The sequence below is a fragment of the Budorcas taxicolor genome, chromosome 15 (genome assembly GCF_023091745.1).
Source record: "Budorcas taxicolor isolate Tak-1 chromosome 15, Takin1.1, whole genome shotgun sequence".
NCBI classification, from domain to species: domain Eukaryota; kingdom Metazoa; phylum Chordata; class Mammalia; order Artiodactyla; family Bovidae; genus Budorcas; species Budorcas taxicolor.
The window spans coordinates 34,779,821-34,906,818 of record NC_068924.1 but is presented as its reverse complement, the minus strand read 5'-3'; the positions used below and the strand labels follow the sequence as shown (position 1 = coordinate 34,906,818).

Sequence of the window (126,998 nt, the reverse complement as noted above, 5' to 3'; positions counted from 1 at the left end):
ACAATATCAAATGCTGGTGAGTGTGCAGAGAAACTGTCTCTCTCACAAATTGCTAGTGGGAATGTGAAATGGTATAGCCATCCTGGAAGACAGTTTGGCAGTTTCTCAAAAAACTTTACATTCACTTACCGTATGTTCCAGCATTCTCACTCCTGAATATCCCAGAAAAAATGAAACATGTCCACATGAAAACTTGTATGTGATTGTTCATAGCAACTTTTGGAAATAGCCCCAAACTGGAGAGTCCCTTGGACTGCAAAGATATCAAACCAGTCAATCCTAAAGGAAATCAATCCTGAATATTCATTGGAAGGACTGATGCTGAAGCTGAAGCTCCAATACTTTGGCCACCTGATGCGAAGAGCTAACTCATTGGAAAAGACCCTGATGCTGGGAAAGATTCAAGGCAGGAGAAAGGGACGACAGAGGACAAGATGATTCGATAGCATCACTGACTCAATGGACATGAGTTTGAACAAGCCCTGGAAGAGGGTGAAGGACAGGGAAGCCTGGCATGTGGCAGTCCAGGTAGTCGCAAAGAGTTGGACACCACTGGGTGACTGAACAACAAACCAAACTGGAAACAGACAAATTGTCCTGTAGTAGTTGCATTGTTTAAAAGCTGTGGTACATCTGTACCATGGAATACACTTAGTAAAAAGCAGGAACAAACTATTGATACATGACGATCTGAATAGATCTCAGGGCATTATTGTGAGTGGAAAAAAAAAGCCAATCTGAAAGGATCACATTGTCTGATCCCATAACGTTCTCAAATTTTTAAACTTACAGAGATGGAGAACTGATCAGTGGTTGCCAGAGGTGAAGGATGGTGACGGGAAGGGGACAGATGTGGATAAAGGAGTGGCATGAAGGAGATCTTTGTAGTGACGAAATGGTTTGTATCTTGATTGCAATGGTGGTTACACAAATCAATAAAATGACAAGAGCAAATTCCCACTGGCTATGTATTTTGGGGCTCTGTGACAATCTAGAAGGGTGGGAAGTGGAGAGAGAAGGAAGGGAGGTTCGGGAGGGAGAGGATATGGGTGTAACTATGGCTGATTCTTGATGTATGACAGAAAACCACAAAATTCTATAAAGCAAATATCCTTCAATTTAAAAAGTAAAGTGGCAATAAAGTAAAATGACAACAGAATGGAATCGTCTGTATTCTATAGACTATAGAATAATGCACACATTATTGTCCAATGTGCCAACGTGGATTTTCTAATTTTGATATTGTCCCACAGTTACGTAAGATGTAAACATTGGTAAACTTGGATGGAGGGTAAATACAGACTTCTTTACTGTCTTTGCAAACTTCTGTTTGCAATCTATAATTATCTCAAAATAAAAAATTTAAGAAATGTGTTAGAAAATTACAAATAACCAAATGTTTCTTTTGAGAGTATTTCTCTCAAACTCACACTTTTTTTTTTTTTTCTTTTTGGCCACACTTAGTTCCCCACCCACCAGTGGAAGTATAGAGTCCTAAGCACGGACCACCAGGGACCACCGTGTATGTATGAGTCCTGGCATACACATTCTTTAACAATGGAACATTTAAAGATATTCTCATTAAAATAAACATTTTTTTAAAAAGAACAAGCATTCCTATAGTGATGCTATTATTAATGTTGTTTTAGAAGTTCTTGCCAGTATAGTCAGACCTGAAACAGAAATAAAAGATTTAAGTATTGGGAAGGAAATAAAATTATCTTCATTTGCAGGCAATAGGGCATAATGTCTTAAAACATGGAGAACCTCAAACACTTAAAATTAATAAGGAACTCAAGTCCAAGCTAATATCACAAAATTAATAGTTTAATAAGCAGTTGAACTCTTTCCCCCATTATAATAGTAGCAAAAATATGAACAATTTAGAAATGAAAGAAAATATATATGCAAAAGAAAAAATATATGCAAAACATATCTGTAAAGATATGTAAATACAAAACCTATATTTACCTATCCATAAAACCTATATGATGAAAACCACAAAGCTTTACTGATAGTGTTATAACAACTTTGTTTTAGATTTAAACTTGTAAGTGTAAAAACAACAATAAAAGCAATACATGTATTCTAATTGTTTTTATAAGATTTAGAAATTCTAGCAATTACTAGTAACATAATCCAATAAATTATTAGGAAAAATGATTGTATATTCTAGCTCCATACTACCTCAAACAATAGCCATTGGCCACTTGAATTGTAGCTAGCCTGCACTGTCTCAATTGATATGTGCTCTGAAGAATAAAATAGGGACTTCCCTGGTAGTCCAGTGGCTAATAAGACTCCATGCTGCCAATGCAGGGCCCTGGGTTTGATCCCTGGTCAGGGAACAAGATCCCACATGCTGCAATTAAGACTCGGTTCAGCCAAATAAATAAATATTTTTAAAAGAATAAAATACACAGCAGATTTTGAAGACTTAGTATAAAAAATGTAAAATACCTCATTCTTCAGTCAGTTCAGTTCAGTTCAGCCACTCAGTTGTGTCCAACTCTCTGCAACCCCATGAACCGCAGCATACCAGGCCTCCCTGTCCATCACCAACTTCTGGAGTTCACCCAAACTCATGTCCATTGAGTCAGTGATGCCATCCAACCATTTCATCCTCTGTTGTCCCCTTTTCCTGCCTTCCATCTTTCAGTATTGGGGTCTTTTCCAATGAGTCAGCTCTTCACATCAGGTGGCCAAAGTATTGGAGTTTCAGCTTCAACATCAGTCCTTCCAATGAACACCCAGGACTGATCTCCTTTAGGATGGACTAGTTGGATCTCCTTGCAATCCAAGAGATTCTCAAGAGTCTTCTCCAACACCACAGTTCAAAAGCATCAATTCTTTGGCGCTCAGCTTTCTTTATAATCCAACTCTCACATCCATACACAACCACTGGAAAAACCATAGCTTTGACTAGACAGACCTTTGTTGACAAAGTAATGTCTCTACTTTTCAATATGCTGTCTAGATTGGTCATAACTTTCCTTCCAAGGAGTAAGCATCTTTTAATTTCATGGCTACAATCACCATCTGCAGTGATTTGGGAGCCCCAAAAAATAAAGTCAGCCACTGTTTCCACTGTTTCCCCATCTATTTGCCATGAAGTGATGGGACCGGATGCCATGATCTTAGTTTTCTGAATGTTGAGCTTTAAGCCAACTTTTTCACTCGCCTCTTTCACTTTCATCAAGAGGCTCTTTAGTTCTTAGTTATTTATAATAACTTAGTTATTAGTTATAACTATAGTTATTACTTAGTTCTTAGTTATTTATAACCTCATTCTTATTTATAATGTTACATGTTGAAGTAATAATATTTTGGATATGTTGGTTATATAAAATATATTATTAAAATAGTGGTTATTACAAAAGTTCAAGTTAACATTTTGTGGCCCACATTATATTTCAGTTAGACAGTGTCTTCCTAGCTGTCTTGTTTTTTCCAGTTTTATTGAGATAATTATATCTCAATTATGACATATATCACTGTATAAGTTTAAGGTATACAGCATAATGATTTGACTTAGACATATCATGAGGTGATTACAATACATTTAATAAGCATTCATCTCATACATGAAATTTTAGAAATACAAAAAAGTATTTTTCCTTGTGATGAGAACTTTTAGATTTTACTCTCTTAAGTTTCATATAACAGTATTATATGTATTTATTATGTTGTATATTATATCCCCTTATTTATCTTATAAATGGAAGTTTGTATCTTCTGAGGGCCTTCATGGAATTCCCCTTCCTCCTACCGCCCGCCTCTGGTAAACACAAATCTAATCTCTTTTCTATGAGTCGTTTGTTTGTTTTTGAAGTATAATTGACCAAAAACACTATGTGAGTTCCTGTTATAGAATATGGTGATTCAATATTTCTATACGTTTCGAAATGATCACCATAGTAAGTCTAGTTACCGTCTGTCACCATACAAAAGTATTACATTATTATTGACTATTTTCCCCACGCTGCACATTTCAGGACGGGCTCAGTTATTTTGCAACTGCTGATTTTTGCCTCCTAATCTCCCTTACTTCTCTCTCCTCTACCGGGGTCCCCTTCCCTCTGGCAACCACTGTTTTGTCTTCTATAGCTGTTTCTGTTTTGTTGTCTTTGTTCATTTGCTTTTTAGATTCAACATGTAAGTGCAATCATACAGGATTTGTCTTTCCCTGTCTGACATACTTCATTTAACAAAATACCCTCTAGATCCATCCATATCATCAGTAAAGGCAAGATTTCATTCCTCTTTGTGGCTGAGTAATATTCCATTGTATTTATATACACCACATCTCCATCCATTCATCTAGTGGTGAGCACTCAGGCTGCTTCCATATCTTGACTAGTGTAAATAACGCCACAGTGAACACAAGGGTCAACGTATCTTTTCCATTTCGTGCGTTCATTTCCTTTGGATAAATACCCAGGAGTGGTATGTACTTATTGCCATTTTGTTCATTTGAGGGTTGTTTTTGTAGTTCTTCTGTTCCTTTCTTCTTCTTTTGCTCTCTTCCCCTCTGACTTGAAGATTATCTTTAGTGTTATGTTTGGATTCCTTTCTTTCCTGTGTGTATCTGTTGTAGATTTTGGGTTTGTGGTTAACATGAGGTTTATATATAGCAATCTTTATATGTATGTTACTATTTTAAATTGCTGATCTCAAATTTCAATGTGTTTTAACAACCCACATTTTTACTCTTCCACACAGTCCCCACATTTACTGTTTTTGACATCACTTTTTACATCTTTTTGTTTTGTTTATCCCTTAACTACTTATTGCAGACATAAGTGATTTTATTGCTTTTGTCTTTCAACCTTCCTCTAGCTTTATTCTGATTTATCTTCACTGTACCAAAAAAAAAAAAATTATAATAATGAAAAGAAAAAATCTCATTGGTAAAGGCAGTTGTACAGTGAAGATAATGGACTATATGGACCTTTGACTATATGGACCTCTGTCGGCGTAGTCAAAGCATCTTCACTGTACATTTGCCTTTACTAATGAGATTTTTTTCCTTTTCATATATGTAGTAGTGACCTTTTCTGCTTAGAGAAGTCCTTTTTAACATTTCTTATAGAGCTAGTTTCATGGTTCTAAACTGTTAGCTGTTGCTCGTCTGTTAGACTTAGTGTGATTTTGTACACCCTTTGAGAGTGGAGTGTCTTTCCCACAGCTCTCTGGCTCTCCTGAAAGCAAGCCCTGCTGGCCTTCAGAGCCAAATGTTCCAGTGTCTTGTCTTCCCGGTGCACGACTCCCAGGTCGAGGAGCCCGATGTGGGGCTCAGGCCGCTCACTCCTTGAGGAAACCTCTGCAATTGTAGCTATCCTCCTGTTTGAGGGTCGCCCACCTGGGGGTCTTGACTTTCCTGTGACTCCACCCCTCCTAGCTATCTTGTTGTGGTTCCTTCTTCACATCTTGAGTTGTAGAAGACCATTTCTGCTAGATCTCAGGTCTTTCTCATCAACAATGCCCTGCAAATAGTTGTAATTTTGCTGTGCCCAAGAGAAGAGGTGAGCTCAGGGTCTTCAAACTCTATACCTTAGCCACTCTCCCATTTTAGCTTTCTCGTATCATGCTTTCATGTACCTATGGACCTTACTGCCTGTTAGAATTACTTGGGAACTTCAACAAAAATCCCTGTGCCCTGCCGCAAGCAATGTAATTGGTATTGGACTTCCCTGGTGGTCCAGTGACTAATTGTCCCTGTCAATGCAGGCACATGGGTTTGACCCCTGGTCTGGGAAGATTCCACATGCCATAGGGCAACTAAGTCCATATGCCTCAACTACTGAGCCCACATGCCCTAGAGCCTGTGCTCTTCAGCAAGAAAAGGCATCACAACAAGAAATCCACGTAGCATAACTAGAGTAGCCCCTGCACGCCACAACCAGAAAAAGCTGCAATAAAGACCCAGTGCAGCCAAAAATAAATAAATAAGTCATTAAATATATATATATAAATAATTGGTTTTGGTGCATTGGTATGGCCCTAAAACTCCCCAGGTGATTCTAATGTACACCCAAGATTAATAAGCACCACTACTGACTATCAAGCACCACTACCAAGCTGCTGCTGCTGCTGCTGCTAAGTCGCTTCAGTCGTGTCCGACTCTGTGCGACCCTATAGACGGCAGTCCACCAGCCTCCCCCGTCCCTGGGATTCTCCAGGCAAGAACACTAGAGTGGGTTGCCATTTCCTTCTCCAATGCATGAAAGTGAAAAGTGAAAGTGAAGTCGCTCAGTGGTGTCCGACACTTCTCCACCCCATGGACTGCAGCCTACCAGGCTCCTCCATCCATGGGATTTTCCAGGCAAGAGTACTGGAGTGGGGTGCCATTGCCTTCTCTGCACTACCAAGCCATCAGGCCCTAAAGAATTCTTTTCCAAATTTTTCATTTTATATAATTAAGAAAAGACTTTCTATAAGCTAAGAAGTAACATTTGAATTCAGTGTAAATACATGGTGCCAGTTCCATTCTGGATCAATACCTCCTGTAATTGATCAAAACAAGATGTGAACTTTTCCCAGCCTATCTCCTTAGTCATGGCAAATTTCTAAGTTTATAAAAACAAAGTAATTTTTTTTTTAAGTTACATGCTCTTTGGCTGAGTACAATTACAAATATTTGAACTGGATGGAATTTAAAACACAGCAGTCTTGTGTGCTTTCTCGCCTTTTCTGATCATAGCATCTCTAGGAAGTAGGCAGGGCAACAGTTTTTAATCCTCATTTTGAGAGGAGGATACAGAGGCCCACAGAGAGCAACTGGGTCTCCTAAGACCGTGTGGCTAGTAACATGGCCTGGCCTAGACTCCACCAGCACACCTCTCTACATCTGTCCAAGGGCCTTTACAACCTAATTATCAGGACAAATCACCACCACCCATGATAAGAGCTTTTGTCCAGAGGCTTCCCTGGTGGTTCAGACAGTAAAGAATCTGCCTTCTATGCAGGAGACCCACGTTTGATCCCTGGGTCTGGAAGATCCCCTGGAGAAGTAAATGGCAACCCACTCCAGTATTCTTGCCTTGAGAATTCCATGGACAGAGGAGCCTTCTGGGCTACCTACAATCTGTAGGACTGCAAAGAGTCAGACAAGACTGAGCAACTAACACTTTCACAGTTTCTTTCTCTTGACTGGTCCTAGGGAAGGATTATATATAAGACAGTTCTGCTGAAATAACATATCACTAAGCCATAAGCTTTTTAAAAAAAATATTTTATTTATTTGGCTGCACCGGGTTTTAGTTGCGGCATGTGAAATCTTTTAGTTGCAGCATTTGGAATCTAGTTCCCTAACCAATGATCAAACCTGGACCCCCTGTATTGGGAGCATGGAGTCTTAGCCACTGGACCACTAGGGAAGTCCCTAAAGAGCTTATTATTAGTATATGGCCCAACAAATAGAAGGTGCTCAATAAGTAAAAATTCCTTTCTGTCTTCAACTCAAACATTTACTACCATTTCCCTTTCTTCTCTTGTCCTACCCAACAGTATCTTCATCTGTGCATTTGATCAATACATATTATATTATATGCCAGGCACAGGTCTAAGGGTACTTACTACTGTAGGTGATTGCATAAAACAAACACCATCCCTCCTTGCCTGCATGGAGCGTCTAGTCCCCATCTTCACATCTGGCAATTCTGACCTGTTAATTCCTGCCTCCCTAGCTCTATACAGGCCATCCCTCCACTCAAGCCTAAAGCAGGTTTCCCACTCTATTCCTTCAGAATCTGACCTAAATTCTTCTCCATGGAGCCTCTGAACCCTCAGGGACATTCTCAGCGGAGGGACTCACTAGAGCCTCAGCCAGCTCCCTGCTGCCCTCTGGTGGGACTCCCTGGGACTCATGGTCCTACGAAATCTCTGGGAACTGGGGCTCACTTGGGCAGGCAGGTCCAAGAGATCTGTGTACTCACAACATACTGGCTTTCCCTGGACCCTGTGGCTCAAGGCTGGGATCTGTGTGGGCAGTGATACTCTGTGTGTGTGTGTGTGTGTGTGTGTGTGTGTGTGTGTGTGTGTGTGTGAGTGTGTGTGTGTGCATGCATGCGTGCGTGCGTGTGTGCATGCGTGTGTGTGTGTTCTTTTACTTTGTTATTGTTGTTTTTTAATCGTGCGTTGTGTTGTTGTACTGTTCAGTAGCTTAGTTGTGTCTGACTCTTTGCAAGCCCGTGGACTGCAGCATGCCAGGCTTCCCTGTCCTTCACTATCTCCCAGCGTTTGTTCAAACTCATGTCCATTGAGTCAGTGATGCCATCCAACCATCTCATCTTCTGTCACCCCTTTCTCCTCCTGCCTTCAATCTTTCAGCATCAGGGGCTTTTCCAGTGAGTCGGCTCTTCACATCAGGTGGCCACATCAGGAGCTTCAGCTTCAGTTCTTATAATGAATATTCAGGGATGATTTATTTTAAGATTGACTGGTTTGATGTCCTTGATGTCCAAGGGACTCTCAAGAGTCTTCTCCAACACTATAGTTCAAAAGCATCAATTATTCAGTGCTCAGCCTTCTTTATGACCCAACTCTCACATCCAGTCATGACTATTGCAAAAACCATAGCTTTGACTATACAGATCTTTGTCAGCAAAGGGATATATCTGCTTTTTAATATGCTGTCTAGGTTGTCTTTTAATTTCATGGCTACAGTCACCATCTGCAGTGATTTTTGAGCCCAAAACATTAAAGTCTATTACTGTTTCCATTTTTTCCCCATCTATTTGCCATGAAGAGATGGGCTTGGATGCCATGATCTTAGTTTTTTGAATGTTGAGCTTTAAGCCAGCTTTTTCACTCTCCTCTTTCACCTTCATCAAGAGGCTCTTTAGTTCCTTTTCACTTTCTTCCATTCAGTTCAGTTCAGTTCAGTCGCTCAGTCGTGTCCGACTCTTTGTGACCCCATGAATTGCAGCACGCCAGGCCTCCCTGTCCATCGCCAACTCCCGGAGTTCACTCAGACTCAAGTCCATTGAGTCAGTGATGCCATCCAGCCAGTGTAATCTGGATATCTTAGGTTATTGATATTTCTCTCAGTAATTGTGATTCCAGCTTGAGCTTCATCCATCCTGGCATTTCACATGATGTACTCTTCATGTAAGTTAAATAAGCAGGGTGACAATATACAGTCTGACGTTACTCCCTTCCCAATTTGGAACCAGTCCATTGTTCCATGTCTGGTTCTAACTGTTGCTTCTTGACCAACATACAGGTTTCTCAGGAGACAGGTAAGGTGGTTTGGTATTGCCATCTCTTTAAGAATTTTCCACAGTTTATTGTGTTACACACTATCAAAGGCTTTACTTAGTCAATGAAGCAGATGTTTTTCTGGAATTTCCTTGGTTCTTCTATGATCCAACAGATGTTGGCAACTTGATCTCTGGTTCTGCCTTTTCTAAATCCAGCTTGTACATTTGGACGTTCTCGGTTCACATACTGTTGAAGCCTAGCTTAAAGGATTTTGAGCATTACCTTGCTAGCATGTAAAATGAGCGCAAATTTGGAAAACTCAGTACTGGCCACAGGACTGGAAAAGATCAGTTTTCATTCCAATCCCAATGAAAGGCAATGCCAAAGAATGTTCAAACTACTGTACAATTGCACTCATTTCATTTTTATCTTGCACCCAAAGCAATTCATGCTCTTATATAAACATCAGAAAATTTAAAACATGCAAAAGAAAGATTTAAACAACTCACATAATCCCACCTAGAGACCATTTCTGCTCACACATGGAATAGGAACACAGGGGAAAGGGGCACTAGGCCAGCAGCTGTGTGACCCTGAACAACCCCTTTCTCAGAGCTTCATCCATACACAAAGCAGTGACTCAGACAGTAAAGAATCCACAAACCAAGCACCCCAGTAAAGGGCCTCCTCTGGCTTTCTTCCTCTGTGATTCTGAGTCCATAGGCCCAAGCAGTCCCCTCATCAGTGATACCTTTAGACAGTTACAACTTCCAACTATTTTAAATATTGAAAAGCAGTAAGGTAGGCTAAAGCAAATTACAATTAGGTTAAAAAAAATCCTGAAAAAGTTCTGAAAATGGACAAAAATGCTTAAAAATTATCACACAGTTGAAAATTGCCTTAGGAAGCAAAAAAATCACCAACACTATAGGAAAAGAAAAAAAAAACAGCAACTGTGGAATACTCATTTTTGATCAGGTCATTGTTTCAAACAAAATGTTGTGTCCACAAAAATGCTTTTAGAAAAACTGCCTTCAGCACAATGCCACGTCTCTGTGTGAGGTGGCCAGGAAGAGCTTCCATCTAGCATCCCATGTCCTTGGAAGAATTTTGAGATCCCTGCTCCTGGTGAACAAGGACAAAGTTCGAGATCCCCGCTCCTGGTGAAATAAACGTCAGACCAACTGTGGGCTGCAGGTACCAGGCAAGCACTTACTGATTCCCTCATGTCAGGTTCTGTGCTGGACACTGAAAACTCAAGGCAACTGGAAGGTCCTGCCGTCTTCCCTGGGCAGGGCCACAGCCAGTCATATAAGACAGACAGACAGACCCATCCGCACGTGACTCCAGTTCAGGGTGAGATGGAGTACTGGGAGTCGTGGTAAGTGTAGAATGGCTGGGAACCTGCTGTCCTGTCCCTCTACCAGCCAGGAAGCTATAGAAACTTGGCCTCCCCATTCTCAGTAAAATGTTCCCACCTGTTATTTTTGCCGCGAAACACATTATCCCAATACTTAGTACCTTAAAACAATCACTGAATTATTCTAAGGATTCTGCAGCCAAGAATTCAGATAGGGGACTCCCCTGGTGGTCCAGTGGTTAAGAATCTGCCTTCCAATGCAGGGAACACGGGTTCTATCCCTGGTCAGGGATCTAAGATCCCACCTGCCAAGAGGCAACTAAAACTGAGCATCACAACTACTGAGCCTGGGCGCCTTGACAGAGAATCCTGCGCCACAGTGAAGATCCTGCCTGCCGCAACTAAGACCCAGTGCAGCCAACCAGTTCAGCTCAGTCGCTGAGTCGTGTCCAACTCTTTGCGACCCCAGGGACTGCAGCACACCAGGCCTCCCTGTCCATCACCAACTCCTGTAGTTTACTCAAACTCATGTCCATTGAGTTGGAGATGCCATCCTATCATCTCATCCTCTGTCGTCCCCTTCTCCTCCCACCCTCAATCTTTCCCAGCATCAGGATCTTTTCAAATGAGTCAGCTCTTTGCATCAGGTGGCCAAAGTATTGGAGTTTCAGCTTCAACATCAGTCCTTCCAATGAATATTCAGGACTGATTATCTTTAGGATGGACTGGTTGGATCTCCTTGCAGTCCAAGGGATTCTCAAGAGTCTTCTCCAACACCATAGTTCAAAAGCATCAATTCTTCGGCGCTCAGCTTTCGTCACAGTCCAACTCTCACATCCATACATGACTACTGGAAAAACCATAGCTTTGACTAGATGGACCTTTGTTGGCAAAGTAATGTCTCTGCTTTTTAACATGCTGTCTAGGTTGGTCATAGCTTTTCTTCCAAGGAGCAAGTGTCTTTTAATTTCATGGCTGCAGTCACCATCTGCAGTGATTTTGGAACCCAAGAAAATAATTGTTTCTCTCACTGTTTCCATTGTTTCTCCATCTATTTGCCATGAAGTGATAGGACCGGATGCCATGATCTTAGTATTTTGAATGTTGAGCTTTAAGCCAACTTTTTCACTGTCCTCTTTTCACTTTCACCAAGAGGTTCTTTAGTTCTTCGCTTTCTGCCATAAGGGTGGTGTCATCTGCATATCTGAGGTTATTGATATTTCTCCCAGCAATCTTGATTACAGTTTGTTCTTCATCCAACCCAGCATTTTTCATGATGTACTCTGCATATAAGTTAAATAAACAGAGTGACAAATACAGCCCTGATGTACTCCTTTCCCTATGTGGAACCAGTCTGTTGTTCCATGTCCAGTTCTAACTGTTGCTTCCTGACCTGCATACAGATTTCTCAAGAGGCAAGTCAGGGGTCTGGTATTCCCGTCTCTTTAAGAATTTTCAGTTTGTTGTGATCCACACAGTCAAAGGCTTCGGCATAGTCAATAAAGCAGAAATAGATGTTTTTCTGGAACTCTCTTGCTTTTTCTATGATCCAACGGATGTTGGCAATTTGATCTCTGGTTTCTCTGCCTTTTCTAAATCCAGCTTGAACATATGGAAATTCACAGTTCATGTACTGTTGAAATGCAGCCAATAATAAATATTTAAAAAGGCCTTCAGATAGGCTATGGCAGGACTGGCTCAGGCTGAGAAGGCTGGGTGGCTACAGGAGACTTCAGGGCTGGGCCAGGAGTCACGTGGAGACACCCTCACCCAGGTGCCCAGGTAGTGCTGGCTGGTGTCCAGGCCTTCAGTGTGGCTGGATTCCAGGGCACCTGCATGTGGCCTCGTCTCTCTCCGCTTGGAGGTCTCAGGGTCAACCATCTTACCCCGAACCTGAGTGTCCCAGGTAACAAGACCTTTTCTGCCCTAGCTTCAGAAGTTCTGAACTGTCGCTCCTTTTGGATTCTATTATTTAGAAGCAAATCACAGTCCTGGCAGATTGATGGGAGGACGACTAGACCCCAGCTCTGGAGCGGAGAATGAAGAGTGTGGGTCTCCCCTACCCAGCACGGTGCCGTGGACCTGAGCAGAGAGCAGCTAGACGTGGCTGGAGGTAAGATGAGAGAGAAGCTGAACTTGTCATTCCTTGGGCAGTTTCACTTGACTGTGGCTTCAGTTTCCCTGAAGACTACGTCTCTAGTCCAGAGCTTTCTTCTGAGCTTCAGACCTGTATGTCCAACTGCCTGCCTGCTTTCTCTTTCTGTGCCCTGGTGTCCTTTGGAAAATTGAGATGCTGATACTCTCTGTTAATAGAGTGACCGCCAGAATTAAATGAGACAGGACTTCTCTGGTGGTCCAGTGGATAAGAATCAGCCTTCCAATGTGGGGGACACAGGTTCCACCCCTGGTCCAGGAAGATCCCACATGCTGCAGGGCAACTAAGTCCATGCACCACAAGTACTGAGCCTGCGCTCCGCAACGAGAGAGGCCGCCGTAGTGAGCAGCCTGTGCATGGCAACTAGAGAGAGCCCATGCAGTTAAGAAGAGCTAGCACAGCCAAGAAATACATTACATATTTTTAAAAAAAAGAATTAAATGAGATAATGTCTTTCATGAAATGCCTCACACATGTAAGTGCTCAGTGTTACTATTATTTGACCTAGTTGGAGATCTTATAGACAGTTCAAACTCAGCCTCTCCAAAACTGAACTCATAGTGTGCTGTTCACACCTGTGCCCACCCAGAGTTCCCTGTCTTCTTGAATAGACCTCCACCGCTCCTCCTGCCCATGCCAGAGACGGGCAGTCATCTTTCACACCTCTGTCTCTTTCACTCCCAACATCCAACCCAACCCCAAGTCTTGACAGGTTTGCTGTCTAGATATTTCTGCAACTTCTCTACTCTTCTCCCTCTTTACACTGACACCTGAGTCCAAGCCACAGTCATCTCTGCTTCAGACTCTGGCCTCCTCTCTGGTCTCTCAAATTCACTAGGTCCACTTCCCCTTCCATTCCCCTTCATCCATTCTTTACCCAGTGGGCAGCCAGAATACCTTAAAAATGTAAAGTTGATGACAGTACTTACCCTGATTAAAACCCTTTATCCTTGCTGCTCTAAAGAAAAGGTGTGCGTGACTCTTTGCGGCCCCATGGACTGTAGCCACCCTCCCCCTCGCCCCCGCCACCTCCCAGCTCCTCTGTCCATGGAAATTTCCAGGCAAGAATTCTGGAGCAAGTTGCTGTTTCCTACTGCAGGGGATCTTCCTAATCCAGGGGTTGAAGCCACATCTCTGGCGTCTCCTGCGTTGGCAGGCAGATTCTTTACCACTGCACCACCTGGAGGCCTATCTGTCTATTCATCACGTGTTTACTTCCGTGTCTATGCTGCATTTTACAGTCTTGCATATGAGCATGATGCTACTTTTCTGGTCAGATAAGCGGCATGTGTTTGTGCTAAGACATGTTTGACTTTTTGTGACCCATGGACAGTAGCCTGCCAGGCTCCTCTGTCCTTGGGACTCTCCAGGCGAGAATACTGGAGTGGGTTGCATGCCCTCCTCCAGGGGATCGTCTCAACCCAGGGATCCAACCCATGTCTCCTGTGTCTTCTGCATTTACCACTGAGTCACCTGGGAAGCCCAGACAATTCTTTTCAAAGGCCTATGAAGTCCTGTGAATATGGCCCCTGCCTCCGTCCTTCCCTCCCCGACTCACTTGGGCTCTCTCTGCCAAAAGGCCTTTATAAAGGCTATTTCCTGTGCCTAGAATGCCCACTACAATCCCCCCTCTTCAGTCCCCCTTACGTCAAATAACGGCTCAAGAGCCACTTCCTCAGGGAAACCTTCTCTGCCCTCTTCGGTGAAATTCCCCCATCCCACCACCATCCTCGGGCTTCCCTTGTGGCTTCACTGGTAAAGAATCCACTTGAAATGGGGGAGATCTGGGTTTGACCCCTGGGTTGGGAAGATCCCCTGGAGAAGGGAAAGACTATGCAGTCCCATATTCTGGCCTGGAGAATTCCATGGACTGTACAGTCCATGGGGTTGCAAAGAGTCGGACACGACTGAGCGACTTTCACTTTCACCACCACCCTCAGTTCTTACAGCACCGGGCCCAGCTCCTCTGTAGCGCTTGTTACCTCCTCTAGCGCTTGTTACCATTGGCACCTGCACTTGTATGGTGATTCTTTAATCTCTCTCCCCTCCAAAACCCTGTAGGCTCCATGAGAGCAGGAACCATATTGGTTATGCTCACTGTTACATCTCAAAGCTTAACATAGCAGTTGACACACGGTTCAGTAAATATTTGTTGACTGGAATGATGGACGGATGGATGAGAGAGGAGACATGCCAGGGCCATTGTTAGCATCTCGAAGATGCTGCTGAATGAAGAAATAAAAGGGCATGTTGGGCAGAGCCCAGGAGATGACTCACAGATACAGCTGATTTTCCAACCTTCAGGCAGGTGCAGGACCAGAAAGGAATCTGTTATGATGTAAGAAAAAGCAATTCAGTCAGGACTGGAAACACAACCTCCCTGCCCCAGGGCCTCTCTTCGAAGGTGCTGGAGACTTGAAGAGTTTCCCCTGCTTTAGTTTCAACTCTTCCTGCTTGAAGAGTTTCACCTGCGTTAGCATGGCACTGCCAGGGACAGGGCTTGGAACCCAGCTGGTCCAACCTCCTTCTTTTCTCTAAGGATCAGCCAGGCAGTGAGACTTGCCAGAGTTCACACAGCAGTGTGGGGGACAGTGCAGAGATGGAGAAGGCCGGGCTCAGGCACCAGCAGCCTGGGTTCCGTCCCGGCTCTGCTGTGTGAAGACTCCCCGTCCCTCGCTCATCCCCCTGCAGTGCAGGGGACCCGAGTCTCATCACCTAAAGGGCTAACTGACCAGAGCCCCAGGTCCCGGTGCCGCTTCCTCAGGGACGCTCCTGCCATACACATTAGGTGACCCCGACTTCCGTTCCCAGTCCCAACCACTCCTTATCTTGTTTTCAAAGGTCAGAGACCTGTCCTGCTCAGACAGTAATCCTTCTGCAATGCTGAGTGTGTCACGCCTCAAGCTGCTTAGAAAAAACAGGAAGAAATGAGACTTTCTTTCTAAAATCTAGTGTCCAGTCTGGGTGGGTGGCCTCATGTTGGCCATGTGACCTTGAGCATGGGACTGTGCCTCCATTTTACAGGAAGAAACCGAGGCAAAGAGAAGTTTAATAATTTGTGAGGTACAGGGTTCCTGTAAGGATCCAGTGAGACTATGGAGGCAAAAGTGTGATCAAAAGGCTCAATCCTAAGTTAAGAGGTGGTTAGCACTTGGGGTAATTTGCATAAATAATAGCACTTTAGTTTGTTTTCTTTGTTTTAGTGTAGGGCTTTACAGTTACGGAAGCAGTTGGGCTCTTTGACTCTTTGTGAATTTGCTAATAAATAACTATTCGTGTTGACTCTCAAATAACGCATTAGACCCTCTAGGAGATGTGTGTGCCTGCGTGCTCAGTCATGTCAGGCTCTTTGTCCCCACAGACTGTAGTCCACCAGGCTCTTCTGTCGATGGAATCTTCCAGGCAAGATTACTGGAGTGGGTTGCCATTTCCTTCTCTAGGGGATCTTTCTGACCCAGGGATCGAACCCATGTCTCTGGCATCTCCTATGTTGGCAGGGGGATTCATTAGAGACACCTGGAGATGCATATGCTACTCCAGTTATGGGATTTCAGAGACTGCAACAGGTGAGCTAGAGAGATTTGGGGCAATTGGGAACACGCAGGAGTGGGGGATGGGGTGGGTTTCTATCTGAGAGAGCGTAGGGTACTCAATCAGTCTTCCATGAGGACCACTCTCGTCCCAGTCTTTGAGCCAAAAGCCGTGCTGGCAGGGTGTGAGGGCCGGCGCTGATGGCCCCGGCTGAAAGGATCCCAATCCGTCCAAAGTGCCTTCCCTGGACTGGAAGAGTGGAGGCTGGCTGTCACCCCAGGTGACACAGGAGCACCCCACACATCCAGCACTAGAGGGTCTCTCTGTCCTCCCTGAATTCCAGGCCCAACATCGTGGCATCCCACTGGGACACCACAAAGGCAACCCAGAGGTGCCAACCTCCAGCCCGCTGGCCAGGCCTGAGTGAGAAGAGCAGAGCCCCGAGGCAGCCTCTCCCTGCTCAGCCCCCCCAGCCCAGCACCCACCTCAGGCATGCTGACTGCCAGCAGCAGCAGGACAGTCACCTTGGAGTGCCAGCATGCTTTGTGCTTTCCAGCTTCTCTCCTTCCCCTGCACCATGGCCTGTGAAGTGGAGCTCCCTGTGAGGCCCAGTAGACCCGTGGGGAACTGCTACCCAGCGGTAACATCTGAACTTCTTTTGAGTGGTGAGCTTCCCGTCCTTGGAAGAGTTCAAGCAGAAACTGAAGGAGATCCCAGCCCAAATGAAACAGGAGGTCGTGTGGACCCCAGTCCTCTGATCTCCCACCTGCTGCTGTTTCTCCAAGTCCTGCTTGCACCCACCCAGGCTGTATGAGCATCCCACCACTCCCCTGCCTTCCTGGCCTCACCAACAGCAAATACCTCCATGTCTCCCACAGAATAGTCCAGCAGCATGGCCAGCTCTTTTCCCAGCCTTTTTTCTCCCTACCACTGAGTTCATCAGCCAAACCAGAATACTCACTGGACCCTCACAGTGCACACATTCCCACCTCCATGCTTTGCGCAGCTGTTCCCTCTGCTGAGGAGGCTCTTTGCCTCAAGGGCACTCCTCTCCACTTTCTCAGCGGCTCCTTCGAGATCCAGTTCACTTGCCGTCTTCGCTGGGGAGCCCTCCCAAATTCTCTGATTTTTCTTTACCACTGCACCTCTGTTCTGAAACTAACTTCAACCTTGCGAGGTTTGCTCGCATAGTAACTAATGTGCCCTACCTCACGCTAGTCTAAAAGTCTTTGAAGGTGCAGGATCAGGTGTGAATCCTCTTACTAATATTTGGCATAGCACATGTGTGTTGAATGAATTAGTGAATTGAGACCCTAAATTGCTGTTCACCACTACCTAGGAGAAGGCTTGTCACAAAAATGCTCAATAAATATTTGTGGAGTGAATGAACTGTGTTTGTTACTTTAGACCTCATAAACTTTTAAAATGAATTATGTTGGACATACGAAACATAGACTATAACAAAACCCTTTGTACCTATCACCCAGTTTATGAAATAAATATGACAGACACAGTTGAAACACTGTGCAGCCCTGCCCAATCTTGTCCACCTCCTTCCCCCTGGAGGAATCACTATCTTGATTTGGGGTTTATCATTCTGAATCTTGTTACACACGTCACGGCAACAGGTAGTAGTGCACGAAGGAGTGTGAGTGCAGGTGAGGCTGGGAACTGGGACCAGCACCAGTTTAGAGCTGAAAGGCCACGCTTATCCTTAGTTTAAGAGAACACTAATTTTTACTCACAGGTGAGAAAATGAGAGGGAGGGAATTCCCTGTGGTCCAGTGGGGTTAGGAATCTGTACTTTCACTGCTGAGGGCACAGATTCAATCCCTGGTTGGGAAACAAGATCCTGCAAACCACACAGTGTGGCAAAAATAATAATAATAAAGACGGAAACAATATTAAAAAGTACTTAAATTCACAGACTTATAGAGATTTAAAATTTTGATTTCTCTAATGGATATATTGTCATATATTAGGAATTAGCAAAAATGTTACTGTTAAAAATTTTCAAATATAGAACACAGGCCTTTATTATTTGCACTTCTCTTTTTTAAAAAAATGAGAAAATGGATAAGAGGCATGGAGGTGTAGTGATAAGGACCAAACATCCAAAGGGCCTTAGCTTGAGTTACCTTTTTTGAGCCCCAACTTCCTCATCTTTAAAATGGGGATAATTTTCTTAACTAAATGAATTTATGCCAAACATTCTTCCAAAGAAGTCTAGAATAAACTTTTTGGGAAGTTGTGAAAATCAAACAACAAATGTGAGAATGCTTTTAAATTATGAGTAGCTGCAGGTATAGGTAGGTAGTTTCGCCAGCACACACGCCCCTTGTGGTCAAAAGAGTAACTGCATTTGGATACAACTCATTGGGAAAGACCCTGATGCTGGGGCAGACTGAGGGCAGAAGGAGGTGACAGAGGATGGGATGGTTGGATAGCCTGACCGACTCAATGCACGGGTGTCTGAGCAAACTCCAGGAGATAGTGAAGGACAGGGAAGCCTGGCATGCTGCAGTCCATGGGGTCGCAAGAGAGTCAGACACAGCTTAGTGACTGAAGAACAGTATACGGTACTGCATAGTGGGCATCAACAATTCAGATCCTTACAAGGGTTACTAAACATTTGAATAAAACTTCTAATATAAAAGATAAGCAAACAAAAAATGAGCTCAGAGAAAGCAGACAATATAGAGGGACAAAAGGTTAAGATTATCGTTAGTGTATTCAGAGATAAGAAGATGTATCTCTGAAACTTCTATAAAAAGAAAGTTCAGGGAACAAAGATGAGCTCTGAGCAGTGGTGAGCTGGATCTGGCTCAAAAGAGCTCTCAAAAACCAACTGTTACTTTTTGAGAAATTTTGCAAAACAGGCGCAGGGCATTATCAAAAATTAAATTATATAAACTGAAAGATAAATTATATTCAAACAAACGTAAGAAATACTCAGAGCTCATCACTTCCCAGTTAGTTTACATCAATTAGTTTATATTGTTTTATTATCATCTACGGCAAAGTCATTTATGTTTATTGTTTTTATATAGGCAAAATATATATAGTTGGTATACTACTAAGCAACGTTTCCCAGCTCCACACTGACATCCCACTGGTAGCCTGGAGTCAGCCATAGTGGGAGATTCTACATCCCAGAGTTGGTTAACGCTATAGATCAGGTTTTCCCCTCCACATCACCCTGAGAGTTAAACATTTACCAACATACATAAATGTAATATTTTATATATATATATATACACACACACACAGCCCAACATACATGTAACAGTATTTACCAATGTACCACTGGCTCTGGGAAATTAAAAGTATAAAGGTAGAAAAGGAAAAACTTAGTAAGATTGAAAGATAAAGCTGAAACCTCTCAGAAAAGTAGGAAAAGCAATGGACAACAGTTAGTAAGAGATAAAAAATTTAGAGGACCAGTCCAGAAATCTAATGTGCAAATAATGAGTTCTAGAAACAGAACATAGAAAACAGTGTGGAAGAAATATTAAAGGAATTCAAGAATATTTCCCAGAACTGCAAGAAAATTTTGAAACAAATAGCTCACTGAGTACTGTGCAGAACAAGTAAAAAAAGATTAAACCAAGGCATTATTGCAAATCTCAGAACACTAAGCAATAAAGAGATGATCCTAAAAAAAAATCAGGTCAAGAAAAGAAAGTGGTGTTGGCTACTTTCCTTCTGTCCTCCCATACCCCCTCCACTCTGCTCTGCTGCCTAGGAAGCTGTTTCTGGCCTCTATCAACAAGGGTTATAACAAAAGCATGGGGAAAATAATGACATCTGACTTAAAAACAGTTTTTGTTTTTAGCTAAAAACAATAAGCCGTGCTAAAGCTTATTTCCAGTTAAGAGTCTATTCCCAAATACCATCATTCAACAATGAGAGTTGAAAAACTTTTTCGAAGATCTCAAAAGTTTTTTTCATCCCTTGCATACACTCATTTAACCAATGTTTGAGAACCTACTATGTGCCAGACATTATTCTCAATTCTAGGGATACAGCAGTGAACAAACAAGGTCCTTGCTCTATTGGGGCTTTCTCATAATCTGAAAATATCACACAGCACGTCAGGTAGTAATCAGTACTCTGGGGAACAGGGACTCGGGGGTGCACTGCTGGGGTGGCAGGGAGCTCTGTTAGACAGGGCCTCTGGCTGAGGTTACAATTAAACAGAGACCTCAACAAAGAAGCAAGCCATGCTGATGTCTGGGGGAAGAGCCTTCCAGGCAGATGAACAAGGGCAACGGCCTGGGCAAGTGTGGAAGGAGGCCTGTGTGACTGGGAGGAGTGGCAGGAGACGAGTAGAGGCCAGATCACAGCGCCCCTTGCGTTGGCTGCTTTCCTTTTGTCCCCCCCTACCCACTCTCCACTCTTCTCTGCTCCCTGGGAAGCTGTTTATGGCCCAATCAACAAGCTCCCTTGACCTCTGGCTTCCTGTGAGATTTGGCCAATGGGAGGCACCTGCAAGAACTCAGAGGGCGGCCGTCTTTTACTGAGAATCCCACTTCTGTCAGATGACCTTCAGCAGCTTGGAGTTGCCCTGTGCACTTCAGGCTGGAAGTGGGGGGTGGCGGGGGCGACTGCCCAATAGCTCTCCAGGGCTGCCAGCTCCAAGGAATGGCATGCAGTGAGCCTGGTGGCTTCCCTAAACCCCTCACACCTCTGGGAAGAGTTCCTTTAATACACACTCTCCAAATCCCGCAATTTGAGTGTGATATCCACCTGTTTTCCTGCCAGGATCCTAACACTCCCTTGTAGAGCAAGATAAGTGAAAGTGAAGTTGCTCAGTCGTGTCCAACTCTTTGCGGCCCTGTGGACTGTAGCCCACCACGATCCTCCGTCCATGGGATTCTCAAGGCAAGAATACTGGAGTGGGTTGCCATTTCCTTCTCCAGGGGATCTTCCCAACCCAGGGATCAAACCCAGGTCTCCCGCATTGCAGGCAGATGCTTTAACCTTTGAGCCACCAGGGAAGCCTTGTAGAGCAAGATAAGGAAACTTTAAATTTTATTCTGAAGATGGGAAACCAGTGGAGACTTTTGAGTATGTGGGACAAAGACCACTCTACATGCTGGGTGTATCAATGGTAAAGACTTTGGTGGGGGTCACAAGTGGTAAAGAGAACAGTTAGGAAAGGGCTTTCACAATAGTAAGGGTTAGAGAAGGTAACTCGGATTGTGGTGTTTGTAGTAGAGGTTATAAGTGATCAAACTGGGGGATATATTATTAAGATCAAGCCAAGAGGATCTGGTGACCAAGTGGGTATGTGGTATAAGAGAAAAAAAGGCAAGGATGATTTAGGATTTGGGTCTGAGGATGAATCAAGCTGCTATTTGTAAAGACAGATATGTCTTGGAAGAGAGCAGGTTTGAGCTGCAAAAATCGAGTTCAGTTTGGGATAAAGGCCAGTGTGTATTAGAGATCTGACGAGGTATGCTGAATTGGTGGTTGTATATCTAAGACTGGCTTTCAGAGAAGGTCTGTGCTGGAAGTAGGAATTTTAGTGTAGGAACAGCAAAGATGGGCTCCCTTCGTGGCTTACCCACCTGCAACGGGCTGCTGTCCACGTGGTCACTAAGCATCGAACACAATTGGGCACGGCTCGGCACTGCAATGCAGAAGACACAGGTTTGATCCCTGGGTCAGGAAGATCTCCTGGAGAAAAAACTGACAACCCACTCCAGTATTCTTGCCTGGGAAATCCCATGGATTCCCATGGCAGGCTACAGTCCATGGGGGTCACAAGAGCTGGACAAAACTCAGTGGCTAAACATCAATGAAAGCTTTTAAAGCCACAGACTAGATGGAATTTCCTTGGAGCTGGCATAAACAAAGAAATGAGGTCCAAGGATTGAGGCTTCTTCAAGAGCTACCAGACGATGTTTCACCAAAAAGGAATAAACCGAGAAAAGAGGAAGATACCTGATACGAAACTGGGGACCCTTGACACGGGAGGCAGAAACAATCTCCTACTGACAGCAAAGGAGACTCCAGAACTACAGGTCTCAAGAGTAATCTAGCTGGAGCTAGAGGATGAGTGTCCTGGAAAGGATATCATCAAAACACAAAAACAAATCTGATTGAACATACTGAAATTTAAACTATGGTTCAACATCTGGGGATGAATTAAGAGACAGGAGCACAGAATGCTAAGCAGATGGAAGAACAAGGTAATTACTAACATTTTAAGTATAAATTATACATATTATATAAAACATTATCTAATTATGAGAATTCCAGATGAAAAGGTATAAACTAAAAATCAAGAAATCATAATGGAGTTCCCTGGTGGCCTAGTGATAAGGATTCTGGGCTTTTGCTATTGAGGTCTAGGTTCAGTCCTTTGTCAGGGAACTGAGATCCTACAAGCAATGTGGCATGGCCAAGAAAAAAGAAAAAGAAAGGAAAAGAAATAGTGTAAGAATGTGACTGGGACTTCCCTAGTGGTCCACTGGCTAAGCCTCTGCACTTCCAGTGCGGCAAGGGAGGGTCAACCCCTCGCCAGGAACTAGATCCCACATGCCGCAACACCAAAAAAAAAGAAAAATGTTACAGCAATTCCATGTATATCCAAAAGAATTGAAAACAAGTACATGTACATGAATGTTCATAACAGCTCTACTTGAAATAGCCAAAAGGTGGAAGCAATCCAAATATCCATCATCTGATGAACACATAAACAAATTATGGTATATACATACCTTATTATTCAGTGGGATATTATTCAGCCATAAAATTAACAACCTAGATAACATGCTGCAATGTGAATGAGCTCCAAAAATACCATACTAAGTGAAAATTAGACATTACAGGTCATACATTGTATGATTCCATTTATAGGAAATATCCAGAATCGGTAAACCCTTATGAACAGAGAGCAGACTGGTGGTTGCCAGGAGCTGCAGGGAGAGAATAAAGAGTGCTTTTGGAGTATAGTGATTTTGGGATGATGAAAATGTTTCGGAACTAGGTAAGGGTGATGGTTGCAGAATGTACTAGGTGCCGCAGAATGTACTAGGTGCCACACAACTGTTCACTTTTAAATGATGTATTTTATGATGTCAATTTCATCTCAATTTTTAAAAACAATGTTTAGAAATCAGACAGCACATTACATGTCAGGAAAACTGAAAGGGGTTGTCCTAGGCATTATACTGCAAAGTGGAAGGGGCTGTTTATAGTGAAGTCCAATAAAATGGTATATGACTTTTAAAACCAGATATATGGATAACTTCAGCTAAAAAATAAGATCAACATCTATCACTTGAAAAAAGATGATTTTTAAATGAAGAGAACAGTTGTTGAAGGAAACCTTAAAATCCTAGGAGCTCATGTATGGGTAGATCTGGAGTTATATCCATATGCTGATTCCAACTCTGTCAAAATAGATACTACAAAGGAAAAGCATATGGGAACCTTTGAAAAGAAAGAACAAATGTCTAAGTCAGGAAGACAGATGAAGACAGACAATACTGTATTTAACAGAAGGGTGAAACAGAAAAAAAAACATATTTAAACAGACTAGTCCACTTAAAAAACAAAACAATCATTAGGGGGAAACGTCAGAGACAGTCTATCTTCAAGCTTCTATAGCAAAAATACCATAAACACAAATCAAAAGGTAGAGAATAAGTTGGGGGAAATATTTGTAACAGAGAAGAGTAACATCTGGGAGTATCTCAAGGTAACTACAAGGCAAGTTAGAGTACATAACATCTTCTATGGAATAAGAACCCACAACCAGGACCTAACAAGTAAAAAGATTATGGGATGATATTTGCAGCATGATGCGATGTCCATGTGCAGAGTGTCTCAATAACACGCAGTGATTTGGAGAGACAGGGTTTTCTCTGCATGACTTAACTGCTTAGTTGCTCAGCTGTGTCTGACTCTGCGACCCCATGGACTGTAGACCTCTAGGCTCCTGTGTCCATGGAGATTCTCTAGGCAAGAATACTGGAGTGGGTTGCCATACCCTTCTCCAGGGGATCTTCACGACCTAGGGATGGAAACCAGGTGGATTCTTTACCATCTGAGCCATCAAGAGAAGCCCTGCATGACTGCCACTTATTAAAAACTCATGTGATCCTCACAGTAACTTTTCCTAAGATTCATGAAATTGGACCTCCCAAACCACATGGCCACAAGTAGCAGGACTGTTTCTGAAAGCCAAATTTGAACTTTCTGCTCAGTCGAAAAGACTGCAGGTGGTTTTTTACATTATTTTGAAGGAATTAAAATACCTCCCAACACATTCAGTTCAGTTCAGTCACTCAGTTGTGTCTCTTTGCAACCCCATGAATTGCAGCATGCCAGGCCTCCCTGTCCATCACCAACTCCCGGAGTTCACCCAAACCCATGTCCATCGAGTCGGTGATGCTATCCAGCCATCTCATCCTCTGTCGTCCCCTTCTCCTCCTGCCCCCAATCCTTCCCAGCAGCAGTGTTTTCCACTGAGTCAATTCTTCGCATGAGGTGGCCAAAGTACTGGAGTTTCAGCTTTACCATCAGTCCTTCCAATGAACACCCAGGACTGATCTCCTTGCAGTCCAAGGGACTCTCAAGAGTCTTCTCCAACATCACAGTTCAAAAGCATCAATTCTTCGGCGGTCAGCTTTCTTCACAGTCCAACTCTCACATCCATACATGACTACTGGAAAAACCATAGCCTTGACTAGACGGACCTTTGTTGGCAAAGTAATGTCTCTGCTTTTGAATATGCTATCTAGGTTGGTCATAACTCTCCTTCCAAGGAGTCAGCGTCTTGTAATTTCATGGCTGCAGTCACCATCTGCGATTTTGGAGTCCCCCAAAATGAAGTCTGACAGTTCCCACTCTTTCCCCATCTATTTCCTATGAACAGTCCTGTTTAATATTTGCAGTAAACTGCTGGCTTGATGGCAAAATCATAAATATGTAAATACTTCATGTAATTAAAAGAAAACCTAGAGATGCTTTGATACATCAGATGCTCCACATACCACCAACTAGTTTTTAGTCCAGAGCCATCAACACCCAACTTTGCCTACCTTACCTAGAGTTCGCAAAGATCTTGCTGCTAACCTTGCTTAGTTGTTACTCCTGAAAAGCTTGCCTTACGTTGTTTATTTCTTGGTTTATGACAGTTAGCCACTTTTAAGACATAAACACAGCAGCACAGGGATTAGAAAATTACATCTAACAGTAGGGCTTGAATTGGGTTTGGCAGAAACCAACACGATACTGTAAAGCATTTATCCTTCAATTAAAAATAAATTTAAAAAGAATTGAGTAGAATTTCCACGTTTCCCCCATTTGTGATTCCTCTATTCTCCCCACTAGGATGTGGGGCTGAGTCAGTTTGCACCCAACAGAGCTGGTAGGCAAGTACGTGCAGTGTTCTGAAGAATAAGGTGAAGTGGGTCTCTACTCCCAGAGCCCAGCATCCCACAAGACATCAATGCTACTTATGATACTAGTCTCTTAAAAACAAAGGGCTCTGCGTGACCATGTGATTTTGAACACAACTTTGATTACTGCTTTGGTTAAAGCTTAAGGGATTAAACATTTATTCAAGTGATAAACACCCCAAAAATGGTACATACATATGGCTTGAATTTTCGGACTCTAAGGGCTTCCCTTGTGGTTCAGCTGGTAAAGAATCTGCCTGCAATGTGGAAGACCTGGATTTGATCGCCAGGTTGTGAAGATCCCTTGGAGAAGGGAAAGGCTACCCACTCCAGTATTCTGGCCTGGAGAATTCCATGGACTATGGTCCATGGTGTTGCAGAGAGACAGACATGACTGAGCGACTCTCACTATGTTTTAAGAATTAAATATTCTGATAACACCCAACTAAGTAATTTTTATCATAACCCATCCAAAAGTTGCCAGCTTCATGCAGCTGAGCTCATCTCATGGTTCTTCCTGTTCCCTGAAGCCCTTATGTTTGAGCATCACCCATAAGACTGGGATCAAATATTACTACTTCCAAGGTCCCTCCATACTAGAGATGCCCTCCCCTCCAGAGACACTTTCATGTCTATTTTTGATACTACACTGTAGATAACATGAGAGATCTACATCAAATGTATCCAAATTACTTAGAGACGTTTGTCAAAATAATGTTACCACTTCCTAGTTTCTTCCAGTACCCACCAATCACAGTGAAGTTACAAGCTGCTCAACTAGTGGAGCAGTGAAGGGATGCGATGGATAGATGCTATCTTATTGCTCCCTGTGGAATCACACAATTCTAATGCTGGAACGTATGTCCACATTAAAGAGATAAATACACAAACAGAAATTTTTGGACCAAAAAAAAGTTACAAAACATGGTTCTGTTAAACAATGATTTTATTGCTTTAGTACAATACACACATTTATGCAACCAGGGCAGAGGCTGTGGATGACTCGCTGAAAGAAAAAAAAAGGTGGGGGGGGAGAGCTGGGTTAGTAAAAAGTCCTCTATATTTATACATAATCTGTTTAAAAAAAAAAAAGTCCTCCATATTCACACAATCTCTGAAAACAGCTATTTCCTAACAGTTAAAATAAATCTCCAATATATAAAATGCACCAAACAGATCAGTTCCTGAAATCAGTTCACTGTGATCAACCATAATATGAAGATGGTCACTTAGGCCTCCAAGAACTGGCCAGCATAAGGAAAAACTTTTCTGGTGGAAACTGTGAATGCTAGGATATTAATCATAGTGAGCTGTCTATTCAAAAATTAAAACAATATAAGCACCTGGGAGCAGAAGAACTTAAATTTTACCCACAATCTGAAAGTGATTTAAAGAGCATGTTTGTGCTCTATACGAGTCTACAGAAGTACCACCCTTTGTATCAACAAAACACAACCGCTCTACCTGTCTATGACTATTTTCTTGCTATAATTAAGAACTGAAAGACCATATAGGCTCAATCTAAAACATTTATGACCAGTCCTTTTACTATAATTACTACTCTATTTAATACTTGGCCAACTCCTATTTTTGTCAACTAAAAGGGTTGATAACTTACTATTTCCAATTGGGGGGTAGGACTCGTTTGGTCTTGTAGTATCGAGCCAACCGGTGAATACGGCTCTCAATCAGAATCAGACGGAATTTAGCATCTTTATCCTAAAAATAAAATTGACAGAATTCAGGAAAACCACTTAAAACTAAACATCATTTTAACAGAAGAATGTATAGACACCATGCACTTTAATGAAAAATTGCTTAGTGTTGTTAACAGAACCAGAGCCTAGGGTTTATGTGGCTAGCTTAGGTCCTTAAGGGAATTTAGGGAATTAACCCCCACCCCTGAAATCTCTTCTGGTGAAACTTTTATTTCAAACACTGTGATTTGTTTGTACCCCTTGGATAATTCAAATCATAGGCACTATATTTTACTGATATGAATTTAGTACAAATTCATCCTCTTACCTTTCTGTTCCTCTCAAGATGCTTTCGAACAGCAACAGCTTTCTTAATTAAATGATAGAGATCCTCAGGGAGATCAGGAGCAAGTCCTTTGGACTTAAGAATTCTCAAGATTTTGTTGCCTGTCACAAAACGTACTTGTGCAACACCGTGAGAGTCTCTCAGGATCACACCTGGAAAGGGAGTAATATAAATTCCCACACCATACATACAAACTGGAGCATGTGATGTCAAGACTGAGATCAAGTCACTTTCCAAGTTTCCCACCTGTAAAACACAGCTTACTTTTTATACATCAGACACCAACGACAGAATGCACAAGCGAAGCTCACTCAGACATCCAAGGAAGGTTTACCCAACACTAAGGAAACCCTTTCTGGTGGAAACTGCGAATGTTGGAAGACCATCATCATAGTGAGCTTGCTAGATCACAGGCCACCAAAAATCAAGGAGTCGTCAAAACAGCACCATCTGACTACCCGACAGTCTCTTCCTCTATATATATATACACACACCTCTGATTATGTATAACATCTACACTAGACCATACACTCAACAGAAGGCTATGGTGCTTTTTTACAATGACTGTATTCTCAGGATCCGGGATCACACAGCTGGCAAACATTTGCAGAATGCAGCCATTTGCACAAAATCACACACAGCTGAGGTTCAACCCACACCTGTGAGAAAGCAATGAGCACTCAGAGCAGCCAGTCCCAGCTTCTCCACTAACAGCTGTGTTCTGAGGCTTGTTTATATAGCTGCAACGTGCCTCAGTTCCCCCAACTTCAGGAAAACGTCTACTGTTTATTTGAAACTATGGCTGTCAGAATTAACTCATGTCATAAAATGGAAAGCGCTTATAACCACGCACCTAAGAGAGTGCCCAGCCCAAAGAAAATACTCATTAAACTTTGGAGCGCATTTTAATTATTTCACCGTCTTCCAAATAAGAGCTTGAGAGTTTAGCAAAGGAGGGCTAGGCCTCAGTCAACGGTAAAGTCAGGAAAACGAGCAAAAAATTTTCAAACCACATGTAAGACATTTAGCCCCACTGTTTTCAGCACGTTACACGAGGTCAGGATGAAGGGGCTACATTAAACAGACTCACTCACCGATCTGTGAGGGAGTCAGGCCCTTCTTGGCCAGTTTGTAGATCTGCTCCTTCACGTCGTCAGAAGTGAGCTTCAGCCACTGTTCGCGGGAGAGAAAGCGGCCTTAAGACGAGAAATCCGGGATGGAACCGAAGCGCAGCGGCACTCTCCACCCTCAAAACTGCGCTCATGCACACGTGGTCCCCGTCCTCCGAGGAACTGATGGCAACCCCCCCAACCCCCCCGCCTCCCGGCCTCTCCTCGGTATCCGCACGGTACTTACGGTGGGGACGCTGCGGCGGTAGGGCAGAGCCGACTGGGACAGGCCCTTCCTGGAGAGAAAAGCAGTACCGGGGTGAGGAAGGGAGCCCCGCCACAGCAACCCCAAACCTTATCCCCTCGACCCGCTGCCTACGCTCCTTCCTTTCCCTCCACCTCTAGACTCAGCCTTGCAACCCGCTCATAAACCCTAGCTCACCCGGGAGCGTGCATGCGACCCATGATGGCGGCGGTGTGGTAGCAAAAGGAGAGAGAGGGTGTGAAAGCCGCAGGAAGCCACCCTCCACGCAGGAAGTGACCTCACACGTCCTGGCTTCTGCTCCTGCAGGAGGCGGAGCTTCGCTGCGCGGTTCCCGGCGTCTGCGTGACTATATGTCCCAGAATGCACTTCGACGTGGACTACACTTCCCGGCAGGCATCGGTGTTTGAGAAGGCACTAGGCCGGAGCGGAGAAAAGGATCCGCCTCCGGTTTGGGCAGTTGAATCCAGATGAGTCTCTGGAGACACTGCTTACCCAGGATACTGTGGAGTTTGCTGCTGGACTGGGAGTGCGCTTGGAGCACATAGAGCTGCAGGGGTTCCCCGGCCTTGGGCAAAGTGGTTATCTGCGTCCCGTGACCCAGCGAGTTTGGGCGGCAGAGTTCATCCATACACTATTGCTCATCCAGTCAGCTGCGCCCAGGCTTGTCTTGACTCTAGTTACCTCAAGTCTGTCCCTCCCCTTAAAATACTCACAAGGGGAATTCCCTGGCCGGCTAGTGGTTATGATACTTGCCCTCACTACCTAAGGCCTCAGTTGGATACCTGGTCAGGGAACCAAGATCCACCAAGCCTGCAGAGCATGGCCAAAATTTAAAAAAAAAAAAAGCTTACAATAGCATGATGATAAGGGCTGCCTGTAGCCAACTGGTAACATTTCTTATCTCTAGTTGTAATCTTTCAGGGGAGAGGTGCATGACTACAAGCTGTCTGGTCCTGACCCCTGTCATTTCACAGTCATTTTACATTTTTAAAAAAACTCGTACATAATCCGTTCTCTGCTTTCCGTGTTGGTAACCAAAGTTTGTTTTATATATGTTAGTCAGTTTTGTCAGTAAGTTCCTTTGTACTATTTTTTAGATTCCATATATAAATCAATTCAGTCGCTCAGTCGTGTCAGAATCTTTGCGACCCCAAGGACTGGAGCACACCAGGCTTCCCTGTCCATCACCATCTCTGGGAATTTATTCGAACTCACGTCCATTGAGTTGGTGATGCCGTCCAACTATCTCAACCTCTGTCAGCCCTTTCTCCTGCCTTCAATCTTTCCCAGCATCAGGGTCTTTTCAAATGAGTCTGTTCTTCACATCAGGTGGCTAAATTATTGACGCTTCAGCCTCAGCATCAGTCCACCCAATGAATGTTCAGGACTGATCCAAGGGACTCTCAAGAGTCTTCTCCAACACCACAGTTCTTTGGTGCAACTCTCACATCCATACATGACTACTGGAAAAATCATAGCTTTGACTAGACGGACCTTTGTTGGCAAAGTAATGTAGTATTTATCTGTCTATAATCTTTAGGTCCATTCGTGTTGCTGAAATGTTATTATTTCATCCTTTTAATGGCTGAGTAATACACACTGGGGCTTCCCTGGTGGCTCAAGCGGTAAAAAGATTCAGCCTGCAATGTGGGAGACATGAGTTCGATCCCGGGGTTAGGAAGACCCCTTGGAGAAGAGAATGACTACCCACTCCAGTATTCTTGCCTGGAGACTTCCATGTACAGAGGAATCTGGCAGGCTATAGTCCACTGGATTGCAAGGTGGAACACAACTGAGCTAGGATGTACACAGCATCTTCTTTATCCATTCATCTGTTGATGGACACTTAGGTTGTGTCCATGTCTTGACTACTGTAAATAGTACCACTCTGGAAAAGGTCAGTTTTCATTCCAATCCCAAAGAAAGGCAATGCCAAAGAATGTTCAAACTACCATACAATTGTGCTCATTTCATGTGCTAGCAAGGTAATGCTCAAAATATTTCAAGCTAGGCATTAGCAGTACAGGAACTGAGATCTTTCAGATGTACAAGCTGGATTTAGAAAAGGCAGAGGAGCCAGAGATCAAATTGCCAACATCCCAACTTCCGTTGGATCATAGAAAAAGCAAAGGAATTCCAGAAAAACATTTGCTTCTGCTTCATTGACTATGCTAAAGTTTTTGACTGTGTGGATCACAACAGGAAAATTCTTAGAGAGATGGGAATACCAGACCACCTTACCTGTCTCTTGAGAAACCTGAATGCAGGTCAAGAAGCAACAGTTAGAACTGGACGTTAACAATGGACTGGTTCAAAATTGGGAAAGGAATACATCAAGGGTGTATATTGTCACTGTTTATTTAACTTATATGCAGAGTTTATCATGTGAAATGCAGGGCTGAATGAATGATTGCCTGGAGATATATCAATAACCTCAGATATGCAGATAATACCACTCTAGTGCAGAAAGCTAGGAGGAACTAGAGTGAAAAAGGAGAGTGAAAAAGCTGGCTTAAAACTCAACATTAAAAAACTAAGATCATGGCATCCAGTTCCATCACTTCATGGCAAATAGATGGGGAAACAGTGGAAACAGTGACAGATTTTATTTTCTTGGGCTCCAAAATCACTGCAAACAGTGGCTGCAGCCAGGAAATTTAAAAGACACTTGCTCCTTGGAAGAAAAGCTCTGACAAACCTAGACAGTGTATTGAAAAGTAAAGACATCACTTTGCTGACAAAGATTCATATAGTCAAAGCTATAGTTTTTCCAGTAGTCCTGGACAGATACAAGAGTGGGACCATTAAGAAGGCTGAGCTTCTTTAATTGTGGTGAAGAACTGATGCTTTTTGATTGTGGTGCTGCAGAAGAATCTTGAGAGTCCCTTGGACTGCAAGGAGGTCAAACCGGTCCATCCAAAAGGAAATCAATGATGAATATTCATAGAAAGCACTGATGCTGAAGCTGAAGCTCTGGGACTTAGGTCACCTGATGAGAAGAATGAACTCATTGGAAAAGACCTTGATACTGGGAAAGATTGAGGGCAGGAGGAGAAGCTGGTGACAGAGAACAAGATGATTGGATAGCATCACCAATTCAATGAACATGAGTTTGAGCGAACTCCGTGAGATAGTGAAGGGCAGGGAAACCTGGCATGCTGCAGTCCATGGGGTCTCAAAGAGTTGGACGTGACTTAGAGACTGAACAACAACAGTGAACGTTAGGGTTCATGTACTTTTCAAATTAAAACCTTTGTCTTCTCTGGATATATGCCCGGGGGTGGGGCTGCTGGATCATATGGTGATTTTTTTTTTAGTTTAAGGAAACTCCATACTGTTTTTTGTAATGGCTGCAAAAATTTATATTCCCATTAACAGTGTAGGAAGGACCCCTTTTCTCCATATCCTCTCCAGCATTTATTTGTAGGCTTTTCATGATGGCTGTATTAAAAAGCAGAGACATTACTTTGCCAACAAAGGTCCATCTAGTCAAGGATATGGTTTTTCCAGTGGTCATGTATGGATGTGAGAGTTGGACTGTGAAGAAAGCTGAGCGCCGAAGAATTGATGCTTTTGAACTGTGGTGTTGGAGAAGACTCTTGAGAATCCTTTGGACTGCAAGGAGATCCAACCAGTCCATCCCAAAGGAGATCAGTGCTGGGTGTTCATTGGAAGGACTGATGCTAAAGCTGAAACTCCAATACTTTGGCCACCTGATGTGAAGAGTTGACTCACTGGAAAAGACTCTGATGCTGGGAGGAATTTGGGGCAGGAGGAGAAGGTAATGACAGAGGATGAGATGGCTGGATGGCATCGCCGACTTGATGGACATGAGTTTGGGTAAACTCCGGGAGTTGGTGATGGACAGGGAGGCCTGGCGAGCTACGATTCATGGGGTCACAAAGAGTCGGACCCAACTGAGCGACTGAACTGAACTGATTCTGACCAGTGTGAGGTGATAACCTCAATGTAGTTTTGATTTTCATTTCTCTAATTATTAGTCAGTTTTCATTCCAATCCCAAAGAAAGGCAATGCCAAAGAATGCTCAAACTACCACACAATTGCACTCATCTCACACGCTATTAAAGTAATGCTCAAAATTCTCCAAGCCAGGCTTCAGCAATGTGTGAACCGTGAACTTCCAGACGTTCAAGCTGGTTTTAGGAAAGGCAGCAGAACCAGAGATCAAATTGCCAACATCCGCTGGATCATGGAAAAAGCAAGAGAGTTCCAGAAAAACATCTATTTCTGCTTTATTGACTATGCCAAAGCCTTTGACTGTGTGGATCACAATAAACTGTGGAAAATTCTGAGAGATGGGAATACCAGACCACCTGACCTGCCTCTTGAGAAACCTGTATGCAGGTCAGGAAGCAACAGTTAGAACTAGACATGGAAAAGACTGGTTCCAAATAGGAAAAGGATTACATCAAAGCTGTATATTGTCACCCTGCTTATTTAACTTCTATGCAGAGTACATCATGAGAAATGCTGGGCTGGAAGAAGCACAAGCTGGAATCAAGACTGCCAGGAGAAACATCAATAACCGGCAGAAAGTGAAGAACTAAAAAGCCTCTTGATGAAAGGAAAAGAGGAGTGAAAAAGTTGGTTTAAAGCTCAACATTCAGAAAAATAAAATCATGGCATCTGGTCCCATCACTTCATGGCAAATAGATGGGGAAACAGTGGAAACAGTGGCTGACTTTATTTGGGTGGGCTCCAAAATCACTGCAGATGGTGATTGCAGCCATAAATTAAAAGACACTTGCTCCTTGGAAGGAAAGTTGTGACCAGCCTAGACAGCATATTAAAAAGCAGACATTACTTTGTCAACAAATGTCCATCTAGCCAAGGCTATAGTTTCTCCAGTAGTCATGTATGGATGTGAGAGTTGGACTGTGAAGAAAGCTGAGAGCCGAAGAATTGGTGCTTTTGAACTGTGGTGTTGGAGCAGACTCTTGAGAGTCCCTTGGACTGCGAGGAGATCCAACCAGTCCATCCTAAAGGAGATCAGTCCTGGGTGTTCATTGGAAGGACTCATGTTGAAGCTGAAACTCCAATACTTAGGCCACCTCATGTAGAGCTGACTCATTTGAAAAGACCCTGGTGCTGGAAAAGATTGAGGGTGAGAATAGGGGACAACAGAGGATGAGACAGTTGGATGGCATCACCGAATCAATGGACATGAGTTTGGGTGGACTCCGGGAGTTAGTGATGGACAGGGAGGCCTGGTGTGCTGCGATTCGTGGGGTTGCAATGAGTCAGACTCAACTGAACTGAACTATTAGTGATGTTGAACATTTTTTCACATGCCTGTTTTGTATTTCCCTAGAGACTGAGATGAAGTGAAAGTCAGTTACTCAGTCATGTCTGACTCTTTGCAACCCCATGGACTATAGCCCGCCAGGCTCCTCTGTTCATGGAATTTCCCAGACAAGAATACTGGAGTGGGTTCCCATTCCCTTCTCCAGGGGATCTTCCCAACCCAGGGATTGAACCCGGGCCTCCTACATTGCAGGTGGATTCTTTACCATCTGAGCCACCAGGGAAGCCCAACTGACTGGAGCATCTCTTTCTGTGATATTTGGCCAAAGAAATGTCTATTCAAAAATTCTTTGCTTTCTCTTGAATTTTAAGAGTGCTTTATGTATTCAAGATGCCAGGTCCTTGTCAGATACATGATCTGTGAATATTCTCTCCCATTCTGTGAGCTGTCCTTTTACTTTATTATGCATATATGTATTTAATTTTGATGATTGTTGCCTGTCCTTTTTTGTGACATACTTTAAGAAAACCTGTCTAATTCTAGGCTACAAAGATGTACACCCGTGTTTTCTTCTAGGATTTTTAACTTCAGATATGTTTAAGTTTCTGATCCACTCTGAATTAAATTTTATGTTCCAAGAGTCCTACTTTATTTTTTTGCACATGGTTATCTAGTTGTTCACACCGTTTGTTGAAAAAAAAAAAAAATACTACTCTTTCCTCATTGATCCTGGAAGTCCTTTGTCTTTTGGTTTGTGATTAAAACAAAAAGAAACCCAAACAGATGTGAAAAATATAATAACCAAAATTAAAATCTCAATGGATGAGGGTTAAACAGTTGAAGAGAGAAGTAGTGAATTGGAAAAGAATTCAAAATAAATTATTCAGAACTGAAGAAAGTTACTGATCCATATATTTAAGAATCCTAAAGAGAAAAATATAAAAAGGTGTCCACTCATTAATACAGACCAAACAAGATTATCCCTAAGGTAATAACTGTGGAAGGACTGTGATGGGATTCATTCATGGAGTTCATTAAACTGTTGTCTAACTTTGTATGTCTAAAATTTGCATGACAAAGTGTTTCAAAAAATAAACTGGCTGTAATTAAGTTACTGCTCTTTCATGGTCTCTGGCTCTTTTACATGTTACCTCTAGAATTAGAGAACCACAGCCTTACTGGTATCATTCCAGGATGGAGGTATGGTATTAAGAACTACATTCTCTGTTCTGAAGATGTATCTACAGCATGGCTGTTACTATACTCTTTAGTATTTAAATAAACTACCAAAGGCAGGGACCATACTAATAGAAGCATTTCACTTCAGTGAAATGGTGATGGAACGCTAACAAAGTGGCAATCCAGACCTTCCAAGAACCACACTTAAATGTCAGACACTCTCTGGACACTTTTAAGGGCAAATCACAGGCCAGTTCGTAAATTCAGGATTACCTGAAGCTAATAAACTCCTGGGTGAGATGCAAAGAGAGCAACAGTGAGCTCATTATCAAAGTTTGAAACCAAAAGTGTTAACATATTGATGAAGAGAATCACAGCACAGTTCCTTTGTTCCAGAAATATTTTAATACAATCATAGTACAGTTATGAAGTCACATTCAATCCACTGAATATATTTAAGGTATTAATAAAAATATTATACATCTTTATTCACTACCTTAATATAATTAAATTATTTGGTTCTTACAGATGAGACTAATTGCCATATATATTCCTATTTGCACTGCTAGTCAAACAGCATGTAAGTAAATCCATGGACTATGGTAGTGGGGCTTTATCCATTTGTGATCTTAAATCTTAAGTATCAAATTGAATGTTTTCTTTTTTAAATGCCACGTGAATCATAGAAAAAACAGTCAACCAATTTAAGGCAAAATATTGAAAGTTTCATACAACATTAATTTGAAAAGATAAAAGAATATTTTATCAAAGATCATACATGCCTTAACATTGAGATACCTACAGATTCTTATAAAGGCAGTAATAAAAACATCAGTGCAAGTCTTGGATTCCTCAGTACAGAAAATAATAGGTTCTTTGAGAAACCATTATTTTCAAATTCCAAAACACTGCAAGGGGAAAAAATTCTGCTTCAGTTACACTATGATTATTACAAAATGTATTTTTAGCTCCATTATTCTTTACACACAGTCTTACATGTAGCATAACTATTTTTACTCAATAAAGATAGGTGTGAAACATTGTGATTATACATAAAAATTAGTGTCTTAGCTAGTTTGTTTAAACATTTGTTTCAGATGTACTTTAATGCAAGCTTTAAAAAAATGTTTCAAAAAACAACCAATTTAAAATTTATTGATAGTTAAGTAGTGCAAAGAGGCGCCTCTGTCAATTTATTTTTTGGTAAGGGCTGACGATTAGCATTCACAAAGGAATAACTTATACTTAAAATACATTTCATATATATGTGTTTTTTAATGACCAAAGAAGGCACATAATGAGTTAAATTAAGAGAAACATTACCACTTGTTTGAACTCTGGTTAACTATACAGAGTATATAATATACACTTTTGGATAAGAATCCATATTTCTTATAATTGAAAAGTGACATCCCACTCTCTAGCTCTACTGTTTGTAAAAGACACTGCCATAACAAGACTGCAACTAGGCAGTATACACTGAGTCCAAGTAACAGTGACCTTTTACCAAGACAGTACTTTTTTTTTTTTTAAACAGTGGCTAAGTGACAATTCATGGAATGGAATTAGGTCTTAAAAACAAGTGAAAATATCTAGTACTTTTTTACATTTGCAAAGCTACTTACACACTTTAAGGAAATGTTAACTGTATATGGAAAAAGCAAATAAATGGTGGTGCTCTGATCTGCATTTTAATTAACTTATTAAATAGACAACACATTTTAATATAAAAAAAGACATTCATATATGGGGTATCCTACAAATGGACCATTAGTGTTAGGCACCAAAAATTCAAGTTTTCTTTTTAACCTGTCCCACTGATACATCTCAGCTCTTCTATGTCTGCTCTGAAGGTATCACCATTTACATTAAATATCTGCACAGTTTATAAAAATTCTGTTCTGGGCAACTGAATCAGAGATTGTCCTTCCTTTCTTGGTATTTTTCATTGCATATTTTATCAGTTATCTCACAGCAACTAGATTGCTACAATCTCTTACTACTTAAAAGTGTCTGAATTCCTATTCTAGCCATGAGAATTAATATTATATATACCTTTTTATCCAAACTAAACAATTTATGTGTGAAGTTGAATGAATACCTAATAAAAATGAAGCCTATTCTTAATGGTTACTATAGAATGATTTCAATCATGTCCCTAATGATTCTAAATATTGTATTAAGGAAAGTAATTCATGCGAATGTAAAATGTTTACATATGTTGAGTAAATCAGACAAACTGTGCCAGAGTTCTTGTCCTGGGCCTCTTGTGAAGAGTCTGCCCTACTTGTGGAGTTCTTCTACAGAACAGGAATGGACATCTGGGTGCACACATTTTCTCTTGTTTAATGAGAGAGTGGAGTATAGATACATAGGGGTGAAATTATCAAATTTCAATGCACACTCCTGGGAATAAAAGTAGGATTATAATGGAATGATGGAATTTAGTGTACAGTTATGTTGATGAATCTCATTCAGTTACTGGGCAATAAAAACATGTATCAAATGGCTGATGTTTAAATAAGTTATACATCTTAAGTATAGAAAATTATCTGTCTGTGGGAAAAACATTAGTAAGTGTACATAACTTTTTATATTAGTAAAAAGTGAGTGAAAACTACTGAACTATTTATCAAGTCAGGAAAAAACTCAGAATGAAGTACCAGAGAAGCATATGAAGTTAAGGCACCATTATTTACAACTTCAGTGACTGGCACTTATTCTGAAAAAGGCTTGAAAGACATGAATAATAAAAAGCAGTGTTATTCTCCCTACTCTATAAACTACTTAGTAGTTCTTAACTATTTATTATTTGTGCTTTGCTTTTCGGCCCTATGAATAGCAGCTGCATTTTATGGTAACATCCTGCACCTTTCCTCTCCTTTGGTGTTTATGAACATCCACAGTGGTAAAGGCTGTCAAAGGTGCAAAAGAGGAAAACAAACGTGCTGTGTCTGTGTAAGAAACAACACAAAACAGATGGCTGAACTGACAAAATAGTATCAGACCACACTAAAGCTATGACTCAATTACTCAAGAAAGGATTAATTCCTTCACCAACTCAGTCTTTTTTAGGACTTATTATATATTAAGTTTAAGATTTACAGCATTCTATACAATGACTTTAAAATAGCAATGATGTCAACAAATTCATAAAAGTTAGTTCAGTGACTGTTGGTCCACCAGATGTGTTGAAATGCAGCAAGTACATTTACTGTATAATTTCTGTCCAAGTATAAAAATATACAAAGTTCACATGTGTGTGTACACGTTTATATAACTGTTCTTGCTTCCAAAGCTCAGAAATTCACTAACTTACAAACAGGTTGCTGCAGTTAGTTGATACCATTTAACCGTCTCTTTGCTCAAGTTGAAATCTTTCAACGGCAGGGTTATTCCACCCAAGAAAAAGTTCTCCCGCAGAGATTCTGCACTTAGTACACTTAGCTGAAGTTCTCTCTGTCTTAGGGATTCTTTGCTATATCCACTGTACACAAGCTATAGCAAAGACAAAAAGAAACAGCAGATTACAAATTATTTGTCTGGTTTTTAGGATTATTTTATGTAAAAACATAAGAAAGATTATTAGAGTGACTTCAATTAATAACACTGACTATGACACATCTGGTAGAATTTGTCTCATACTTTAGATACACACGTTGTATTTCAGGAGTCTTGGATCATACTGTCATTCCTCCCAGTGTCTGACATTCAAATGCACAAAGCAGAAAATTACTATTGGCTAAAAATTAAAAACATGGTTTTTCTGAAATGGAGGTATGGGGAAGGGAAATTACAAAGCAGCCTGCCTTAAGATGATTTAATAGATCATCTTTAAAAGAGAAATGGAAGAGAATGGAAGAAAAAGAGTAGAAGGAAGCAAGTTGGGAAAAAGTAATTGTAATAATTTTATAAAAAGTGAGTGATTACAATCTCCAAAAGGAGATTGTCTTTTTTTCTGGATTTTATATACCATGAGGTGATAATTTCTGATTATCCATCATTCAGTGCAAACTTGCCAACTACAAATGCAGTTTATAGCAAATCTGGAGTGTTGTAAAGCTACTGTCTTTCAAACACTGCATTCAGCACAAAGTTTTTTTCAAGAACGCTTCACCATAACTTCTGGGCATTATCTCCTTAATCAAGTCCTCTCTGTTTGACTAAGAAAACTGAAAAACTGACCACACTTCAGTTTCGTGAAAGTATATAACACTAACTAGAAAAAGACAATACTACTTTGTGAGAATAATACCAACTATCTTCACCAAACATTTTATATGCTTTTAAACTACTGAAAGGGTATTCCATGGTTTTCATAAATTTACATCCTTGATGAAAATTCAGTATTATTTTGCTTTCAAATCCCTATGTGGAAATTTTTATGTGGATACAGTGTTAACATACATAAATAATGTGGTGTTTATGCTCAAACAGTAGTTGACTAAGAGTTAGCAGATTTTAATAGATTTTTAACTTACCATTTCATTGAATGTTGGATTCCTAGTTTTTCGTGAAATTTTGGTTTTACGTTTGGATGTTTTGTGGGTATCTGGAAGTAGGTATGTTTTGACATATGGATTTGGGTCAGCCCCATCTTCAGTAACCTGTAAAGAAACGCATTCCCTTAACAGTACTGCTTCCTACCACAGAATAGGTTTCCTCCACAATCATCACTATTTGTAATCACTCACAAGATCTTTGATGTGCATCACCATGATGAAAAGAGTACCATTTCGGTAAGAGATAGATAATTTCACTGCTCCTCCTATTTGGCCTTGAGCAGGACTGAAGGAACCTACATCTGAAAATACAAAGATGTTTATTTTTATGTGATGTTGCTTGCAGTGGTTCAAGCTGCAGCAAAAATTTTTGCTTTAATTCCAGGATCCTCACATGTTGGAGAAAATCTCATTCTCACTGGTTATAGACAGTAACCCCACTGTCACTCCACCACATCCACAGAGAAGTTACAGGCTTGCAGGTCATACGGGAGCCATGAATTATCAATAAAGAAAAAAATAATCTCACCAGCAGACCTAGCTATTCCTTCAGCTTTCTCATCACGAAGTAAAGGGTGGAAGAAGGTACAAACAAGGTCACACTAAAGTGGAAGAGAAGAAAGATTCATCAATTTAAATAGTGTGCACCACACAAAAAAGTATGTTATTATTTTTCAGTTAGGATAGTCACCTCTGCTACATCCGTTGAAGCACTCATCAAACTCTGTAAATAATTGTTTAATTCAATTTTTCTCTTGGCTGCTACGTCTTTTACGTGTGTTCGCCCTAGAACCATTCTATTAGGAAAGCTACAAAAGACAGACAAAAAGAAGTGGGATTTAAGTAATTTCATTTGGGAGTATTTATAGAATCAATACTCAGAAATACTCTTTTATACAGTGAAATAGAAAGTGGAGCCTTAATTCACTATAATTTTTTGATTTCTTTTCTAAGTACTGGAGATGAAACAGTTCAAGTATACATCATCCTTTTATGACCTTGGTACAAAAGGAACGTTGGTTTTGTTAATACACTATATTTATTGCTTATTTCCTACTTATTTCTTCTCAAGATTAACCATTCACAAGTATGCAGATCTTATCCTCCAAAACAACCATTATTCAATAATCACAGCTAGTGTAGATACCAGTAAAATGCCACAGAGCTCAAATCATCTTAACTGCTAATTTTGGTGGCAACAGAAAAATGAGACTGCACATGGAAATAAACTCATACCCACTTTTCTGCCTCCTTAATTTTGAAATCTAGTCTGAGAAGAATGTGAGTAATTCAACACAGGAATTTACTGGTCATTATCTACATTAAAAACTGAAGGTTTCCAAGGGGCATCAAAAACAAACCTAAACACTATCATTTTGATGACTGCAGTGTCTCAATTTCTTATTTTTCAGAGAAGCTCAGTATGACCACAATAATTATTCCTGCAGTGATTTAGAAAGCTAGAAAATCCCATATATTAAGATTGTGATCATTTATTCATTCAAGAAAAACTTAGTTCCTTGTTTATGTCTAGTACATATTAGGCTCTTGGAATACCAAGGAAAATTAGCCACACACAGTCCATAGTCATACATAGTCCATTTTACACTAACTTAACACAAAGCTTTTGACCTGTACTTGGTAATAAAGAAACTATTTCCTATTAAAACAACATTAATGAACAAGAATGAAAACATACCCTGGTAACTTCCAAAGTGGAAAAATAATACTGAGCTTATTGTGAAGTTCCTGAAACTCATCAAATGTTCGGAACACAAATGATGGCTCAAGCTGTCCATCCCTCAAAACTCGGACTACATAAATCTGAAAGGAAATCACATCGCAAACATGTTAAATTTATAATATAACCTTTCTTGATAGAAAATTTTCAGCTTGATCATTATATGTACCAAGGGCTCTTCACTTTGTAATATGTATGTCACAATAGGAAATAACAAATATAAAAATCAATGTATTTAATTACCTTCTAAGAGTATCTTTAACTATTGTCTAAGATAAGAACTGGAACATGAAAGGCATTCTATTTCTCGGATTAAATAAATGTACTTTCCAAACTTATAAGGGCAGTGCATTTTCAATGAAAATATTAGCAAGTAAATTCATTAAAGAGAGCAAAGATGAAGGCAAAACATAGTGTGACAGGGTGATGGGAAAAACCTGTTTTACTGGATATTTAAACTGCATTATAACATACTTTACAGAGTAAAATACTGGTGCACAAAGTCATTTATATCTACAGACGACCAGAAATAAATTCAGGGATATAAACTCAGTATATTTAAAGAAGGTATTTATAAATCATTGGGGGAAACAATGGATTATTCAATTAAATGGTGTCCTAAAATATTCTGTGAACCTATAAAACTTTACTAATAACAGCTGAAAATCAAAATACTAGTGAAGTCACTTTCTAAACTCTATCAATTTGTCAAAAATTTAAAGGCTGACAGGACTGTAAAATATTATCCAGCAAAAATATTAGCACAAAAATAATAGCAAAAAGATAGTAGTATTATACTATTGAAGGGGGAAAAAAGCACACTGGAAGATTCTGTTTTGTTCAAAAAACAAACTTTATGTGCATATTTTATAATACTTCGTCCCTAGAGAGTAGAATGAGAACTTAGATTTTTAATTTATATACTTCTATACTGGTTGACTTTGTTACACTGTGCAAGCTTTACCTTTGAAATTAAGAACAAACTGAACATAAGGAGAAACGTAAAACAGCGTCACCCTTTCAGTCTTGTCTCTAAAAAGAAGAGTAACATTGGTCCCTCACGGCTTTGGAGCAAATTTACCAAGAAATAAACACCGAAAAACAGTTTAGGGATGCTCCAAGTACATTTAGGGGTTTTGGACCATCCATGGAAGAAAGAAGTATGAAAAGAACAAATGCTTGAACTTTAGCAGAGTCAGTGAAGGAAGGAGGAGAGAACAAGACTGCATGCATGAGTCTCTACTGATACCAAACAAACTTACGTAATGTTTATCTGGGTTGTATTTCTTATGGTAAGTGAAAACAGAAACTTCCTTGATTCGACCATCTTGTCTAAAGGAGTATGTTTTGGGTGAAAATGAAAGGATCGGCTCATCATTGGAAGGAAGACCAGAAAAACGCAACTGAGCAAGGTTATGAATGAAGAAGTTAAACTTTGTGGCAATGCTTCCCAAACTTGATTCAATCAGTCTACAAAATAAAATGTGTTAACACACTGAGAAAACATTCTCATTTATTTAAAATAAACAATTCCATTCCTTTTAAAAATAGTAAGTACATTCTCACTTTGTCAGGATTCCCTTTGCCCCACAGGCCAAAAACCTGTTACAATATATCTCACCCAACAAAAATATTTTAGCACAGGAAAGTTCCATCCCATCCCACTGTCTCTAAGAAATGATGCTTGGATTTCTTAAGCTCTGTGGGGTCCAATACTAATTTTAATAGCTATTAGGGATAGAAGATGGTTGGTATAATGCCAAAAGATGGTTCATTTTATTCACTTTAATAAATATGGAAGGCAGTAACTAAACAGACATACAAGAAAGCAACAAAGTAATCCAAAATTCCAAAACCCCATTCTATCAAATAGTCCGACTAGTTAGAATCTGGTATCTTATTCCTTCTTCAGAAAGTTGTCATTTCTCTCAGTTGGAAGAAGAAGTTTTGACTAGATGCAGAGTTTGGTGGGGATAAATTTGGAAGGCAAGCCTGAATAAATCATTGTAGACAAGCAAAGGAAAACAGAATAAAGCAATACACAAAGAGGAAACTGTCAAAAGAAACTCTCTTGTGTGAGGGAAATTCACACAAAAGAGTTTGTCCTTGTTATGGAGTGAATGTTTGTGTCCTCTAAAATTCACATGCTAAAGCCCCAACTCCATAGGGCCTTTATGGAGACAGTGTCCTTATTATAATGACTTTCTTCCTCCTTTCTCTTCTCCCTCCTTCATGCGAGGAAACTGTGAGAAGGCAGTCAGTCGTCTTCAAGGTTGAATCCTCAGCAGGAAGCAAACTGGCTAGCATCTTGATCTTGGACTTCCCAGCCTCCAGAACGATGAGAAGATTCATTTCCTTTGTTTAAGTCCCCTATCTATGGTATATGGTATATTGGTATGGCAGGCCAACTGACTAAACTTAACATGTCTGCTTCACAGTTTGGCCCAGGGGAGCCAACAAGTCTCAATAAACAAAACAAACCTCATCAATATCTAAATTATCAGCATTAGTCTGGAAGGCTATACAAAAGTCAGCTTCCTTCAATTCAACTCAGCCCAGACTCATGAGACCAGTGTAATCTACTTCTTCTCCACTGAGAGGAATAAGGCAAGATAAAAAGCAAAGAAAAGAACATGAGCCTATGTGCTCCTTCCTCCCTCCTGTGGCATCTAATGAGGTGGCACCACCAGTCTGTGACCAACCTGGTCACCAGACGTGTAGAACATATTTGCCTACAGGAAGATTTTCTTTAAAAGTAATAATCACAAGTTCAAATGCCAGTCACTGGAATATGTGTTTCAAGCACTACATCATGTATTAACAATTTAACAGCAGTGTCTCAGAGTTCACTGTTTTAAGCACTTACGGTATCCATGAAAATTGTTATGGCAGAATCTTAAAAGATACAGTGGTATAGATATCATTTTAGGAAAAATCCTTTTATCTGGCACTGTAGAAAATGTTTTGCAAAAACTGTTCATAAATGGAATGTTTAGAATTAAAATCATATATATTCTAAATATAAGATCATATTTTGAGATAAATAATTTGGGGGGGGGCACACTGTATGTCTTGCAAAATCTTAGTTCCTTGAACAGGGATTGAACACAGGTCACCACTGGGTGACTCAGTGAAAGCGCTGAGTCCTAACCATGGGACCACCTGGCAATTTCCAAAACAAATGTATTTTTTAAAGTGCTATTGCCAATCCTTCACATTTATTCAGTAAATAAACTTCTGAAACAAGCTTTTAATAAACCTGCTACTTGATAAACCACAGCTAATACTGTGAATCACAATTTTTTCTTGTTAAGTCAGAATTTTGATATATAGCATTTGTTTAAACTTGCGTCTTCTCTAATATACTTAAATATACCTTACCTAGTAAAGAAGATTGTAGCTTCTGCATCTGTAGTTTGGGGCTGAAGTGCATCTCTAACATATTTCAAATCCTGAATACTTGTAAGTTCTGGTAACCCTGAAGGAATCATCTATAGAAAGGAAAAAGGGCTTGTGACTCAAACTTTTTACAAGTCTGTTCCGCACCACTCCCTAAAAGCAGACCAAGTAATCAGAAAAAAAGCAAATAAACGACTCAGAGTTTTGAGGAGTTTGTTAGTATTTTAGGTACCTAAAATCTCTCAGAAATAAGAAAAATCTTGGCCAAGGAGGTCAACTGTTGGAAGTCACAGTCTATGGAATAAAAACTGTGAAATCCAAACCTTCTGTGTAGTCTTCCGTTTCTATATCAATTTCAGTCACAATAATCATAGGACTTTTTTTGGCTTGTTCTCAATATACATCCAAAAAAACAAATAAATCTTAAGAGCACAGCTTAATGAATATCCAAAATCTGAACATATACAGGTAACGACAAAAAATATTCACCAGCATCCCATATGACACTCGCAGGGTCCCTTTCAGATACTATTCCCGCTTATCCCCAGTGTATCCACTTGAGGGTCCTTTTTTTTTATTGCATGGACATATAAATGGTGTCTGGCATATTTCACATGGCAACATTTTAAAATATTTCAGTAATAATATACCTGACATTTAAAACCAGAATAAATTTTATTCCAAAAATCACATAATATCTATCTTTAGATACTGAAACATAGAAGAATTAATATAAAATTAATTAAATACTTGTAAATAACAGAGTTACCAGTGAAAGGAGGTTAAGAAAGAGGTTTGTTTGCTTTCTTATCAAGTTGTAGGCTTGACAGCAGAGGTCCACAAACAACTGGAAACGAATTGTGGGCTTTTCACCCCCATTAATGACATACGCCATGTCAGAGGTCAGCACAAAAGGAGCCCGATCCCTATTTCAAAAGTACAAAAAAAAAAAAAAGAAAAGAAAGTATATACAAAGTATTATTTACAGAAGATATGCAAATAAGTGCTATTGCTATTACATGGTTATTGAACTAAAGTTACCTGAGCCATAGCAATTTCTAACTGGGTTACTTAATATCAGGAAATTCTGAATTTACATAATTCTAAAAAATTCACATTTTAAGGAAAGCCATCATATAATCTCATTATTTGGGTAGAATTTATATATATTTTCCAAGGTGATTATCAGTCTACACACAACCAGAGATCAAACAGTACATACAAATGAATATAGAGAAAACTTTTCTATTTGTTGCCATTATACAATTGGGAACATTTCTAATAGGTACCCTAACTAGATAAGACAAAATACACCTTAATTCATTCAACAAAGGTTACACACACATATACATTCTTCTCTATTACATGGTAAACTCATCTTTTAAAGCCTTTTTCATCCCTAGTTATGCTAAAAGGGAGCAACAAGGCAAAGAACAGCAAGAAAATTTTTTTAAAACTGAAGTTTAGTTGATATAAAATATTATGTTACATGTATAGAATAAAGTGATTCACAATTTTTAAAGATTCTCCATTTATAATTATAAAATATTGGCTATATTTTGTATGTTGTACAATATATCCTTGTAGCTTATTTTATATGATAATAGTTTGGGACATTAATTTGTGAAATAGGAAGTGCCTCTATTTTCTTTAGCAATAATAACAATAGTAGTACCTTTTGAAGCTACCAAACATCTGGGCGTGGCCCAAAAACTTTCCGAAGTCAATATGAAACATGTGTCCTGTGCTTCGAAGCATTATATTGTCATTGTGTCGATCACAGATGCCTAAAACATAGGTGGCTACACAGCATCCAGCACAAGAATAGATAAAATTCTCAGAAGCCTATAATAAAGATAAATTATCTTAGGAAAGATAAAATTATCTTAGGAAGGAAATATAAAGGGAAAATAAAATTATCTTAGGAAAAAGATTACTTTTAAAGGAGGCAGGGTTACAAAGATTAAAGTAATTTATCACTCATTGAAAACATAATTCTATTCTACTTTCTCAAAAGTTTGTAAACTGGGTTATGGTAACAGATACCAGTTTTTCAAAAGTAAACACCCTCGTAAGAGTTATTGCCCCTTCTGTCTAGCTTTTGTTTCACAGCAGGTAGAGATTCTGCCAGTTTCTACTTAGGGTATAATGTGCCTTTGAACATCTTTTAAGCATCATGTTTCTGGAACCCTGCTCTTCACAGGCTCTGCTCCTTACCACAAGCTGTTTAACACTGGAACAAAGATTAATCTAAATAAAGGAATTTATTTTTCCTTTTTTGGCGTGTAGGAATGGCATGTGTAAAGAAAGTAAACTTATATCTTTAAACATCTAATAATATAATGAGTGTGCTTTATCATCCATTTAGTGACTATGTGTCATCATCAAGTTTCTCAAAGCTGGAAGAACTTTCATGTTAGCCCCGCCTGTCCTAGGGATTAAATTAATAATATAATATCACATCAGTCAGTCAGTCAGTTCAGTCGCTCAGTCGTGTCTGACTCTTTGCGACCCCATGAATTGCAGCACGCCAGGCCTCCTTGTCTATCACCAACTCCCGGAGTTCACTCAGACTCACGTCCATCGAGTCCGTGATGCCATCCAGCCATCTCATCCTCGGTCGTCCCCTTCTCCTCCTGCCTCCAATCTCTCCCAGCATCAAAGTCTTTTCCAATGAGTCAGCTCTTTGCATGAGGTGGCCAAAGTACTGGAGTTTCAGCTTCAGCATCATTCCTTCCAAAGAAACCCCAGGGCTGATCTCCTTCAGAATGGACTGGTTGGATCTCCTTGCAGTCCAAGGAACTCTCAAGAGTCTTCTCCAACACCACAGTTCAAAAGCATCAATTCTTCAGTGCTCAGCCTTCTTCACAGTCCAACTCTCACATCCATACATGACTACTGGAGAAACCATAGCCTTGACTAGACGGACCTTAGTCGACAAAGTAATGTCTCTGCTTTTGAATATGCTATCTAGGTTGCTCATAACTTTTCTTCCAAAGAGTAAGCGTCTTTTAATTTCATGGCTGCAGTCACCATCTGCAGTGATTTTGGAGTCCAAAAAAATAAAAGTCTGACACTGTTTCCACTGTTTCCTCATCTATTTCCCATGAAGTGATGGGACCGGATGCCTTGATCTTCGTTTTCTGAATGTTGAGCTTTAAGCCAACTTTTTCACTCTCCTCTTTCACTTTCATCAAGAGGCTTTTGAGTTCCTCTTCACTTTCTGCCATAAGGGTGGTGTCATCTGCATATCTGACATTATTGGTATTTCTCCCAGCAATCTTGATTCCAGCTTGTGTTTCTTCCAGCCCAGCATTTCTCATGATGTACTCTGCATAGAAGTTAAATAAGCAGGGTGACAGTATACAGCCTTGACGTACTCCTTTTCCTATTTGGAACCAGTCTGTTGTCCCATGTCCAGTTCTAACTGTTGCTTCCTGGTCTGCATACATATTTCTCAAGAGGCAGGTTAGGTGGTCTGGTACTCCCATCTCTCTCAGAATTTTCCCCAGTTTATTGTGATCCACACAGTCAATGGCTTTGGCATAGTCAATAAAGCAGAAATAGATGTTTTTCTGGAACTCTCTTGCTTTTTCCATGATCCATCGGATGTTGGCAATTTGATCTCTGGTTCCTCTGCCTTTTCTAAAACCAGCTTGAATGTCAGGAAGTTCACGTAGGAGGATACAACCGTATACAATGCACATTTTAATGTAAAGCACATGTTGTTCACTCACTTTGCGACCTCACAGAATGCAGCACATCCCACTCCTTTGTCCTCACCATCTCCCAGAGTTTGCTAAAATTCATATCCATTGAGTCAGTGATACTAATCTAACCATTGCATCCTCCGCTGCCCCCTTCTCCTTTTGCCTCCAGTCTTTTCCAGCATCAGGGTCTTTTCCAATGAGTTGGCTCTTCACATCAGGTGGCCAAAGTACTGCAGCTTCAGCTTCAGCTTCAGCATCAGCCCTTCCAACGAATATTCAGGATTGATTTCTTTTAGGATTGACTGGTTTGATCTCTGTGCAGTCCAAGGGATTTTCAAGAATCTTCTCTAGCTTCACAATTTGAAAGCATCAATTCTTTGGCGCTCAGACTTCTTTATAGTCCAACTCTCAAATCTATACATAGTTACTGGAAAAACTGTAGCTTTGAGTATATGAACATTGGTGGGAAAAGTGATGTGATTAAAAGTGATTAAAAAGCTTTTTAGTATGCTGCCAAGGTTTGTCATAGCTTTCCTTCCAAGGAGCAAGCATCTTTTAATTTGCTGGCTGCAATCACCATCTGAGTGATTTTGGAGCCCAAGAAAATAAAATTTGTCACTGCTTCCACTTTTTTCCCTTCTATTTGCCATGAAGTGATGGGACCAGATATCATGATCTTCGTTTTATTAATGTTGAGTTAAAAGCACATGCATTTATTCTCAAGACACCACATTTCTAAGTGAAAATCATAAGGCACTACATGCTCATGGGATTAATTTTATTCCATAACTCTGTAGAAATTATTAGTGATGATGATGATGATAAGAGCATATGTTTACACAGCACTTATCACAAACCAGGCATTGCACTAGTCTCTCTCTACATACACACTCATACTATTTACATTAGTGTAAATAGTATTTACATCATTCTTTTGTTATAAGATTTTAAATAAATTCAATATGACATATACACACAAACATGCATATAAACTGTGTGTATGTGTGTATATGTACATATTAAATTCATTTAAAATTTTACAATAGTGATGTAAATACTACTAATACTGCCATTTTACACACAAGGGAAACTGAAGAAAATAGAGATTATCTGCCCAGCATTACATCATTGTTAAGTGGCAGAGTCAAGATTTTAACCCAGGCAATGAGATTCCACTGTGTTATATTCCCTCTTACTAAGCAAAGCACATAAAAGAGCCAAGTGCATAAAATCCACTTAAAGTATGGACAGGGGGGTCTGGCATGCTGCAGTCCACAGAGCTGCAAAGAGTCGGACACAACTTAGTGATTGAACAACAACTTGACAATTATTTTGTGTCAACTTATCCAGAATCACAGAGCTAGTATTACTATAAATAAACACTGGGTTTTTGTCCCAAACTACAAGAGAGAGCTCTTAAATAGTGTAAAGACCAAAAGAGGACAAGATTTCTGTACTTTACTTTCATAGGGTCAAGAGGTAGCATTTGTACATATCTATCTGCAAATGTAATATATGAACTTCCCTGGTGGCTCAGATGGTAAAGCATCTGCCTACAATGTGGGAGACCCAGGTTCGATCCCTGGGTTGGGAAGACCCTCTGGAGAAGGAAATGGCAACCCACTCCAGTACTCTTGCCTGGAAAATCCCATGGACAGAGGAGCGTTGTAGGCTACAGTCCATGGGGTCATAAAGAGTCGGACACGACTGAGCGACTTCACTTTCACTTTCAGGATATCATTAAAACTGAGACCTGTATCACCATTGAAAGTGTTCTTGAGTCTTCCTTAGACCAATTTAGGATTGTTAGAAGCCTTATGTGCTAAGAGATTTCCCTTTCCTATTATGTAATTCAAAAGTATACTAAACAAAAACTTGATGCCTCCTACAAGAAGAATATCAATTATAGAATTTATTTTATGTAGTGCTTTACATATATATTAATTCATTTAATTTTCACAATTATCTTATACATTACTTTTTACAGTCATAATATATACTATACTGTTTTATAGCAAAGATCATTGAAGCACAAGAGGTTAAGTCAACTGATTCTTATAGTTTGTGAGTGACTTGGGACCTGAATTCAAGCTCAGAGAGCTTGAATCTTCTACTTCTTCTTCACAATCTTCTATTATCATATTTTCATGAAATATAACAGTCTGGGTTATAAAAATACCTCTGGTTTTGCTGGCCTCTAAATATATGTTTGGAATTTTTATCTTTTTTTGTAATTTAGTATTGGTTTCACTCAGATCCTTGCCATTAAAACCATTGTTTTTTATTCTTTTCTTTACTTGGAGAAAAATGCTGTTTTCACAACTTAAAACTGAATGACTAGTCACTGAAAATGAAAGCAGTTGAGAATATGGAGACTAGTTAATTACCTTTTCATATTCCTCTTCAGAAGGATTGTATTTCCTCAGCCACTCAGCAAGTGGTTTATCTTTAAAGGATCCAGTCACACCATATTCCACTTGGATTTTCCTGAGGGTATCTGAAGCAGGAACTAGCTCCACCATGCCTTTAGCAACAAAACATTAAGACATGTGAAAATGTATCCCTGCAAACACACAGCTTTAGATGTTTGACATAAGATACCAGTTAAGAATAATCATTTTTAAAAAATCAACTCTGGCAGCCCATACTAGGAAGTGTGAACAATCAAAATTATCAATATAAAAATCTATTTTATTTTCAGAAGTACCCAAGATATAAAACTGAATTTGACTATTTGATACTTTATATCTGTATATCCATGTGCTACCCCCACAAAGAGTAACAATTTTAATTACAAACTAGGTAAAACTGATTCCACTAATAAAGCTACTTATAAGATACATGCTGTCCCATTTCAGCACAAAAGAAGCTTCTCTATAGCATGTATCTGGGCAATGTAAGAGTGTTTCAGAGTATAGGAAGCCCTTTCAAAGGGAAGAACAGATTAAGATGGTCTTTGTGATGTGTCTGAGTCTCAGGTACATGTTTTCTCTTCCTTACTGAAATGTAAATGCTGTACTTATGTAGAAAAATCTCAAAAATATATATGTCTTTAAACACAAATCCACATAGAGAATTGTACCTTTTGTGTTTAAAAGAAAGACTATTATGCATGTTGGAACATACACAAAGTAGTCTCAGAAAGAGAATTCCCTGAGTTAGAGAATTCTCTGAGTTAGGACTCAGAGTTTCACTGCTGGGGTCCCAAGCTCAATCGCTAGTCAGGGAACTAAGATTCCTGCATGCTGTGCGATATGGCAAAAAAAATTTAAAAATTAAAAAAAAGTAGTCTCAGAAACCTATGTAAATGGTTATATTTTGGGGCCAGGCTGCCAAGAGGTGTGGGTGAAAACTAGGATTCCAATTTATTCTATTACAGGCTATATGGATATTTTACTATATGTGTATACAGAATAAAAGATACAGATACAGAGACCTGCTTTTAAGAAAGGACTAGGCTAAGGCCTCCAGGCCATTCCAAAAGAAGGCATTCAAAAGAAAGCATTCAGGGCCAGGTTGTAATCCCAGTAGTCTAGTCACACATGGCAGAGTGAATTCATTTGAATCTTTTATGTTGCTTAATTACATCATCTGATTTATAGTTCACAGTGACATGCTTTTTCAATGAATATCTGCATCCCGATTTTATGAGTATGATTAATCAAAATTTTAATATACAAATTTCTAATTTCTTTATCAAACACATACACATACAAACTACTATGTACAAAACAATGGATAAAAGTTCATAATGATACAAAGTACAATTATCCTCTAAGGGAACTTAAAATGAATCCAGCAGAGAAGATGCAATGTCTGGTAAGTATTAAAGACAACTGCTGAACCTGGAGAAGGGAGGATTACTGTACACTGATTATTTTAGGCTAAGGCACTTGTTAAAAACTTCACTTTTTAACCATGTGATTGTGGTTTCTTCATTTGAAAAATAAGGACACAGAAAGTTAACACAAATGCAAAGCTTTAGCACAAAGCAAGGCACAAGGTAAGCCTTGTGTTAGAAACAATATAAAAAGGAGGAAGTTCATTGCCTACAAAATTACACAGAATTCCATAAGAGAAAAGAGTTCAACTATATGAAATAAGTATGGTGACAGAAAAACTAATCCAAGCAAATGACAGACTCATGTTGAGGAATCTCTCTTGATAAAGTGACTTCCATTTTATAAGACGTACTGTCTTGCAAGATTAGGGCTACTCATTGAGTTATTATAGAATATCAGCAAGAATTCTTAAATTTACTTGATCGCCCCCTTTTTGAGGAATTATTCTGACCAGGGATCGAACCTGTGCCCCTTTGTAGAGGAAAGGCAGAGTCTTAACCGTTGGACCATGAGGGAAGTCTCTGACCTGATTTCCTTTTGATAAGATAAAGTCTATACATTCTAACCTGAGAAAGCAAAGTGATATGGTTGGGATCACAGACCAGCATCAGGACCATGCGAGCACGAACACTCTGAGCATTATCCAAGGGAAAAAAAAGACTATATCTAACAGATTTACCTCGATCTCTGCCAGTTGAGAGACATTTGAAAATTACCATCCTCAGATCTAGTCCTTCTTTAAGCCAGATCTTGTCCATAATCTTTATCATTTGTAAAGCTAACATATCTTGCCGAAGATCTTCACCAACCTTGAAATCAAGGAAGCAAAATGAAACTCGTATATTTCCAAAAGCCTTAATAGATTACATATAAAAAAGGGGGGAGGAGTAGGGAGAAGGGAATAGAGAAAAGAGTAAAGAATAAAATGACCTGAACCATCTTTTTATTCTTCTGTAGCATCCCAGAGAAAGTTACTTAACTTCTTTATGTCTCAATTTCCTGATCTGTACACTTTAAAAGACTAGGTTTTACAGTATAAGTATTATACTCAATTTTTTAAAGGGGCAATATGGGGGATCTTTTTGATGATCAAAATATTTCATATCTTGACTGTATCGATGTCAACATCCTAACTGTAATATTAGACAAGATAATATCACTGTGTAGAGGGTATGCAGGATTTCTGTGTAATTTCTTAAAGTGAACTATGAATCTACAATGATCAGTTTACTTTAAAAAAAAGTTAGCTCTCCAAAAATGAATTCCAACTGGAATTACATCAAGTTTTCATTTTCTTCTTAAATTGGATAAAATAAGTTTAAAACACATTAATGATAAATACATTTTTGAGATGAGCCAAGAAAATTATGGGGGGGAAAAAAAGAGTTAATTTGCCTTAAAAAAATTACAACATACAAAATTACTGTATTCAAAACGAAGTTCCCTTTGCCTTAGGAAAAGGCAAAGACATCAGTAAAATAAAATGGAGTCCAAAACCAGATCTGAGTATATGGGAACTTGCTATATATATCAAAAGTAGTTGACTAATCAAACTCATTGAATTAACTAAATCTCTACATTCTTTCCTAAAAATAATACTAACTGTGATTGCAACAGAGAAAACTTTGATTGCTAATGCATGTGTGTGCATGCTCAGTTGTGTCTGACTCTTTGCGATCCAATGGACTGTAGCCTGCCAGGCTCCTCTGTCCATTGAATTTTCCAGGCAAGAATACTGAGTGGGTTGCCATTTCCTTCTCTAGGGGATCTTCCTGACCCAGGGATCGAACCATGTCTCTTAAGTCTCCTGCACTGGCAGGAAGATTCTTTACTGCTGCCCCTTTACCATGCACCTGGAAGCTCTGATTGGTAACAGATTCCCACAGGTAAGTTACATGTTTTCAAAAACAGTGCCAGGTCATAGTTTTGCCATTTTACTCTGCACATCTCTAAGGTGTACCGTTTACATCATACTCTGGGTGAAAGGCACTACCTGGAGCTGTGATATACTTAACTAGCATAAGATGGCCATATGCAGCAGCTCTAGCCCAGAGTTGCACTTGTTCCCAAATCCATTTGGAAACAGTTTATAGCAGTAATAATTTTTCACAGTTATTCAATTTCATTAAACACTAAATAAAATTACTTTTCCAATTCTGAAAAAGGAATTTGAGAAAAGAATTTTTAAATTACAAACAAACAAAGTCACCTTATTCTGCTCACCTTAAACATGACATTAATTTCTTCCCCCATTGGATCAGCATTCACCATTGTGACTTTCAAGGGCACCGCATTAGAACTGAAGAAGGAACATGACTACAAATACAATACATTAAGCATTAAAATGATAACACGGAAACGAAAATAAACTGAACAAACTCATTAGGAGACATCAAATTTAAAATTAAACTGGTTAAAAAACTAATTTAAGACTGTGAGAGTAATTTAAAAAAAACAACAAACAAAATCCAAAGGGAAAATGTAATCCCCACTACCCCCACCTTCAGTGACATACATACAACCCAGTCACCCCCTGTTACAGTCCAATGAAGAGCAGCCATATGTCAACTTTAAAAAAAATTAAATCTGAGACTCCTTTCAAAATAACAGACTCTAATGGATGAATTAACTGGTTGCTTTTGCTGAACTCATGTTAGAGAAAAATCCATTATTTGTATTATTATTAGCCCAATTAAAAATACAATTACTCAATTTTGATATTACAACTACTTTTTAATGACTCTAAAAAGTGTTATAAACCTTTGAAGAGTCCACATGGCCATTCACAAGGAAGGTAAAAAACTGCCTACCTGTGACTGGTGAGTTTTACCACTGGAATTATAACATATGCAACTATTATACCATAGCAAAAAATAATTTATTTCAAGTCAATAAATAATTTCATTCTGCTTTTTTGTTCAGGAATGGTAATTAGATAAGCATATACTGAGATAAAAACAGATCTTACACAAACACACAACCAGAAGTACTTATAACCAACCTATGCACTTATAACCAACCTATGTACTGCATTTGCCTTAAGCATACCTGCCCACCTGCCTTTTTATTACACAATATTTGAAAATGTAATATGAACTAAAGTATTTTATGTCACCTTAATATTTAATTCTTTTGCCACAAGACTTGGATTGAGAGGAAGACGGCATTTACTTTTTAGAAAAAAGGACTGTACTCGTTCCATACTCCTTTGGAGGACAACCTAGTTAAAGAAATTGATATTTTAAGTACATAATGAAAATGAAAACCTATTTTTCAGACAACAAAAGCATGATGTGGACCCAATTTTTTAAATGCCCAACTGTCATGTGGTCAAAAACAGCTATTGCTAAAGAAAGTTAATTTTACTATAAAAATAAAATTTACAGCAAAGACTATAAACATAAGGGGGAAGTACATATGCTCATATTTAACATATTTGTTAATACTAACAGTCAAATAAACAAATAGAGATTAAATAATAATGAGATACCAATTTTTATCTAACAGATGAAAAATTTAAGATAACATCCAGTGCTGGGAACAGGGTCAGAAATAGATACTTTCATAATCTATTGGTGGGGAGTGGAGTCTTCACTGGTTAATTTTTGTTTTTGATATTGTAATTTAACATAAACTATTATAACTGAAAATGAATTAGCTCTTGACTGAATTATTTCATCTCTAGGATTATCCTATAAAGGAATACTAGCAAAAGGGCAAACACTTACACATTCAAGTTCATCACAGAACTGTTCAGGAAAAGAAAAATGTATAAACAACCTGCATAGATGTAACGGTTCATAATTTATGCTACCATACCTTGTAATACTATGTTCTCATTAAGAAACAAAAAGTATAATTATATGTACTGACATGAATTCTCCAAGTCAAAAAAAAAAGCAATTTACAAATTAAAAAAGCATTATTGCTAAAAGAAATTAAAGATCAAAGATATCCCACGTTCACGAACTAAAAGACTTATTAATTACTAAGACTGTGATATTTCCCAAATATTGATCTACAAATTCAACACAATCTTTATCAAAACTCCAACTGCTCTTTTTGCAGAAATGGGAAGGCTGATACTAAAATTCATATAGTATTATAAGGGACTTCCAAACAGCCAAACAATCTTGAAAAAGAAAAAGTTGGAGGACTCACACTTTCTGATTTCAAAACCTGCTACAAAGCTATGTAATGAAAAAAGTACAGTGTGAAGACAGAGATATAGATCAATGGAACAGAACTGAGAGTCCAGAAATAAACCCATACAACTATGGTCAACAGATTCTCAACTACGGTGCTGAGTTTATTCAATAGGAAAGAACAGTTCCTTTAGCAGATGGTGTAGCAACACCTGGATAACCACACGTAAAAGAATGAAGCTGGGACTCTTACCTCATAGAACAAAGCAAACAAACAACAACAAAAATAACCTCAAAATGGATCAAAGACTTTTTAAAAGTGAACCTATAAAACTCCTAGAAAACGTAAGTGTACATCATTGTGACCTTGGATTTGACAATGAATTCTTAGACAGGCTAGTAAAAGAACAAGCAACAAAAGAAAAAAAAACTTAGATTTCATAAAATTAAAATCTTCTGTGCATCCAAGTACATTACGAAGGAAATAAAAATACACAAAATGGGAGAAAAAATTTACAAACAGTGTATCTGATAGTGTCCAGAATACATAAAGAACTCTAACAATTCAACAATAAAAAGACAAATCAATTAAAAAGGACTTAGAAATTTCTCCACAGAAGAAATACAAATGGCCAACAAACAAATGAAAATAAGCTCCAAATCATTAGCCATTAGGCAAATGCAAATCAAAACTACCATGAGATACCACTTCACATCCACTAGGATGACTATAGTTTAAAAAAACTAAAAATAAATTTTGGTGAGGATATGGAGAAAATGAAACCCTCATTTGTTTTTTTTGTTATTGTCACTAAGTCATGTTCGACTCTTTGGGAAGCCATGGACTGTAGCCTGCCAGGCTCTTCTGTCCACGGGGTTTTCCAGGGGAGAATACTGAAGTAGGTAGCCATTTCCTTCTCCAGGGGATCTTCCCGACCCAGGGACTGAACCCGTATGTCTCCTGAATCTCCTACATTAGCAGGCGGATTCTTTACCACTAAACCCTCATACCTTACAAGTATTATACCAGAATTATAAAATGGTGAAGCTACTTTAGGAAACAGTTCAGTGGTTCCTCAAAATGATATAGTAATTCTACTCCTAGGCAAAGTGAAAACAGATGTTCAAACAAAAAACTTACACACAAATATTCACGGCGGCACTATTCAGCAATAGTCACATAATAGAAACAAGTTTGATGTCCATCAATAGATGAATGGATAAAGAAAATGTGCTATTATTTACACAATGGAACACTATTAAATACACCTGCCAGAATATAAATGAATCTTTAAAACATTAGGCTAAGAAATTAGACACAAAAGGCCACATGCTGCATGATTACATTTATATGAAATGTCCAAAATAGGTAAATCCATAGAGATAGAAAACATATTAGTTCTTAACAGGACCTGGGAGGAGAGGGGAATAAGGAGTGAGGGGGTTTGTGGTATATATAGGCTCTCTTTCTGTTGTGATGAAAATATTCTGGAATAGATAGTGGTGGTAATTGCAATACACTATAAATGTACTAACAATCAATGAACTGTACACTTTGGTTAAAATAGTGAATTTTAGCTAAAAAAAAAAAAAAACACCCCATATGTATATATATATATATATATATATATATATGTTTCTATAATTATAATTCTTCAACTCCAAAAACTTGTATATACACTTAAGTGTATATATGTGTAAAGCCATATAAAACGACCAAGCAGGATATAAACTATGAAGAAGATACCCACAGGGAAAAACCAAAACTGGAAACGTCCTAATTTTTTACTCTGTAAGCTTGTAAGCTTATCCATTTGAACTTCTTCAACAGTAACATCAATTCATACTTTTATTACTTTTATAATCACAAAAAAGTGAGAAAGCAAAACAATACGAAAGAAACTCAAAAGAACAATTTTGATCGGAAAGAAATTAATAAGCATGGAAATGAAAGGGAACTGAGTTAGGATATAAAATCTTTTCCAATAGATTTTAAGCAACCTTTGAATTAATCTGCTTAAGACAGCATAGGTAAGTTCTGTTGGATGTCTACTGAAAAAGAATAAAAGCTTAACTTGTCAGCACTGCAAAGAGTCTTTAACATCAAAACACTTATGTTCCCTCTGTGGGTACATTACCTGTCTGGCTGATCCGCTAGCCTGTCTTACTTTTTCTGCTACTCCTCCTAAAAGCTGTACAAGCTTTGTTTGCTTCAAAAGTTCTTCTCTGAGTCCTTTTCCTCCTACTGAGAGGAGAGCACCCAAAACATGTTCATATCGGGCACCAAACTGTGCATCATGCAGAGCATCCTTGAGGAGCCTAATACAGCAAAATATTTATGTCAGCCACTTCCAAGAACTAGATTAATGTCTCTCAAAAATCAGCTTAAAAAGTTTAATTTGGGGTATCTAGGAATTAATTTTAAGCTATACAAGTAAGAAAAACTCTTTCAATATTACAGAGCTCTAACATGCCAAGTAATTCTGCAATAGAGGGTTCTGTTACTTCTGGTGTTATTTCTAAATACATAAAAACTTAGCTTCTTTACAATAGTCACTTCAATAAAACATCTGGTATCAACAGCAAATAGTCTGAGCATACTGTTTAGACTTTTGAGTGTCATTTGCACAAATAATAGGAACAGAAATAAAGTACTTAAGAAAATTTAAATCTTACCAATATAAATGATGTGCTATCTGTATATTTCCCAACGCTCTGGACAGAAGGAAGTGCACTAATGAACTATTCAAGTAAATTTCGTATTTCAAAGCCTACATGCAAAGAAAAATAAGAATCAGTAGTTGTCAAACCCATACTACATTGTTAGGATAAAATTATCAAAATATAAACTATATAAATCAAGGATTACTCTTGTTGAGGAAAGATGATACTAATGAAAAATGAAACAGATTAATTAATTTAGGTGAAATTAATGAAATCAAGCAGAAAAGTACACTGACTTGGGAATAACATTCATTAGCTATGTTTAAGTGGCCAATTTAAAAAAAAAGGAAAGAAAACCTCAAGTCTTTAGGTACATATATATATATAGTATTCAAGCAAGGTAGCTGACAGTAGTAGAAAAAATTTCACACTAAATTCAAATGCAACGCACTTTAACATCCCCACTGAACAAAAGTATTCAATACTTTTAATCAAAACAGAAATGATATCCCTTAGCAAGATCCCTCCCTACTCATAAAAACTGGAGAGAGCGTTAAGAAGGGTAGATAACCTAGTAAAAAACTTACCTGCACAAACTGTGGAAGAAGATCTGTAAGCTCATCATCACTAATAGCCTCAATCCAGGTCACAGCTAGGGACCTCACTTCCTGATCAGCAAATCTAGAAGCATACCACAAAATCAAGATATGACAATGATTTCTAATGAACCTGTTTTCCCCAAAGACACAATCTCAATTCATTCCTGACAAAGAAAGCTCAAATAGCTATTGAAAAGCAATGTATTTCATCTTTTTTCTTAGGAAAAAATCATATTGTCCTATACACAAATCCAATTTTGTGACTGTTTAGAAAACTTTAAGATCATGAAAATAAATTCTGACCCATATCATAAAAATAAAACAAATTATTCAAAATTTACAACTTCTCTAGATTAGTTTTCAATGATATGACATCCCTTTTTAATAACCTGAACACAGAAGATGTGTATAGAAATATGCATTTACGCATTTATATTACACTGCTTTCACATTAAAACAAAGGGAACTAATCCTGTAAATAATATCTTGCCAGAAAAATTGACAACAATAAAACAGAACAAATAAATTCAACCACAGTTAACTTACTTTGAATCAAGCAGCTCCAAGGCAGTCAGTGGATGCAATGGAGGCCACTGCTGAAGCAATGAATAAGTTTTGGCAAGATTAACCCATTTCCAGTTTGGGGCACTTGAAAGTACTTTAGGAAGACAATTTGGGTGTTTGAGGCAATAATAACGTTTCTCCCACAAAAAGGCTTTATCTTCTTTAGAAAGTCTAAATACATAATACAATTAAATTACTTCTCAGTGATACCATAATGACAGTTATAATCTCAGTGATTCAAAATACAAAGGAGAAATGCATTCCTTTTAGGACAGCCACTTCTTGGTAGAATCATTAATACTAATTTGGGATAGAAAAACGCAACGTTCATCAAACACGACTAATCTACCCTAATTTGGGGGATAGAAAGAAATCATTCTACTTTGAGAGAAGAGTCTTAGTTAAGAAACTGAAGGATAATTCGGCATAATAAAATTTATTGAGCTCTAACCAGATGCCAGGCACTAGAAATTAAGAGTTGAATAAGGAGAACCTACTCTAAAAGCAAGGATTTCATCATTTTATACAAGTAAGATCAAAAGTCATGTCAAAATCAAATACTACTACAAAATTTTAGACAATGAATACAGTGCTCATTTGAGGAATATTCAAAATAAAAATCTGTTTTGGAGATTCCAATTGACTCTTAATGACAAATGTTTATGTGAAATATTTCACTATTTCACTACCCATTTATCTACCTTTGTGTTTATAATCCATGCAGTGAACTGAAATGTATTCATTTCATGTGGAATATGAAGAAAAAAATTAAAATATTGCAAAAAGGCACACAATTAGGTTTCTCTCCTTCCAGTTCCTCTCCCAGTGGCAACTGCCTCACCTAGTATATTCTTTCAGAGTTAGTCTATTTTTATAGAAGCATATACAAAGGTATATATATCAAATTCTCTTTCTTTCCTTTATGTTAATGATAACATGAAATTAAAAGATGCTTACTCCTTGGAAGGAAAGTTATGACCAACCTAGATAGCATATTCAAAAGCAGAGACATTACTTTGCCAACAAAAGTCCGTCTAGTCAAAGTTATGGTTTTTCCAATAGTCATGTATGCATGTGAGAGTTGGACTACAAAGAAAGCTGAGCACCGAGAATTGATGCTTTTGAACCGTGTTGTTGGAGAAGACTCTAGAGAGTCCCTTGGACTGCAAGGAGATCCAACCAGTCCATCCTAAAGGAGAGCAGTCCTGAGTATTCATCAGAAGGACTGATGCTAAAGCTGAAACTCCAATACTTTGGCCACCTGATGAGAAGAACTGACTCACTGAAAAAGACCCTGATGCTGGGAAAGACTGAAGGCAGGAGGAGAAGGGGACGACAGAGGAATGAGATGGTGGATGGCATCACTGACTCAATGGACATGAGTTTGGGTGGACTCCAGGAGTTGGTGATGGACAGGGAGGCCTGGCGTGCTGCAGTCCATGGGGTTGCAAAGAGTTGGACACAACTGAGTGACTGAACTGAACTGAACACACTATACATACTATCCTACTTGCTTTCTTCATTTAATATCTTATATATTAATAACAGCCATAACTTCATTCTTAATAGTTACATAGTGATGTTAGATAAATGTACCATAATTTAACCCATTAATGAACATGTATATCCATTTTACAACAGCCCAAATAAATACTGCAAGGAATATTCTTGTCTCCACAAGCAAATATAAAAGGGTTTTCTTTAAAATAATACTATATCTGGAAGTGGAATTGTTAGGTCACAAATTATGGACACTGTGACCTTAATAGACTTTGCCAAATTGCTCTCCCAAAGCTTTTAGAGTTCTGCCAACAGTTTAATTCCTATTTTTCTATATTCTATCAATACCTCATATAATGAGACATTTTAATTTTCAACAATCTGACATGTGAAATGGTAGCTTGAATTAATTTAAAACTCTTTGATTACTGAGAGGCTGAACATTTTTTTCAGACATTTAAAAGGGTTGTATTTCTTTTCCAAAGAAAAACCTAGTCATATTCTTTGTCTACCACTGTGTTGTCGGTTTTTCTACTTACATAAAAAGGTTCTTCATATATTAAGGAAATAGGTTATAGTCCCCAATCTGTTATTTGCATTTGATTTTGTAGAAAGTTTGACTTACACAAATTTCTAAATTTTATGCAGTTATACAGTCTTTTTATACAACTAAAAACAGAAAAAGAAAACTTTCCATATCAGGAACACTGCTAAATCATGAACTAAATCAGGACATTTAATAAACCATTAACTTGAACTTTACATTGTAAGAGACAAAGAGAATTAAAGGAGCATACCCAAGTGATGAGTCTCTGTGAAGAATACCAAGAAGTCTCCCCTTCACATCATTCTCCAACGTTTCTAAGTTGTGTTGTTGTATAATGCTTCTGTCCACTTGAGGAGCAGTATAAATGATATCAAATGTAGGAGAAGGAAAATCAACCTTAAAAATCAACAGAAATTGATCAAATTACAGCTGAAAAGTCCACGTATTTGATACATTTACTTATTTTTGATTTGTCTTAGCCATAAGGGTGAAAATATCAAATATTAAATTAATGCTTCTGTCCTTTTATTGAGAATGATTACCATTATTAGTACTTCTCAATAGCACATATATTTGTGGGACTGGTATAAGTGCATCTTTTACTATTTCTCAGAAATAGGAAATGGCTTATTAACACTTAAATACACACCCTAAGATCTAAACAAGATCAGTTAGACTTCTTTAGTAATAACTGAGACCATGGTATACATATATTCTTTATAAAGAAATTCAAACTTAAACGTCTCCATGTGTCAGGAAGTATCATTACCTGTAATACTATTCTTTCCATCACATATCCTTTTTTGGGGACTGTTCCAGGAATAAGATTTGTATGTGATGAAGTCCAAAGATACAGAAGCTTAGTTCCACATGTTAAAAACCTTCATGAATATAAACAGAAGAATACTGTGGTTTTCATTTTAATAATTAATTAAAAACTCACAACACATGGTAATGTATTTGAAATGATAATAATCAAATATTTATTAAGCATCCTATATACAGAAAGAACATATTAGAAGGAGTCACTGTCTATGGTGTATTTTCACTTTAGGTAAATGTACTAAACTATGGAAGTTAGAACAAAAGAAGGGAAGATGAAATGGGGCTCGGGACAGAAGAAAAGATGGGTAAAGTCTCAGAGTCACCTGTCCCCAAAACAACTTCTATAAACAGGACAGTGTTTGAACATCATCTACAGAGAAACATATCTCAAGGTGGTGGTTTGGATTTCATAACCGCTCCTTGAATTCTACCATAAGAATAAAAACACATGTCAAGGAAACTAGTATCTACTTTGTGTCAAAGTACTGATTGTTCGAGATGAGAAGTTTAATCTGTTCGTGACCAAGGGTCAGCAACCTTTTTCTGTAACAGGCCAGACAGCAAATATTTGGGGTCTTCTGTGGAGACGGAAATGGCAACCACTCCACTATTCTTGGCCTGGAGAATCCCAGGGACGGGGATCCTGATGGGCTGCCGTCTATGGGGTCACACAGAGTTGGACACGACTGAAGCGACTTAGCAGCAGTAGCAGCTGGGCTATATAATCTCTGTCAGACTCAACTCTCCTATTACAGGGCCAAAAGAAGCCATGAATAATAAATTTTAAAACTGTGTGCTGTGTTCTAACAAAACAAAAAACAGGCAGTGAGCTGGAGTACGCTGACACTTGCCCTAAACTACCAATTTATAATCTACTGAAATTAGAAATATTTACCAATACTGATATATCTTTCCACAGATGAAATTTCCGAAAAATAACATGATATATAAAAGAAACTATAAGCTTCATCAAACTTTTTTCATTTTATTCAAATAGTAAATATCATTTCCAAAACTAGACTCCAGTTTATGTTTTCTCTAGCAGGTTAACAGCTTTAAAATTTTTGGCACAGGAATTCCCTGACAGCTAGGAGACTGTGCTTCCACCGCAGAGGACCAGGTTCAATCCCTGGTGGGGGAACCAATACCCTGCAAACTATGTAGGGTGGCCAAAAGAAGATCTTCAGACATATTCTATCTATTCTAGAGCCACCCTCACCCTCAGCTAGATTATCTAAAGGCAAATTCTGATTATATTATTTTATTTGTATATACTTTTATGAGTCTCTACATGATAAATACTGTTATTTAAACATAATTACAACAAAATAATTAAAAATAGCTACTTGTAAGTTATCAGCTAGGGACTTCCCTGGTGGTCTAATGGTTAAGAATCCGCCTGCCCATGCAGGGAGGACAGGGGTTTGATCCCTATTCTGGGAAGATTATACATGCTACGGGGCATCTAAGCCCAGGCTCAGCAACTACGGAAGCCCACACAACTAGAGCCTGTGCTCTGCAACAGAAGCCACTGCTGTGAGAAGCCCGCGCACCACAAGAGCAGCGCCTGCTCACCACAATTAGAGGAAGCCTGTGCACAGCAACGAAGACGCATGACAGCCAAATAATTAATACATTTAGAAAAGGGATCAGCTATACAGTCAGCATTCAAATTTCTCTGATTGCCTCTAAAAAAATTTTTAATAGCTGGTTTGAATTAGGATACAAGCAGGTCCAACATGTCTGTTGGGTGATATGTCTTTTTAAGTATCTTTTAAGTCAAAGGTCAAATTCCAGACTGTCACGTGCTTGTGTAAGTTAACCTGTATTAGAACAAAGCCACATTCACTCTTTGACATGTTGCCTATCACTGCTTTCGTTGTTGCGACAGAGACTACCTGACCTACAAAGTCTCAACTACTCTGTCTAGTTCTCTTTACAGAAAGTTTACCAAGTCTTGTTTTAACCTATACATTGTTCCTTTTTATCCCGTTACTTGTTAAATAATCCAAGTCTTTTGTTGTGAAAACTTTTCTGTATCCTTTACTGACCGCATTCCTCTGGTATCATTTTAGCATGTCCCTTTATCTCCTACGTTTTCTGTAATATTTAGATCTAAAGAACTGAGCTGATTCAAGGTTAGTAATATGGCAAGAATACGTAATGTTTTACAGCTGGAATTGTATACTACTAGTTCCTGATGCATCAAATAAAGCATGCATTGTTTGGTGTATCTCTCCTTCTGTGATGTTAAGATAATTAAATTTGTTCAAGTGTTATCAGTCTAAACCATTTATTATAAAGTTCCAGAAAAGTTAATCACAATGGTTCCTAAACAGGCATTAATAAATCATTACTTAAATCATGAGGTGACGGACAGCACAGAAGCACAGCAGAGAGGAGTTACCCCACGCCCAAAGTCAGGGGCAGCGGCCGAGAGGAGCTACCCCATGTCCGAGGTCAGGGGTGGCAGCCGAGAGGAGCAACTCCACATCTAAGGAGCAGTGGCTGCACCAGCGCAGGAGGACCAAGAGGAGCTACTCCATATTCAAGGTCAGGAGGGGCGGCTGTGAGGAGATACCCCTCGTCCAAGGTAAGGAGCGGCGGCTGCACTTTGCTGGAGCAGCCGTGAAGAGATACCCCATGTCCAAGGTAAGAGAAACTCAAGTAAGATGGTAGGTGTTGCAAGAGGGCATCAGAGGGCAGACACACTGAAACCACAATCACAGAAAACTAGCCAATCTGATCACAAAGACCACAGCCTTGTCTGATTCAATGAAACTAAGCCATGCCATGTGGGGCCACCCAAGACAGACGCGTCATGGTGGAGAGGTCTGACAGAATGTGGTCCACTGGAGAAAGGAATGGCAAACCACTTCAGTATTCTTGCCTTGAGAACCCCATGAACAGCACGAAAAGGCAAAATGATAGGATAATGAAAGAGGAACTCCCCAGGTTGGAAGGTGCTCAATATACTACTGGAGATCAGTGGAGAAACAACTCCAGAAAGAATGAAGGGATGGAGCCAAAGCAAAAACAATACACAGTTGCGGATGTGACTGGTGATAGAAGCAAGGTCCGATGCTGTAAAGAACAATACTGCATAGGAACCTGGAATGTCAGGTCCATGAATCAAGACAAATTGGAAGTGGTCAAACAGGAGATAGCAAGAGTGAACGTCGACATTCTAGGAATCAGTGAACTAAAATAAACTAAAATGGGTGAATTTAACTCAGATGACCGTTATATCTACACTGCAGGCAGTAATACCTTAGAAGAAACAGAGAAGCCATCGTGGTCAATAAGAGAGTCCAAAATGCAGTACTTGGATGCAATCTCAAAAACGACAGCATGATCATTGTTCATTTCCAAGGCAAACCATTCAATATCACGGTAATCCAAGCCTATGCCCCAACCAGTAACGCTGAAGAAGCTGAAGTTGAATGGTTCTACGAAGACGTACAAGACCTTTTAGAACTAACATCCCCAAAAGATGTCCTTTTCATTATAGGGGACTGGAATCCAAAAGAAGGAAGTCAAGAAACACCTGGAGTAACAGGCAAATTTGGCCTTGGAATATGGAATGAAGCAGGGCAAAGGCTAATAGAGTTTTGCCAAGAGAGCACACTGGTCATAGCAAACATCCTCTTCCAACAACACAAGAGAAGACTCTACACATGGACATCACCAGACGGTCAACACCAAAATCAGATTGATTATATTCTCTGCAGCCAAAGATGGAGAAGCTCTATACAGTCAGCAAAAACAAGGCTGGGAGCTGACTGTGGCTCAGATCATGAACTCCTTATTGCCAAATTCAGACTTAAATTGAAGAAAGTGGGGAAAACCACTAGATTATTCAGGTATGACCTAAAGCAAATCCCCTATGATTATACAGTGGAAGTGAGAAATAGATTTAAGGGACTAGATCTGACAGACAGAGTGCCTGATGAACTATGGATGGAGGTTCATGACATTGTACAGGAGACAGGGATCAAGACCGTCCCCATGGAAAAGAAATGCAAAAAAGCAAAATGGCTGTCTGAGGAGGCCTTACAAATAGCTGTGAAAAGCAGAGAAGCAAAAAGGAAAGCAGAAAAGGAAAGATATTCCCATTTGAATGCAGAGTTCCAAAGAATAGCAAGAAGATATAAAAAAGCCTTCCTCACAATCTATGCAAAGAAATAGAGGAAAAGAACAGAATGGGAAAGACTAGAGATCTCTTCAAGAAAATTAGAGATACCAAGGGAACATTTCATGCAAAGATGAGCTCGATAAAGGACAGAAATGGTATGGACCTAACAGAAGCAGAAGATATTAAGAAGAGGTGGCAAGACTACACAGAAGAACTGTACAAAAAAGATCTTCACGACCCAGATAATCACGATGGTGTGATCACTCATCTAGAGCCAGACATCCTGGAATGTGAAGTCAAGTGGGCCTTAGAAAGCATCACTATGAACAAAGCTAGTGGAGGTGATAGAATTCCAGTTGAGCTATTTCAAATCCTGAAAGATGATGCTGTGAAAGTGCTGCACGCAACATGCCAGCAAATTTGGAAAACTCAGCAGTGGCCACAGGACTGGAAAAGGTTTTCATTCCAATCCCCAAGAAAGGCAATGCCAAAGAATGCTCAAACTACCGCACAACTGCACTCATCTCACACTCTAGTAAAGTAATGCTCAAAGTTCTCCAAGCCAGGCTTCAGCAAGCCATGGTTTAGTGAACCATGAACTTCCAGATGTTCAAGATGCTTTTAGAAAAGGCAGAAGAACCAGAGATCAAATTGCCAACATCCACTGGATCATCAAAAAAGCAAGAGTTTCAGAAAAACATCTATTTCTGCTTTCTTGACTATGCCAAAGCCTTTGACTGTGTGGATCACAATAAACTGTGGAAAATTCTGAAAGAGATGGGAATACCAGAACACCGGATCTACCTCATGAGAAACCTGTACGCAGGTCAGGAAGCAACAGTTAGAACTGGACATGGAACAACAGACTGGTTCCAAATAGGAAAGGGAGTACGTCAAGGCTGTATATTGTCACCCTGCTTATTTAACTTCTATACAGAGTACATCATGAGAAATGCTGGGCTACAAGAAGCACAAGCTGGAATCAAGATTGCTGGGAGAAACATCAATAACCTCAGATACGCAGATGACACCACCCTTATGGCAGAAAGTGAAGAGGAACTCAAAAGCCTCTCGATGAACGTGAAAGAGTGAAGAAGTTGGCTTAAAGTTCAACATTCAGAAAACGAAGATCATGGCATCTGGTCCCAACACTTCATGGGAAATAGATGGGGAAACAGTGGAAACAGTGTCAGACTTTATTTATTTGGGCTCCAAAAGCACTGCAGATGGTGACTGCAGCCATGAAATTAAAAGATGCTTACTCCTTGGAAGGGAAGTTATGACCAACCTAGATAGCATATTCAAAAGCAGAGACATTACTTTGCCAACAAGGATCCGTCTAGTCAAGGCTATGGTTTTTCCAGTGGTCATGTGTGGATGTCAGAGTTGGACTGTAAAGAAAGCTGAGCACCGAAGAAATGATGCTTTTGAACTGTGGTGCTGGAGAAGACTCTTGAGAGTCCCTTGGACTGCAAGGAGATCCAACCAGTCCATTCTGAAGGAAATAAGCCCTGGGTGTTCATTGGAAGGACTGATGCTGAAGCTGAAATTCCAATACTTTGGCCACTTCATGCAAAGAGTTGACTCATTGGAAAAGACCCTGATGCTGGGAGGGATTGGGGGCAGAAGCAGAATGGGATGACAGAGGATGAGGTGGCTGGATGGTATCACCGACTCTATGGAAATGAGTTTGGGTGAATTCCAGGAGTTGGTTATGGACAGAGAGGCCTAGCGTGCTGCGGTTCATGGGGTCGCGGAGAGTTGGACACGACTGAGCGACTGAACTGAACTGACTTAAATCAGTGTCAACCAAGAATGCTTTTGACTCCACTAGATATTTGGCAATGTCTCGATACTTTTTGGTTGGCAACTAGGGAGTACCACTGGCATTTAGTGGGCAGAAGTCAAAGGTGTTGCCAAAAATCCTACAATGCACAGGATATTCTCCCACAGCAAAGAATCATCTGGCTCAAAATGTCAACAGTGCCAAGACTGAGATTTCCTGGCCTAAATCTTTTATTTCAGTAGGGATTGCAACCTCAGATATGCAGACACCACCCTTATGGCAAAAAGTGAAGAGGAACTGAAGAGCCTCTTGATGAAGGTGAAAGAGGAGAGTGAAAAAGCTGGCTTAAAACTCAACATTCAAAAACTAAGATCATGGCATCCACTCCCTTCACTTTATGGCAAGAAGATGGGCAAACAATGCAAACAGTGACAGACTTTATTTTCTTGGGTTCCAGAATCACTGCAGATGGTGACTGCAGCCATGAAATTTTTTAAAAGACACTTGCTCCTTGGAAGAAAACCTATAACAAACCTAAACAGTGTACTAAAAAGCAGAGATATTACTTTGCTGGCAAAAAGTCCATCTAGTCAAAGCTATGGTTTTTCCAGTAGTCATGTATGGATGTGAGAGTTGGACCATAAAGGCTGAGCTCCAAAGAATTGATGCCTTCAAACTGTAGTGTTGGAGAAGACTCTTGAGAGTCCCTTGGACAGCAAGGAAATCAACCCTGAATATTCACTGGAAGGACCAATTCTGAAGCTGAAGCTCCAATACTTCTGGACCACCTCATGCGAAGAGCCAATTCAATTAGAAAAGACTCTGATGCTGGCAAAGATTGAAGGCAGGAGGAGAAGGCGATGACAGAGTATGAGGTGGTTAGATGGCATCACTGACTCAATGGACATGAGTCTGAACAAGCTCCAGGAGATGGCAAAGGACAGGGAAGCCTGGCATGCTACAGTCCATACGGTCGAAGAGAGTCGAACACAACTGAGCGACTGAATAACAACAGAAATTGCAAAATTCTGATATTCTGTCATTCTTTCTGCATCTATTAGCTGAAATTTTTCTACAAAGAACCTTCTCACATCAATTATTTGGTAATCCTGAGATTCAACTATAAAGGAACAGCAGGTTAAATGCTTAATTCCATTTATTTAAAAATGAGTTAAGAACTCATTTATTGCTGAGGTTGACTGAAATGCCTGTAAATCATTTGACTCTTATAACAACTTCATCGGGCTGTATGCAGGCTGTAGCTTAAACATAATTAATTTTAAAAGAATTTGAAGACCAAGATCTGATCATTATACTATAGCACATGAGCACAACTAAATCATTAACACAGTTTCTATGTATTTATATATAAAGTAATCTTCCTTCTTAATTTCTGAGCATTTTTTGAATGTTAAATCCTAACATTATCTAGATTGACTACACAGCTTGGCAAACTCTCAAGCTTAATGACATCAGTTCATTCTTTTAAACCGCTGAGCACTGGATACATGCAAACTATTTAATTGTCTAACTGAAGTCAACTGCCCTTCCCTTTACTCTTTTGAATCTTGAAAGAAGGTCATTTATTCAATAAAAACACTTATTAATAAGCAAATAAAATGGCAAAAAGTAATACTCCTTGAAAGATAATACTCCTTGAATGAAGCAGACTCTTGTTGCTTTCAAGTGCATGAAGGTTTTCAAAACTGACTCATTTATAAAAATTGATAGACACAATTACATTTAATTTTCTCACATTAACTATTACCCGACAATTATTTATCAAAGACAATTGAGAACACAATCCCCCTCCTTTATGTGGCCAATATTCTGTTTTAGAGTAGTTATGGACTGTTTAGCAAGGAGTTCTAAATATGTATCATTAACAGCAATCTCTTTAACTGCTCTTCTCTAGAGTTTGTCAGTGCAGAATTATGTCAGGTGTCAAATAAAATTGGAGCCCAATGAAAGGTATATAATTAAAAAATCGTATATGGCCTTCTCAAATATAGGGGGAGAGACAAAAGAAAAAAATATATATGAAAAAATGCTATATTTAAGTACTTGGGGAAAGAATATTTTTTAATCATTTGATTGTAGGTTAAAGTGAAAGTCACTCAGTTGTGTCCGACTCTTTGTGACCCCACGGAGTATAGAGTCCATGGAACTCTCCGGGCCAGAATACTGGAGTGGGTAGCCTTTCCTTTTTCCAGAGGATCTTCCCAACCCCAGGATCAAACCCAGGTCTCCCTCCTGCACTACAGGCGGATTCTTTACCAACTGAGCCACAAGGGAAGCCCAAGAAAACTGGAGTGGATAGCCTATCCCTTCTCCAGTGGATCTTCCAGAAGCTCTTATAAGTTAAATAGATCAATTATTATATCATTTCCCAACATGGTTTCAAAGATGGATTTAAAATCAAAACAAGTATCATGGTATCAAATAAATCTGAGAATAGCAATATAGGTTAATGTTGAGAATGCAGATCCTGAGGCCAGATTCCCTAGATTCAAACTCGGTTCTACCATTTATTAACTAAGTGCCCAAGGGCAAACCACTTTGATTTCCCCCCTGTAAAAAGGGATAATAATACCTACCTTCATAGGGTTGTTCTGAGGTATATAAGGCTATGTATACAGCATTCAGACTAATAGCTTGCATAGAGTGCATGCTATGTGTTTGTTATTACAGTAATATTATTATTAAACACAGTAGCTTGATTGCAGAACTTAGATACTCTAATATGATAATGTCCATTATCACTCTCCAAAATGTTATCATGTTCTATATCAAGCATCCCAAACTTAGTTAATGATTTTTCTTTTCATTTTAGAAGACACTTCATGGTCTCAAGGAACATATTATTACTTAAAACATAATCAAAACAGTCAGCTGAAAAGCCAGGTAGATTATACTATCCCAAAGGCTGTTAGTAGACACAAAGCTCAAAAGGAATTTCTTTTACCCTAAGGATCAGCAAGTTTTGCATACATGCGGGACTTCTGAAGATTAAAGGCCAGGGGCCCATAACAGTAAGGGGAGATCAGTCAGATAAAGAGAAGGGAATAATATGCAGCTGTACACTCAAAAAGGAGGAGGATGGGGAAAGGATGAGAAGGTGGAAAATGAGTTTTGTTGTTTTAATCAAAGAACGTCTAAGACCAGGAATATTATGTCAATAATATAATGCTTTTCATAAATGACAATTAAAGAATGAATTGAAAAAAAAAAAAAAGAATGAATTGGCTGCTGCTTTTCTTCTGGAACAGTGAGCAGCAAACAATCCTTTGAAAACCCATATAGATATGTTCAAATGACAGCAGAACAACTTTGGTTTTCTCTGTATCTTTGAAATGACCTCTTTTAATCACACTGGGAAATGGTGACAACTCATTATCTCATCATGAATGTCAGTTTTCCCCATTCCATTCTCTAGCCAATACTGATACTGCAGGGGTGTTCACAGTAACTCACCATTACAACTCAGTAACACTTACCGTTTAAAGTCAAAAAGAGGTAAAGAAACTTTGCCCAAAGCTTCTGGCCCTTTTCTCTGCTTATTAGAATCAGGAGAACTTCCACTGCTCTGATTTAAAATTCCAAAAAGAGTAAGGTGAAGAAGTGATTCTAACGGCAATTGTGATATCTGGATGGGAAAAATGATTCTATGGGGGGGAAATGTATTAATAGAAAAAACAAATTAGATTGAATATGAAGTTTAACCCTTTAATGAAACTGACAATTTTAGGTATTTTATTTGATTCTTCAAATAATCTTTAATTCTGAGTAAACTTTATGTAAGTAAGTAGCAAGCTTGGCTAACAAATACTAAAAAATCTTAAATAAATTTCATTAAAATTTCAAACATATAACATTTCTCTCTTCAAAAATTTGTTAATCCTTTTATTTAAGACTTGCAATGTCAATTTTTAGGCAAGATAACCATCATCTTATTTCTTTTAGGAAAAGCTAGATGAATGTTCATGAGTGTTTCTGGCTCTAGATGTTTGTGTGCACATACATGCACAGACAGACATATATGTTTACTGGTGCTTTTTTTTTTAAATAAGATCTGAAAGGACACATGAGGTCAAGAGTGGTCACTCCGAGGAGTCATGAGATGGTTAACTGCTGGAAGTAAAATGACATTTTTCACCCTATATGCATTTTTATATTATTTGACTATTTTCACAAATGTTCTACTTTTGTAATTAAAAAAAGAAAAATAGGAAACTATTTAATAAATGCAGAATAAAGTTTTGCAATTGCCTATTTGCCTAAATAATGAAAGCATTCCCTTAGTTTACAGATAATATTTTAAAAATATTAAGTTCAAAATATCATCTTGTACATGGATTGAAGATAATTTTTAAAATCTGTTAACCAAGAACTAGGCTTCCTAAATACATTGTTACAGAATAAATACTAAACTAAAGCAATATTATAAAACACCAGAATTACACATGACTTTAACTCAACAAAGGCCAGGAAGAATTGATGGCATGGTTCTGTAATTTAACAATATGAATATTCAAGAGTATTTCAGATTTTAAATGAGACCTTCAGTCCATTCTATAAAATTGTATCTAGAAGAATCTTTAAGGTATCAGTAAGAATTTAATTAATTTTAATGGAAATTGTAATTAAAAATGAAAGCTGGAAGCATACATGGAAAAAGGTAAAGAACAGGACATACTGAAAGAATAAAAAGCCAAAATCTCACTTACAGTTCATCCCATTTAATAAGATAGAAGAAGTTCTTATAAGTGCCAACCTTCTTTGATTGAATAGGTTTAAAAAGATCCTTTCCATTGTAAGTCAGGGAACATACCAAGTAGTATTTTTCATAACTGAGAAAATAAAAGGGTTTAATTTAATTTTTATTTGACAACACAAATGAGTTAACTAACCAAATATATATATATATCATTAGCCATTCTTCCCTAAGTGACTATTATCTGAAATAATTTGGTTACTATATCAGTGAATTTTTGGAAAAACATCTAAAATTTAACTATTGCAAATCCTACAAAAACAGAGGCAGAGCAGAGGGAATACAGAAGGGAACATATATTCCCAGGTGTCAGTCTAAAGGAGCTATATTGATACCAACTGGAGAATTTATCTCTATTTGGTAACAGTTAGTTACCAGCATTAAATTTTAGTTAAATGACACTGAATAATTCCTCATTTCTAGGTATATTCATTCTAGGAAGTAACAATATAAGCATACTTCTAGGTGCCATTTTCCTTTGGTGAGCCACTGAAGTAGAGTCAGTTTACCATATTAATGGTGCATGGGCCTGAGCTGCACTGAGCTGATCTTCCTGATTAGGAGGGTTCCATCCATGAGGAGAAGGAAATGGCAACCCACTCCAGTATTCTGGCCTGGAGAATCCCAGGGACAGAGGAGCCTGGTGGGCTGCCATCTGTGGGGTCACACAGGGTCGGACACAACTGACGCGACTTAGCTGCAGCAGCACCATCCATGGGGACAGATGCTACTGTAATGGAAAGCAATGATTTAGTCCCTAACTGCCACAATTACTGAGCTGGGTAATATACAGTCAGGCAATCTTGTAGGGAGTTTCAGGTTCAATAAAACTGTATTCTACTAGTATTCTAATTTACTGCTAGTATTCTAACTTACTTAAACATTTTGTTCATCCATTTTGTTCATACAATCTGTTTATCATTCAAAATATATTTCAAATCTAATCTCACTAGTTCATGTAAGCTATTTGATTGCTTTTTTCAACCTCTTTTAAAATCAGCATTGTATTGGGAGTTCCCTGGTGGCCTAGTAGTTTCAAATACGGGCTTTCATTACCACTGCCTGGGTTCAATCCCTGGTCTGGGAACTGAGATCCCAAAAGCTGTACAGCATGGGGGGAAAAAAACATTCATTTTAATTATCACTGCATTGTCTTCTGCTGAGTATTTGTTCTCATTAGTGTCCCTAAATTTGTGTATATACATTTTTTGGTATGAAGAATATGGATAATATTATCCTTGTAACTATTTAAAAGAATGAAATACCTTAAGACAGCAATAGTACCCATCAAAATGCAAGTTCCAAGAGGGCAAAGATTTTCTGCTGCCTTTTTAACTGCCGAGTCCCTAGTACTAAGCACACTGCCTACAGATGGTGTTCAGTAAATATTTATTGAATGAATTAATATACCACTTTCAAGTCATTATATTATATAGTATCTAATGTTCAGTTTATGTTCTAAAGCAGAATTTACATTTGGTATCTCATAACTAGGCTGGTAGTAGTAGCAGTAGTAGTCATGTACGGATGTGAGAATTGGACCATAAAGGCTGAGTGCTGAAGAATTGATGCCTTTGAACTGTGGTGCTGGAGAAGACTCTTGAGGGTCCCTTGGACAGCAAGGAGATCAAACCAGTCAATCCTAAAGGAAATTAACCCTGAATATTCATTGGAAGGACTGATGTTGAAGCTGAAGCTCCAATATTTTGGCTACCGGGTGCAAAGAACTGACTCACTGGAAAAAACCCTGATGCTGGCAAAGATTGAAGGCAAGAGGAGAAGAGAGCGGCAGAGGATGAGATGGTTAGATAGTGTCATTGACTCAATGGACATGAATCTGAGAAAACTCCAGGAGATACTGAAGGATAGGAAGCCTAACATGCTGCAGTCTATGCGGTCGAAAAGAGTCAGAGATGACTTAGCAACTGAACAACAGCAACAACTTGGCTTTATTTTATAGCATTAAACTGTTCTAAAAATTATTTCATTAAATATATTCAATTTGGACTTTTCAGTTTATACTGGTCATTTCCAGATAAGCTGAAGGTGGCAAACTTTTTGTTATTGACCAAAAAACAAAAAACAAAAGAAAAACGCATACTAAAAATTCAACAAAAGAAATATGCCCTTGTAGACTTCAAAGTCTAACAAGAGTAAACTGTAAAAACTACTGAAGAGGAAAAATAAATGTGCTAAAAAAGTCTAGTCCCACCACCCTGGTTCTAAAGGCAAGCCAGAAACATCAGTCATAAATTAACTAATTTATTAACATTTGCCCTTGTTAGTTTAAACATATTTTCCTGCTTTTTCTGCATGTAGTGGGAGTGATAGTAATATTTACTAACAGCATCAAACATCTCTGTAATTCTTAGAAAAAACACGAAGGTATTTGATGGATCGAGTATCCATTTAAAGACCAAGGTAACAGTGGATGCTGATGTTTTACAAGGTTATATTAGCCTCCAGGTAAAGTTGTACATATCTTCTTCTAAATAGCTACTTACTTTGATACCCAGTTACTTGAAATACCATGTGCAGCAAAAATTGTAAACTGGAGCTGTTCTGTTGTAGTCCATGCTTCCTTAATGTTTCTGTTACTTTGGGCACAATCTACAGAACCTCTACCAGAATTTGCATGGAGTCTGAGAAGATCATAAATTGCTGCAGTTAACTGGTCCATGCTTACTTGAAAAGGATTTTCAGGATTCAGTGAGCCTAGATTTAAAGAAATTGTTAATATAATTATCTGCAAAAGCAACAATTACTCCTAAAATTTAAGGAACTTAAATACATACCCCTACTTGAACTCCTGTTAATGTCTCCTACTCCAGACAGTGAAGTCACCTGCTTACACACATACAAATTAGTCAGAAAATCACCCATGATGGAATATAAAATGCTTACTTTTAATTTCAATACACTTATTAAACTCTATACCAAAGAAATCCTTCACTGGAGAAACTTCCCAAGTGTCTGAAGAATTAATAAAACAATAAAAAAGAATGCAAAAAGAAAGTGAATGCCCCAAACCAAATAAAAAGATACTTTCAATATCAAGAAAATCATGCAATAAATGAAAAGTACTGCAAAATAAACTCAGCAAAATCTGTCTCATCAAACCATTTTTTGGTAATTAATATTTGAAACTCAAATGTGGTAAATATATTAATACAGTATTTTATTTTCATTACTTGCTCTACAATTAGCGTAAGTATATCCTTAAAGAAACTGGAAACCTACTTATTACCATTTAGTGTCTCAAAAAAGCTCTTATAATTATTTGAACTGAGTTAGTCTCCTATTCTCTGCTCATTTACCCAGCAAATGAATATAATGAATAGAAGCCTCAGACAGCATTAGGACCATGGCATTTTATTGCCTCCAAATGATTCCAGGTGTTTTTTTAATTTCTAAAAGACAAGCATATAATAAGAACAAACTAACAAAACACGAGAGACTCATATTTCTGTATACCATATGGATAGGGTCTTTAAGACAATAAATGGATTGAGCTATTTCCCAGACATTTGTTGAAGAACATACCATCAACATAACTTTTCCTTTCTTGAAATTTATCATGTCTTGTGATCCTTCTTTCATCCTTCCAATCAGAGCTATGAACATCCCTCTGAACAGTTAATTAAATCCCCGTGGAAAATACCACACGGAGGACTTTTACTAAATGCAACAGTGTGATATCAAGTGAGGGCTCCTAATCTGGTTGCTTCTGAGGCAATTTAAGTCACTATTACTGAGACTTCTGGGTCTTTCCAATAGGAAGGAGGTTTACTCCAAAGCAGAACTTCCCCATTGACAACCATGGACATTTTCATCCAGAGGGAGAAATGTTAGCTATTAATATTCAGCTCCTTCAAAGGCAGTATTACCTTAAAATCTTCAACCAACTCATTTTTGCCAGAGTTTCTCCTCTACACACAAAAAGTTTAGCTGGATATCCATTTATTCAATGTCAACTCTCACAAAGTTCTTCAAGGCTGTCCATCTCCTCTTGGAGATTCCCTCACCTTACCAAATAAGTGACCAAATCAGCTCAAAAGTAAAAGCTAGAGTTAATGGTAACATTTTGTCTAGTAGAAGCAAAAATTTTCCAGTTTAAATGACAGATGCTCACTTATGTACACATTTGCATGTGATAAAATGCTAACTACTAAAAAATACTCACTTCAGCACTTCTACTCCTTGGAAGATTTACTGCTCTCTTTAGCTTCTTTACCGATTCTGTAATGGCAAGAGTCTCCACACCATCTAAAGCACCACAAATTTTTCTTACAGCTTTAATTACTTGATCTACTGCTCTGTGCTGATTCTTTAAAAATAAAAAGTAAAATAAACATAAGTATGTGGAATTTTAAGGATCAATTTTAGGGATGAGGGAAAAAGCAAACATTTTAGATGTGCCTAAGAACAGGTATCCTTTACGTTTTTATGATGAAAAAGAAAAGAAACAAGATAGCTTTTCAATTACATAATTAACTTTGTTTTCACCCCCTCCCCCCACCAGGGATCCCACACCCCTGCAGTGGAAGCACTGAGTCTTAACCACTGAACTGTCAGGGAAGTGCCAATTACATATTTTACTTTGAAGTAGGAAAAAGCAGGCCTGGTTAATTTTCACTTTGCCTGATACAATTGTTCACATGCAAATCCCTTTTAATTTCTCATTAGAATCAGAAGCGAAAGCAATAAATTACTAACAAATACTGAAATCATTAAAAACCTTGAGTCATCTTTTAAATTTTCATTTGGGAATAATTTCCACACTAAAAACAGTTCTCACTCTCCTGCAAAATTTTGGTATCAAAAACCAGAGACCAAAAAAAAAAAACAAAAAATCCCACACGGAGACCAATTAATTTGTGACCAATCTCTAATGAGATTAGAGTTACTAAAAGTTACTAAAAGATCACAGTTACTAAAAGTGAGTCAACTTTTCAGCAACATTTAAATCTATACAACATTCACTTTCTAAGTTTATCTGATGAAAACACTTGTGAGCACAATCCTTCCTTACTATTCAACCACAGTCCATTTTACCATGAATCAAAAGTACTATTATACATGTACAAATACATTATAAAATAATTTACATGATGAGGATGATTTAAAAATCCTTCTCCACTACCCCATCATTTTAGAGTACATCTCATTAAGAAACATTTTTATATAATGAATTAATTCATAAAATACTTATGCCAAACTTAAATGCCAAGTACTGCTAGAAAGGACTGAAACTCAGTACTGTACAATCCCTTAAAAATTTAAAATTTTCCAGCTTTGGGGCTTGGCTACACCAAATGTTCTCTTTGTGTGCATGCTTAAATGAAACCGCCTCATTTTCTCAAATATCTAATTACCTTGCAGTCCTCAGATCCTGAAGGCTTCCGTGTGTTTCTACTTTCTTTTATTCTTCCACTTTCATGCAAAAACCTCTGAGGCTCATGTCATTCTCCTATACTATTCTCCATCATTTTTATGTGGCAGTGATCAATTTATTGTGCACCAATTCCAAATCTACCCTTTGCTCTCCTTTGTAATTCTAGGACTAGACCTTATAAACAATCCTCCTTGCCAGCCAGCACAATGTTAGGTGTTGTGACTAGAGAGCAGTGAAAGGACACTCAAAGGCAAGAGCAGCAGGAAGATATTTTCATCAGGGTTCCAGTCCTCCGTTTTAAAATTCAGTATGGAAGCCCAGTGGTCCTCAAAGATCAGCTCCAGCTGCACCCTCAGGCCACGCTCTTCCCATCTGAGGCACTAACAAGTTTCTTTGCCATAGGCAACACAGCCATACCCACTGCAAAGAGGCTGAATTTCAGCCTGGGGTTGGGGAAGAGGCTCTATCATAAATCCTCAAAGTTCCTTCACTATCCACTGTTCCTCAACCTGTACTTGATGACTGCTTCTTTGCACCTGGCACCTGTTACTTCTAGACCTCTTAGAGCAAGGCTGGCACTATTTTAAGACCTGAGAGCAAATGTTTTAGGTTTTGTAGGCCAAATAGTCTGTCACAATTCAACTCTGCATGAAAACAGACATAGGTAATATATAAATTGAGGCCCTGGTGGCCCAGACTGTAAAACATCTGCCTACAATATGGGAGACCTGGGTTCAATCCCTGGGTCCGGAAGATCTCCTGGAGAAGGAAATGGCAACTCACTCCAGTATTCTTGCCTGGAAAATCCCATGGACTGAGGAGCCTGGTTGGCTACAGTCCATGGGGTTGCAAAGAGTCAGACACAACTGAGCGACTTCACTTTCACTTTCTAATATATAAATTAATGAGCATGCCTGTGTTCCAATAAAACTTTATTTACGAAACTGGGTTAATGGCCAGATTTGGCATTAATATGCAACTCCTGCTTTAGCCCTCTTTTATTCCTTATAGTAATTAACTACCTTTTATTAATTAACAATTCTTTAAGTTTCCCTGTTCAAAAATCTACTATAGTTTCTGTTGCATGACTTAGCCCGTGTCTGACTGATCTGCCTTGCTACTGGCATGTGATTATTTCCTCTACTATTTGCCTTATTTTTGCTCTGGACATTTATCTGACTTTCTATCCTATACCCTAAAAGACGCCTCAGTTAACTGTCCATGTGGCAAATTCACAACATTTTCAACCCCCAAACTGTGTGCCCTATCAGAATCTTAACAACAGTATCATATTCTGATCACAGTCTCCTTTGCTTCCAGCCCACACACTCTCATTCTGACCAAATCTATTCTCTGAGCTCAGAGACCTCTCTACTTTTTCTACCAGGCAGCATCTATATCTACAGAATAGCTCACAATCCTAAAGATCAAATCATCTCAGATTTCAGCAGGCATCTGCATGCCACTTAACATTCCTTTTACAAGCGCTTGGTCAGCTTTATTTCCTATGAAGCTAAACCATTATTCCTTACCTCAAAATATTTAGCTTCATTTTAGTGAAATAAATTAACATCTTATCCCTAGAAAACTAAGACCAGGAGGAATCAAAACTTTTGCAACTCCCTGATCTCTTCCATAAACCTGCCTAAAGAGAAATTAAAACATACATCTACACAGACTTACACATGAATGTTTATAGCAGCATTATTCATAATAATCAAAAACTGCAAATAGGGGCTTCCCTGGTAGTACAGTGGATAAGAATCTGCCTCCCAATGCAGGGTACACGAGTTCATCTGCCTGGTCCAGGAAGACTCCATATGCCGCAGAGCAACTAAGCCAGCGAGCGTGCCACAGCTACTGAAGCCCATGTGCTTAGATCCTGTACCCCAAAACAAGAGAAGCCACTGCAATGAGAAGCCCAAGCACCAGAACTAGAGAGTAGCCCCCACTCACCAAAACTAGAGAAAGCCCAAGCAAAGCAACCAAAAATTAAATAAACAGTTTTAAAAAATAAAAGCAAAAACTACAAACAGTTAAAGATGTCAGTTACTGGGTGACTAGATAAATAAAACATGGTATAGCCAAACAACAGAAGGATTCAGCAATAAAACAAAACAATGGATACACATTACACAAACAAAGCTTAAGACAGTATGGTAGGTATGAAACAGTTAGCTAGTGGGAAGCTGCTGTCTAACACAGGGAGTTTGGCTCAGTGCTCCATGATGACCTAGATGGGTAGGATGGAAAGGGGAAGGAGGCTCATGAGGAAGAGGATATGTATACTTTCAGCTGATTCACACTGTTGTACAGCAGAAACTAACACAATATTATAAAGCAATTATCCTTCAATTAAAAAAAACCACTATGATATGTAAAAGAAATCAGATATAAAGGATTACACAGGGTATGATTCCATTTACAGGAAATCTCCATTAAAGGCAAATCTATTGAGATAGGAACCAGATTAAGTTGTCTCGGGCTGAGGATGGGAATGGGAGAATGAGTGGAAAGAAGCACATGAAAACTTATGTTCTAAAACTCCACTGTAATGACAATTATACAACTCTATCTTGAGAGTCCCTTGGACTGCAAGGAGGTCCAACCAGTCCATCCTAAAGGAGATCAGTCCTGGGTGTTCATTGGAAGGAATGATGCTAAAGCTGACACTCCAATATTTGGCCACCTCATGTGAAGAGTTAACTCACTGGAAAAGACCCTGATGCTTGGAGGGATTGAGGGCAGGAGGAGAAGGGGATGACAGAGGATGAGATGGCTGAATGGCATCACCGACTCGATGGACGTGAGTTTGAGTGAACTCTGGCAGTTGGTGATGCAGGGAGGCCTGGCGTGCTGCGATTTGTGGGGTCGCAAAGAGTCGGACACAACTGAGCAACTGAACTGAACTGATTCATCTGCTAAAATAATCATTGAATTGTACACATTAAATGGATAAATTTTATGATCCATAAACTGTATCTCAATAAAGCAATACAACATATGGGGAATAGATATGATAGAGACTTGCTATTTCCAATTAGATGGTGAGTGAAGAGCTTTCTGATTAGACATCAGAGCACAGATCCTAAGGAACTGAAAGAATAAGTTAACCAAGTATCTGGAGAAATAGCATTAAAAGAAGAAGGAACAAGTACAAAGGCCCCAGTTGGGAAGCATACCTGCAGGTCAACTAGAACAAAGGAAGAAAAGGGGTAGAAGGGACTTTCCCTGTGGTCTAGCGGGTAAGACATCAGGCTACAAAGCAGGGATGCATGGGGTGTAGGTTCATTTCCTGCTAGGGAACTAGATCCTGCCTGCCTCAACTAAAAAACATGTAATATGCTGCAACTAAGATCTGGTGCTGCCAAATAAATAAAATATATTTTTAAAAAAACACTATTTAGAGTATTCCAGGTGATGCAGGTTTGATCCCTGGGTTGGGAAGATCCCCTGGAGGAGGAAATGGCAACCCCACTCCAGTTTAAAAAAGAAAAAGGAAAAGAAAACACACACACACACACATTTAAAGAAAGGGGTAGGAAGCCATCAGAGCTCAGAACGTGTGAAGTGAAGTGAAGTGAAGTGAAGTGACTCAGTCATCCAACTCTTTGCGACCCCACGGACTGTAGCCTACCAGGCTCCTCTGTCCCTGGGATTCTCCAGGCAGGAATACTGGAGTGGGTTGCCATTTCCTTCTCCAGGAGATCTTCCCAACCCAGGGATCGAACCTGGGTCTTTACCATCTGAGCCACCTTGAAATCATAATTAAGATTTAAATTTCACTGAGATGGTAAACAGCATATTAAACAAAATAGTGGCATGATTTAATATTCTTAAGGGTTTATAAATTTGATTAATCTTTTCAAACAACCATTTTTTGGTTTTGATTTTCTCTCATTTTAATTTGCTTTCTGTGCTTATATTCATTTTTAAAAATAATTTTTTTATTTTGGAACAATTTTAGATTTACAAGAATAGTAGAGAAAGTTCTCATTCAACATTAAAGGAAACTGGTTAAGTAACTTCTTATATAACCATGTTAAATTTGTCAAAACGAAGACATTAACACTCACTACATTATTATTACCTAAACAGCAGACTTTATTCAGATTTTACCAATGTTTCCAAATGTATTTCTCCTCTTCCATGATACGATCCAGGATACCACACTGCATTTAGTGATTTGTTTTTAAAATATAATTTTGTTTGCCTATTGAAGACAGGCTACAGAAGAACAGGCAGAAGGTGGAAGACCAGCAGGCAATTGCTGTTAACTCTTGTGGTTAACTAGGAGTATAGCTCTGGTAGTGGAGAACTGTCACATTCTAAATGTATTTCTGAGGTAAAGTTGAGAGAAATGTGAGATGTGAAATATCTTTTTCTTGGGAAATCAAAAATGACTCCAAAGTTTTGGCCTGAGCAAATGGAAGGACAGAGTGGCCATTTTATTAAGAAGGGGAAGACTGATGAATAGATATAAAGGGTAGCATAAAAACATGGTTTTATGCATCTTAAACTTGAGATGTTAGACATTTATATAAAAAGTTAAGTATCAGACATCTGAATCTGAAGTGATGATCAACCTAGGTAGCGTATTTAAGTGTTAGTTGCTCAGTCGTGTCCGACTCTTTGCGACCCCGTGGACTGTAGCCCACCAGGCCCCTCTGTCCATGGGATTCTCCAGCCAAGAGTACTGGAGAGGGTAGATGGTCCTTCCTCCAAGGGATCTTCCCAACCCAGGGATCAAGCCCAGGTCTCCTGCATTCTAGGTGGATTCTTTACAACTGAGCCACTAGGGAAGCCCCTAGGGTAATCCTGAAAGATGATGCTATGAAAGTGCTGCACTCAATATGCCAGCAAATCTGGAAAACACAGCAGTGGCCACAAGACTGGAAAAGGTCAGTTTTCATTCCAATCCCAAAGAAAGGCAATACCAAAGAATGCTCAAACTACTGCACAATTGCACTCATCTCACACGCTAGTAAAGTAATGCTCAAAATTCTCCAAGCCAGGCATCCGTAATACGTGAACCATGAACTTCCAGATATTTAAGCTGGTTTTAGAAAAGGCAGAGGAACTAGAGATCAAATTGCTAACATCCGCTGGATCACTGAAAAAGCAAGAGAGTTCCAGAAAAACATCTATTTCTGCTTTATTGACTATGCCAAAGTCTTTGACTGTGTGGATCACAATAAACTGTGGAAAATTCTGAAAGAGATGGGAATACCAGACCACCTGACCTGCCTCCTGAGAAACCTGTATGCAGGCCAGGAAGCAAAAGTTAGAATTGGACATGGAACAACAGACTGGTTCCAAACAGAAAAAGGAGTACGTCAAGGCTATACATTGTCACCCTGCTTATTTAACTTGTATACAGACTACATCATGAGAAACACTGGGGTGGAAGAAGCACAAGCTGGAATCAAGATTGCCGGGAGAAATATCAATAACCTCAAATATGCAGATGACACCACCCTTATGGCAGAAAGTGAAGAGGAACTCAAAAGCCTCTTGATGAAAGTGAAAGTGGAGAGTGAAAAAGTTGGCTTAAAGCTCAACATTCAGAAAACGAAGATCATGGCATCTAGTCCCATCACTTTCTGGGAAACAGTGGAAATAGTGTCAGACTTTATTTTTTTGGGCTCCAAAAATCACTGCAGATGGTGATTGCAGTGACAAAATGAAAGGACACTTACTCCTTGGAAGCAAAGTTATGACCAACCTAGATAGCATATTCAAAAGCAGAGACATTACTTTGCCAACAAAGGTCCATGAAGACTACGGTTTTTCCAGTAGTCATGTATGGATGTGAGAGTTGGACTGTGAAGAAAGCTGAGTGCTGAAGAATTGATGCTTTTGAACTGTGGTGTTAGAGAAGACTCTTGAGAGTCCCCTGGACTGCAAAGAGGTCCAACCAGTCCATCCTAAAGGAGATCAGTTCTGGGTATTCATTGGAAGGACTGATGCTAAAGCTGAAACTCCAATACTTTGGCTACCTCATGCAAAGAGTTGACTCATTGGAAAAGACTCTGATGCTGGGAGGGATTGGGGGCAGGAGGAGAAGGGACGACAGAGGATGAGATGGATGGGATGGCATCACCAACTCGATGGACATGAGCTTGGGTAAACTCCGGGAGTTGGTTATGGACAGGGAGGCCTGGCATGCAGCGATTCATGGGGTGGCAAAGAGTCAGACACGACTGAGCCGCTGAACTGACAGAACTGAGGTGGACTCTTTCCGTCTGAGCCACTAGGGAAGCCTAAAAAGATCACCTACAGATTAAAAAAGATCACCTACAGTGGGAATACAGAGAGAAAAAGAGGTCCTAGAACTGAGAGCCCCAGGCATTCTAATGTTTAGAGGTCAGGAAGATAAGGAGATCACAAAGCTACAAGTATGAGTGAAAACAGAGCAGACACTGGAAGTAGGAGAACCAAGAATGTGATATCCCAGAAGCCATAGGAGTATTTCAAGAAGGAAGAAACAATCAACTCTATACTATAGAACAGTAGAGAAAAAGACAGACTAGGAACTCATTACTGGAACTGTGACCCTTGAAGCCCTTGATGATCTTAAGTGCAGTTTCAGAGAACTGTTGAGAATGAAAGCTTGATTGGAGTGGGTACACAAGAAAATGAGAAGAGAGGAAGTATAAGGAGAAAAAACAGACTAACTTTCAAGAGGTTTGCTACGCTGGGTGACTGCTACAGAGGAATGTGGACTTCTTGTTTTCTTCTAAGATGGAAGATACACCCATGGCTCTGTCCTTAAACTTCTTTTGCTCTGCCTGCAATGGTTTTCTTGGTGATCTTATCCAGTTTTCAGTTCAGTTCAGTCGCTCAGTCGTGTCCAACTCTTTGTGATCCCATGAATCACAGCACGCCAGGCCTCCCTGTCCATCATCATCTCCTGGAGTTCACTTAAACTCACGTCCATCAAGTCGGTGATACCATCTAGCCATCTTATCCTCTGTTGTCTCCTTTTCCTCCTGTCCCCAATCCCTCCCAGCATCCAGTTTTAGGGCTGCAAAATATTTATATTCTGATGATTCCCCAGTTTATTATCGCCAGCCTGGATCTCCTACATTAAATTCCAGATTCATATCCATCTATCTATTCAATATCACTATTTGGATGAATAACAGTCATCTCAAACACAGTGTCCAAACCGAGTTCAGATCTTCCCCATAAACCTGCTCTCTCAGTCTTCTACCTCTCACTCAAAACGCCCAGGTAGAAAATACTGAAGTTACGCATTTCTCTCTCTCACGTTCTACATCCAATCTATTGGTAAATCTTCCGAGCGTTAACTTTTCATCACTTTTACTACTATCACTCTGGTCTAAGCCATCATTCTCTCTCCTCACTGATTTGGTTCTACTCTTGCCCCTCTGCTCATTCTAGTCTAGCCTGGCAGACCTTCTATATACCAGACATACCCCTTCCCCAGATAACCAGGTAGCTTCTTCCCCTCTTCTCCGGTAATTTACTCAAATTCATTTTCTCAATGAGCCCTTCTCTGATTATCTTATTTGAAATTGCAACATTACCCTCCCCATTTATTTTTCTCTAATAGCACTTACCACCTGATATATACCTTGCCAGTTTATTACTAAACTTTTGTTTCCTCTAACTAGAATGTAAATTCTCTAAAGGGCAAGGATTACAGTTTCTTTTGTCCACTGTTATATGCTCAGCACCTATAACAGTGACTTGAGAGAGAATTCAGTAAATATCTATTAAATAAATTGACATAATTATATACTGATAAAAAATATTTACTAGTAGCTAGAAATCTGGAAGTCATCCTACACTATTTCTTCTTCACTTATATCTCATTATCTATCAAAATCTAACCAATTTTATCTCCTAAATATCGTTAATCAGTCCCTTCTCTTTACTGTCACCATACTCATTATATATTACCTGCTGTTGTTGTTTAGTCGCTAAGTCATGTCCGACTCTTTCATGACCCCACGGACTACAGCCTACCAGGCTCCTCTGTCCATAGGATGTCTCAAACAAGAATACTAGAGTGGGTTGCCATTTTCTTCTCCAGCGGATCTTCCTGACCCAGGGACTGAATCGACATCTCCTGCATTGGCAGGTGGACTCTTTACCACTGAGCCACCAGGGAAGCCTGTCTTTTACCTAGACCTATAAAAAGTCTTGCCTAAGCAGTCTCCCTGAGACCAATCCTGGCAACCCTAAATTTAACTTTGTTTAGGCAGAGGGACTTCAAAGTTCAAGATTAAACAAGTCAACCACTCTACCCTACTCCACTTCCTACCCTTAGCTTAAAACACCTTAAATAACACCTTAAATGATTACAGAAGGGGTCAGCAAACATTTCCTATAAAATGAAAATAGTAACTTGTTTAGGCTTTGCAGGGCATATGGTCTCTGTCCCAACTACTCAACTTTAGTATTAGAGCACAGATGCAGTCATTCAAAACATGTAAACAAATGGATGTGGCTGTGCCCCGCCAAATTTTTATTTACAAGAATTGGAAGTGGACTGTACACAGCCCCCTGATCTGGAGAATAAAGTAAAACATAATATGGATTACAGGGTGGTAATTTATACTGACCTATCTCCAATGTCATCTTTCAATCTTCACTTCATACTCTGTATTAGATAAGTGCTTATACTTCCCCATATGTTTCACACCTATATACTTTTGTTCACATGCCCTTTCCAACTATCTTCTAGCTAACTCACACCATTTAAGACTTGGCAACATCCTTTCTTAGAGGCCTCTTCCTTGAACTCTCAAGTTGACTGGAAAAGTGCCCTTGTTTGATCTCTCAAAAAACCTCAATGCATACCCCTATTCTACATTTACTATACTGAAATTCTATTTAAGTCTGTTTAAGTTCTTGGTAGGTGGGGCTCAGGTCACTCATTTTCATAACCCCAGCATCTAGCAAGCATTCAATAAATGCTTTTTGAATTGAACTGAAGGTTCCTCTTAGTAATAAAGCTGAAGTAACCCAAGTACTAAATTTCTATTAATATGTTGGATCAGAAAACAAGTTCTCAAATAGCAACATCAAGAATATAGTTTAAATAGTCCTTCGAAAATATTTAATCCAATTTCAACACTAGTATTTAAGAGAATACAGAGAAAAGAATCTTTAAACCATCATGCCAAAATATGAATTAGAACTTACTTCAATTTGAAGAGCCAACTCCACTTGATTGTGATACAAATCTAAAAGTTCTTCAACAGGATGTCTAAAATGAAGAACAGTTATTGTGGCTGAAAGATACTATATACAAGAATGATTGTTTTATTTACCAAAATAAATGCATTCACATCCAAAAGTAAAGTTTGAAAATATGAAATTAATGTTTTAGATGCCACACCTCGTCATGACTTCTTTATAAGGTTTTTCTATTTGATGCAGGTGTTTGTTTAAATCCACAGGTGTTTCATCATCTTCCGCCTAAATAACACATACATTTATCAAATAATGAAATCCATTAGTTAGTCTTTCTGTTGCCAAGTTAAATAGGATTAAGCATGTGATAAACTCTTGAAAAGAAAGTGATTTTTCAGAACTGAGGCTTTAAATATTTATAACTGACTCAAAAAAGTGACTGTCTTCTAAAACACCTGTTTTTTAAGTGGGAAAAACATAAATACTTTGAAGTCTAGTTTCTGATATGTAAATTTTTTCAAAGGAAAACCACTTCTGTTCTACAGAGAGAGAATGGAGAGCTAAAAACACTTTTAAAGATGGCTGACAGCCAAATGAAGGTGAGGTGGGAACCAGATGAGAAGAGATATCTAAATTTCTGCATTATATTTTCTAATGATAATCAAATTTCCTTCTACCTCACCCTCAATAAGTGAGGTTCTGGTCTTTTCAACCATAACCCTTACTATGCAAAGTACTGAAGAACATCGCTCCTTAGGAAACTGAAAAGAAAAGTTACTAATGATATGATAAAATGTTCTGAATTTTGTGAAACAGTTTTCACCCAAGTGAAATAAACTCTACCTAACATAGGAGCAAAACTGAGGAAAATAAAGAAAAGAGATAGCAGAAATGACAGATATTTTTCTTCCCCAAAGTCTACCAAATGAAGATTATCTCTCTTTACACATTAAAATTCATCAAGAAATAAAATGGCCTAAATTCTTATATTCTGTTTTGCTTTAACCTCAAAATAAAGTACTATACTTTTAGAACAGAGAATTAGTTTTCATGTGGTGAAAAATAATATATTTTCCTCAGTTTGGTGCAAATGTCAATATGTATCTTTTTCTCCCCCCAATCAATATTTAGCATTCAAAATCTTTTTTCCTCAGTTCTCCTTGACTGATGCTGATGTTTTCATTGTGCAACTTGTATAAAACTATTACAAGTCAAACTCTTATAAAACTTTGATTTTCACACATGCCTCCAGCTCTGAGTATTATGCTACCTAAACCTCCATGATTGAAAGATTCCCCCCATCTGCTATAAAGACTTCCATAGGAAGTAAATAGAGAGTTCCTCACTTGCAGTCAAACCCAAATCTCCTGAAGAAGGTACAAACTGCAAACTGGCTGATTAACAAAGTTATTCAGATTCAACCGAATGCAATTCAGTATAGAGTATACACTTACTGTTCGGGCCAGATTTTGACACATTGCGCTGAAGGTCAAAAGTTGTAGTTTAATCTCTGTGTCCCATTTTCGACAGTTTTGAATATGTTCATGACTTCCAAGACAATGATTACTGTTAAAATATATTAGTTATTCATCAACATTATTCTCCTCAAATTAGAAATAATAGACAGAGAGTAAATATAAATTGTTTATGCATCAGAAATTGAAGAGGATGACAAAATAAAGATTTTTAAATCAAATAAGAGCATTTAAATAGAGGAATAATTCTACAAGAGTTAAAGCAAAGAAGAAAGAAGATGAAGACAAAGAAGGGAAAAAAACAGGGACAGAGAATTTCTGGTAGGTTCAGAAAAAGATTCATATAATGATATTTTCAGGCAACTAAAGGGAAATCACAGCGAAACATTGTAGCTAAAGAAATACTACATGCCACAAAAGGAAAATGGAGTTCATAATGAAGTAACTATTGCCTCTCTGCAGAAAGAAAAAAAATTAAATGCATCCATCAACCAATTACCCACCATTCTTCCCATCTAAGACTATCAGCTTCTTAAGGGCAAGATCATGTCAGATAATGCATATCTAAATATAAGTTAATTGACCCAACAAATCAAATCACTGGAACCCAATGTGGCTTTAGATTATAAATTTAACTTGAAAATTTTTTTAATCTAACCCATTAAAATGAAATTTCCAAAAATATTGCTCAGTAATTAAATGAAAAAACTTACTTCTGTAGCACTTCCTCTTGACCACAAACTTTCAGAACATAGCTGCCAACATCTACTTGATTCAAGTCATCGTGTACCCAACAAAGGGCTTGCATTATAATGATTTCTACAGTAGAACTCACTGTAAAAGAGTTAGTCATTATTTTCATTTTACTCATTTAACTCTGAAGTATATACCTATTCAGACTATTTCTCACAGTCTAAAACAGTACTGTATAAGAGAAATATAATGCAGGTCACATATATAATTAAAAAATTTCTAGTACTCACATTGAAGAAAGTAAAAAGAAACAGAAGAAGCTAATTTCAATAATATGTTTTATTTAAACTAATATATTTAAAATGTCATTTCAATATATAGCAACTGGTAGTTAAAATTTACTAATAGGATATCTTACATTCTCTTTTCAAACCAAGTCTTTGAAATCCAGTGTGTATTTTACACTTATAGAACATCTCAATTTATATTAGCCATATTTCAAGTAATCCCACATGTGGCTAGTCGTTATTGTATTAGACAGGGCATATCTAAGCTAAAAAAGCCACCTCTGTTTTACAGACTCCTCCAAAGAGGATAACATATAGCAGTACCTAGCAAGCAATTATTTAAACCAAATTATAAGGAAAAAGAATCACCATTTTAAACAGCTGACATTTGCCTGGTAAAATTTCCAATAAAGAATAAAAACGTAGCAAGTAGGACCTATTATTTAATTACCATACTCTGCAATAGCTGGATACCAAGATTACAAACCATTACAAGTAACCTATTTCTATACTTAGAGCTCTTATTTTAGAAGACAATGACTATATTCAAAATTCATAAAAATCAATAGCTTGACAGAAAAGGCCATAAAACCTCTATCTAACACAATAGCTACATTTCTGAACACATAACAGTTATCATTTAAACACACAAAGCACTTCTACCATAATGTGGTTACATTTCTTAACATAGATGTACATTATAAAAGTGTACATTTATAGAGCCAAACAATAGGCATTTGATATATTTTTTAAATGAATCAAATCTTGATATATCAAGTAAAACTTTGATACAAATTAAAACACTTGCTCTCAAGGCTTACCAATGCTTATTTCAATCAAGAAGTTATGGACCATTATTTCCTTCAATTTTAGTACTAATTCTTACTGAATACTTTAATGATCCCCTAAATCAAAATTTAAGGGATGTTTAAAAAGAATAAGTCTTCTTTTAGAATATAAGGAATAAGAACATAATTAACCTTTCTAGCTAATGCTTTCAGGTTTTGGCCAAGAGCCACATTAACCAAGATACTCAACACTTTTCAAAGAAATATGTAGTTATAAAGGTAAACCTTCTCACTAATCCATACCAAAAAACTACCCATATGAATGCCAATTTCTGGAAAAGGATAACTAATGCATATTAAGTATTTCACCACACACACTAAAAAAAAAAAAAACCTAATGACAAAAGAGTCACTTTATTAAAAGAATAACACTAACATATTAAACATTTTCTTTCTAACATGAGCAAAACAAGATGGTTTGGGAACTATGAACCTACCATCACATGTAAAGGTAACTGGTAGCTGAAATCCTTCAATTTCAATGGAGACCTTCACGCTAGCATTTTCTCCACATATGTTTCTTTGCACTGTGACTGGACTTAACAAATAGCCCCGATTTGTGCAGTGATTGGTATATGGAAAGTTGGTCTTCAATCTAGCCACAAAAAAGAAGAAATTAAATTCTCTTTTGAAAGCTGCATTTGAGAGCCCTGAATAAGGCTTTGCATGCTTACAGCCATTCAGTTCTGTGTTTTTGTCCAATTCTAGAGCAGCTCAGGAGAAATGCAATGAATGGACTCCTGTCTGCCTTTTAAATGAAAGGAATCCAAGAAAAGAGATTAAGTACTTCAACATAATGCTATCAACATTAACCAAGCACACACTGGATACACATTAAATGAGTTTCTCTGTTTCTGATTTTTTGTTAAGCAGTGTAATTTCACAAAATGATACATTTTTAATGAACCATGATACAGGTGATAGCCCTAAACTGTAATTGCCAGAAGGATAGAAAATTTGTTGTCCTTTAAAAATCTTTTCTTCTAACGTCCTTTCTCTTACATATTGATTTTGGTTGTTTAGCGTGATAGAAAAACATAGGCAATCAGTTTTTACTGTGCTATGAGGGCTTTATTCCCTCAAAGTGAATAGGGAATGGCAAAAAATTATCTGTGAAGTATTCTTGGTATTCACAGTAGCAAAATAGTTTAAATATATGAGCCAGGTGTACAGCTCATCTCCAGATAGCCCTTCTGTTATCTGAAGACAAAGGAGGATTTGATGCCTCTTTAAACTTGTGGACTTCCTTTAACTGACTTTCTTCTGGAAGTTAGAGGACAAGTTCCAATCCTCACATCTTTTCATAGGGCTGTATATGGAATGAATGCTGTAAGTTTTACCTATTCACTACCATGTAGAGATTAAAATAATCAGTGATTGGAACAGACTAAAATAGTCTGAGTTGACAATAAGAAAGGTTCTGAAGAGGCAACAAGTATAAGTTGCACAGCTTCTATAGTCATGCACAGTTTCTATAGTCAGTCTACTCAACTTGAAATCCTGATTTTACTACTTACTACTGTGTAATCTTAAGTTACAAATCACCTTGTTGCTTCAGTTTCCTCTTCTATGAACTGGGGATAATACTAACTTCATGGGTTTGTTGTGAGAATTATGTAAATGAAGTTTTTAAGGACATTCAGAATAGTGTCTAGTACATGGTCAGTGCTATAAAAATCTTGTTGAATAAATGAATGAGTGAATGAATATATCTGGTTTCTGCACTGTCATCTTAAGTGCCACAAAGGATCCAATATTAAAAAGAAATATAATTGAAAAAAAGGTAACAAAGTAATAAACTTAAATTGATATTGGAAATGCACCTTTAGATGTGGACAGGTTATCTTCAAATATTTGCTTGTTGTCAAGCAACACGTGCCCCTGCAACATGACAAAACCTTCATAGGATCTAGCCTAAGGTTTTTCTCACATATTTGGTATTCTCATTTCCTACAATATGAAATAAGATACTCACAGCAAATCCATAGCTAACTAATATGCTGCTAAGTCGCTTCAGTCGTGTCCGACTCTGTGCAACCCCGCAGACAGCAGCCCACCAGGCTCCGCCATCCCTGGGATTCTCCAGGCAAGAACACTGGAGTGGGTTGCCATTTCCTTCTCCAATACATGAAAGCGAGAAGTGAAAGAGAAGTCTCTCAGTCGAGTCCAACTCTTAGCGACCCTACGAACTGCAGCCTACCAGGCTCCTCTGTCCATGGGATTTTCCAGGCAAGAGTACTGGAGTGGGGTGCCATTGCCTTCTCCCGCTAACTTATACATGTAATGGTAAAAAAAAAAAAAAAAAACAAACTTTATATCCAAGGAAGCCTTCAATTTTCAGAAACCATTAAGGATGATAAAAGAAAAATCAGAAATTCCTTATAACTCAGAAAACAAGAATTTACTGAACAAAAATTATAGTGATAAAAGTTGCACTTGGGGCTTTCCTGGTGGCCCAGAGGTAAAGAATCCACCTGCCAATGCAGAAGACATGGGTTTAATCCCTGAACTGGGAAGATCCCACATGCCTCAGAGCAACTAAGCTCATGTGCCACAACTACTGAGCCTGTGCTCTAGAGCCCATGTGCTCCAACTGTTGAAGCCTGAAGCCTGCACGCGCTAGAGCCTGTGCTCCACAGCAAGAGAAGCCACTACAATGAGAAGTCTACGCACACACGGCAACAAAGAGTAGCCTCCACCTGAAACTAGAGAAAGCCCAAGGGCAGCAATGAGGACCAGAAATAAACAAAGAAATCCTAGAAAAAAGAAAAGAACTGAGAAAAAACTAAGATGGTTACAGACTGCTTCAAGTTGTGGCTTCTTTTGTTCTGTTTGTAACTGAACTTTTAAATATACAAAAGAAGATTACTAATTATCAATTAGTAAACTGATAATTGCTGAGTAAATTTTCACTTTATATATAATAGACTAGATAAAGTATTTTATGAATACTCTAAACCACACATTGTAGTTTGATGTTCTTAAGTAATTACCTACAAAGAGCATTTTTTAATACTAATTTTCATTTTCTTTAAACCATCCATTTCCCTGGTTCAGTCGCTAAATTGTGTCCAACTCTTTGCAACCCCACAGACTGCACCACACCAGGCTTTCCTGTTCTTCACTATCTCCTGGAGTTTACTTAAACTCATGTCCACTGAGTCGGTGATGCCATCCAACCATCTCATCCTCTGCTGCCCCCTTCTCCTCCTGCCCTCATCTTTCCCAGCATCAGGGTCTTTTCCAATGAAACAGCTGTTTGCATCAGGTGGTCAACATATTGGAGCTTTAATATCAGTCCTTCCAATGAATATTCAGGGTCCGTTTCCCTATCATCACCAAAGCAATGGCTTTGTTTGCTTAATGTGGCTCTATAGCTCAGGAAATTAATTATCTTTATGCAAATACCAAAATCCTTTATGGTTTATTTCATACTATGTGCTATCAAGTTAAGGTTACATATAGACAGAGCCAAACCAGAAAGACAGAAGACATAAAAATGAGGGTTTTAAAAGGTAAATATAAAAGTGAGGGTTTTCAATTAAATTGATATTACTTTATAAGAAAGTTGAGTCAGCATTATTTAGAATAAAATAAACTAAATGCAGAGATAAAGTCCTTGATTCCTCGGGTTCAAAACACTTTTTAGATTATAAGTATCAGATAGGAACCATAAATGAAGAAAGGAAACTACAGGCTACTCAGAATGGCAAGTGTAAAGAATAGTACTCATCTTGTCCTAGAAGACCAGAAATGAAGCAGCAAAAATTCCCACTGGTATCTAACATTCCTCTCAGTGCTTTCCCGGGAGACCTAAGTAACTGGTAGACACAGCAAGCTCTGTCAGTTATGATGAGTGTGAAAGTCAAGAAAACAAGAAATAAAAATTTTAAAAATGCAATGTCCTGAATCCTGGAGATCACTAATCCAACGCCCTAATTTCACAGGAGCAAAAAAAAACAAGGCCTAGAACTGGCACTAAATTCTATTTGTAGTAGGCTTAACTATAAACAAATACCATAATGACAATTTCACACTAATATCACAGCTGAATCAAAATAATCATTTTAGGAGATTTCAAAAAAATACGGAGTTAACTAAGAGCATAAATACTCATTTTTAAAATCTGCATATTGGGAAAAATAGAAAGTGCCATTAATTTCAAGTGATATCTGACTCCCCTCCAAGGTCAAGAGGGGAACAGAGAATTTTCTAGAACATAACTTCAAAACACCTCTGCCTTTTCTGTGAAATATTTGTTACAATCCCACTCTAACTAACAGAAATAACATTCTAATTCATCTGAGGTTTTAATATTCATAAGCCATTTGTGTTTGTGTGTGTGCATATACATGTAAATAAAAAAGATCAGCTTAGTGGCAGAGTTTATGTAAATAACAATAAGATTCAAATGCAGAAAAAAAAGGCAGATCACAGAAAGCCTAATTTCTCAACATGCAAAATTTAAATGCAATAGTCACTCAACACAGTCTAATAGGGCTTGTGTGGAGAGAAAATTAAAGGAACTGGATGAACATTTATCAGATTAATTTCAAACCATTAAGATTATTTCCAAATTCTTAACCACACACACATAATGGTATGTATATGTGGCATAAAGGCATAGGTAATTTCTGATACATGCAATTTGCATTCTAAATCACCGAATGTCTATTTTAAATGTCTACTGAAAAATGTGAGTTTAAAAAATCCAGTTAAGAATAACCTTTGCACAGGAAAGAAACAGTGACTCTACTGATATTCTTCTTTCTCCCTTAAGGTATTCTGAAGAAAAAAGAATGCTGGTTAGAAAGTGATACATAGGAAAGACAGAACTGTAATCAAACATTACCAATAGTCTAGAAAGTCTAGTTTAATATTAATAAGCCCCTTATAATAAAAATGATGAATACACTCAAAAATGATCTAGGAACTCCAAACTCTGCTTTGCTTAAACCACAATGGGAAAATACTGGATTCAAAATAAATCACTCAGAAGCAATCTAAATGTCCATCAGAGGAACGGCTAAAGAAGATATGGTACATATATACAATGGAATATTACTCAGCCATTAATAAGAATGAAATAACACCATCTGCAGCAACATGGATGGACTCAGAGAGTGTCATTCTGAGTGAAGTAAGTTAAAGGAGAAATATATGACATCCTTTATATGTGGAATGTAAAAAGAAACAATACAAATGAACTTACGTACAAAACAGAAACAGACTTACAGACTGAGAACAAGCTTACAGTTGCCAGAAGGGAAGGTTGAGAGGACAGGATAGACTTTGGGATGGATATGTACACAGTGCTATATTTAAAATGGATGACCAACAAGGACCTACTGTACAGCCCATGGAACTCTGCTCAATGTTATGTGGCATCCTGGATGGGAGGGGAGTTTGAGGGAGAATGTATATATATGACAGAGTCCCTTTGCTGTTCACTGGAAACTATCACAACATTGTTAACTGGCTATACTTCAATACAAAATAAATTAAAAAAAAAGAATAAATCTTCCAGGAGTGATCTACTTTTCCTTCTTCTGATAACAGATCTCACCCTGTTGGCTGCAATGTCTGTTGTCCACTCTTTCCTTCCGTGGGATTTTTCTATCTGGTGCTGGCTGAAAGGACTCTTTCCTTTCTGCCAGCAAGACCACTGGAATACCAAGTCTAAGCTATCAGTGGCTTCAAAACCCCATCTGTAATAGAAGTAAACAAGCATGGTGAAAGGGCAGGGGGAGAAAAGGGAGGAAGCAAAGTCCAAAGAGAGGAGGCATCAACTACAGTGTGTGAATTCCTGGATCTTGCTGTCACTGAGCTCTGCCCCATCCCCTTTCTACTATATGGGTTTGTGAATCAATACATAACCTTTCTCGATTTATGCTAGTTTAAGGTGGGTTTCTTGCACTGACTAATATAGTAATATAATGGAAAGAAAACACACTGAACCGGAGGATGGAGACCTGGCTCTGTTACAACTAGCTGAGTAACGTGGACTTTAGCAGGTAACTTCTCCAAGTCTCAGTTTCTTCATATACTAAGAACACTGGACACATTTAAGATTAAAAGAACATTTCAGAAAGGCAATTTTATAACCTTCAGAAAATAAGTTTGCTTCTCTAATCTTGCTTATTATAGCATCTTTTACATCTAAATAGGACAGTATTTTGAATGCTAGAAAGTTCACAGCAAAATTAAGTCTCCTTGTAACAAAAAAAAAAAGGCATTTTCTAATTCTAAAGAAACTTCTACATTTAAGCCATATTTTCCCTCAGCAATATAGTATCAGAAGTCTACTGACTGACCTTAATTTTTCCTTCTAAATACTCAGAAACTTAACAGGTTCAAGTGTAGTTTGTGTTAACGTACCAATTAACTGTCTTGATGTTTTAGCGACAGAGAGAAAATATTTTAAAATTTTAGAATTTTTAGCACTAAGCTGGTTTTGAAGTTAAATTTTTAAAACTTATTTAATAAGAATAACCTTTAATTTATAAAGAAAAATGTCTTACTTTGTAACTGATTGACAAAAAGCTGCTACTTCCTCACTCTGTACTTCAATTTCTTGTAGAAGAGAACTTTCAGTTGGCAAAGTACTGGTCCCATTTGGGTCTTTCTGTAATGAAAAAAAAAGTGTTTTATTTTAAAATAAAAGATCCCCAAAATGCTAAATAACAATGTAGCACAAACACATTTTTATGAAAATATGTACAAAAATATGGAGGTTAAATAAACCATATCAGTAACAAAATTTTAAAGTATGGATTTCTATCCCTATAAAAGCAATGCCAACTAAGCCTTATTTAAAAGTTCATTGGTTTTACTTGTTCAAAAGTAGAAATAGGCTGTACTTAGTATTGGTCAGTAAGAATGGAATGCTAAATATATTTTCATTCAAAATCTTTCAGAAATGAATACTTCAGAAAGTCAACAGCTAAATGAAATTAAAGGACTACACTCTCTGTCTTATGAAAAGGAAGAGAAACTGAGACTCCTCTAATAAAGAATGAGTTTTATGAGTGAGTGGGTATTTTCTATGTTAATAAACTTGTACAAACATCCTGACAGTTTCAAAAGTTAAATTTATGTCTGACCAAAATTTCTATGATCAAATTTCTGATCAAAAACATTTAAGGACAAAAATTCACTACCCAAGCATAGTCAAACAGCAGAGTCCATTTAGAGGTGTTTTGACTTACTACATAAAAATACTTGACTTAGCACAAATTTCAAATGTAAATTTCCCTTAAAATTAGAATGGGAACATTCTCAACTTGAAATTGAGTGAAGGAGAACACCATGTATAAATTTCAAGAGTTGTGGTGGATTTCAGTAACGATAGAACACAAGGCTTTGTCAGATAATTAAACTGAAAATTCAGGGCAACAATTCCTTTATTAATTTACAGCTTTTAAAACATGGCAGAGCCTTTTCTGCTATAATATGATATATACATGGTGAAGTGACCAGCCTGGAGTTCTAGAAAAGCTGCTACAACAAATAACAGAGTTCATGGATAAAAATAAAGGCAGACTACTCAAAGTCAGTGTAATCAAAGTCCTACCTAAAACAATGAGAAGTCCTTAAAAAAATACTAGCACAGTTATATCTCTACTAAATTTGCACCTAGAATTATGATCTTCTACTCTTTGAGGCCTCTTTAAATCCGGGAGCTCCTGCTTCCTACTTTGTTATATGCATTCGGAAGAGCAGAATTTCAATGAAGTTAAAAATACAATCCAGGATGTAGACTTCTTCACCAAAGTTCTTAATGCAAAAAGAAATGTCTTTACAGCTTCTCTGTCTACACTCACTGCTTCACCAGAATGCTTAACCCTGTGGAATGTGGAACTGTTCTTGAAGCCACCATTTTTTACTTCTGTGGAACTTTCAGTGTTTTTCTAGTATTTTCTTGAACTACTAAGGCTTTCCCTGTAACTGTGAGAGAGTTTGTTCTTGATAGGTTTGAAGTATTAATATGCTGGGAGAGATGATTTTAAAACAAATGCTACTTCCCCATTATTCTGACATCAATCCCATAGGTACCAGTTACAGAAGTTAATTTGTGTTACAAAAAAAAGTATTATAGCAAATAGACCATACTATTCTAAAATGGATTTTTATATTTCTAGACTTTTAATACTCTATTATGGAGGGACAATATGGTTTAAATGTCCGGCTTCCCTGGTGGCTCAGTAGTAAACAATCCACCTCGATCCCTGGTCCAGGAAGATCCCACATGCCTGAGAGCAAATAAGCCCATGCACCACAACTACCGAGCCTGTGCTCAAGAGCCCAGGGGCCACAGTTACTGAAGCCCGCGCACCCTAGAGCCCATGCTCCAGAGAAGCCACTGCAATGAGAAGTCTGTGCACTGCAACTAGAGGGGAACCCCTACTCCCTGCAATTAGAGAAAAGCCCAAAGAGCACCGAAGACCCAGCACGGCCAAAAATAAATAAATAAATGTTTGTTGTTTTAAAGAAAATTGTCTTATTTTTTTGTTATACAGAGACTTAATTTTCTTTCTAGCATTCAAAATACTATCCTACTTAGATGTAAGAGATGATATAACAAACAAGATTAGAGAACAAATATATAAATATTTTCTGCAGGTTAGAAAAATGCATTTCTAAACAAAGCCTCTGGCTTGCCACTCCAAGTCTACCACAATCTAATCCAGTTGTATTTCCCAGAACTTCCCAAATGAATATTATATCCAAGTGAACCTGAATCATATCCTGTTCCTATAAAGTACAAACTGAATTATCTTGCCTCTAAATCCTTGCTATTTGTCTTCAAAGCTTCCTCCTAACTTTCCCGCACAGCACAAGTCCAAGATCCAGTAATTTTTTAAGGCCCAGTGGAATGCCACTTCATCTACACTGTCTTCTATGAGAATTTAGCATTTCTTCCCTCCTAACATTTCTAAGTACTTAGTCTGAACCAAATACCGTATCATTACATCCTGTTTTATATTTGTCCTAATATGAAAGCTCTTGAACACAAGAATCAAATTTAATTTGAATTTCGTATTTTTGTAAAACTTTATATCCAATTCAAAAGGCACTTAACCACTGGTTTAATTTGTTGAATGTTTTGTTCCCACTAAAAACAAGTTGAAAGTTACTTTCATATAACCAGTGAATTTGCCATAGTGATCATAAAACACTGAAAAATTATAAGGCACTAGATAGTTCCTTCAATGATTTCCTAAAATAGCAGTAATTTTCATAAGTAATGTATTCTATAAAATAAGTCTTACGGTTATTATAATACCTAAAATACAGTGAGATGCCACACACAAAAATATCTAGCAATTACTGAGCATTTCTTACATGCCAGGTTCTGCTGTGAGAAACTCCGTCATTTATGTACATATGTATGTATTATTTATTTTTCACAAAGTTCTAGTAGATGTGTAACATGACTATTATGCCCATTTTACACATTAAAAAATGAGGCACAGAGAAGTTAGAGAGGCAACAAAGTCACAGGACTGAAAAAATGTTAATATTTCAACCTAGGCAACATACCTTAATCACTACCTCGCTTAATCACCTCACAACCTAGCTTAATCACCTCACAACAAAGTCTCCTAAAAAAAAAAAAAAAACCCTCTAAAACATGAGAGAGGGACTTCCCAGTGGCTAAGACTCTGTGTTCCCAATGCAGGGGGCCTGGTCGGGGAGCTAGATCCCACATGCTGCAACTAGAGATCCCGAGTGCCACATCTTAGACCCAGCACAGCCAAATAAATAAATAAATATTTTAAACAAAAAAATGAGAGAAAGACAGCATTGAGACCTTAGTACAGCAATGCTATTTTTTTTTAAATGTATTTTTGTTGACCTATAACTATCTTTTCTTATCTCTGTTTTTCATATTCCACCTATTAACAGATTTTGAATCTCCTTAATGGCATTCCTAGGTGCTTTTTTTTTCAGAGAAGGCAATGGCACCCCACTCCAGTACTCTTGCCTGGAAAATCCCGTGGACAGAGGAGCCTGCTGCAGTCCATGGGGTCACTAAGAGTCCGATACGACTGAGCGACTTCACTTTCACTTTTCACTTTCATGCATTGGAGAAGGAAATGGCAACCCACTCCAGTGTTCTTGCCTGGAGAATCCCAGGGACGGGGGAGCCTGGTGGGCTGCCGTCTATGGGGTCGCACAGAGTCGGACACGACTGAAGAGACTTAGCAGCAGCAGATGCTTTTTTTTAATCAAAAAATAGTTTTTACAGTGCCTTTCATGTATTAGTTCCTTCCTTTCTAGCAAGCTATGAGTTTCAATTGACAGTGGCAAAAACAGATTATAATAATCAATTATCTAGTCACACATTAAGGTAATAATAGATCTGGAAAATTAACTCAATGTTCTGTCCACAAAGTAAAAAACAGCTGGGCTCCCAATGATTTCATCTGTACATCAATGTCATCATTTTCTTGTTTTTCTTCACTCTTTCTGAAACCAAAAAATTTTTTTTTTCAATTTCACACCTACTCCCTCAACTCTTGCTCCCAATCCCTTCCTCAAACTGCAAACAACTTAAGCATCAATCATCTCTTTTCTTCAATGGTCTTGCACAAACTTTTATGCAGCATTCAAGGCTTTCATACTCCACTTATATACATACATCTTGTCTCCCCTTCTAACCCGAGTTCTTTAAGGATGAGATCTAAGAATGGTCATTATTTGTAACCCACACATTTTGTCCTTAAGTGTTTTTCTATGAATGAAAGAGGCAAATGATAGTAAGAAAAATGGCTAGTGTCATTATCCAATATATGAAACAAAGAAAGGTTTGTGGGGGAAGAAACTGAGTTCTCTAGTAAATATTCTGGGTTTGGAAATCCATATGGATGTTTGGTAATCATCTAGAAATATTCTATTACAAATTTCTATTCCAGAGTTAAACATTTTGAATTGAGAATCATACAATTTCTGCAATTTTCTACAAGGAAATTTCTCTCTGCTAATTACTGTCAGCAACCATCAGGATCACCAAGGCAAACCAAAGGATTTTGGGTTCAATTTCCACCAATAGGAGACAGTTTCTTTAGGAGGCTGAGGGATACATAAGCGATTATACTTACTGGGCATCAAGATGGGACATCTCTTTATACATATAAGAATGGAGAAAGAGAGATTTATTATAAGAAATTAGCTCATGTGATTATAAAGGCTGCCAAGTGATCTGGACTAGTAGCTTTCAAACTCTGTATCTATCTCAGAGCCTCAAGAATAAAGTACGGGCTAAAAGAGAACAAATAAGATATATTAAAGACAGCCAAGAACAAAACCTTGGGGGAACACCAATGTTTAGAAGCTAGACAAGTAAAAGAAGTCAAAGATTATAGGAAGAAAACTAGGAAGTAGATTTAACCAGGGCAATGGAAGAAGTTTCAAGAAAAAAATATGGTACATTGTTGCAAATGAGGCAACACGGCTGGACAGTAAGTATGGTCACTGTATTGAAAATTAGTATTCATACTCCTAGGAACAACTTTCTGCAATATGATAGGAACAAGAGAGGATGGTGAGGAACTGGAAAAACAGTAAGTACAAATTCCTCTTTAAAGAATAATGGTGGAAAAATACTTTGGGGAGACAAGAACAAGAAAAGAGAGATGAGTTACATTTGAGAAAAGAGAAGGAATCTCTATCTCTTCCCTCCAAACCAGAAAGAAGAGGCAAATAAATCTGAGGTGGACAAGTGCATACTAAGAATAACCTTGACCTCACTATATAAAAAAGGAAAAAAGAAAAAAAACCTAAGTAACTGGAAGTCCTAGCCACAACAATCAGACAAGAAAAAGAAAAGAAATCCAATTTGGAAAGGAAGAAGTAAAACTGTCACTGTTTGCAGATGACATGATATGAAAAATTCCTAAAGATGTCATCAGAAAACTACTGGAACTAATAAATGATTTCAGTAGGATACAAATGAATTTTGCAGGATATAAAATTAATATATAGAAGTCTGTTGTATTTCTATACAAAAAACTAACAGAATGAGAAATTAATAAAACAATCCCATTTACAACTGCATCAAAAATAACAAAATACTGAGGAACAAATTTAACTGATACAGGTATAAGACCTGTACTTAGAAAACTGTAAGACACTGATGAAGGAAAGTGAAGACGACACAAATGGAAAGATATACTGTGCTCATGGACTAAAGAATTAATATTGTTAAAATTACCTTATTACCCAAAGCAATCTATAGATTCAACACAATCCTTACCAAAATACCAATGGTGGGACTTCTCCTGTGGTTAAGACTCCACACTACCACTGCAGGGAGCATGGGTGCAATCCCTGGTTGGGGAACTAAGATCCCATATGCCATGCAGCCAAAAAAACCCCACAAACAAACAACAGCATTCTTTACAGAACTAAAACAAACAATTCTAAAGTGTGTATGGAAACACAAAAAATCTTGCAACAGTCAAAACAATTTTGAGAAAGAAGAACAAAGCTGGAGGTATCATGCTCCCTGCTTTCAAACCACCCAACAAAGCTACAGGAACCAAAACAGTATGGTACTAGCACAAAGACAGACACATCAATTAATGGACCAGAAAAGACAGCCCAGAAATAAACCCACACTTACACAGTGAATTAATCCATGACAAAGGAGGCAAGGACATACAATAGGGAAAAGATAGACTCTTCAATAAATTGTGCTGAGAAAACTGGACAGCTACAGGAAAAAAAGAATCAAACTGGACTTTCTCATACCATATAGAAAAATAAATTCAAAATGAATTAAAGACTTAAATGCAAGACGTGAAACCATAAAATTCCAGGAAGAAAACAGGCAGTATGCTCTCTGACGTTAATCTTAGCAATATTTTTTGTATAGCAAAGGAAACATCAACAAAATGAACAGGTGGTCTACTGAATGGGAGAAGATATTTGTAAATGATACATCCAATAAGGGGCTAATATTCAAAATATACAAAGAACTCATACAACTCTATCAAAAAACAAACAACCTGATTTTAAAAATGAGCATTTTTTGAAAGACGATATACAGTGGCCAATAGACACATGAAAAGATGCTCAACATCGCTAATCATGGGGAAATGCAAATCAAAGCCACAATGAGGTATCGTGTCATACCTGTAAGAATGGCTATTGTCAAAAAATAACAAATAACAAGTGTTGGTGATGAAAAGGGCACTCTACTGGACTATTGGTAGGAATGTAAATCGGTAGTCCCTATGGAAAACAATACAGAAAGTGAAGTCACTCAGTCATGTCCAACTCTTTGCAACTCCATGAACTGGACGGAGCCTGTCAGACTCCTCCATTCATGCGATTTTCCAGGCAAGAATACTGGAGTGGGTTGCTGTTTCCTCCTCCAGGGGATCGTCCCCAAACAGGGATCAAACCTGGGTCTCTCGCACGGCAGGCAGACTCTTTACAGTCTGAGCTACCAGAGAGGTTCCTCAAAAAATTAAAAATAGAATTACCCTATGACTCAACAATTCCACTCTGTGGTATTTTTCCGAAGAAACCCAAAAACAGTAATTTGATAAGTTATACGCACCCCTATGTTCATTTCAGCATTATTTACAACAGCCAAGATATGGAAGCAACTGAAATGCCCACTAACAGAAGAATGGATAAAGAAGGCACAGGATACACACACACACAATGGACTGTTACTCAACCATAAAATATATCTCGCCATTTGGGACAATATGAGTGGACAAGAAGGTATTATACTAAGTGAAATAAGTCAGAAAAATACCATATAATTTCACTTATATGTGAAATATAAAAACATATGAACAAATGAATACAATTAAACAGACAGATAGATAAAGAACAGATAGGGTACAGGGAGTGAGACAGGTGAAGGAAATTAAGAGGTACAAACTTCTAGTTACTAAACGAGTCATGGGGATGAATGGACAGCATTAGGAATACTATCGATAATACTGTAATAACTTTATTTAGTGACAGATGGTAACTAGGCTTATTATGGTGATCATTTTGTAATGTATAGAAATACCAAATCACTATACTATATTGTGTATCTGGAATTAACAGTGTTATAGATCAACTATAATTCAATTTTCTTAAAAGGTAATGGAAAAGGTAAATTAAGAGTTTAAGGAAAGTGATACAGGTTTGAAATAATTCACGAAAACTTACCAATACATACTTTATAAAGCAGTTATAAGAATAAGGGAAAGCTTTACATCTAAACAAGTTCCAGATTCATGCCATCTTACCCCAGAAATTAGATGGAACACCAAGTTTTCAATAAACGTATTTTAAGCATTAAGTATAAATGTATCAGTTGCCATTCAGAACAAAGTCGGTTATTTCCTTAACTGAATTTCTTTAAATGTTTGTAGACTTCAGTAATCTATCCAAATACTGTATTATATACAACTAGACAATGGAAAACCACATTTTATTCAACTTTACATCATCTTCAAAATTAATGTTAGACATTGTGCTAATTAGGATATAAATGTTTATAATATTAATATAATTGATTTTTAGTCAATAACCACAGAACTTTGCAAAACCATTTCTATGAACATAATTTGATTCATTACTAAAATCTTTGAAATCTACTCAAAGTAGCTAGAATTTACAGCTGTTAACTAAAAAATGTGATTTAAATTTAAATTGCCAGAAGACAGTGTTAAGTACTATGTCTTTTCCTTTATGAAACAAAAATTTGAACTAAAGTATTTAGATTATTATGAACAAAAGACACTAGAAGGAAATAGGAAGTAAGACTGCTGAGTGAGAAGAAAAACACCGTTCAGAGTTTTTACCACAAAGCATAAAATTCTTACAGGAAATGAATACTTATGTACACAAAGTAATTATAAAGAACAGGCACTGTAATCTTATTTCACAGTAAAAAGCAGGAATCTCAGGGAAAATTTTATTGAATAGAAATGAATGGTGTGTGAAAATTAAAAGTTGCATGCCAATGTTTGTGCCACGGCCTTCCAAAGCCAGCTTACTATTAGTATTCTGTTTACCCTTTCGGCCTAAATTAAACCAAACTTAATCTTCATGCACACAAACAAAATGATGAACTCTTAAAGAGTTAACAAAATCCCTTTTATAGCATTTGTAACAAATTCACACTAAACCTCTGATTGAAGACCTCCAATAACTATACACTGACCCCCTGAGAGCAACCACTACCAAATAAATGGCTATTTATAAATTTTGTTATTAATATTTAACTATATAACCTGCTTCCTTGAGTTTTCTTCCCCATTGGTCCTTGTTCTACTTTTTGGAACAATGAATTTTAAAACTAAACTAAACTGAATTTCTCAATTCACAGAAAAAAATATAAACAAATAGGATTTGTATAATTTTAAGCTTTCTATAAAAGGTATTTTAACTTTTGGCACCTGCTACCACTTATCTATTAAAATCTAGCACAAAGAGCTATTTAATTTGTACAATGTAACACAATAAATTGGAAAATTTAGTACATAACTATTATATCTTTTTTACAAGAATATCATTATTTTCAGATAGTCTATTTCCTGAACTGTTTTGAGAACATATGTTCAAAATGTAAAACTTTAAAAGACAAAAAGTTTCAACTTCCTCTTTTACATGGTAACTTTCTAAACTTGAAATATTATTCCTGAAAGAATCTCAGAAATCATCTAGTCCAACCAGGTTTATATCAAAGATGAAGAAACTCAGATTCAGAGTGTGAATTATCTCCAATTAATATTCTCTTCTTCAGGCAAAATATGCCCAATCTTTTCAACAATTCCTTAAATAGCACAGCTTCTAGATCCTGAACATTGTAATTTTTTCTTTTCAAGACACATTCTCACTGGTCCCTCTTAGAATGTGGTGGTCAAACGTTAAGTATGAACAGAGTAGAACATAACAGAATGATCAACAACTATAGAACACCTCACAATGCCACAGTCAGACTCCTTTAAGAAGTCTGACGCTGCTGCTGCTAAGTCGCTTTAGTCGTGTCCGACTCTGTGCGACCCCACAGATGGCAGCCCACCAGGCTCCACCATCCATGGGATTCTTCAGGCAAGAACACTGGAGTGGGTTGCCATTTCCTTCTCCAACGCATGAAAGTGAAAAGTGAAAGTGAAGTCGCTCAGTAAGTGTCTGACTCTTCGTGACTCCATGGACTACAGCCTACCAGGCTCCTCCGTCCATGGGATTTTCCAGGCAAGAGTACTGGAGTGGGTTGCCACTGCCTTCTCCTTAAGAAGCCTAAGCCACCTCAATTCAGACAGTGTCATTTAGTAAAGCTGACATAAACTGTAATAATCTACCTCTCATCTCTGACTGATCAGCTGATCAAGTCATGGTATTTTTGCTTACCTGGCTTTGACTCATGCCTCTCACAACCAATCTGCTTACTCCTTGATCCTTTCCCCTATACTTTAAAGAATCTAAGAATATGTTTCTGCTAAAACTTGCCCAGAAACCTAGTTAATTCCTAGAGTCTGAGTGACTAGTAATTCTCTGCACTCCCATGTGATCTGAACTCACAGATCTTGCTGGGGGAAACCTATCTTTATAAAAAACTACCTGTCCTCATCAGTCCTGCAAGATGATTTCTGAAAGCACCCCAAATTGGGAAATATCAAGATGGTACTGTGAAAAATATTAAAAATGAGTAGGAAAAGATGTATGCAGAGAGAAAATGAAAGGAACATAAATGAGTATCACAGCCCTGAAAGAAAACATCAGTTGAACCAGAAATGACCAGTCTAAACCATAGATGGCAACTGGGAAAGGTATGCTTTGCAGCAAAAGCACTGTCAATCTATGCTATGGGTTTTGAGTCACAAACAAACTGAAAAAGAAAATACTGACATTAACTGGAGATAAGTCATTCTTTGGATCTAAGTTTCTGGATCCATGAAATGAAGTTGGTTAGACTAGATGACTATGGTTATCATCTCACACATCTCTGAAATGAGTTCATTTAACTAATTACAATACTATTACATGAAAAAATTAATAATTACTTAATTTCTTTACATTTCAGTTTCCTCAACAGTGAAATAGGCATGATCGCTCTGATCTCACAGGATTCTAAGGAAGTCTCTACTGTCTCAGTGATTGTAAAAAAGAAATAAACCAAAGTCATTTATAAATATTTTATTTAATTCAAGATAATCTATTATTCTGTGGCTACAATGCATATACTGTAGAGGTGCAAACACATACATATGAAGTGTGATGCAAGAAGCAGGAACATTATTTGAAAATGACCTGGATGCTCACTCTGGGTTGCCTGGACTATCAGGGGTTCTGCCTTCCACCAATGGGAGGCCTGAGTCTAAACTCAGCTCCACAGAGGACCAGAGGAGACTCTATCCCTGACAGCAGAGACTGCAACTTCCCACAGGTCATGACATCTCCAGGTTCTAGGCAACTAAACAGCTGATATCCCTAATCCAGCCTACACGGTGTCAAACACATGCCATCATTGTTATGTCCATAAAAACGAGATCCACAGTTGGAGAGGGATCTCTCTACTGGAACACTGACCCAAATATGAATCAAGTAGGAATGTGGCCTAAGCACAACAGGAGGATCGGGGGACCAGTGTCTTTCTTTAAAAAAAAAAAAAAAAAAAACCTGAGGAAAAATTCATAGAACATAAAATCTGCCGTATTAACCAATTAAAAATGTACAATTTGTTGGCTCTCAATACATTCATAACGGAGTGTAAACCACCACTATTATGGTAAGAACACTGCAATGTTCTAATTTCAGAACATTTTCATCACTTGCCCCCAAATCCCTGTACCCATTACTCATTCCTCATTTCCTCTTTCTCTCAATCCCTCAGCAAACAATAATCTGCTTTCTTCCTCTATGGATTTGTGTTTTCTGGACATATCATATAAAGTGAATCTACATGTTTTTTTGTGTCTGGCTTCTTTCATTTACAATGTTTTCAAGGTTCATCTATGCGGTTCCCTTTGTTTGGGTGAATAATATTCCATTCTATAGACACATTTTTGCTTGCCCATTCATCAGCTGATGGACATTGGGTTGTCTCACCTTCTGGCTCTTCTGAATAAAGCTGCTATGAACAACCCGATTTCTATTTATTTATTTTTTTTAACCCGATTTTTTAAATGGACAAATGATTTAAACATACATTTCTTCAAAAAAGATGAAGAAATTGCAAACAAGCATATGAAAAGATACTCAACATCACTAGTTATCAGGCAGTTCAGTTCAGTCGCTCAGTCGTGTCCGACTCTTTGCAACCCCATGAATCGCAGCAAGCCAGGCCTCCCTGTCCATCACCAACTCCTGATTCACGTCCATTGAGTCAGTGATGCCATCCAGCCATCTCATCCTCTGTCGTCCCCTTCTCCTCCTGCCCCCAATCCCTCCCAGCATCAGAGTCTTCTCCAATGAGTCAATTCTTTGCATTAGATGGCCAAAGTACTGGAGTTTCAGCTTTAGCATCATTCTTTCCAAAGAAATCCCAGGGCTGACCTCCAGAATGGATTGGTTGGATCTCCTTGCAGTTCAAGGGACTCTCAAGAGTCTTCTCCAACACCACAGTTCAAAAGCATCAATTCTTTGCACTCAGCCTTCTTCACACTCCAACTCTCACATCCATACATGACCACAGGAAAAACCATAGCCTTGACTAGACGGACCTGACTTGGCAAAGTAACGTCTCTGCTTTTGAATATGCTATCTAGGTTGGTCATAACTTTCCTTCCAAGGAGTAAGTGTCTTTTAATTTCATGGCTGTAGTCACCATCTGCAGTGATTTTGGAGCCCCAAAACATAAAGTCTGACACTGTTTCCACTGTTTCCCCATCTATTTCCCATGAAGTGATGGGATCAGATGCCATGATCTTCGTTTTCTGAATGTTGAGCTTTAAGCCAACTTTTTCATTCTCCACTTTCACTTTCATCAAGAGGCTTTTGAGTTCCTCTTCACTTTCTGCCATAAGGGTGGTGTCATCTGCATATTTGAGGTTACTGATATTTCTCCCGGAAATCTTGATTCCAGCTTGTGTTTCTTCCAGTCCAGTGTTTCTCATGATGTACTCTGCATGTAAGTTAAATAAGCAGGGTGACAATATACAGCCTTGACGTACTTCTTTTCCTATTTGGAACCAGTCTGTTGTTCCATGTCCAGTTCTAACTGTTGCTTCCTGGCCTGCATACAGATTTCTCAAGAGGCAGGTCAGGTGGTCTGGTATTCCCATCTCTTGAAGAATTTTCCACAGTTTATTGTGATCCACACAGTCAAAGGCTTTGGCATAGTCAATAAAGCAGAAATAGATGTTTTTCTGGAACTCTCTTGCTTTTTCCATGATCCAGCGGATGTTGGCAATTTGATCTCTGGTTCCTCTGCTTTTTCTAAAACCAGCTTGAACATCTGGAAGTTCACGGTTCATGTATTGCTGAAGCCTGGCTTGGAGAATTTTGAGCATTACTTTACTAGCATGTGAGATGAGTGCAATTGTGCGGTAGTTTGAGCATTCTTTGGCATTGCCTTTCTTGGGGATTGCAATGAAAACTGACCTTTTCCAGTCCTGTGCCCACTGCTGAGTTTTCCAAACTTGCTGGCATACTGAGTGCAGCACTTTCACAGCATCATCTTTCAGGATTTGAAACAGCTCAACTGGAATTCCATCACTTCCACTAGCTTTTTTCGTAGTGATGCTTCCTAAGGCCCACTTGACTTCACATTCCAGGATGTCTGGCTCTAGATGAGTGATCACACCATCGTGATTATCTGGGTCGTGAAGATCTTTTTTGTACAGTTCTTCTGTGTATTCTTGCCACCTCTTCTTAATATCTTCTGCTTCTGTTAGGTCCATACCATTTCTGTCCTTTATCGAGCCCATCTTTGCGTGAAATCTTCCCTTGGTAAAATTACAGTAAGATGCCATTGCACATTTCCCATCCATTAGGAAGGTTGAAACCCCCAAAATGGAAAATAACAAATGTTGACAAGGATGTAAAGAAACTAGAACTCTCATATACTGTGGGGGTTCGAAAGGGGATGATGTAGCCACTGTGGAAAACAGTTTGCTGGTCCTCAAAAAGTTAAACATAAACTAGCCAGCAATTCCACTCCTAGGTATATGCTCCCTTCCCCACATTTTTTGATTTGGCTTAGTCTTCCCTTCTCCTTACAAATATTTTAGGAAATGACAGATGCTTTGTAAAAACAAAAACCAATACAAAAGACAACAGAGAATATTAAGAAAAAATAGTCTGATATTATACTTATGATTCCAATTTAAAATGTTAAATTTACCTGTGACTTTTAAATTGAAAGGTGTTAAGAAATTATGTTACTAAATGTGCAAGCACTATTGAAAAGCTGAAGAGAATTAAGAACATATATTTCTCAGTGTGAGATGCAGTCAAAATGTATTTGGAAAACACTGCACTGGTTAAGATTTTTCTGGATTCTGATCATGTTATCCAAAAACATCCTCATTCTTTTTTCGTAACCCTTAGTATCTACTGTTTTCTCCCCAGACATCTAAAATGGCTTTTAAAAATCAACAATTCAACATAAACCCATCCAATCATGCAAAATTTGCTTCTCCTTCCCAAAATCCTAGTTGATTCTCACTGCCTAAAGGGTAGTTAAATGCTGATCTAATTAACTGAATGATATGATTCATATTAAGGTGAGAATGAAGCTTAAACATTCCTAGAATCCACAGATGATATAAAAGCAAAATAAAAATCTTCAGTGGTATACTATATATGGAAAGGAAAAGTCTAAACCTTACTGCCCCCTCCTGTAAGAGAAGACATTCTGCTCCATGCACCCTTATCTAATTCTTCCAGACAATAAGACTATATGAACTCAGCAAATATACTATATAGATTATAGTTCTATTCTTCACTTGCATTAATATAAGTATTTAAAGAGAGTCCTTTAAATGGCTTTTCTCCCATCTCTCTGAGGCCTCCCTTCCTTTCTTCCTTTTTCACCTCCCTTCCTCCCTCCTGTTCTTCTATTCCTTCATGGTTAAAAACAATAAAACAATATACATTAGAATTTCTATAATGGAGTTAAAAACCAAAATTCCTCATCTACTCTGAAAAATAAAGGTGCTAAAGCAAAGAAAGTAGGACCACATATAATGAATGGAGAGGGAGAGACAGATAAAAATTATCTTAAACACCTATAAGCAACAGCCAGATCCTTAGGTTTTCAAAACGCACAATCCTAGAAAAAGATATCAATAGCAATTAATTTTTCAGTTGGCCTAAACACATTTAATCCTTTATCACACAATCTAAGATGCACAGTGTACTTAAGAATAAAAGAAAACGAAACTCAAAAAAATATTTCTTTCACCTAATAAATTATGTACACAAACATGAATTCTGTGTTATACTAAGTTTGAGAAGTTTGTAAGAAAAGACTATACCTGATATATTTGGCTCTGGACTTTTGTAGGCTGAGTTGTTCGAATATTTAAAGACTGGCTTCTTGTTACTGTTGCTCCAGAAAGAGATTTTCCATTCACCTTTCTGTCAAGGTGACAACTTGCTGGTGATCTCTCCTCAAGAAGAACAGCATCCCAAGGATCGTCTGCTAGCAAATCTGGCACATTTTTCTCCTCTTCATGGTCCTCTACCTCTACATTGTCCACCTTAGGCTTACTTAGAGGATCCAAGTCTAACCAATCAAATTTACTGATGTCTTCAGACTTTGGAGATACCTGCAGATTGCTGATTGTAGTTTTTGAATTTATCTCCAAATCAGTCCTTGCTTTTCCATTTTTTAAAAATTCTGATGTGCTAGCTATTTTGTCAAACAGCTTTGCCATGTCAGGACTGACAACTGGGCGATAGATAGGTAAGCTTCCTTGTGGATGAAAGGGTGTGGCAGATGTCAAAGGATATGAAAAATATGGAGACTGTCCTGGAAGTCTTAAATATATAGGTTCTGTGGATGCAAAAGTAGGCATTCTTGGGTTGAAGCCATTTTGGAATGCAGTCTGTTTAGTACTGTAAGTTGACTGATAAATAGAAGGTAAAGCGTAACTGGAAGGTCCAGATAATCCAGGTGGCCACTGTCCTCTCTGAATAGCAGGTCTAAGATAGAGTTGTGCTGATAATGAAGGGTTCAGAACAGGAGTAACTGGCAATATAGGTGTTTTCCTAGACTCAAAACTGTCATCCAGCAATAGTTTCTCAAGTTCAGCTTGGGTAAGCTTTTCTACATCAATATCTACTGCTCTTTTTTGGGTATCTGATTCAGGAAACACCATGAGATCATAATCCTGTTTATTATAAACCTGTGCTTTTTGTCTGGTGCTGCTAGACAACTCAAAGCCTCTCTGATTATCAGTCACCTGCCTGTCCTTTTGCAGTTTTGCTAAAGCCTCTGCTTCCATCTGTAATGCTTCTTCTTTGCCTACATCTTTTGTTCTTGTTGATTCCGGAGGGGAAGATGAGCATTTCTTAAATCCATTGTTGCTGGATATCTGAGCCATGTCCACTTACAAATCCAAACCTCCCCAATCTAGTTTTCTCTTGTAGTTTCCAAAATAGCAAGACCTGTACATAAAAATAAATATAACACTCCATTAGATTTTTAAAACATAAATTTGTTTAGTTTGTAACCCAGCACGTATGATTCAGGGCTTCCCTTGTGGTTCAGCTGGTAAAGAATCCTCCTACAAGGCAGGAGACCTGGGTTCAATGCCTGGGTTGGGAAGATCCCTTGGAGAAGGAAACAGCTACCCACTCCAGTATTCTGGCCTGGAGAATTCCATGGATTATATAGACCATGGGGCCGCAAGGAGTCGGACACGACTGAGCGACTTTCACTTTCACATATGATTTAGGATGTCACGCCATTTACACCATGAAATGAAATGAAATGGAGAAAATCTGGGTTAAGGAACACTTTTAAAACATCTCATACACTGTTAAGAGAGATGTTTAAACATACATGACTTTACCCCATTCCCTGACCATCAGGAAAGCTAACACAGTAAATGAACTCAAGCTTTCACGTCCGTTGTCACAATGAGTGTCATTAACCAGTTGCATTTCTGGCAGAATTCTTGGCATGAAATGGCTTAAGTGCTAGTCACATATTTTCAAGAGTTCTGACAGGGTTTACTGGAATGCAAAGAGCAAGTCAAAATGATTCCAATCTTTTGCTATTTGTAAAACGGCTCAAAAGCCAATTAGCAATAAAAGTATTCAACACCTAGTAAATAAATTAAGTAACTATTATTTTATCAAATCATCATATGAAAAACTAAGGGCTTATAATATTCTAGAAATTTTTTAAATGTACACGGTAACATAGATTAGAATAATAAGCGACGTGTTAAGGTTGTAAGAAGCTCTAATACTCCACTCAAAGGTTAAATTACAGCTGAATTTGCCACATAGTTCTGATCACACTTCTATTCTGATTATCTGAAGTTAAATCAATAGTTACTAAAATTTCTCCTTTTCAAACTGCTAAACTATTCATAAACTAGAAGATAGTTTATTAAAACTTTTTCAAGCATGCATGAATGCTTAGTCACTCAGTTGTATTCAAGGTAGCTTGGTGGTAAAGAATCCGCCTGCCAATGCAGTAGATGCAGGTTCAATCCTTGGGTTGAGAAGATCCCCTGGAGTAGGAAATGGCAACCCACTCCAGTATTCTTGCCTGGAAAATTCCAGGGACAGAGGAGCCTGGCGGGCTCAGTCCCAGGGGTTGCAAAGAGTCGGACACAACTGAAAAGGTACGCACTGGTTTGAGATACACATAGTTTGAATATTTATAAAGCAAGAGAGCGCCTGTTTATATCCTTATAAATGTTTAGTGAAAGGAGGTAGAGAACCGTCCAAAGTAAATTCAAATAAAGGAGAAATTTTAGTATTGTAACACAAATGCAAATCCTAAGTGTTGAGATATATTAAATGAATAAATTATTAGTAATAAGGATATGAAGAAAGGTATTCAAGAAAGATATCTTTTGCAATTCTTCTATACAACTATAGTTGAATTTGAGTCATTTCACTGAAAAGCTATCCCTAATTTTCCCCTTCTCTGCCAGGCTACAAAACTAGGTGTGACGTACACTTAACGTCTGTGCACTTCATTGTATGTAAATGTCTTTTATCAAAAGAAAAAACTGAATATTGACTTGCTAAATACACGCAGCAGGTACTTAAAGAGAAAAGAACTAATATCTACAATTTATTTTGAAATGCATTAAAAAATAAGATAAACTGATAAAAGAATGATAGATGGATAAATATATAATAAAGCAGGTATAGTAAACTGTTAACAGTAGAATAGAGGGGGTAGATATGTGGATATTCACTTTGAAATTCTTTCAACTTGGCTTCATTTATTGTGAAAATTTTCACAATAAAGTGTTGGGGGAGGGACAGGCAGAAATTCCTCCCATTCCATATACACATCTGTTTTGCAATGCAACTTTATTACTCTTCTCATAAAGAGGTGGGGTCCATTTCTCTACTTGATCTGAGCTGGCCTTGTGACTTGCTTTGACCAACGGAATGTGAAAGAAGTGACACTGTGGCAGTTCTAAGTCCATCCTAAGTCTTTCATATCTGTGTCTATCATCTAGGCTGACGGCTTCAGCTCTTTCTTCCGAGTGCAGCCACTGCCATGTGAATGCTCATGAGGATGAGAAAGCACAAAGAGAGGTCCAGGTAACAGCCAGCATCAACCAACAAGTGTGTGCGTGCAGCCACCATCACAGACCATCTATCCACAGCTGAGATGACCACAACCACGAGTGACCTAGGGCCAGCAGAAGAAACTACCCAGCCTGAGTTCAAGTCAAATTGCTAAAGCACAAAATCATTTTGGAATGGTCTGTTACCTAGCAATAGATAACTGGTAAACCTTTTCTTACTTTTAGAAAACAAAACTGAAGCCACTTACATATTTAATAACAAATTTCTGTTTTAACTTCCATAGTCACCATTACTACTTTCCTTTACATGTCCTCAGAGAGTAATCAATCCCTTTTCCTTTCTAAGGAGGCCCCCTCCACTTATATCCTGACCCGACTGAATGTCCCTTCTTTATCAATGACTGCCTCCTTTGCACTGTTAATTTCTCCTTTACCTGCTTCTGCTCCTCTACCATAAAAATGTTCAAATTTTCTCCATACTTAGGGGGCAAATATCTGAACATTCCCTTTACACTCTAGTAGCTTTCGTTTTTTCTCCTTTCACTGCCAAGCTTCTCAAATGAGTGACCTAGAAAGTCCTTTCTTTACTCTGCCTTAAAAAAATTCTACTTGCCCTTCAGAGCCCAATTCAAAATACAGTCTCTATATGGAATTTAGAAAGATGGCAATGATGACCCTGTATGCAAGACAGCAAAAAAGACACAGATGTGTTTAGCGGACTTTTGGACTCAGAGGGAGAGGGAGAGGGTGGGATGATTTGGGAGAATGGCATTGAAACATGTATACTATCATGTAAGAATCGAATCACCAGTCTATGTCCAATGCAGGATACAGCATGCTTGGGGCTGGTGCACAGGGATGACCCAGAGAGATGTTGTGGGGAGGGAGGTGGGAGGGGGGTCCATGTTTGGGATCACATGTACATCCGTGGTGGATTCATGTCAATGTATGGCAAAACCAATACAGTATTGTAAAGTAAAATAAAGTAAACATAAAAATTAAAAATAAAATAAAATAAAGTAAGGACTATCTAGGAATAACAAACAAACAAACAAACAAAAAAATACAGTCTCCTATCTGAAGCTTTATCTTTTTATTTATTTTTTTATTATCGCTCAACTAAAAATTTTTGTCTTTACTTTTTATGCTGCTCTTGCCTGCTCAGCATCCTTCCTTCTGGTAGCAGAATTTGTAAGTTCCTTTTTGGAAACTATTTGTCTTTGTTTCATCTACTTTGAATTGAGCTAGACCATCCTCACTCCACCCCCGATCCCTCACCCCCACCCCATGGTACCCCGACTCCAAAAGATTCAATTGTGGCCAAACCAGACTTAATGCCAGAATTTCTGGAACTATTTGGAAAGGAAGCTTATCATTGAGGTTGCTAAGCTGACAGGATGTAAGCCTGGCACTGTTTGGGCCATCTTTGCCACCACTTGAGGAGATACTGCCTGAGAATGAATCCAAGTCACAAGAAAGTAGAGCTAAGATAATGAGATAAATTCTACATGTTACATTAAATATCTGGATCTAACCCATGTCCAAGGTCAATCTTTCATTTATGTAAACCCATAAATCCCTCTCCTTGCTTAAGCTGGTTTAAAATTACTTTTTACCATGATAACCAAAAGTATCTTAACACAGAATCTATAGCCTGTATGTCTACCCAAACAGATTAGAATAAGCTTGTGAGGAGGCCTAGTTTGCTTATTTTCCCTCCCCACTACATTTAAATGCACTTTGCTTAATAAATACGGAACTTAATGCAATGAACATGTATTTTAACAGGAAGGAATGAAAGCTATTAAAAAGTCTTAAAGAAGGGATTTCAGATGGCACAAAAATATGGATATATGATGAGAAAAATGAGTCGAATTTAACTACCTGCTATCCAACACAACACACTGCCTGTTTTTCACAAAGCTAGGTGGATTAGAACAAAACAACATTTTGAAAGATAAACATTTGGTTTGGTTTGGTTTAGTCACTAAGTCGTGTCCGACTCTTGAGACCCCATGGACTATAGCCCACCAGGCTCCTCTGTCCATGGGATTTTCCAGGCAAGAATACTGGAGTGGGTTGCCATTCCCTTCTCCAGGGGATCTTCCCGACCCAGGGATGGAACCCAGGTCTCCTGCACTGCAGGCAGACTCTTTACCGACTGAGCTACGAGGGAATTCAATTCATCTTCCACAAACATAATGCTGATTTGTTATTTAAAGTATTCTTCTGGCTACCCTATTTGCTAATGATAGGACTTGTTCTCAAAGAGGTAATCTGGATTTTAAGTACATTTGAGATACAGTTAATTCAATGGATTGCACACTTATTCCAATTATTTCAAATTAATGTCATCTTTCATTTACTGATAAAGGTATAAAACTAATACTTTAAAATATATTTTAACAATGAACGTCATGTTTTCTCACATTATCAATTCATTTGCTTGCTCTATCCCTAGTTCCAACCCAGAAAGTAAATACAACTCTAAGTAATCACTAACAGCTGTCTGTTAGCAGCTAAATATCATATTTTAAAGTTTTTGGTCTTAAAAAAATAACATATTTTAGTTTCCCAGAAGATTATTAAGCATGTATGCTGCTGCTGCTGCTGCTAAGTCACTTTAGTCGTGTCCGACTCTGTGCGACCCCACAGATGGCAGGCCATCAGGCCCCACCATGCCTGGGATTCTCGAGGCAAGAACACTGGAGTGGGTTGCCATTTCCTTCTCCAATGCATGAAAGTGAAAAGTGAAAGTGAAGTCGCTCAGTCGTGTCTGACTCTTAGCGACCTCATGAACTGCAGCCTACCAGGCTCCTCCACCCATGGGATTTTCCAGGCAAGAGTACTGGAGTGGGGTGCCATTGTCTTCTCCGAAGCATGTATACCCAAATGATAATAAGGAACTTAAAAGGCTGTCCAAGAGTAACCCTGTGCCTCAGCTATTTTTCTAAGGCTGCTGCACTGATATGCTCCATTAATTTTTTAAAATAAAACTTCACTTGATGACAAACATTTAGCAGGAAATAATTTCCACCATGCTCATTCAAAATGAAAAGTTCAATGCTAATGTTCCACTAATTCAAGCTGGGAAAGACAATGTAACTTGTTTTTGAATGATGACTGTATAACATCTGCCAAAAATTTCCCAACATAAAGTAACTCAGTGCAGATCACAAGGCTGTAGCTACTTTGAAATTCTTTAAAAGAGGGCAATTAAACTATTCAGTTAAACTTTTGGAAACCATTCGCAGACCCAAAGGAATTAATTTAAAAGCTGTTGGCTTCTACTGACACTCATTTACAATTTAAATTTAAATCTCAGACAAAAATAAAACAAGTCAGTCCTGCTATCCATCTAAATGCTTTCTGATCTTAAAATTCAAAATACATAAGAAAATGGAAAAACAATGATTTGAATTCAACAATACAAATACTCTCCTTGAAAATGAATATCAAAGACAAACAAGTTATGGTACCTCCATGGATTGAATTTATGCCACTACTAAAAATAAAATTATGAAGACTACAGTTAAATTTTTTTTTTTTAATTCTAGAAAATATCTATACAGCTCCACCTACCCAGAGACCTAGATTACCGTGGTGGCTCAGTGGTAAAGAATCCACCTGCTGCCGCAGAAGACACAGGTTTGATTCCTGGGTTGGGAAGATCTTTTGGAGAAGGAAATTGCAACCCAATTCAGTATCCTTGCCTGGGAAATTCCATGGAGAGAAGAGACTGGCAGGCTACAGTTCATGGGATCACAAAAGAGTTGGACATAACTTAGTGACTGCTGCTGCTGCTAAATTGCTTCAGTCGTGTCCGACCCTGTGCGACTCCATAGATGGCAGCCCACCAGGCTCCCCGTCCCTGGGATTCTCCAGGCAAGAACACTGGAGTGGGTTGCCATTTCCTTCTCCAAAGCATGAAAGTGAAAAGTGAAAGTGAAGTCGCTCAGTCGTGTCTGACTCAGTGACTAAACAACAACAAATACATAGACCTGTGATTGGAGATATACAGATACTATATGTCAAGCACTGCTTTAAGCAATATATTAACTAATTTAACCTTCACAAATTCTATTAAGTAGCTGCTACTACTATCCCTAGTATACAAATGTTATATTAATATAATGTGCCCAAGCCCATAGCAGCTAGGCAAGTGGTGAAATTAGGACTCAAATTCAGACGGTGTTTTTATGTTAACAGTTATATGGAATCAGTAAGTGTCCAGACATATCTTATCCTTTAAAAATATCAATTTTCTTTCTCAATCCTAGGGATATTTCTGTCTGCATTAATAAATTTTGTTTCTTTTAATTCTATCATGAAGTAGTTAGTATCGCTTTTTAGCTGTAACATACATCACGGATTCAGTGGACATGAATTTGAGCAAGCTCTGGGAACTGGTGATGGACAGAGAAGCCTGGCATGCTATACAGTCCACGGGGTTGCAAAGAACAGAACACGACTGAGTAACTGAACTGAACTGATGCATCAATTTATCAGCTAATTTATTATAACCAGATGACTAGCAAAGTTATAATTCATTGAATTCCTATCTTATTTACCCTCTACTCTCAAACTTAAGCTACAGTTGCTGAATGAATGCATAATGCATCAACGAGTAGAGAACCTAAGACACCATATCTTTTATCAGAAAAACTAAACTCTGAAACAAACAAACAAAACAGACTAAAAGAACTAATTTATTAATAATTCAGCTGAAATGGAAAAATCACATGGTTGAGCTCAGAATAAAAAAATGGTAGGAGAAAAATTAACTTGAAAACTAGGAGGGAAAGAGAGGGCAATAGAAAAGTAAACATAGGAGAAAGGAACTCCATCTGTGCTTAAAAACAAACTACATTAGAAAAGAATACTCTCCTCCTTTTGGTTCAAGATGGCAGAGTACAAGAACGTGTGCTCATCTCCTCCTGTGAGAGCCCCAAACTCACAACCAGCTGTTGAACAACCATCGATAGGACACTAGAACCCACCAAAAAAGAAAACCCATGGCCAAAGACAAAGAAGAAGCCACAGCAAGACAGCAGGAGGGACACAATCACAGTAAAATCATATCCCATACCCGCTGGGAGGTGACCCACAAACTGAAGAACAATAATACCAACAAGTTCTCCCACTGTTGTGAAGGTTCTGACCCCAAATCAGGCTTCCTAACCTGGGAATCCCCAGGGAATCTGACCTTGAAGGCCAGCAAGATTTGACTGTAGGACTTCCACAGGACAGGGGGAAACAAAGCCTCCAGCCTTGGAAGGCCCAGACAAAATCTGACATGTACCAAGACCCAGAGGAAAGGAGCAGTGACCTCACAGGAGACTGAACCAAAACCACCTGCTAGTGTTGAAGGGTCTCCTGTGAAGACATGGGAGGCAGGGGCTCACCACAGGGATGAGGGACTGACAGCAGGAGTCCTGAAGGCCCCACTGGCCCAAGCCGTCTTGTGCACCGTGATTATTGCTCAGTCATGTCTGACTCTCTGCAACTTCATGGACTATAACCCGCCAGACTTCTCTGTCCATGGGGATTCTCTAGGCAAAAACAATGGAGTGGGTTGTCATGCCGTCCTCCAGGGGATCTTCCCAACTTACAGACCGAATCTAGGTCTCCCACATTGCAGACGGATTCTTTATTGTCTGAGTCACCAGGGAAGCCCTCTTTGAGGTCCCCATTAACCCTACCACAGAGGCCAGTAGACCTCAGGGTTGGGTCACCTCAGGCCAAACAATTCAAAGGGAGGGAGTGCAATCCCACCCATCAGCAGATAATTTGATTAAAGCTATACTGAGCAAGGTCTTGCACACCAGATCAAGACTCAGTTTTTCCCACTGCCAGTCCCTCCCATCAGGAAGCTTACACAGCCTCTTAGTTTCCTCTATCGAGGGCAGACAGAGGAAGCAAGAACCACTCTTTTACAGCTAGAACAAAAACAACATTACAGAAAGTTAATCAGGATGAAAAAACAAAAAGTTATTTCCCAGATGAAGGGACAAGATAAAACCCCAGAAAAACAACTAAATGAAGTGGAGACAGGCAAACTTTCAGAAAAAATTCAGAATAATGACAGTGAAGATGACCCAGGGTCTAGGGAAAACAATGGAAAAGACACAAGAAATGTTTACCTAAGACTTACAAGAACTAAAGAACAAACAGAGATGAATAATACACGAGAAGGAATCAACAGCAGAATAACAGCGGGGGAAGAACATATAAATGACCTGGAGGACAGAATGGTGGAAATCACTGCCACAGAACAGAATATAGAAAACAAAGAGTTTAAAAAAATGAAGACAGCCTAAGATACCTCTGGGACAACATTAAACACACCAACATTTGCATTATAAGGGTCCCAGAAGGAGAAGAGAGAGAAAAAGGACCTGAAAAAGTATTTGAAGAGATAACAGCTGAAAATTTTCCTAATACGAGAAAGGAAAGTCAACCAAGTTCAGGAAGCACAGAGAGTCCCAGGCAGGGTAAACCCAAGGAGGAACACATCAAGACACAGTAATCAAACTGACAAAAACTAAAGACAAAGATAAAACATTAAAGGCAACAAGGGAAAAATGGCAAATAACATAAAAGGGAACTCCCATAACGTTCAGGTGATTTCTCATCAGAAACTGCAAGCCAGAAGGGAACGGCATGATGTACTTAAAGTATGAAAAGGAAGAACCTACAACCAAGAGTACTCTACCCAGTTAAGACTCTCTTTCAGATTTGATTAAAGCCTTCCAGACAAGCAAAAGTCAAGAGAATTCAGCACTACCAAACCAGCTTTACAATGCTAAAGGAACTTCTCAAGGTAGGAAACACAAGACAAGGAAAAGACCTACAGAAAATAAACCCCAAACAGTTGAAAAAATGGTAACAAGAGCATCAGTTCAGTTCAGTCGCTCAGTCGTGTCCGACTCTTTGCGACCCCATGAATTGCAGCACGCCAGGCCTCCCTGTCCATCACCAACTCCTGGAGTTCACTCAGAGTCGCGTCCATCGAGTCAGTGATGCCATCCAGCCATCTCATATCCTTGGTCATCCCCTTCTCCTCCTGCCCCCAATCCCTCCCAGCATCAAAGTCTTCTCCAATGAGTCAACACTTCGCATGAGGTGGCCAAAGTACTGGAGTTTCACCTTTAGCATCATCCCTTCCAGAGAAATCCCAGGGTTGATCTCCTTTAGAATGGATTGGTTGGATCTCCTTGCAGTCCAAGGGACTCTCAAGAGTCTTCTTCAACACCACGGTTCAAAAGCATCAATTCTTCGGCAATCAGCCTTCTTCACAGTCCAACTCTCACATCCATACATGACTACTGGGAAAACCATGGGAAAAGACTCTGATGCTGGGAAGGATTGGGGGCAGGAGGAGAAGGGGACGACCAAGGATGAGATGGCTGGATGGCATCACGGACTCAATGGACGTGAGTCTGAGTGAACTCCAGGATATGGTGATGGACAGGGAGGCCTGGCGTGCTGTGATTCATGGGGTCGCAAAGAGTCAGACACGACTGAGCGACTGAACTGAACTGAACTGAACTGACTAGGCGGACCTTAGTCGGCAAAGTAATGTTTCTGCTTTTGAATATGCTATCTAGGTTGGTCATAACTTTTCTTCCAAGGAGTGTCTTTTAATTTCATGGGTGCAATCACCATCTGCAGTGATTTTGGAGCCCAAAAAAATAAAGTCTGACACTGTTTCCCCATCTATTTCCCATGAAGTGATGGGACCAGATGCCATGATCTTCGTTTTCTGAATGTTGAGCTTTAAGGCAACTTTTTCACTCTCCACTTTTACTTTCATCAAGAGGCTTTTGAGTTCCTCCTCACTTTCTGCCATAAGGGTGGTGTCATCTGCATATCTGAGGTTATTGATATTTCTCCCGGCAATCTTGATTCCAGCTTGTGTTTCTTCCAGTCCAGCGTTTCTCATGATGTACTCTGCATATAAGCAGAGTGACAATATACAGCCTTGACATACTCCTTTTCCTATTTGGAACCAGTCCGTTGTTCCATGTCCAGTTCTAACTGTTGCTTCCTGGCCCGCATTCAGATTTCTCAAGAGGCAGGTTAGGTGGTCTGGTATTCCCATCTCTTTCAGAATTTTCCACAGAACTGTACAAAAAGGATCTTCATGACCCGGATAATCATGATGGTGTGATCACCCATCTAGAGACAGACATCCTGGAATGTGAAGTCTAGTGGGCCTTAGGACGCATCACTATGAACAAAGCTAGTGGAGGGGATGGAATTCCAGTTGAGCTGTTTCAAATCCTGAAAGATGATGCTGTGAAAGTGCTGCACTCAATATGCCAGCAAATTTGGAAAACTCAGCAGTGGGCACAGGACTGGAAAAGGTCAGTTTTCATTCCAATCCCAAAGAAAGGCAATGCAAAAGAATGCTCAAACTACCGCACAATTGCACTCATCTCACATGCTAGTAAAGTAATGCTCAAAATTCTCCAAGACAGGCTTCAGCAATAAGTGAACCATGAACTTCCTGATGTTCAAGCTGGTTTTAGAAAAGGCAGAGGGACAAGAGATCAAATTGCCAACATCCTTTGAATCATGGAAAAAGCAAGAGAGTTCCAGAAAAACATCTATTTCTGCTTTATTGACTATGCCAAAGCCTTTGACTGTGTGGATCACAATAAACTGTGGAAAATTCTGAAAGAGATGGGAATACCAGACCACCTAACAAGAGCATACATACTGATATTACCTTAAATGTAAATGGATTAAATGCACCAACCAAAGGACACAGACTGGCTGGGTGGATGAAAATATGTGCATGCATGCACCTCCACTTACCACATCACTCTGCTTGATCCCCGCCCAAAATTGCATGTAATTATTCTATATTGTTAGGTTAATCAAGCCCCCATTATGGCTTGCAATTTTAACTACCTTTTTATTTTTTGTCTGGCTACTGATTGTGAAAACTGATAAACATCTTTTACTATTGTGAGTATGAAAACTATTACTCACTTAATACCATTGTATAATGGTTGGTCAACAGAAAAATAACAGAATTCTGTATCACCAAAACTACCATTTAATGGAAAAAAACTGTAATCACTTTTTAAAATCCAGATGTATCAGAATTACCTTGGCATTTTTTGAAAAATACAAATGCCCAGATACCGCTTTTTTTTTTCTCCAAAGCTCCAGATATCTTTCTGATGAATAGCCATGTTTAAAAAGAATTGGGCTATATGATGATCTTTTTTATCTAGTTTCACTTTTTCTTTTTCATGTTCAGTGCTCCCATTTCATTTAGTTTAGGTTTTCCAATTTTTCCATCTCTTTTTTAAAATGTTCTTTCTCAAGCCTTTATCAAGTGTAGTAAAGCTTTTATATACATACATATAAACAATATGTATAACATATACCTCAGAAAACTTGCAAATTTTTGCCTAACTAAAAAATTTGACATTTTGATTCCACTTCACTTCGTATAAATAGAATTCTAGATTTCTAATTAAAAAAAAAATAGATATGCAACAAGCAACAATGATTTACTGCATAGCACAGGGAACTATAGTCACTATCTTGTAATCATCTATAATGAAAAATAATTTCAAAAATACATATGCATATGTATAACCAAATCACCTTGCTGAAACACTGCAAGTGAACTGAACTTCAGTAACATATATAGTATGAAAATAAAGAATACTCTATCTAATTGATTCATGGAGGGGGAAAAAAAGCCTCATAATTAAAAAAAAAAATCAAGTACTTTGGTACTAGGCACTATACAAATCTATCAAAGACCAAAAAAAAAAAAAAAAACACAACACAGTGTTCAGGGATATGGTTGGTTGGAGTACCACAGAAATAGAATGCAAGTCACATATGGAATTTAAAATTTTTATTGCCACATTAATTAAAAGAAAGATGAAATTAATTTTAATAAACTTTAATCCATTATATGCAGAATATTATTTTTTCAATAGATAATCAATATGAAAAATATAAATGGGATATTTTACTAAGGACTATCTTATCATCCTTTGCAACTTCTCTATTTTTAAAGTATATAATTTCCAATTAGCCTTTTACAATGAGAAAACTTAACACTTCATAGAGAAACATGTTCACAACTGATCATACAGGATAAATTACAAAAAGATTAAATATTTAACTGTTTAAAAAAAAGACAG

The 126,998-nt window shown here is 38.4% G+C and overlaps 2 protein-coding genes and 1 non-coding gene across 3 annotated transcripts; all 3 read right to left on the bottom strand.

Annotated features, from left to right (window-relative positions):
* Positions 1-26,594: 26,594 nt before the first annotated feature.
* On the bottom strand, positions 26,595-29,366 carry RPS13 (ribosomal protein S13). The gene is made up of 6 exons (XM_052652520.1): positions 29,261-29,366; positions 29,066-29,114; positions 28,804-28,882; positions 27,692-27,861; positions 27,285-27,385; positions 26,595-26,672 (listed from the first exon to the last, which is right to left on the bottom strand). The coding sequence occupies exons 1-6, from the start codon at positions 29,281-29,283 to the stop codon at positions 26,639-26,641; spliced, it is 456 nt and encodes a 151-aa protein (XP_052508480.1). The 5' UTR covers positions 29,284-29,366; the 3' UTR covers positions 26,595-26,638.
* Positions 28,017-28,106, bottom strand: LOC128061043 (small nucleolar RNA SNORD14). The gene has a single exon (XR_008200664.1). It is a non-coding gene; the product is annotated as a small nucleolar RNA SNORD14 (small nucleolar RNA).
* Positions 29,367-38,837: 9,471 nt separating the features above from the next.
* Positions 38,838-114,639, bottom strand: PIK3C2A (phosphatidylinositol-4-phosphate 3-kinase catalytic subunit type 2 alpha). Its single transcript, XM_052652576.1, has 32 exons — positions 113,569-114,639; positions 98,650-98,753; positions 92,566-92,723; positions 91,014-91,134; positions 90,280-90,391; positions 89,031-89,110; positions 88,835-88,898; positions 78,446-78,589; positions 77,058-77,106; positions 76,767-76,977; positions 74,216-74,338; positions 72,986-73,153; positions 63,512-63,623; positions 62,993-63,138; positions 60,678-60,866; positions 60,120-60,213; positions 59,545-59,639; positions 59,007-59,187; positions 55,839-55,943; positions 54,947-55,039; positions 53,403-53,532; positions 51,269-51,405; positions 46,847-47,016; positions 45,941-46,097; positions 45,154-45,263; positions 43,035-43,242; positions 41,731-41,855; positions 40,723-40,840; positions 40,561-40,633; positions 40,224-40,333; positions 40,011-40,136; positions 38,838-39,027 (listed from the first exon to the last, which is right to left on the bottom strand). Exons 1-32 carry the CDS (start codon positions 114,637-114,639, stop codon positions 38,845-38,847), a joined length of 5,067 nt encoding a protein of 1,688 aa, XP_052508536.1. The 3' UTR covers positions 38,838-38,844.
* Between the last annotated feature and the right edge of the window lie 12,359 nt (positions 114,640-126,998).

Bases quoted from the DNA above. Each gene is read 5' to 3' on its own strand.
- RPS13 (XM_052652520.1), bottom strand. From the start codon at position 29,283: ATGGGTCGCATGCACGCTCCCGG. The intron at 29,115-29,260 runs GTGAGCTAGGGT...TTTTCTCTCCAG, and splicing joins GGTCGCATGCACGCTCCCGG to GAAGGGCCTGTCCCAGTCGG. The intron at 27,862-28,803 runs GTGAGTGAGTCT...CTCCCTTTCCAG, and splicing joins CCTGACTCCCTCACAGATCG to GTGTGATCCTGAGAGACTCT.
- PIK3C2A (XM_052652576.1), bottom strand. From the start codon at position 114,639: ATGGCTCAGATATCCAGCAACAATGGATTTAAGAAATGCTCATCTTCC. The intron at 78,590-88,834 runs GTAAGTTCTAAT...TTATTTTTAAAG, and splicing joins AGTTGGCTCTTCAAATTGAA to AATCAGCACAGAGCAGTAGA. The intron at 40,137-40,223 runs GTGAGTGATTAC...GTTTCTTTACAG, and splicing joins TGATGCACATCAAAGATCTT to GTTACTGAAGATGGGGCTGA.